The 144,179-nt window shown below is 44.4% G+C and overlaps 1 protein-coding gene across 5 annotated transcripts; it reads left to right on the forward strand.

Annotated features, from left to right (window-relative positions):
• Nucleotides 1–25,754: 25,754 nt before the first annotated feature.
• On the forward strand, nt 25,755–110,962 carry mab21l3 (mab-21-like 3). 5 transcript variants are annotated; one of them, XM_068040718.1, is made up of 8 exons: nt 25,755–25,836; nt 26,446–26,595; nt 31,766–31,906; nt 67,358–67,429; nt 69,262–69,553; nt 84,189–84,370; nt 106,844–107,038; nt 108,691–110,962. In XM_068040718.1, the coding sequence occupies exons 2-8, from the start codon at nt 26,548–26,550 to the stop codon at nt 108,922–108,924; spliced, it is 1,164 nt and encodes a 387-aa protein (XP_067896819.1). In that variant the 5' UTR covers nt 25,755–25,836; nt 26,446–26,547; the 3' UTR covers nt 108,925–110,962. The 5 variants fall into 5 exon arrangements, with proteins under 5 accessions (XP_067896819.1, XP_067896821.1, XP_067896820.1 ...); XM_068040720.1 differs by lacking the exon at nt 67,358–67,429 and having other exon boundaries at nt 108,691–110,959; XM_068040719.1 differs by lacking the exons at nt 25,755–25,836; nt 26,446–26,595 and adding an exon at nt 30,866–30,953 and having other exon boundaries at nt 108,691–110,961.
• Nucleotides 110,963–144,179: the final 33,217 nt, after the last annotated feature.

Below are 144,179 nucleotides of genomic sequence, written 5' to 3' on the forward strand. Positions count from 1 at the left end.
TGTCTGCTCCTGCATGCACCTTCTATGGGGGATCTGTGATAAAGGCCTGCTACCTGACCCGAACCCGGTGGGACCCAACGACATGTGTCAGGTTCAGGTCAGGTCTGGTCGGGTCGCACTTCCGGGTCCAGCATTTGGGCTCGGGTCAGGTCAGGCTGGATCGGACACTCTCTATCACCACCTCAGGTAAGTGACTTTAATGTTAATTTACTTTTTGGACTTTAAAGGTGATTTTGTTACAGTTATTTTAAGCTTGTGCAGGTAAGGAACAAAGTGAAAAACGGAAGGTAAGTTAACAGATGCTCGGGTCGGATCAGGTCAGGCGCGGAAAAAAAATGGAAGGACTCGGGCTGGGTCAGGCTCGGGCTCGGATGGGGTTCTGTCGGGCTCAGGTCGGGTCTCATTTGCAGACCTGAGCAGGCCTTTAAACTGTGATGCCCGTGAGTCGGGAAAGAAACAGCAAGGTTCTTTAACCAATCAGATGGAAGAATCCTTCCTGAGACATGCAAAATTTCAGCCAGGAAGTATAAATTAGATTTAAAGCATGTACAGAAAGTGAAATAAAAATGCAAAACTAAAGATGGAATTAAGAGAGATAAAAGATACAGACAGAAAAAGTAAGGTTTTTTAAAAAAATCTCTAATGCCAATGCAATTGTAAGGAATGAGATTCCACACTTTCAAATTTAGTTTTTCAGGGTCAGAGAGGTTATTTGGCAGTAATTATCACTTATCACGCCTTTAAAAATTCTTTTACTTCTGAATGCACCAGCCTTAAATTTTTCTGGCATGTTTAATGGCTAACTAGTAGGTAAGTAGCACAACTTCACGCCATCACTTTGATTTCAGTATCAAATCTATCAGGAAAGACTGTTAGAGCATATCCTGTGGAACAGCAAGATATCTCTGACAGCATCTTCTGGATTTCCCTGCTTAACTGCACACATCAAGTTGCTGTCCAATTTACTTTGTGATACTGGTGAACACTGTTAGCTTTTCTGTTACTATCCACGCAAAATCTAAGCCAATACTTAAGAGACCCTTTTAAAGAAAGAGTCACAGACCTGAGTCACTAATCCATCCAAATCTGATGTGATAGTGGCTGAAATGGCAGAAAATGATGCCGACCATTATCTCTTTGCCCTGACAATTTCCCTCCTCTCACCCCTGCTGGGATTACTCTTGGCTGCTGATTTCCAACCTGCCATATATAAATGCGTATGGGGCATAGGACGAGCTTCCTGCCCCATTTCCACCCTCCCCCCACCTGGTCCCTCAGTATTGCTTTGTGAAAGGAGTCAATAAGTCTATGATAGTGGCAGTTCTGGCCCCAAAATGCACAGGTAGAGGTAAGTGGCCTAATAGTAGGTTTGTCTCCCTCTGCATACAAACATACAGATTAGGAGAAGGAGTAGGCAGATTCCTCTTTGGGACTCTTCAGATGCTGTTGTGGCTCTCCTCCTACAAAATTTCCTGGCCTTGTAGGGATGGGCTCCTGTTAACTGGTGGGGCCATGCCTGCACCTATAATAACCCTTGACCCAGGAATATGGTTCAGGGTTGAGACACAGTTAGAGGGATGAGCAAAGATCTCCCCTCCCCATTGCAAGAAAAATCCAGCACAAAATGTCTATAATGGTGCTCATTTTTATTTAGCTTTTCATTGCATTGTTGTCAACTGTTCCCTGTGCAATGACCAAAGTGGAGGAGGAGTGAAAAGCGTTCTGTAGGGTTTTGATAAATATTGTTTATACATTTAAAAGCTAATGTAACCAAATTCAAATTAAATTCTATCCGTATCTTTGTAGCTTCTTCTGCCCACAACCCCAAATCTGGAACATCAAGTTTATTATTCTTTATTATCATAAAACTGATTCATTCAAGTATCAGCATCACCTCAATGATGTTATGTGGTGTTATTTGTATTCCTATAGATATGAACCTGTTCAGAGTGTGCCATGCTAAGCATGGCTAGCTTGTATGTGAGAATCTTTCAAATGGAAGATCATTTTAATCAGAGCAGTTAAGTCTTTGTTCGGTGCCTGAATGGGCATATGCGATAATACCTGAATTCATTAATTTTGTTATTAATGCTGAGATAAGAAAATGCAGTTTTGAAAACAGGAGTTTATAGTTTGAGGGCTGATGAATTCTGGACAAGACGGTTCATCTCAGAGAAAATCTGTGCAGGATTGAGTAAAAAAAGGTGCTTATTTGGCAGTCGTTGATCAAGAAATGTTGTGCTGTAAAACTGATCATTTATTTTCACCTTTTCAGCTACTTAAAATTGTATTCAATCCCTTGTGTGCATGGAGACTGAACTCCTACATCACAATCAAATTCCAGAGATCAGAGAAATGTGATAAACTAGATAACCAGAACTGAGGCAGTGGCCTTGTTATTAATGCAAAGGTGGGGGTTCCAAGCAGGGGTGGGGAATTGTATACAAAAGACACAGAAGTAAAGTTAGAGGTTCAGATGATCTGATTCCCACTTTGTTTAATCACTAAATTTTCACTTCTGAGTTTTGCATCGTCAAACTTTGCAGCAGGTATGATGCACACCCACATGATATGAGATCAACTCTGCTATTTAAGGAACCGATGCAGAAATTAAATTTGGAGGAGCCAAGAGATGTTCAGGATGGATTCGCAAAGAGAAAGTCCAGCACCAGAGATTTAATGATGTTTCCTTTGAATAACTGCTGGGTACAGTCAGGAGCAGGAGGGTCTTACTTTTCCCCAGCAATGGAATCAGGAAACCTGCTGCTGTCACCAAGAAGGCATGGTTGGAGGTAGCTGAATAGAAGAGCAACAGGAGCATTGTGCCCAGGTCTTGGATGCTGTGCAGGAAGCGGTTTGATGACCTAATCAGGTCAGGAATAGTGAGTACATTTGCTGATTCACCTACATTCTGGATAGTACAACCACCAGTACCACCACCCCCTCCCCCTTACTCTGTCCAGCCAAGCAAACTAAATCACATCACTCCTCACACCCACTTACACTTGAGCACCACCTATCCTTCACTTTTTATACAGTCCCTCACCTCCCCATCTACCAACCCAACCCAAATCCTTATGCAATGTGATACATATGTTTCATAGTCACCCTCATTGAATGCATCAGGTGGCTACGTGACCTTCAGTCACTCACAGGTCTGTTTTGTTGTTCCTCGTAGGAGAAGCGAGCACAAATGCGAGGGAAAAGGAGAGACTGGAGATGGGCCACCACAAATAGTCAAACTAAAAGGTGCAAAGGAGGCTGCTGTGGTGATAAGTGGCACATCTGCGTCCCCATCAATCAGAGATGGAGAGACTGGGAACTCGCAGATGCCTAGTGACAGAATTAGAAATATCTCTAACACATGCAGACTTTATTTCATCAATGACAGAACTATGAGAAGACTGAGTATGGTGCTTGTCAAGGTTGTCACGTCTAAATCATATCCCTTTCATTTGTCTTCCCGCGGCTTCACAGTGGAGCAAAAGCTGCTAGAGGTGCAGTTGAGTACCTTATTCCTTCTGAATGGGCACCATCACAGGACGTACAACCATGCACCAGGACAAATATTTGCACTTCAGTTCGCCCAATTAAAGAGTTAGTTGTGTTTCACCTGGTGATTCACATCTCACAAGTGAGGATGAACAAACACTGGTGACAGGGTCAGCTATGGAGAATCCGTGTCAGGGGGCAGAATTCTTTCCAAGCTCTGTTTAGCTGGACACGGATACTGAACCCCAGGGGCCATCACTGAGTAGGAGAATGCTAGAGGTGCATCAGCAACTTAGCCAGGTACAGGCAGACTCTCCACAATAGCGGAGAATTTGGAGGAGTAAATTGGTGGCATAGGGAATTGGGAGAATATCTGTCCTAGAGAGAGTGACTGCTTCCACGGAACTTCAAGCACAGCTCTCAAATGAGTCCATGTAGGTGATGACCATGGCCATGCAGGAGATGTCTGCTCCTTTAAACAGAATGACACATACTGTACCCATGGCCTTACAAGCTGCTGTCTAACAGATTGATGGGGGCAATGTGGTACTGGCTCAGGAGAAGGATGATGGCAATAAGGGACATGGAAGTGGGAACTCCACTCAATGTGCTGCCACTTGTCATTTGTTGTCCCCACCCTAGTCAGTAACTGACATGCTGCCTCATCTCCCTGCTGAGTCAGCCCATGCAGCGGCGCATGTTGAACATTCTTTGGCAATGCCCTCAGGGGTTCCAAAATGCAGAATGTGGCATGTAGAAGCAGTAGGAAGCATCAGTTCAATAAATTGAAATTCACCATGGGTGTGCACATGGGTATTTGACATAAAGTTATGTTGTTAAGTTTCATTTTTTATACTGCCAAATAAAATTAATTGATTAGAAGCACTTCCACATTTTGCCCATTGTTACATCCTGATTGCCGATTCACTCTTTCACTTGTTTCACGATGAATGTCAATACATCACAGGACCCATTGGGTCGGTATGCAGCGGGTGGATGCGTGTTTTGTGCAAAGTGAGGGGGATGTATTTGTTCCAGACAAAAAAACTAACTGAACCTTTGAGATATGAAGGTATCCCCGGCATCCTGCGCAGCAATGCTAGACTGGCAACGGGTGCCCCATCTTCATATTCCTCCTCCTCTGCTATAATCTTCCCATCTGAAGATGAATGATGAGCCCTTCATCTTCCTCCATCTGCAAACCTTTCTGCTGTGCAATGTTGTGCAGGATGCAGCACACCACTGGAGAGTCCAGGCACCTGAGCTGCATCTTCAACATTCCGTTGACTTGATCCTCGATGACACAATTGATGACCATGTGACTCTTATAGCACTCTTGCATCTCATAGGTGGCATGAGACAAGTTTGAAGGGGATATCCCTTGTCTCCAAGAGCCAGCCCTTAAATTTGCTTCCTAGAATGCAAAGGTCTGGGATGTTGGACTATTGCTGTATGAAAACATCAAAGTAGAAGCTGAAATACCAGTAGTCGGTAGATGGTTACCCATTTGTTCATTTTATCTATAACCATTTTATTGTGTTTATTTAATTTCCAATTTTAGTGCAGCAAATAAATAATTTGATGCATGGCAAGGCTGCTCACACCTGTCAAATGCACATCCTGTGCCATGTGGGGACTCCAGGACCCTGCCCATGTCCTGCACAACTACATGTGCAGAAAGTGCTACCAAATGCAAAAACTCGAGCACTGAATCTTGGAACTCGAGGAGCAGCTGGAGTCACTAAGGTGAATTCACGAGGATGAGAGATGGTTAGTTTAGTTATACAGCACTGAAACAGGCCCTTCGGCCCACCGAGTCTGTGCCGACCATCAACCACCCATTTTATACTAATCCGACACTAATTCCACATTACTACCACATCCCCTGTCCCTACATTTCCCTACCACCTACCTACACTAGGGGCAATTTATAAAGGCCAATTAACCTATCAACCAGCAAGTCTTTGGCATGTGGGAGGAAACCGGAGCACCCGGAGGAAACCCACGCATACACAGGGAGAACTTGCAAACTCCACACAGGCAGTCCCCAGAATTGAACCCGGGTCGCTGGAGCTGTGAGGCTGCAGTGCTAACCACTGCGCCACTGATACATGGATAGGACGTTTTAGGAGGCAGTCACCCTGCAGCTTAAGAGAGCGCAGGCAGAGAGGGACTCGGGGGCTGCCAGACAGACAAGAAGGACAAGGCAGGTAGGGCAGGAGACCCCAGAGGTCATCTGACTTTCTAACCAGTATTCAGTTCTGAGTACCGATGGGAGAGAGGGTTCCTCTGGAGAGTGCAGTGAGAGTCATGATCAGAGCACCATAGGTGGCTCAGCAGTGCAGGGAGGGAGGAGAAAAGACAGGTGAGCAATAACGGTCGGGGATCCTATGGTTAGGGGAATAGACAGGCATTTCTGTGGTTGCAGACGTGATTCCAGGATGGTATGTTGCCTCCCTGGTGCAAGGTTCATGGATATCGCCAAGCGGCTACAGTGCATTTTGAAGGACGAGGATGCACAGCCAGAGGTCATGGTCCATATTGGTACCAACAATATAGGTAGAAAAAGTGATGAGGTCCTGTAGGCTGAGTTTAGGGAGTTAGGAAAGAGATTAGCAAGCAAGACCTCAAAGGTAGTAATCTTCTGATTACTCCCAAGGCCACATTCTAGTGAGTATGGAAACAGGAGAATACACCAGATGAATGCATGGCTGGAGAGATGGTGCAGGAGGGAGGGTTTCAGATTTCTGGGGCATTGGGACCAGCTCTGGGGATTGTGGGACCTGTACAAGCTGGAGGGTCTACATCTGAACAGGACCGGACAAATATCCTTGCAGGAAGGTTTGCTAGTCCTGTTGGGGATGGTTTAAACTAGATTGGCAGGGGGATGGGAACGAGGGCAGTTTCAGATAGGACAAATTCAGGGCAAGGAGTATGAGGCAAAAAATTAACGAGTGACTCTGAAAGACAGAAGAAGAAAAAGCTAAAAAGTGTGCAGCACACGAATTTGGCAGTGTTAAAAGGTATTTATTTAAATGCAAGGAGTATAGCAAATAAAGCCGATGAACTGAGGGCACTGATAGACACATGGTGGCATGATATCATTGCTATAATGGAAACTTGGCTTAAAGAGGGGCAAAAATGGCAGCTCAACATCCCTGGATACAGAGTTTTCAGGCAGGATAGAGAGGGGGATAAAAAGGAGAGGGTGTAGCATTATTGGTTAAAGAATCAATTAGAGCTGTGAGGAGGGATGATATGCTAAATGAATCATCAAATGAGGCCATATGGTTGAGCTCAGAAATAAAAAAGGGACAGCTACACTACTAGGAGTATACTATAGACCCCCAAATAGTGAGAGGGAGATGGAAGAACAAATATGTAGGCAAATTTCTGAGTGTAAAAACAATAGGGCAATAATTGTTGGGGATTTCAACTATCCGAATATCAACTGGGTTACAAACAGTGTGAAAGGCACAGAGTGCACAAAATTCTTGAACTGCATTCAGGAGAACTTTTTTAGCCAGCAGGTAATAAGTCCAATGAGAGGGGGCACAATTCTCGATTTAGTCTTAGGAAATGAAGCAGGGCAAATGGATGAAGTAGCAGTGGATGTTCATTTTGGAGACAGTGACCATAATACAGTTAGCTTTAACATTATTATGGAAAAGGACAAGGATAGAACAGGATTAAAAGTTCTAAATTAGGGGAAGGCAAATTTTAAGAAGCTGAGAGGTGATGTGGCAAAAGTGGACTGGATACAGCTACTTGAAGGAAAAATCTATGGCAAGCCATTGGGAGGCATTCAAAAGCGAGATTCTATGGGCACAGTTTAGACATGTCCCCACAAAGAAAAAGGGTTGTACTGCTAAGTCTGGAGCCCCCTCATTACCTAGTAGCATACAGGGTAAGATAAAACAGAAAAAGAAAGCTTATGACAGTCTCAAAAAACTTAATACTTTAGAAAGCTTTGAGGAGTATAGAAAGTACTGGGGTGAAGTAAAAAAGGAAATTAGGAAAGCAAAGAGAGGACATGAAAAATTATTGGCAGGTAAAGTCAAAGAAAACCCAAAGATCTTTTATAAGTACATTAAGAGCAAGAGGGTAACTAAGGAAAGGGTAAGGCCTATCAGAGAAGTACAAGGTAATTTAGGTGTGAATGCAGAAGATGCGGGCAGATTCTTAATGAATACTTTGTCTCTGGCTTCACAAAGGAGAAGGATGATGCAGACATTGTAGTTATAGAGGAGTGTGAAATATTAGATATGATAAGCATAATGAGAGAGGAAGTACTAGAAGGTCTGACATCCTTGAAAGTTGATAATTCGCCAGGGCTGGATGGATTGTATTCCAGGCTGTTAAAGGAAGCCAGGGAGGAAATAATGGATGCTCTGAGGATTATCTTCAAATCCTCACTAGATACAGGCAAGGTACCAGAGGATTGGAGGTCTGCAAACGTTGTACCATTGTTTAAAAAGGGTGCGAGGGATAGGCCAAATAATTATAGGCCAGTCAGTCTGACCTCAGTGGTGGGCAAATTATGAGAATCTATTCTGAGAAATAGGATAAACTGTCACTTAGAAAGGCATCAATTAATCAGGGACAGGCAGCATGGATTTGTTAAGGGAAGGTCATGTCTTGCTAACTTCATTGAATTTTTTGAGGAAGTAACAAGGAGGATTGATGAGGGCAGTGTAGTAGATGTTGTCTACTTGGATTTTAGCAAGGCATTTGACAAGAACCACATGGCAGACTGGTCAGAAAAGTAAAAGCTCATGGGATACAGGGGAATGTGGAGAGTTAGATTCAAAATTGGCTCAGTGACAGGAAACAAAGGGTAATGGTCGACGGATGATTTTGCGAATGGAAGACAGTTTCCAATGGCGTTCCACAGGGCTCAGTGTTGGGTCCCTTGTTCTTTGTGGTACATATTAATGATTTGGACTTAAATGTGAGAGGCATGATAGGGAAATTTGCAGACGACACAAAAATTGGCCATGTAGTTGATAGCTGTAGACTCCAGAATGATATCATTAGTTTGGTTGAGTGGGCGGAAAAGTGGCAAATGGAATTCAATCCGGAGAAGTGTGAGGTAATGCATTTGGGGAGGGCAAACAAAGCAAGGGAATACACAATAAACAGGAGGTTATTGAGAGGGGTAGAAGAAGTGAGAGACCTTGGAGTGCATGCCCACAGGTCCCTGAAGGTGGCAGGACAAGTAGATAAAGTGCTGAAGAAGGCATGTGGAATGCCTTCCTTTATTAGCTGAGGTATAGAATACAAAAGCGGGGATGTAATGTTGGAACTGTACAAAATGCTAGTTAGGTAACAGCTAGACCACTGTGTACAGTTCTGGTCACCACATTACAGGAAGGACATAATTGCTCTGGAGAGAGTAGAGAGGAGATTTACAAGAATGTTGCCAGGGCTTAAAAATTGCAGCAATGAGGAAAGATTGGATAGGCTAGGGTTGTTTTCATTTGAACAGAGGAAACTGAGTGGTGATTTAATTGAGATGTATAAAGTTATGAGGGGCCTAGATAGAGTAGATAGGAAGCACCTGTTTCCCCTAGCAGAGAGGTCAATTACCAGGAGGCACAGATTTAAGGTGATTGGTAGAAGGATTGGAAGAGACATGAGGAAAACATTTTCACCCAGAGGGTGGTGGGTGTCTGGAATTCACTGCCTGGATCGGTGGTGGAGGCAGAAACCCTCAACTCATTTAAAAGGTACGTGGACCTGCATTTGAAGTGCTGTAATCTGCAAGGCTATGGACCAGGTGCTAGAAGGTGCGATTAGATTGGATGGCTAGATTTTCAGCCGGCGCAGACACAATGGACTGAATGGCCTCTTTCTGTGCTGTAACATTTCTCTGGTTCAAAACACTTCCAAGAAATCTGGTACACAGCTGCATCAACCTCATCTTGTGGTTTCACATTGATGGGATAAAATCACTTACAGCTGATTAAAACTCCTGGTTGATGTGGTGGTGCTTGGATTGCTACGTATGCAATCGATGGCATCTGCACCTATAGGAAGCCAGCCAGAGAGGCAAATGCAATTGCCTGCTTATTCTATTGTCATCACAGGGGAAATTCACATACACCCTGGCAAACAACCCATCCAAGACCTGCCATATACATTTATGAAAGACCTTTGGGTTGTCGCCAGTAGTGGAAGGAGCCAGAGGCAAAAAAATTGAGGGCGGTGGTGCCTTTGCCTGCGACTGGTAACACAAGGTCACTAGGTCCAGCAGGAAGCAGCTCATTTTGAAGCAGACAGCAGATATATTTAACCACCAGCCATGTCAATCTGAGCCTGCAGAAACACTGCTCTTCAGAGATGTCAAGGAAGCTGAGCCTCTATCTGTAGACCCTCACATTTTGGTAGTGCCTCCTGCGATCTCAGCCCCTCTGTTGCTCTCCTCTCCACTCTACTCTGTTCTCCTATCTGCTGTTCTCCAAAGTTTTTTCTTGTATGCCTGCTGATCAGCATCACCACTGTGGATGGCGATTGTGTTCCTTATCCGATGTCCTTGTATAAACATTCCTTGCATTCCCAAACCCCCCAATTCTGCTTGAAAGCCTCCAAACTTTCAAAAATCTCTATGCTGACAAGACCTCTCTACAAACTATTTGCCAGAGGGAACTGACAAAGCAGAACTGAGCCTTTATTTAGATTGGACAATTTGAACTTTAAACACCCTCATGTAGTGTTGTTCAATCTCACCTCCTTTTCACTGGTGAGTTTCCTGAGCTCCAGGAAACCCTTGCTGGAAGCTTTAAATTCAAATGGTTGTTCAATTTAATTCAAAATTGCCTCATTACCATGGATTGATTATGTTAATGGCTGTGGTGATTACCAACCGACCTGTCCTAATGATCTTGCCGTCTCTGGTGAGCAGGTTACAGAAGCCATTCTTCGGCCAATTAGATTCATTACACATGCTATCAAGAAAGAGCTGAGTGCACTGAAAACAACTATGGGCTCTGACAACATACGAAGTGTAGTACTGGAGACTTCTGCTCCAGAACGAGCCCCACTTCTAGCAAAGCTGTTCAGGTACAGCTACCATACTGGCATCTAAGCAACAAAGAGAAAAATTGCCCAAGCAAGCATGTCCTGTTCACAAAAAGCAGGACAAATCCAGTCTGGCCAATTATCATCAGTCTGCTTTTGATCATCAGCAAGGTGATGGAAGGTGTCATTGACAGTACCATCAAGCAGCACTTACTCAGGAATAAGCTGCTTACTGCCACTCAGTCTGCATTCAACAGGACCACTGAGCTCCAGATCACACTATAGCCTTGGTCCAAACATGAACAAAAAGAGCTGAATGCCAGATGTGAGGTGAGAGTAACAGGCCTGGACATCAAAGCAGTTTTTGACCAAGTGTGGCATCAAGGACCTCTAGTAAAACTGAAGTCAGTGGGAATCAGGGGGAGAACTCTCCATTGGCTGGAATCATGCCTAGTACAAAGGATGATGGTTGTGGTGTTAGAGGCCAATCATATTAGCCACAGAACATCGCTGCAGGAGTTCCTCAGGGTACTGTCCTAGGCCCAACCATCTTCAGCTGCTTCATCAATGACCTTCCCTCCATCATAAGGTCAGAAGTGGAGATGATTGCACAGTGTTCAATTCATTTGCAACTCCTCAGATAATGAAAGAGCAAGAGTTGGACAACATTCAGGTTTAGGCAGATAAGTGGCAAGTAGACAAGTGCCAGGCAACAAGCATCTCCAACAAAAAGTCTAACCACCTCCCCTGGACATTCAACGGCATTACTACCACTGAACACCCTATCAACATCCAGGGGGTCAATATTGACCAGAAATGTAACTGGACCAGCCACCTAAGTACTGTGGCTACAACAGTAGATCAGGTGCTGGATATTCTGCAGAGTGACTCACTTCTTGACTGCCCACCACCTACAAGGCACAAGTCAGGAGTGTGATGGAATACCCTCCACTTGCCTGGATGAGTGCAGTTGCAACAACACTCAAGAAGCTCGACATCATCCAGGACAAAGCAGCCCACTTGATTGGCAACCCATTCACAACATTCACTCCCTCCACCACCGGCACACAGTGACAGCAGTGTGTACCATCTACAACAAGTCGCCAGGGCTCCTTCGACAGCACGTTCCAAACCTGCAACCTCTACCAACTAGAAGGACAGGGCAGCAGGCTCAGGGGAACACCACCACCTGCAAGTTCCCCTCCAAGTCACACACCATCCTCACTTGGAACTGTTCCGAAGTCAAAAACCTGGAACTCCCTCCCTAAAAGCACTGTGGGTGTAACCGCACCACATGGACTGCAGTGATTCAAGAAGGCGGCTCACCCTGCTCCAGGGCAATTAGGAATGGGCAATGAATGTTGGCTTTGCCAGTGACACTCACATCCCACGAATGAATAAATAAAACACTCACTTTAAATATTGTTACATTTTTAGGCATTTACGCAGCTATTTCTCTCCTAATCCTAAAATGTAATTCTGACCTCAAAAGTAGATAAAAATGAGAATGTGTGTCAAGCCACGGTCACATTGAATTCTAGAAGCCAGATTGCACCCAAAGCCTAGTTTAAACTTGAGGCCTGAAACTGACCATATGCACGCTAATTTAAGAACTGTGTGCCAGTGCTGAAACTAATAAGACACACATCAGGTTTGAATTCACAGTCCTGTATGTATAACATAATAATATCCTAGAGACTAAGTAACCCATCATATTCAACAAATCTCACATTTTACCTGCCAGCCCACTCGTGCTGTTCCACTTGATCCACTCCCTTGGATCCAAAATTAACCCGGTTACACCACTTGCTTTTACTTCAACCATTATATTAAAGTTCTTAGATTGTAGGTTTGATATATTTTTAATATATCTTGAATACACATGTAATATTTAAGTTCAGAAATACCCCTGGGAAGAGAGCAAAAGTTTCAGAACCTTCAGTACCTTTTACTATCTAAGCAAGTGAAATAATGCATTCACTCCCCAGAATCTATTACACGTTACTGATGTTATAGGCAGCTGTCATTTAAAGATGTAAATTGGATTAGTAAGTGCCTCAATAATAGGAAACAGTGGGTGATTGCCAGCAGTAATAATTCTAATTGGACAGCTGTGACCAGCACATTTCCTCAGGGATCAGGCCTGAGGCTGCACTGTTGCTAAAATCTATTAATGATCTCAACAAAGGTTATAAGTAGATATAGTGTTTATGGAAGGTAAGAGATTGTATAGGAAAATCGAGGGGGTAGCAATTCATCTGGGCCCACACTGGTTGTGGACACAACAAGGGCACAAAATTGGTGAGGGTGCCTCATTATCATAAAATGCCAGCGCTATTGATTGGCAGCACATTAAATGGAGGCCAAGAAAATTGAGTGATTCTGATGCTATTTAAATTAAGGCGCCCTGCACCCCTTAAAGAAAAAAGAGAGATTTGCATTTACATAGAACCTTTCACGATCTCAGGACGTCCCAAAACTTTTGAAGTATAGTCATTGTTATAAAGTAGGAAACACAGCAGCCAATTTGCATACAGCAAGCTCCCACAAACAGCAGTGTGATAGTGTCCAAATAATTTGTTTTTTTTGTGGATAAATATTGCCCAGGCAAGTGCAATGTGGCTGCATGTGACTTGAAGAAATGGCAGGCAGAGGAGAAGCTGGAAGTGTTCTCCACCCCCAGCTCTGGTTTTTGGACGCTGCATTGGAGGTGTTGGTGAAGGAGATGGGTAGGAGTTGAGATGACCACTTCCAACCAAGTGGGAGGAAAATCTTGAGATAAAATGCTTGGCAGCAGTGGGCAGAGGAGACAGAATGGGTCAATGCCAGTAACATCACCCCACAGACCTGACTACAATGCCGCAAAAGTTTAAGTGACCCAACTATTACTCTTTGCTTAAGCCTGCACTACCTGTATCCTCAGTACACACAACCCTTACCTGTCCCAATTGCCAGCACTCTCCTTCAATCATTGCAGCACACCTTCTTCTGCTCCTAATGATACACTCTGAACTTGCTACTCTGCGCACTATTTCATCCCTCACTTCCTCACACCTCTGGCACCACTATTGTGCCTTCAGATGCAGAGGAGTAGGTCACGCAGATTGTGGGTATGTGTAGCGTCAAGGGCATGGTGACTGGCAAGAATGGAGGACATGTCTTGCAGAGTTCTTGGCCAGATTACCTTCTTTCCCGTCTCATATAAATCTCATTTTCACACATTATTCATGACAAAATGTAACTGCTTTCAGCAGATAGGCTGGAAGGTGCTGGCATGGGGAATCACCAGCACTAATACAGAGGAGCTTGGGCAAGGTGATAGGATGATCCAGAAGCCAGCTCGCTGAAGCGAGAGTTTGCATCCTAGCCCTGCGGAAGAGAGTACAGATGAAGACCTTGAGAGCACAATCCTACAGAAGCCAATTTATACACCTGGACCTTTTAAATGCACTGGCCTACCTGCCAGAGAGCTTGCGCACATTAGCACAGAGCATGGAGGAATCTACCTTAAACTTGTGTGCATTGTTGAACATGACATCGAGATCATACAGTCAACCATGGAGTGAGTGTTCAGCTCTATGAACACTGCAGTGGGGCCCACAGTGGAGCCCACAATGATGCAACAAGTATGACGATTTGAATAAGGACAAGCAGAGGGTGACAGGGACAGAGAGTTTAACAGTAGTAATGCATCAGTGAATAGGGTCAATTATGGGGAAATGTGATAAAAAGTTAAAATTATAGGCACTTTATCTGAATGTACAAAGCATTCTTAACAAGACAAGTGAACTAATGACACAAATAGAGATAAATGGGTTTAATATAATAGCCATTACAGAGGCATTGTTGCATGGTGACCAAGGTTGGGAAATAAATATTCCAGGGTATTTGATGTTTTGAAAAGACAGATGAGATGGAAAAGTAGAGATGGTGGGTAGCCTGATAATGAAGGATGACATTAGGATAACAGTGAGGAAGTATATTGGCTCAGAATACCAGGAATTAGAACCAGTATGGGTGGAGATAAGAAATAAGATGGGGCAGAAAATGCTGATGGGAGTAGTTTATAGGCTCCCTAATATTAGCTATACTATATTAATCAGCTGTATTAATCAAGAAATAATAGGAGCTTGTAACTGGGTGTTATGACCGAGGCAGGAGGAGTGCACTGTTAATTCAGTCCCACTTCTCCACAGGTCACAACATATCAATAAATTTTCCCACTTACCAAAACAGCCAATTAGATACTCTATTTGTCCACAGAATAAAGCACACCAACCAGGTTTCTTTAATAAACAAAAAAATTATTTGTTTATTATAAACCAAATCTTAACCAATAATGAAGTAAATATATAGATGAACTGAGATATTAAAGCCTTGTGTTATTATCCTAACCCTCACGCACATGCACATACATCCAAAAACCAGTTAACCAGGAAAAAAAGGGATTTTTGTTTACAGCTGTTACAAAGGAATAGAAGGAATAAAAATAAACTTTTACTGAAGAGAAGAGATGGAAGTCCTCTGTTCTGGTGTGGTGTCCCAAAGTCGAATAGTTGGCTGCCACCATGAATCTTTCCAGGCGAGGTTGATGAACAGTCTGTTTGGGTAGGCGTTCAAAGAAATTTCAACTGAAGAAGGCTTCACATAGGTCTCCCATCAGGTGTGCAGCAGCAGAGTCTCCAGTACTCACACATTTGATGCAAAGTTCATTTGAAGATGCAAGGTTTCTGCAAATATTCAGGAGTTCTTCAAAAATACAGGAGGCAAGAGTGCAACTTCATACAAGCTTTTGTCTTTCAAGAGGAGGGATTCTTTAAAGAAGGGTAACAGTTTTCTTCTGAACTCCTGGCAGTCCATATGCAGAATCAAACTGCCTGCTTTTAGTCCAAAAAACAACTTTTAACAGTTCAAAGTGAAACCAAACTTTTTTTCCAGGCAAATCTCATGCTAATCATAAATTCTCTCTTGTCACAACAAAATAGCTCTTAAGTCAAACCCCCTGTGGTGTTTACTTGAAATCACCTACTTTCCAGTAAAAAACTTGTTTACTGGTTAAACTTTTGTTGAACTTCCTTTCAAAAAATACCCAAAGGCCGGCCTCTTCAGTTAAAAAATAAAGATTCCAAGTTTTAACAGAAATATCTGGAAATTCCGTAACACAAAGTAATACAATAATTTTAGGGGATTTTAATCTTCATTCAGACTGGGACACATCAAATTGGCAAAAGTAGTTTGGAGAACGAGTTCATGGAATACATTTGAGACAGTTTCCTAGAACAAATTGTTGTGGAACCAACCAGGGAAGCAGCTATTTTAGATCTTGACTTGTGTAATGAGACCAGGTTATTAGTAATTTTTTTTATTCATTCACGGGATATGAGCTGAGCTGGCATGGCCAGAATTTGTTGCCCATCCCAATTGCCTTTGAGAAGGTGGTGGTGAGCTGCCTTCTTGAACCACTGCAGTCCAGATGGTGTAGGTACACCCACTGTGCTGTTAGGGAGGGAGTTGGTTTTTGACCGTGAAAGAACAGTGATATAGTTCCAAGTCAGGATGGTGTATGACTTGGAGGTGGTGGCGTTCCCATGCGTAGCTGCCCTGTCTTTCTAGGTGGTAGAGGTCGGGGGTTTGGAAGGTGCTGTCGAAGGAGCCTTGGCGAGGTGCTGCATTGCATCTTGTACATGGTACACACTGCAGCCACTGTGCACTGGTGGTGTGAATGTTTAAGGTGGTGGATGGGATGCTAATCAAATGGACTGCTTTGTCCTGGATGATGTCAAGCTTCTTGAGTGTTGTTGGAACTACACTCATCCAGGCAAGTGGAGAGTATTCTATCACACTCCTGAATTGTGCCTTGTAGATGGTGGACAGACTTTGGGGAGTCAGGAGGTGAGTTACTCGTCACAAAGTTCCCAGCCTCTGACCTGCTCTTGTAGCAAACACATAGTATGCAATCCTCTGGGGAAGAATTATCATAACACGATAGAATTTCACATTGCATTCGAGAGTGAAATATTTAAGTCTGCAACTGGTGTATTAAACTTAAATAAAGCCAATTACATAGGTAAAGGGGCGAATTGGCTAAGATAGATTGGAAAATTAGATTAAAAAGTATGACTGTAGATATTTCATAATTCTCAACAAATATACATTCCATTGAGAAATAAAAATATCCATGGGAAAACTAAAGAGGTTAAGGATGGAATAAATTTAAAAGAAGAGGTTTATAATGTTGCCAAGAAAAATAGTAAGCCTGAAGTTTGGGAGAGTTTTAGAAACTAGAAAAGGTTAAAAAAAAGTGATAAAGAGTGAGAAGGTGAATCTGAGAGTCAACTAGCAAGAAATATGAATAAATTGCAAGTGCTTCTACAAGTATGTAAAAAGGAAAAGAGCAGTGAAAGTAAATGTGGGTCCCCTAGAGGCTGAGACAGGAGAGGTAATAATGGGAAATAAGAAAATGGCAGAGATATTAAACAAATATTTTGTGTCTGTCTTCACAGTCAAAGACACAAAAACATCCCAGAAATAAGGGGGAACCAAGGGTCTAATGAGAGTGAGGAACTTAAGGTAATTAATATCAGCAAAGAAAACGCACTAGAGAAGTTAATGAGAATAAAAGCCGATAAATCCCCTAGACCAGATAGCCTACATCTTATGGTTCTAAAAGTGGTGGCTGCAGGGATAGTGAATGCATTGGTTTAGATCTTTCAAAATTCCCCAGACTCTGGAATAGTACCAGTGGATTAGAAGGTAGCAAATGTAATACCAGTATTGAAGAAAAAAGGGAGAGAAAACATAGGGAACTACAGGCCAGTTAGACTAACATCAGTAGTCAGAAAAATGCTGGAATTCATGATTAAGGAAGTGGTAATAAGGCACTTAGAAAAACATAATATGATTAGACAGCGCCAACATGTTTTATGAAAGGGAAATCATGTTTGACAGAGGCTTTTGAGGAGGTAACTAGTAGGGTAAATAAAGGGAAACCAGTGGATATAGTATATTTGGATTTTCAGAAAGCATTTGATAAGGTGGCACATGAGAGATCGTTGCATAAGATAAGGGCTCATTGGGTTGAGGTTAATATATTAGCATGGATAGAGGCTTGGTTAAAGGACAGAAACAGGGAGTAGGAATAAACAGGTTATTTTCAGGTTGGCAGGCTGTTACCAGTGGGGTGTCGCAAGGATTAATAGGGGGCCTCAGCTATTTATAATCTATATTGATGATTTAGATGAAGGGACCACGTGTAATGTTTCCAAGTTTACTGAGATACAAAACTAGGTGGGAAACTAAGCTGTGAGGAGGACACAAGGGAGGCAGCTTTGGAGGCGGGAGATTGGGGAAATTTTGAAATTTGCACATCAGATCTTCTACTCGACATGTTTCCACCTCCAAGTGATTTTGCTGGAGGTAGGGTGAGACTGGCATCAGCTACGTTCCCAGCAGGGGCAAGCTAATGATCAGCAATTAAGTACCCACTTGGGGGCAAATTGGTGATGCTGCTCAGAACGTTCCAATGGTGGACGGGCCACCCCACTGAGGTTGAAGCCCGGCAGGTGCCTATGGTGGCAGGCCAGGGGGTCAGTGAGGCATCCTTTAAATCCTCCCTCACCCCCTGAGCCGTGGGTGCCAGAGGGTCACTGCTGTGGAACCTGGAAAGTGGAAGGCTGCTAATCATCTACTGAGAGCACTTGAAACAACCATGTTGAATGACCTCAAGCAGCTCTGGCCATTGAGGGCTCAGCTGCAGACCACAGCATTGGTGGGCAGTCTGGGCCATCTGGCTGTGTGAAACCAACAAGATCAGAGACTGGCAGGGGAACTGGCGTGTTGCCATCCTAAGAAAGGACAATATGAATCTCTCCCATGAAGCCATTGCCACTGCCATAGGGCTATGCCTCAACAGTCCCTCTGCTCTGAGTGAGAATTAAGTGTAGGAGTGCTCTAGAAGCCCCTATCCATGCTCTTTTTCATGGTTTGAAAGCTGGAGAAGGTGCTGGGCCCCAGAGACATGAGGATAGCAGTTTGAGCTCCCAACAAATCTGTTAGAGCTGTCACAAGATGTTAGAACATAAGGTCATAAGAAATAGGAGCAGGAGTAGCTTGTGTGGCCCCTCCAGCCTGCTCTGATTTCAATAAGGCTGTGGTTGATCTTCGACTTCAACTCTCCTTTCCTGCCTGATTCCCATAACCCTTGATTCCCTTGGATTCCAAACAACTATCAATCTCAGCCCTGAATATACTCAATGGTTAAGCATTCACACCCCTCTAGGATAAAGAATTCCAAAGATTCATAACCCTTTGAGTGAAGAACTTTCTCCTCATCTCAGTCCTAAATATCTGACCCCTTATCCTGAGACTATGCCCCCTAGCTCAAGACTCTTCAGTCAGGGGAAACAACCTCTCAGCGTCTACCCTGGCAAGCCCTCTCAGAATCTTATGTTTCAATGAGATCGCCTCTCATTCTAAGCTCCAGAGAGTATAGGCACATTCTACTCAATCGCTCCTCATAGGACCAGCCTCTCCTTCTAAGACAAGTATATCCTTTCTTAGGTACAATTAAGGACAACATACCATTTGTCTCCTAATTGCTTGTTGTACCTGCATGTACACTTTCTGTGTTTTGTGTACAAGGACTCCCAAATCCCTCTGAACACCAAAATTTAATAGTTTCTCACCATTTAAAAAATATTCGGTTTTTCTATCCTTCCTACCAAAATGAATAACCTCACATTTCCTCACATTATATTCCATCTGTCACCTTCTTGCTCCCACACTTTACCTATCCATATCCCTTTGCAGACTCTTCCGGCAGAATCTTACTGCTTTAGTTGTTAAACAGGGGCTGAGACCGCTTCTGGGTCCCAACCCCAATGGTTTCTGAGGTCTGCCTACCCGCGTGATCTTCCCTGAGATGGCCAATTAAGAGGCTGCCTCCAGGAGTCCTGTCCAATTAAGGACGGCAGGCGGGGTGCACAGGTAGGTCAATGGGAGCATCCAAGGTTCTGGGCAACTGGTAGCCCCACCAGGAAGGTGAGTACTGCCATTGTAGATGGGGGAACCGCAAGGGTGTCTCAAAATGTAGGTGCCCTCTAAAGAATTTCAAACGCTTAAAAATAAACTGTGGTCACAGCTGCCGGGTCATCATTGTGGAGGGGAAACCTTCTGGCACCTGCAGCTCCAGGGGGCCCACCCTATGGATGCACTCAAATTGGTAAATGAGCACACAGGCCAGGCACTAAGAGATGCTGCACTAAGGGAAATAACTAAGGTGATTTTTAGATCAGCATTATGACAACAAAAATCAATTAAATCCAAAATGGACAATGTATAGGATGTGAAGTACAGAGTTTCATTTTTGAATTGCTCTTGGTGTTCATATTCTTAGTTATGCAAGACAAACACAAAAGATTGTAGAATTTGAGGGAATTGAAATGGCGAGTATTAGAACTGGGTCAGATGTCAGGAGGTTCTGTTGGCACTCTGAAGAGGGAAGGGATTGATCGAGGAAATGCCTCTTCAATAATATGTTGCCTTATGGCTCTGACAGCTGGCAGCACTGCTGATCTTTGGTCTTCCTCATCATCCTCTGCTCCCCCAACCACTTCTTCATCTTCCTCTTCCACTTATTCCTCCTGTGAAAGCTCCAAACTGCCTGATGACCATATGGACATGTTCTCCTGGTTTGGCAACATCCCAGCATAGTTCTGAATACCACTATATTCAATTTAGTAAATCAAAGCACCTGCAGCCAAAAGTCAGCTCTTACAATGGTTCTATACTCTCGAAAACTACCAAATTGGCCAAAAAATGGTTCCAAAAGTCCTTACCAGCCTACAACAACTATCCAGAGACTTTCTTCAATAGAGGTGATGATCACTTTAAATACCATTGCTTCAGCGTGCTTCCTGAATGTTTCCACCATGTTTTGATGGGCAAGTTTAAGAATCATTGGATCAGACACATCCAGGCACCAACTTCCCAAAAGTGTTCTAATTTAAATTCAGAGCACCTATTACATATTAAAAATACCTGGTATTCATTTCAGCTGGACACCAGGGTCACTATGGAGCAGCCAAACCAATAAGGTGCTGTCACATTTCGTATGCAGAATGTTCCACCACAGATTGGCAAGTTTAACATCCATTTTAATCCACAAACACAGAGAAAATACAATCACATTTCTACCACCAGGATGTTCTAAGGAGAAGGATATTGTTAGAATGAAAAGAATATTAACAGATAGGATCATACAGCACAGAAGGGAGCCATATGACCCATTGCGCCTCTGCTGGCTCTCGGAAAGAGCTAACCAATTAGTCCCATAGCCCTGCAAATATTTTCTTTTTAAGTTTATATCCACTTACCTTTTGAAAGTTACTACTTAATCCACTACCACCACCCTTTCATGCAATGGGCTTTAGATCATAACAACTCACTGCGTAAAAAATTCTCCCTATCTCTCCCCTAAATGTTATACAAATTACCTTAAATCTATGACCTCTGGTTACTGACCCTCCTGCTAGTGGAAACAGTTCCTCCCTATCTACACTATCACAATTCCTCATAATCTTGAACACTTCCATTAAATTTCCCTTTAATCTTCTTTGCTGTAAGGAGAACAATCCCAGTTTCCCTAGTCTCTCCACATAACCGAATTAAATAAGTGATTGGAGAATTAGCAATGCAGCACAATGTATATAGAGTGATTAAAATAACTAATAGTACTTTTCAATAGGTTGCTGCAGAAGAAATGTGTATAAGTTAACAAAATAGGGAAAATATCTTTCATTATAAGATGGCAATTTCCAAGGCAAATAGAATATTGAGGAGCATAAAATCACCTATATAATCAAGGAAACCATTCTGACAGTCTGTACAGAGTATAATATTCAGATTTTATCACTGTATTTTTGAAATATCAGAACATCAGAATAAATTTCAAAGAAGGTCAACCTAGATGCAATCAACTTTTAAATTAATGAACTTTGAAGAGAGGAAGGCTGTCTTTACGTTCATTGGAAAAGAGAGCGGAGGGATCATGAAGTGTACATGATCCAAGTTTAAATTTCAGAAATAGGATCAATGGGGAATTTATTTGAGTGCAACCAGAGGGCAACTGATGAACATGATTCTAAATAAGGGAAACTACAAGCCCAACATAATTCCTTTTTAGCACAGATGAGGTGTTCAGTTAAGAAATTGATTGCCACTTCGTGAAGTGAATAAAGACTTGAAAGACGCATTCAACAAAGAAATATCTGAACAGATATCTGAACAGAGCAGAGGGATGTGAGCCTAATGCTGAGATGATAAAGATGGTTTTTGTCAGGCATGAGCATGGGTTAAGTGACTGGGCAATCTAGATGAATTGAATAGTTTCCTACTTTATGACTAACAGCATTGTACTTTTTCTATAAATCAATGTGATGATAAGCTGTAGAATGTTGTTTAGATATCTTCTATTCCATGAATTGATGTATGAGAGATAAATCTTGCAAATGTTAGTGTTGTTCTTCCATACAGAGTGGTTTATATTGTACTAAATAACAAAACAATCACATCGATCAGTTTTTTTAAAATTCCAGAGAAGAAATTTTCTTCTTTGCAATTGAGTTCATTTATAATGTACATATACATAAAATGATAGGTACACAACTCAAGCAGTCTCTGCCCAGAGACTGCTTGAGTTGTGTACCTATCATAACCTCTGCATCACCAACTCATTCTTTCACACTAAACCCTGTCACCAGGTTTCATGGAGGCACCCAAGATCACGATGTTGGCACCAGCTAGACCTCATCGTCACAAGGCGAGCCTCCTTAAACAGTGTTCAAATCACACGCAGCTTCCAGAGTGCGGACTGCGACACCGACCACTCCCTGGTGTGCAGCAAGGTTAGACTCAGACCAAAGAAGTTGCATCATTCCAAGCAGAAGGGCCACCTGCGCATCAACACGAGCAGAATTTCTCACCCACAGCTGTTACAAAAATTTCTAAATTCACTTGTAACAGCCCTTCAAAACATCCCCACAGGGGATGCTGAGACCAAGTGGGCCCACATCAGAGATGCCATCTATGAGTCAGCTTTGACCACCTACGGCAAACATGCGAAGAGGAATGCAGACTGGTTTCAATCTCATACTGAAGAGCTGGAACCTGCCATAGCCGCTAAGCGCATTGCACAGTTGAACTACAAGAAAGCCCCCAGCGAGTTAACATCCGTAGCACTTAAAGCAGCCAGAAGCACTACACAAAGAACAGTCAGGCGCTGCGCAAATGACTACTGGCAACACCTATGCACTCCTATTCAGCTGGCCTCAGACACCGGAAACATCAGAGGAATGTATGATGGCATTAAGAGAGTTTTTGGGCCAACCATCAAGAAGATCGCCCCCCCCCCCCTCAAATCTAAATCAGGGGACATAATCACTGACCAACGCAAGCAAATGGACTGCTGGGTTGAGCACTACCTAGAACTGTACTCCAGGGAGAATGTTGTCACTGAGACTGCCCTCAATGCAGCCCAGCCTCTACCAGCCATGGATGAGCTGGACATACAGCCAACAAAATTGGAACTCAGTGATGCCATTGATTCTCTAGCCAGCGGAAAAGCCCCTGGGAAGGACAGCATTACCCCTGAAATAATCAAGTGTGCCAAGCCTGCTATACTCTCAGCACTGCATGAACTGCTTTGCCTGTGCTGGGACAAGGGAGCAGTACCTCAGGACATGCGCGATGCCAATATCATCACCCTCTATAAAAACAAAGGTGACCGTGGTGACTGCAACAACTACCGTGGAATCTCCCTGCTCAGCATAGTGGGGAAAGTCTTTGCTCGAGTCGCTTTAAACAGGCTCCAGAAGCTGGCCGAGCGCGTCTACCCTGAGGCACAGTGTGGCTTTCGAGCAGAGAGATCGACCGTTGACATGCTGTTCTCCCTTCGTCAGATACAGGAGAAATGCCGCGAACAACAGATGCCCCTCTACATTGCTTTCATTGATCTCACCAAACCCTTTGACCTCGTCAGCAGACGTGGTCTCTTCAGACTACTAGAAAAGATTGGATGTCCACCAAAGCTACTAAGTATCATCACCTCATTCCATGACAATATGAAAGGCACAATTCAACATAGCGACACCTCATCAGACCCCTTTCCTATCCTGAGTGGCGTGAAACAGGGCTGGGTTCTCGCACCCACACTTTTTGGGATTTTTTTCTCCCTGCTGCTCTCACATGCGTTCAAGTCTTCAGAAGAAGGAATTTTCCTCCACACAAGATCAGGGGGCAGGTTGTTCAACCTTGCCCATCTAAGAGCGAAGTCCAAAGTACGAAAAGTCCTCATCAGGGAACTCCTCTTTGCTGACGATGCTGCTTTAACATCTCACATTGAAGAGTGTCTGCAGAGTTTCATCGACAGGTTTGCGGCTGCCTGCAATGAATTTGGCCTAACCATCAGCCTCAAGAAAACGAACGTCATGGGGCAGGATGTCAGAAATGCTCCATCCATCAATATTGGCGACCACGCTCTGGAAGTGGTTCAAGAGTTCACCTACCTAGGCTCAACTATCACCAGTAACCTGTCTCTAGATGCAGAAATCAACAAGCGCATGGGAAAGGCTTCCACTGCTATGTCCAGACTGGACAAGAGAGTGTGGGAAAATGGCGCAGTGACACGGAACACAAAAGTCCGAGTGTATCAAGCCTGTGTCCTCAGTACCTTGCTCTATGGCAGCGAGGCCTGGACAACGTATGTCAGCCAAGAGCGACGTCTCAATTCATTCCATCTTCGCTGCCTCCGGGGAATACTTGGCATCAGGTGGTAGGACCGTATCTCCAACACAGAAGTCCTCGAGGCGGCCAACATCCCCAGCTTATACACACTACTGAGTCAGCGGCGCTTGAGATGGCTTGGCCATGTAAGCCGCATGGAAGATGGCAGGATCCCCAAAGACACATTGTACAGCGAGCTCGCCACTAATATCAGACCCACCGGCCGTCCATGTCTCCGCTTTAAAGACGTCTGCAAACGCGACATGAAGTCCTGTGACATTGATCACAAGTCGTGGGAGTCAGTTGCCAGCGTTCGCCAGAACTGGCGGGCAGCCATAAAGGCGGGGCTAAAGTGTGGCGAGTCGAAGAGACTTAGCAGTTGGCAGGAAAAAAGACAGAAGCGCAAGGGGAGATCAAACTGTGTTAACAGCCCCAACAAACAAATTTTTCTGCAGCACCTGTGGAAGAGCCTGTCACCCTAGAATTGGCCTTTATAGCCACTCCAGGCGCTGCTCCATACACCACTGACCACCTCCAGGCGCTTACCCATTGTCTCTCGAGATAAGGAGGCCAAAGAAGAAGAATACATAAAATAATTTTTGCTCCATTTTTGTACTTGTATATTAAAGTTTATATAGGTGGGAAATTGAAGGGTAAGAAAGGTTTTTCAGATAACTCCAAGGTGCCCGAAAGCTCCATTTGAAGGAAGTAAAATCTTAGAGTGTCCTGATTGTGTTTAATTGCAGGGAAGGGAGGGAGTTTCCTAATGCTGGGAATCTGGCAAAGGAGATAACACGCTTCATGTTATACTCCTTGATGCTTAATTTTATATGCTCCTTCCAGCAGGAGAGTTTTTAATATTATAGACCAGACAAAACAGGAGTTACTTCAAATAAGGAATTGTGGCACTGAGAATGGTATCCAACTTATATGAACACACTTTTTAAAATTATTATCCCACCTCATCCACCCCCCCCGGTGAAATTACAATCAAAGATTAAATTATAAATCACAATAATAGATAACAATAAATAAACTGGTATATTGTTAACATATAAATGCAACATTATTATCTGCAGTACTAGTAATAAATAAAAGCGCCATTCAATACAATCTTTTATCAGCTGTAGATCCCTTATTCAGCATCAATTCTCGTCCCCATGTTTATTGTTGGTTGTTTATTTTAAATTCAACTGCGGGACTTTAGGGCGCGCACCTCCTTGCTGTTTTGAATTTAAAGGACATTCTCAGAACGCGGGAATTTGCAGGATTAGTGGCTCATCGGGTTAATTCGTTAACTGCCCGTGTCTGTTCTAAATCCTTATCAAGTGATAGCCGAAACACTTTGCTGCATAGTTTTCCGCTCACTGCCTCTCGCTCGGCGACCCTTTGGAGTGTGCTCCTCGGGCGCTAGGACCTCGCGGAACTTAATGGACAAAGAACTGAAACTCAAAAAACGATTCCTATTCGATCGGCTGGAGTGTTTGCTGTTTGTGGATGTCTGAATATAGCGGCAGAGAATAGTTTCCGACTGCACGTTTTACGGTAAATCTGCATTTGACCGATTTGTAGAACGAATATGGGCAATTAAAGGCTGGAGGAGAGAAGTCCTGATAATAAACTAGAAAGAAGGGCAAATGATCACAATTAATACGCTTAGAGAGAGTGTTCAAGAGTGGAAACCGAGAGAATGGCATACTAAAAAATGAAAGAAATGGAGAACACCAAAATTCAAAACTGCAAGAGGGAAATAGTAATAAACTGGAGGGAGCATAAATGTAGAAACTAGGAAAGGGATATAAAGAAAAGGGCAGGAAGGGAGAAACAATGAGAACCACAAAATCAGTGAGAATCATAATAAAATAAAGCAGAGGGGGCGAAGAGAAGAGTGAGGGACCCAAATCAGACATTTGAGAGAAAGAACTGAGAGACTGGAAAAAAATCTGGAAGTATTTTTCTGTTGCAGGAATAAATGGAGGATATGTAGAAAAACTTCAAGAATGTGAATGAGAGGGGGAAAGAGAAGGAAGCAATTATATAAACAATAATTTCATAAAAACACTGCAATATTACAGAGAAAACAATAATTATATGGGAATGGGAGATTCCAAGAAAATAGGCCTAGGAAGTTATAGCCTGATTTTTTTTTTAAAGGAACAGTCAGCGAGTGAACAAGTTACATGGGAACACAAGAATAAAATCGGTGTATTTTGAATAGCAGGAGCAGAGGGAGAGAAGTGAAGAGATCTGACAGAAATGGTTGAATTTACAGAAGAGGATCTGGACTTTTACCTGCAGAATCAGGTTGGTGGAGATTTGTGTGAGATGGAATGCAATGAAGTAAACACCAGGGAGAGTGAAGACCATTCATGTTAAAGAGGAATATTTGTTAATAGCTGAATTAATTTTGGAGTTTTTATTCCCTATTGATTTATGACTGTGACATTTTCGCCCCCACATTTACTGAGTCTCCATCAATGTTCTGACATTTTTGCTGTATCTTTGGTGGTGTTTTCTTCAACTGTATCCTTCCTTACGTGTTTTCTCTACATTTTGTGGCAAATTTACAGCCCCGTAGCCAAATGGGTTTTATCTTGTAAAACAACAATTTTCATTTACATAGCACCAGTAACATAGTGTAAACATCCCAAGAGGCTTTACAGGAGTGTAGTAAGACAAAAATTGACTCCAAGTCAAAGAAGGAGACATTAGGACAGGTGACCAAAAGCTTGGTCAAAGAGACCGGTTTTAAGAAGCATCTTAAAGGAAGAGAGAAAGATGGAGAGGTTTAGGGAGGAAATTGCAGAGCCTAGAGGCTAACGGTATGGCCATAAAAAGTGTGGTGAAGGAAGTGGGGATGCACGGGTGGCCAAATTTGGAGGAATGCAGTGTTTGTAGAGGGTTGTAAGGCTAGAGAAGGGCAAGAGGAGTGAGGCCATGGAGGGATTTGAACATGAGCATGATTGATTTTAAAAATCAAAGTGTTGGTGGATTGGAAGCCAATGTAGGTCAATGAGCTCAGGTGATTGGTGAATGGGTTTTGGTGCAAGTTAGGATCTGGGCAGCAGAGTGTGTGATAAGCATTAAGTTTATGAAGAGTGAAAGATGGAATGCTGACCAGGAGAACACTGGAATAGTCCAGTCTGGAAGTAACAACAGTGCACATGAGGGTTTTAGCAACAGCTGGGCTGATGCAGCAGCAGAGACAGATGGTATTATGGAGGTGGAAGTAGATGGTCTTGTTGATGGAGAGGATACGAGATTAGAAGCTTAGTGCAGCATCAAATAGGATTGAGATTGCAAACAATCTGGTTCAGCCAGGGATAGCAGCAAGGGAGGGGAGTGGAATTAGTGGCTAGGGAACAAAGTTTGTGGTGGGGACTGAAGACGATGTCATCAGCCTTCCCAATATTTAATTGGTGGACTTTTGGCTCATCCAATACTGGACATTGGAGAAGAAGTCTGTTAACACAGATGCAGTGGAGAGGTCTAGAGAGGTGGTGGTGAGGTAGAACTGGGAGTCGCCAGCATACATGTGGAACCTGATGTCATTTTGTGGGATATTGCTGAGGGACAGCATATAGGTGAGAAATATGAGGGGGCCAAGGGTAGATCCTGGGCTACTCCAGAGATCATGCTGTGGGAGCAGGAAAAGATTCCCTATGATTAGGTAGGTAAGATTGGTGTTTCCACTTGTGGGGAAGAACATAACTTGTGGCCATCAGTGTAAGATAGTCACCAAGAAATCCAATAGGGAATTCAGAAGAAACTTCTTTACCCAAATAGTGGTGAGAATGTGGAATTCGCTACCACAGGGAGTGATTGAAGTGAACGGTATTGATGCATGTAAGGGGAGGCTAGACAAGCATATAAGGGTGAAGGGAATAGAGGGTTACGTTGATAGTTAGCTGGGAGGAGGCTTGAGTGAAGCATAAACACTGACATGGACTGACTGGACCAAATGGCCTTTTTTGTGCTGTATATTTTATGTAATCCTATGTAATTGGAAAAGGAGATGACAGTCCCACTGAGCTGGTCAGTGGACGAGAGGCATGGTGTGGTCAACTGAGTCAAAGGCTGCAGAAGGATGAGGAAGGATAGTGCAGCATGGTCACAGTCACACAGGGTGTCATTTGTGACTTTGATTAGGGCTATTTCAGTGATCTGCCCAAGGGCAGGTCCTCTGCTTATTTCTCCAGGGCTCATGGTCATGCACTTTCCTCTTCAGTTGCTTGTAAGAGCCTCGCATTTATTTTTTAACTTCCATAAGAAATGAGCAATATGATTAGGGGAAAGTACTCAAAGTAGTTTCCCGTTGCCTTCCTCGTGTATCCTTTAAAGCACACAAGTCATCTGCCTGCAAGATCCTCCACATGTAAGCAGACGTTGCCCCTCAAAGTTCCTGCTCTGCAGCCATCACCACTGAGCATGGGACCCTTACCTGGGCCAACTCCCAAAAGGGCAGGGACAACCACCCACTGAGGTCTCAAATAACCCTGCCACCTGACGGTGTACTTCTGTATTATGGCACGAGTGAAAACCTAATTGGAGTGGTTCAAACTTGAAGTTGTGGGAAAGATAGGCACTGATGGGCAGTGTGTGTGAAGGCCAACTGTCTAGATTCATTTACATCTCAAAGGGCGGCTAGACGTTATAGAACTGGACTTCAGTATAAGTCAATGTCTTCATTGAGGTAAGAGGGAAAACATTAATGGGGGAGGAGGAAACTGCACATGCAGTGGCATTTTCTCTAATTTAGTAATCATGGATACAAAGAAGATGGCTTTTTTTAGTTGTTAATTTTACAATTACAGGATTGTTGTGGATGATATGACAATCCCGTACACATTCTCATACGAACATTCGAAAATATGAATTAGGAGTAGGCCACTCGGCCCCTCAGGCCTGCTCTGCCATTCAACAAGATTCTTCAGCTGCCTTAGCGCATACTCTCGAACTGTCTCCATAATTCTTGCCAGCTTTCTCCGATTCTCTCCACCTTCAAAAGTTTCCTCAAATCTTACCTCTTTGGTTACTTTCCATAACTCTTCAGCAACAGTTTTCACCTTTGTGAAATACCTTGGTTTATTTTACTAAGTTAACTGTACTATAGATGTGGAAATGCCTTGGTGCAACACATATCCCATCGTGTGAGGGACGCAGGTTCAAATTTAGTCATGACTGACATTGATTGTCTCCAGAAAACTAAACAATGGATTGCTGATTTGTTGGCTGCCTCACTGATGGAACTACCTCTGCCTTTGTCACTCCCTTTTGGCTGACCACAAAATTCAGAGTAGCAATGGCATAAACTGTGAAGGATGTGGAATGGAAGCTGCGAAAGGGTGATAAGTGAAATTAAACTTTCTGAATTTTATCTTTTTACACACAGCTAAATGAATACAAATAAGGTTGCATATCTTGTTACAGGGGAACTCTGTTGCAGCTCATTAAACTAAAATTGCTAATAACCCTATTGTTGTTGCAATTCTTTGTTCCTGCCATCTCAATTAAAAAGCTTTATTTCTTGGAGCTTGTTTTAATAGTGGATGATTGTTCACAAATAAAAAAACAATTAAAACAACATCAAGTGCAGAATCCCTATAAGAATAGGGTAGATTTTTGTCTTCAGTGCTTGGGCAGTAATCCAGTGGATTAATAGAATAAAAATCAAGCAGGCAATCTGCTCAATTATTACCTAGACAGTGTAGAAAATCTACTCCGTCTCCAACAGCCTGCCTGGCATAAAGATTTGGATGAGCTAATGTTTTAGTCAGCTAAATGTTGACAAAACCAAGGAAGCCTTCATCACCTCATGGTCCAATTTCTGTAATGTTCTCCTAGACATCCGTTCTACCATAAACTTTCATAAACTTCAATTCATCCGATATGCTGAAGCATGTGTTCTTATCCATACTACATCCTACACACTTCTGTCATCCCACCCCCTACAAGCTCTCTTGGCTCCCAGTACTCAAGTGAATTGACTTCAAAATTCTTGTCTTTGTGTCACTGCAGCTTACTTTAGTGATCATCTCCTGTCCTGCACAAGCACCCTCCAGTCCTTTAACACCAGACTTCTTTTTGTCCTCTACTCCACCATTTGTGGCTGCTCACTCACTCACCCACTCACTCAGTCAATACAGTTCTGTCCAGCTCCCTCCACCTTGCCACCTCTCTCTCCCTGCTTTCAAAATCCTTCTCGCCAGCTGTGCCTTGGGTCCCATTTCTCCGCCCCCCCCTCAATCCTCTCTATTTTTCTCTTTCCCCTCATGCTTGGCATCCTCTGTTGTTGTACAACATTTTGAGGTATGTTCCTGCATGTGAACAGTACCTTCAAAATGCAACTTGCATGTTTATGAAGTGGCATTATATGAAACAATGACAATTTTTATATTGTGTAATTTATTGCCAATCAATCTATCACTGATTAGGCTGGCAGTTACTAATTCAGTGTTAATATGTGAACTAACTGTGACTTTGACATTGGTCCTTTAACTTGCATAGGGCCAGTAATGAAATTCGTGTTGAATGGAACTGTCAATAGTAACTTATTAATAGTACAAATGTTGCTCAGTTAAACCCCTCTGAGACAACAAATTGTCGTGCTAGCTTGCTCTGCCCAATACACAGCAATCATGCTGGTAAAAGCATATGAAATGGTAAGTATTTTTGTCTTTGATTTTAAAAATAGTACCAGAATGTTTTACAAATCATCACTTGAATAGAAAGCTGCTGTTTATTTTGTTTACTACTTGGCGTTCTTCCACATCAGGAAGTGAGGGCATTCTCTTATCCACACCCACAACTGGAAATATCAGTCTTCCAACGAGTTTTTCTCCTCATTTTTGCCTTTGATGCTGTTCTGCCGAACAGGAGGTACACTGTCATAGTAATACTGTGAATTTTTTGCCTTTCTGATTGTGGTAGAACAGGCTCCTTTGTGGTCAGTGCAGATACAGAGTACAAGATTGCCAACAATTAGCTCAAAGATGCTACCCAGATCGTGGTATATAGCATGGAAAATTTTACACTGATGAGTTAAGGTTGGAGATAAGGCTTATTGTTGGGTCAGGATAGAGTAAGTTAAATATGCATCTGCCCCATGCTATATCGAATCTGGGATTGCTTAATTGGATGTGAGAAGTGGAAAAAATGTTTCTAATAATTCCTCTAGTACCCCTCAGCTTGAGTAAGTTTTGTGGTTCCCTTCATAATTGCATTTGTCTTGTGGTGCCATAATAAACACCTGAGCAAGCAGCCTATTATCACCCAGCACAAAGTTTTAAAAAAAACTGGGTGATTTGTTTGAACATGGGAATTGGAAGATGTAACAACATTGAGATAAGATAATTGACTCATGGGATCATATTCAACTGATGTCCAGAAGATGTGCATGACTATTTTTTAGTTCTGTTATGTGGTATGTTGCTCAGAACAGAGCTCGAGTTATCTTAACAAATTTCTTTGTTAGGTGGATCTGCGTCGTCGGCAAGTTTCAAAGACTGAAGAAGAAGTTTATGCCATCGTTCAAGAACTGACTTCTGCGATCAGCACAGAGGATAGCCGATTTCAGCCCATTTCTCATTCTGGAATTAACAATGAAAACATTAAGGTAATATCTGGACCAGAGCCTCTGCTGACCTGTAAAATTCAATTTAACAGAAGCAGCTTGTACCGAACTTGGTTTATAAAACTTTTGTGGAGGGTCACATCAGAAGCAAGTTGAACCTCAAGGAAGCTTAATCTGTGAACAATCATTACATGCAATTATTAGAGTCAACTTGCAAAATTCATTGTTTGAAATGTCTGTTTATATATTACTTTAATTGATAATTATGATATTAACAAGTTAATGCAGGATTATTGTTCATCATAGTGATGTCGAAGTGAAGCATGGTCGTAAAATGACCAATCAGCTAATTGCTCAGATGCTTCATCCCGATGGCAGCACTCCACTGTGTCATGGAGAGGTGACTATTATAGTTTGTTAGAAATAATTTTTAGCATAAAGAAGGGATACAGTGGAAACACTAGCACATTGTACCCTATGTAACTCTGATAGAACATGTCACGCAACAACTTGACTGCCAGTTTGAATCTCAGACCGGCCTATAACCTGAACAGGACTGCCACCATTTGAGAGGAGGCTTTAGTAGTTCTTATACTGGTAGCTCAGTGGCTTGACACAGGAAACCACTCCATCATGGAGCAAGTGAAAAACAGGCTTGGTCTTCTGCAAGAGCAGCTTTTCTTTACTGATCATGGAGAGACATTACAATGGCTGTGGAAAAAGTTATGGAATTTGTCTGCCCTGAAGAAAGTTGGTTGTTAAAAGGTAATTTATGGAAAATGAGGAGAATTCATTGAGAACAGGAATAGATTGATTTAAATGGACAATGGAATTGTCAGAGAAATGTAGATGTTGTGTCTGTATATTGTATGCTCCATTCAGCACTAAAATGGATTAGCACAGGTCATGGCGGGAGGTTTGCTAGAGCTCTTCGGGAGGGTTTAAACTAATTTGGCAGGGGGATGGGAACCGGAGCTACGGATCAGTGGATGGGGTAGCTGTTGAACAGGCAGATACAGAGTGCAGAGAGTCTGTGAGGAAGGTTAGACAGTTGACAGGGCAAAGTTGCAGCCAGTATGATGGGTTGAAGTGTGTCTATTTTAATGCAAGAAGTGTCAGGAATGAGGGTGATGAACTTAGAGCATGGATCAGTACTTGGAGCTATGATGTTGTGGCCATTACGGAAACTTGGATATCACAGGGGCAGGAATGGATATTGGATGTTCCGGGGTTTAGATGTTTCAAAAGGAATAGGGAGGGAGGTAAAAGAGGTGGGGGAAAGTGGCATTGCTAATCAGGGATAGTATCACAGCTGCAGAAAGGGAGGTCGTCGAGGAGGGTTTGTCCACTGAGTCATTATGGGTGGAAGTCAGAAACAGGAAAGGAGCAGTCACTTTATTGGGAGTTTTCTACAGAACCCCCAATAGCAACAGAGACACGGAGAAACAGATTGGGAGGCAGATTTTGGAAAGGTGCAGAAGTAACAGGGTTGTTATCATGGGTGACTTCAACTTCCCTAATACTGATTGGAACCTCCTTAGTGCAAATAGTTTGGATGGAGCAGATTTTGTCAGGTGTGTCCAGAAAGGTTTCCTGACTCAGTATGTAGATAGGCCGACGAGAGGGGAGGCTATGTTGGATTTGGTGCTTGGCAACGAACCAGGCCAGGTGGCAGATCTCTCGGTGGGAGAGCATTTCGGTGATAGTGATCACAACTCCCTGACCTTTACTATAGTCATGGAGAGGGACAGGAGCAGACGGGATGGGAAAATATTTAATTGGGGGAGGGGGAATTACAATGCTATTAGGCAGGAACTGGGGAGCATAAATTGGGAACAGATGTTCTCAGGGAAATGCACGACAGAAATGTGGAGGTTGTTTAGGGAGCACTTGCTGCGACTGCTGGATAGTTTTGTCCCAATGAGGCAAGGAAGGGATGGTAGGGTGAAGGAACCTTGGATGACAAGAGATGTGAAACAGCTAGTCAAGAGGAAGTAGGAAGCTTACTTAAGGTCGAGGAAGCAAGGATCAGACAGGGCTCTAGAGGGTTACAAGGGAGCCAGGAAGGAACTGAAGAATGCACTTAGGAGAGCTAGAAGGGGACATGAAAAAGTCTTGGCGGGTAGGATTAAGGAAAATCCCAAGGCGTTCTGCACTTATGTGAGGAACAAGAGGATGGCCAGAGTGAGGGTAGGGCCGATCAGGGATAGTGGAGGGAACTCGTGCCTGGAGTCGGAGGAGGTAGGGGAGGTCCTTAATGAATACTTTGCTTCAGTATTCCCTAGTGAGAGGGACCTTGTCGTTTGTGAGGACAGCGTGAAACAGGCTGATATGCTCGAACAGGTTGATGTTAAGAAGGAGGATGTGCTGGAAATTTTGAAAGACTTGATGATAGATAAGTCCCCGGGACCAGACGGGATATACCCAAGGTTATTACGGGAAGCGAGGGAAGAGATTGCCGCGCCTTTGGCGATGATCTTTGCGTCCTCACTGTCCACTGGAGTAGTACCAGATGATTGGAGGGTGGCAAATGTTATTCCCTTGTTCAAGAAAGGGAATAGGGATAACCCTGGGAAGGGCGGCACAGTGGCGCAGTGGTTAGCACCGCAGCCTCACAGCTCCAGGGACCCGGGTTCGATTCCGGGTACTGCCTGTGTGGAGTTTGCAAGTTCTCCCTGTGTCTGCGTGGGTTTTCTCCGGGTGCTCCGGTTTCCTCCCACAAGCCAAAAGACTTGCAGGTTGATAGGTAAATTGGCCATTATAAATTGTCACTAGTATAGGTAGGTGGTAGGGAAATATAGGGACAGGTGGGGATGTTTGGTAGGAATATGGGATTAGTGTAGGATTAGTATAAATGGGTGGTTGATGTTCGGCACAGACTCGGTGGGCCGAAGGGCCTGTTTCAGTGCTGTATCTCTAATCTAATCTAATCTTATAGACCAGTCAGTCTTATGTCGGTGGTGGGCAAATTATTGGAGAGGATTCTGAGAGACAGGACTTATGATTATTTGGAAAAGCATAGTTTGATTAGAGATAGTCAGCATGGCTTTGTGAGGGGCAGGTCATGCCTCACAAGCCTAATTGAATTCTTTGAGGATGTGACAAAACACATGATGAAGGAAGAGCAGTGGATGTGGTGTATATGGATTTTAGCAAGGCGTTTGATAAGGTTCCCCATGGTAGGCTCATTCAGAAAGTAAGGAGGCATGGGATACAGGGAAATTTGGCTGTCTGGATACAGAATTGGCTGGCCCATAGAAGACAGAGGGTGTTAGTAGATGGAAAGTATTCAGCCTGGAGCTCGGTGACCAGTGGTGTTCCGCAGGGATCTGTTCTGGGACCTCTGCTCTTTGTGATTTTTATAAATGACTTGGATGAGGAAGTGGAAGGCTGGGTTAGTAAGTTTGCTGATGACACAAAGGTTGCTGGAGATGTGGATAGTGTGGAGGGCTGTTGTAGGTTGCAACGGGACATTGACAGGATGCAGAGCTGGGGTGAGAAGTGGCAGATGGAGTTCAACCTGGAAAAGTGTGAAGTGATTCATTTTGGAAGGTCGAATTTGAATGCAGAATACAGGCTTAAAGACAGGATTCTTGGCAGTGTGGAGGAACAGAGGGATCTTGGGGTCCACGTCCATAGATCCCTCAAAGTTGCCACCCAAGTTGATCGGGTTGTTAAGAAGACGTATGAGGTGTTGGCTTTCATTAACAGGGGGATTGAGTTTAAGAGCCGCGAGGTTATGCTGCAGCTCTATAAAGCCCTGGTTGGACCACACTTGGAATATTGTGTTCAGTTCTGGTCGCCTCATTAAAGGAAGGATGTGGAAGCTTTAGAGAGGGTGCAGAGGAGATTTACCAGGATGCTGCCTGGACTGGAGGGCATGTCTTATGAAGAAAGGTTGAGGGAGCTAGGGCTTGTCTCATTGGAGCGAAGAAGGATGAGAGGTGACTTGATAGAGGTGTACAAGATGATGGGAGGCATAGATAGAGTGGCTAGCCAGAGACTTTTTCCCAGGGCGGAAAAATCATTCCATTAAAAAATCACTTTCGCAGCCAGGCCACCACGGGGGGGTGGGGGGTGCTGGGGTTGGGTATCCCTTCTACAGGGCAGCCCATGGCTGCTGCTGCACCCTGGCAGGCAGGGAAGGCCTCTAAGGCTGCCTGGAGTGCTGGCCCCAAGTCTGCCACCGGGAGGCCACACGCAGGCTGCTAAACTGGCTCCCATCGACTCCGGGAATCCAGAGGCCAATTGGAAAATCCCAGTTGACCACCATTAACAGGCCTTCATAGGCTGTTAATTGGTTTAATCGACTACCTGCTGCATGCAGACCCCCACCCCATCCCGCCTCCAGGAAAATGGCCTGGGGCTGGTTGGAACTGGGGAGCTGGCACACAGGCCAGTGGCGCTGTTTTTAGCACCCTCTCACATCCATTCCTGGCCCTGGTGGGGGTCTAAAAATCAAGCCCCAGGACTCTGTTGGTTTGCTGTTGAAATTCTTCATCTTGTCAAATTCGACTAAAATCTGCAATAATGGTCCCCTTACATCACATATGGAGTAAAAAGTTCAGTGGTCTTAACTGTTTGTTTTAGATGAGCTTGATGCCTTTGGCATGGCATTAGCAACTGCAACATTTACTTGTGCTTTATAGCTTGTACCAGTCAGGATTTAAGATTGTGCTGGACAAAAAGGCTCAATGAACACCAACCAGTTCTACATCATCCATTAGTGCTGCTGCCCAATCTATAGGGTATACTGGCCCTTTCTTTAGTGAAATATCATTCCACCCCTTCCAATGTTACTTACTGGGCATTCTTGAAACAAGTATGCGGCAGTTTCCTAAGTGTTGAGAAGCACTTCTTCTCACTAAGTTATTTAATCACAGGAATGATTTTCTAGGTGGAGGTATGGAGGCAAAAATTCTGGGATCATTCAACAGGCAATTCAATGTTGTGATGGACAATGGATTTCTGAAGAAAGATGAGCCAAATGGGCCTTGAGAAATGATTTCTCTCGGGTGTATTTATTTTTTGTATCCATCAATAATGTATATAAATCAGCAAAATATCTTTACCAAGCATTGCTGTTTGGATTTAGCAGCTGAGGATGACAATTTCTTTCACAAGTTTGTCCTGGCAGCTGGGGTATCTATTCTCCTTCCAGGACCTTGACCCTGTGTAGTCACAGAGTAAATCTATGTTTATTGGGAGCAGCCATGTTGAAACGTTATTTACACCTCCCAAAAGAGCGGGCAGCAGAGAGGCAGTATAGCAGTATACAAATGCTTAGCTATCACAATACAATCAGTCAGTTCAATACTGTACATGACACTCCAAAACAAAACTGGTACATTAAAATGTAAAATGGTACTTGTACATAATTTCCCAGAATGCAATAACAATACTCTGAAATTTAACAGGTTGGGTTGCATGCTTGTTACTGTAATCACAAATAAAACATATATAACAATACTTCTAGAGTAATGTACATGTTAAAATTGGTTTTCCTTAACACCAGTATTTCTTTAACAAAAATATCATCTGACAAAAAGTAATGAAAAGAACAACTTGTTTCTTCTTCCTTCCTATATTCTTTCAATTAACCTATCTGGCTTCTCTCTCTGTCTGGATATCTTCTTCCATTTTCATTAGCTTGATTGTGCTCTCCTAACAGGCTAGATTTTAAGCAGCCCTCGACGTAGAGATCTGTGGCGGGGTGGCCTGAAGATGACTCGGGATGAGGCCCGCCACAGACCTTGATGCCAACAGAGCCCAGCCTGATCCTCCCGGCGTCACCAAGGCACTGTGGCGACCACCCCCCTGCTGCTTGGTGACAGGACCATCATCACCATATTCAAATTAATAAAATGAATGTGTTTATATATACTTACCTCAGATCTTGAGGACCCGCCACAATCATCAGCGTGGCAGCCGGCACACCTGCGCCTTCGGATCCCCGTCTGGAGAAACGAAGCACGACACTGGGGTGGGGGGGTCAAATAAACACCATGGGGTGGAGGGGATGTTGGGAAGGGTTGTATTTTAAACTTTGTGCAGTTTGGGGGAAAGGTCAGATGTTAAAGGTAAGTGTTTTGGGGGGAAAGGCAAATAGTTAATGTAAATGTTAAGGGGGTGGGGTTGGTGGTGGGAAAGGGGCTTTGGAACTTTATTAATGTAATTCTGGGGTTATATCTCTTTAAAAATTTAAATATCCCGGCAGGGCTGACTGCCCTTTAAAAACGGCATCAGCGCTTGCGCACAGGCAGCTGACCCCATTGCTGGGGATGGACAGCCCAGCCCCTCCACATGATTGTTGGGGTGGGGGGGGGGGGGAGTGGTTGGTGGTGTGTGGGCTACCCTGGGCCACCATTCTTTGAGCTCATAGAATCCAGCCCAATGTCTCAGACTATGGAGACTCCGAACTTTGACTTTTGACTACCAACTCCACTAAGTAGTTGGAACTGTGAAATTAATTGAATAGTCTTAATCAAAGACCCTGCCTTGCTCTGCTCTAACCGTGGATTCTGTGATACAGGCAAACTTTCAACTTCTTTGTGACTTGCACTTTCATTCTGACTTTCACTGGGACTGTAGGAATTTCGACTGTAGGAGGTTTCTCATGCTCCCCCTTTGTCAGTTTTCTCTAACAAGCAAATGATCTACATGACACAGACAGAGTCTGTCTCCAATCTTCAGTAGATATGTGAATATATCTAATCTTTTTACAACAACTCCAAACTCCTACACCTTGGTGGCTTTTTCACCAATGACGTTCTGACCTGTACTGAACTCTCTAAGTTACATGCCTCGAGTATCATGACTCATCTTTACTCTCTCTTGCTTTTCCCTTACTTTGCTGTTGACGTCAGACTTAAGCAAACTAAACCTTGTCCTAGGCGCTGGTTTAAACACTAACTCATAAAGTGAGTAACCTATTGTAGACTGTGGGGTTCTTCTGTAATAGAAAAAAAATTGTCCAGCTGTGTTGAACAGAAACATGGAAATTACTGCCGAGCTTGTCGCCGAGTAAATACTTCTGCAAAGATCTCTTTACAATTTGTACACTTCTTTCTGCAGCATCATTCTATGCCGGGTAATAGGGTGGTGTCAGATTGTGTTTGACTCCATTCTGACTCCGAAATATTTCAAACTCTTCTTACATAAACTGTGGACTATTATCTGAATCCAACACTTCTGTCAACACACAAATTGCAAACCAACTTCACAAAACCGCAATAGTTTTGGAACTTGTGGTGTTTGGCATATCCACTTGCTATAGATATCAACCAAAACAAAATACTCTTTACTTTCCATTTTAAAGAAATCGACATGTACTCATTCCCCCGGTTTTCTTGTGTTTGACTATGGAATGAAAGGAACCTTGGTTGGATCATTTCTCATTCTGAGAGACACTTCACAACTTTTCACCAACTCTTCAATATCTCTATCTACTTTTTTAGATACTAGAAATAGCTTCTTGATACTGCTTTCATATGGACTATCCCTGTGTGCTCTTGATGAAATCCCTCTAATCTCTCCCTAAACGTTGGCAGAATAATGACTCCTGAACCCCATACAAGCCAGCCTTGATCTACACTCAGTTCATTTCATTTCTATGTGTGAAATACTCCTGCAAATTTTCATCATCACACTCTTTAGACCAGCCAATCATAACATAATTAAGTACTTTACTGAGCACCACATCCTTGCGAGTTTCTTCAGAAATTTCTCTGGCAGGCACTAGCATGTTATTTGTGTGTGTAAAGCAATTTATAGGTAACTCTGGCTAAAATTGAATCAGTCTTCTGTTCCTCAATGTCATGCATACTCTTACTGATCCCTACTGTAAAAACTCGGCCCAATTTAAACATATATTTTCTTAAGCCAATTTCTTCCCATCAGGGAGATGTTGTTCCCTCCTACTACTACCAATGGCAAGTAATAGGGTGGAATATGATGATGCATCCTAAAATTAACATCACCAAATACTGGAATACTATTATTGGAATAACTAGTCAGTTTCACACATGTTTTACATAAGGGAATGTGACTTAACTTTTTGTACTTTCCTGCTGAGATAACAGACACTACTGCAGCTGTATCAACTTCAAAAGTAAGTTGTGAATCTCTGACTGACTTTCATTTTTACTGTTGGCACTGGAATTCTATCTTCAGCCCTTTTTCTCTCAACTTCCATGTGCTGTTTTTCTTGCTCTCTGAGTACAACTCTTGATCTTCCTGCTCGATAACATCAACTTCTTTTGCATATCTATCAAGTGTGCATTTGAGGACTTCCAGGACACTGAACCAGCTTTAGGTCCACCAGAAACCCAACCTGGTGCATTGCTGAGACCAAGAGCATTAATGTTGCTTCTACTCTTGCATGCCGTCTAGATATGACCAAATTTCCCACAAGCTTTGACTGGAATTAGGAGGATTTAAATGGTTGGTGGCTACCATGGCAATGATGACATCTAAATTTCTGACTGAGTCTGTGAACCTGGCTGCTGTGGCCTGGTTCCCACTGAAATCTGGTGGCCCTCCCCTGCCTGCTCAGGAAAAGAACTTCCTTGCGATCTGCACTATCTCTTCCTGCGATTTCCATGGCTGTGGCCTCATCGCAGCCCTCCTTCAACATCAGCTTATTACCTTTTAATCAAAAGCTTGGCCAGGATTTTACTGTTCTTTAGACCTCCAATGAATGTGTCTCTAAGGTTCATTTCTAAGTTCATGCCACAACTGCAGTAATGAGAGAGTTTCTTTAATTCAAGAATATAATCTGTAATAGACTCACTTGGCAACTGCGTCCTTCCACGAAAATCAACTCCGAATGCAATTTCATCCTCAGTTGTGCCATTATGAATCCAGAATCTTATTAATTTCTGAATAGTCCAAAGTACTAGGGTCTTATGGGCAACATTGGTTGAACACCACCTCAGAAGCATCTGGCCCTATCATGGTGAGGAAAACATTCAGTTTATCTCATCTCCTATTTTATCTTGCGGCCAAATGTGTAACCTTCATTCATAATTACACCAGACCTCTTTTGTTAGGGTTGAATTTCCCCATTGTTATAAAATATGTCTACAATGCCTTTTTGTAAAATTACATACCATGCTGGCTGACAGAGTTGTACTTGAACACAAATTGCAGACACACTTAGAGCAATCTTTCAAATTGCCCAAACCTCCTCAAAATTGACTTGGGAGTTCCAAAATGTGTGTCATAATGTTCTTCAGACTGTAATCTTTCGAATGAATTTTTAAAAAAATTCCAATTCCACCTCATCGCCATGTTTCTGTTCTGTATTCACAGAGTAAATCTACATGAAGTCTTTACTGAGAGCAGCCATGTTGAAACTTTATTTTCCCCTCGCAACAGAGGGGGCAGCAGAGAGGCGGTATAGTAGGATACAAATGCTTAGCTATCACAATACAATCAACCAGTTCAATACAGTATGCTACAACCCTGTTCCTTATCCTACGGTATTACTTGTCCAGTCTCAAGTTGTATGTAGACAATGTATGTCTTGTAGGGTTTTTTTGAGCATCCTGCTCACTGTCCACTCCACCCACATGCTCCTTTGGGCCTTTGTGGGGAGAGGAGGTGGGAGGGGGCAGCAAATAATTCCCATTCTTTTTCAAATGAGCCTTGTGCAAAAGAAACTGTGTCTGAGATGGAGTAGACCCTTTTATATTACTCAAAGGGGTTGTTCAAGTTAGGAGACCTTGAGCATTGTGAAGTCATGATGTCACAATGTCTTAAAAGGTGGTTGTCCCATAAAAACATAAGAAATAGGAGCAGGAGTAGGCCATTCAGCCCCTCAAGACTGCTCCGCCATTCAATAAGATCATGGTTGAGCTGATCTTGGCCTCAACTCTCCTTTCCTGTGTGCCCCCATAACCCTTGGTTCCTTTGTAGATCAAAAATCTGTCTAACTCCACCTTGAATATATTCAATGACCCAGCCTCCACTGCTCTTTGGGGAAGAAAATTCCAAAGATTCATGACCCTCCTCCATTCTGTCTTAAATGGGAGACCCCTTATTCTGAAACTGTGCCCCCTAGTTCTAGATTCCCCTCGAGGTGAAACATCCTCTCAGCATCTACCCTGTCAAGCCCCCTCAGAATCTTATATGTTTCAATAAGATCACTTTTCATTCTTCTAAACTCCAATGAGTATAGGCCCAACTTGCTCAACCTTTCCTCATAAGCCAACCCCTTCATTTAAGGAATCAACCTAGTGAACTATCTCTGAACTACCTCCAACTCACGTATATCCCTCCTTGAATAAAGAGACCAAACTGTAAACCGTCCTCTAGGTGTGGTTTCACAAATGTCCTTTTCAGACTTCCCAACTTTTATACTCCATTCCCCTTGCACTAAATGCCAACATTCTGTTTTCCTTCCTAATTACTTGCTGTACCTGCATGCTAACGTTTTGTGATTCACATATAAGGACACCCAGATCCCTCTGTACCATAGCATTCTGTAGTCACTCTCCGTTTAAAAAATAATTTGATTTTTTTTATATTCTTCCTACCAAAGTGGATAACCTCATATTTTCCCACATTATACTCCATCGGTCAATTTTTTGACCGCTCACTTTAACCTAACTCTTTGCAGACTCTGTGTCCTCCTTAAAACTTGCTTTCCCCGTATCTTTGTATCATCAGCAAAATTGGCTGCAATGCACCCTGTCCCTTCATCAAAGTAATTTTAATATAGATTGTAAATAGTTGAGGCCCCAGCACTGATTGCTGTGGCACTCCACTAGTTACAATTTACCAACCTGAAAATGACCCATTTATCCCCACTCTGTTTCCTGTTAGTTAGCCAATCCTCTATCCATGCTAATATATTATACACAACACCGTGAGCTCTTATCTTGTGTTGTAACTTTTTATGTGGCACCTTATCGAATGCCTTTTGGAAATCCAAATACACCACAAGCTGGGATTTTATGATGGCAACAAGGGTCTCGCCAGCCGGAGAAATCGATGCCGAGATCTCTGCATCGCCTCTTCTGTGCAAGGCCCACTAAATCTAGTGCCAATCCAGCACTTAAGTGGACAGCAGTGGGCCTTCCAGGGGATCAAGGACCCTGGTGCCAGAAGTCCCGCCCTCTGGAAGCTGCTGGCCAATCAGAGGCTGACTGCTCTTCCACTGGCAATGCCACCATGGAGCAGTGGCTGTTGCCAGTGGAGCAACTACTGGAAGCCCAGGAGCATCGCTGGACCCAGTCAAAGGTAGGGCAGGCCGAGGGGGATTTTACGGGGTGGGGGTCATGTGTGAGGGGGTGTAGTGGGGTCATTAGCAATGACATGGGGCTGGCTCTCAGCGGGCCCCCTGCCCTTCCTGATGTGCTGGGTCACTCATTCAGGCACTAGCTACCCTTTAATGAAGGACCCCCCCCCCCCTCCACTCCCCAAAGAGCTCGCAAGCAACCTGCGCATTTTTTTTTGTGCTGTGCTTCCCGTGTGGTGACAGGGCTGCCTGCTGCATGTCTAATTCACAGGCCTTCCTGCCCTGGACTTAATTTTGCCAGAGGCGGGAATGTGGCAGGGTCATCCCTGTAACATCCCACCCAATTTTATGCTCTTCCTTTCGCGGGGGAGAGGATAAAATTCCCTTCGACATCTACTGGTTCCCTTTTATCCACCCTGCTTGTTACATCCTCAAAGAACTCTAATAAATTTGTCAAACAGGATTTCCCTTTCATAAAATCATGTTGACTCTGCTTGATTGTATTATGATTTTCCAAATGTCCTGCTACTACTTCCTTAGTAGACTCTAGCATTTTCACAATGACAGATGTTGGGCTAATTGGCCAAAAGCTTCCTGCTTTCTGTCTCCCTCCTTTCTTGATTAGGGCAGTACATTTGTGGTTTTCCAATCTGCTGGGACCTTTCTAGAATCTAGGGAATTTTGGAAGATTACAACCAATGCATCCACTATCTCTGCAGCAACTTCTTTTAAGACCCGAGGATGCAGGTCATCAGGTCCTGGGGACTTGTCAGCCTTCAGTCCCATTAGTTTTCTAGTGCTTTTTCTCTGGGGATAGTGTTTGATTTAAGTTCCTCCCTTCCTTTTGCCCCTTGATTTTCTATTATTGGGAAGCTTTTAGTGTCTTCTACTGTAAAGACAAGTACAAAATGTTTGTTCAAATATTAGTGCTAATTTACTGTCATTCTGATTTCTCCCTCTATCTTTTTTTCATCATCCTTTGTTGGTTTCTAAAATTTTTCCAATCTTCTGGCCCACTGCTAATCTTTACAGAATTGGAGTAACTCCTGACAAAGCAGAGTATGTGCAGAGCGATCACCGACATCATCAGTGTGTCCTAACATTTGCAGCTTGCCAGTATGAATCCGCGCATGTGCAGGTTGACATCACCATGTAATGACGTCAGAAGTAACGATGTCCCAATGTTGCCTCCACTCCCCCCACCCCCTCACAACAGTATTTGCTCCCTCCCGCAATCGTCGCTTTTATTCCCTGCTAACTGCTCCATACCACCGCTTCTCTGGGCTGGGAGACAGGGGTGGAAGAGAACAGCGGGATAAAGTGGTGATCGTGGGAGGGAGCAGAGAAGAGAAGCGGCAAGCGGGATGGCAATCCCGGGAGGGAGTGGAGTACTGTTGTGCGGGGTGGGGATGGAGGTGGCGAGAGAGGCCATTGAGGGATTGATGGGGTTTGGGTTTAACTCATTTAACTTCAGCAGCTGCCAGAGACATTGAAACATAGAAAATAGGAGCAGGAGTAGGCCATTCGGCCCTTCAACCTGCTCCGCCATTCATTATGATCATGGCTAATCATCCAACTCCGTAACCTGTTCACCCTTTTCCCCCCCATATCCTTTGATCCCTTTCGCCCCAAGACCTATATCTAACTCCTTCTTGAAAACATACAATGTTTTGGCCTCAACTGATTTCTGTGGTAGTGAATTCCACAGGCTCACCACTCTGTGGGTGAAGAAATTTCTCCTAATCTCAGTCTTGAAAGTTTTACCCCGTATCCTTAGACTATGACCCCTGGTTCTGGACTCCCCCACCATCGGGAACATCCTTCCTACATCTACCCTGTCAAATCCTGTTAGAATTTTATAGGTTTCTGAGATTTCCCCCCCACTCTTCTGAACTCCAGCAAATATAATCCTAACCGACTCAATCTCTCCTCATACGTCAGTCCCGCCATCCCAGGAATCAGTCTGGTAAACCTTCGCTGCACTCCCTCTATAGCAAGAACATCCTTCCTCAGATAAGGAGACCAAAACTGCACATAATATTCCAGGTGTGGCCTCACCAAGGTCCTCCATAGTTGCAGCAAGACATCTCCGCTCCTGTAGTCGAATCCTCTCACTATGAAGGCCAATATACCATTTGCCCTTTTTACCGCCTGTTGCACCTGCATGCTTACCTTCAGCTAACACCTAGGTCTCGTTGCATATTCCCCTCTCTCAGTTTATAGCCATTCAGATAATCTGCCTTCCTGTTTTTGCTATCAAAGTGGATAAGCTCACATTTATCCACATTATACTGCATCTGCCATGCATTTGCCCACTCACTCAACTTGTCCAAATCATCCTGAAGCCTCTCTGCATCCTCTTCACAACTTACCCCCCCTCCCCCCCCCCCCCCCCCACCCAGTTTTGTGTCATCTGCAAATTTGGAGATATTACATTTAGTTCCCTCATCTAAATCATTAATATATATTGTGAATAGCTGGGGTCCTAGCACTGATTCCTGCGGTACCCCACTAGTCACTGCCTGCCATTTGGAAAAAGACCCATTTATTCCTACTCTTTGTTACCTGTCTACCAACCAATTTTCTATCCATCGCAATACACTACCCCCAATCCCATGTACTTTAATTTTACGCGCTAACCTCTTATGTGGGACTTTGTCGAAAGCCTTCTGAAAGACCAAATAAACCACATCCACAGGCTCCACCTCATCAACTCTACCAGTTACATCCTTGACGAATTCTAGTCGATTTGTCAAGCATGATTTTCCTTTCGTAAATCCATGCTGACTCTGTCCAATTCTACCACTGTCCTCTAAGTGCTCTGCTATAAAATCTTTGATAATGGACTCTAGAATTTTCCCCACTGCTGATGTCAGGCTGACTGGTCTATAATTCCCTGTTTTTCTCTCTACCTCCCTTTTTAAATAGTGGGGTTACACTAGCTATCCTCCAATCTGTAGGAACTGTTCCAGAGTCTATGGAATCTTGGAAGATGACCACCAATGCATCCACTATTTCTAGGGTCACTTCCTTAAGTACTCTGGGATGTAGATTATCAGGCCCTAGGGATTTATCAGCCTTCAATCCCATCAATTTCCCCAACACCATTTCTCTACTAATACTGATTTCCTTCAGTTCCTCCTTCTTGCGAAACCCTGTGTTCCCCAACATTTCTGGTATGTTATTTGTGTCCTCCTTTGTGAAGACAGAACCAAAGTATGTTGGGAATTTTTGTTGGGAATTTAGAATAGAGGGAATGGAAGTTAAGGCAGTTGTATGTTCCTCCTGCAGAATGTGGGAGGTAAGGGTCGCCAAGAGTGTCCCTGCTGACTGCATCTGCGGGAAGTGCACCCAACTCCAGCTCCTCGAGAACCGCGTTAGGGAACTGGAGCTGGATGAACTTCGGATCATTCGGGAGGCGGAGGGGGTTATTGAGAGGAGTTATGGGGAGGTAGTCACACCTCAGGTAAAAGAAGTAGGTAGATGGGTTACCATCAGGGGAAGGAGAGGGAACCAGCAGGCAGTGCAGGGATCCCCTGTGGCCGTTTCCCTCAACAACAGGTATACCGTTTTGGATACTGTTGCGGGGGACGACTTACCAGGGGTAAGCAATGGGGTACAGGTATCTGGCACAGAGTCTGTCCCTGTTGCTCAGAAGGGAAGGGGGAAGAGGAGCAGAGCATTAGTCATTGGGGACTCCATAGTTAGGGGAACAGATAGGAGGTTCTGTGGGAACGAGAGAGACTCACGGTTGGTATGTTGCCTCCCAGGTGCCAGGGTTCGTGATGTCTCGGATCGTGTTTTTGGGATCCTTAAGGGGGAGGGGGAGCAGCCCCAAGTCGTGGTCCACATAGGCACCAACGACATAGGTAGGAAGAGAGATGGGGATTTAAGACAGAAATTCAGGGAGCTAGGGTGGAAGCTTAGAGCGAGAACAAACAGAGTTGTTATCTCTGGGTTGTTGCCCGTGCCATGTGATAGCGAAGCGAGGAATAGGGAGAGAGAGGAGTTGAACACGTGGCTGCAGGGATGGTGCAGGAGGGAGGGTTTTGGTTTCCTGGATAATTGGGGCTCTTTCTGGGGTAGGTGGGACCTCTACAAACAGGATGGTCTTCACCTGAACCAGAGGGGTACCAGTATCCTGGGGGGGAGATTTGCTAGTGCTCTTCGGGGGGGTTTAAACTAATTCAGCAGGGGAATGGGGAACCTAAATTGTAGTTCCAGTGTACAGGATGTTGAGAGTAGTGTGGTCAGGGATAAGGTTACAAGGACGCAAGAGGGCACTGGCAAGCAAGAACCTGGTTTAAAGTGTGTCTACTTCAACGTCAGGAGCATCCGGAATAAGGTGGGTGAGCTTGCAGCATGGGTTGGTACCTGGGATCTCGATGTAGTGGCCATTTCGGAGACATGGGTAGAGCAGGGGCAGGAATGGATGTTGCAGGTTCCGGGATTTAGATGTTTCAGTAAGAACAGAGAAGATGGTAAAAGAGGGGGGGGGTGTGGCATTGTTAATCAAGGAGAGTATTACAGCGACAGAAAGGACGTTTGAGGACTCGTCTACTGAGGTAGTATGGGCCGAGGTTAGAAACAGGAGAGGTGAGGTCACCCTGTTGGGAGTCTTTTATAGACCTCCAAATAGTTCCAGAGATGTAGAGGAAAGGATAGTGAAGATGATTCTCGACAGGGGCGAGAGTAACAGGGTAGTTGTTATGGGGGACTTTAACTTTCCAAATATCGACTGGAAATACTATAGTTCGAGTACTTTAGATGGGTCAGTTTTTGTCCAGTGTGTGCAGGAGGGTTTTCTGACACAGTATGTAGACAGGCCAACCAGGGGCGATGCCACATTGGATTTGGTACTGGGTAATGAACCCGGCCAGGTGTTAGATTTAGATGTAGGTGAGCACTTTGGTGATAGTGATCACAATTCGGTTAGGTTTACCTTAGCGATGGGCAGGGACAGGTATATACCGCAGGGCAAGAATTATAACTGGGGGAAAGGAAATTATGATGCGATTAGGCAAGATTTAGGATGCGTAGGATGGGGAAGGAAACTGCAGGGGATGGGAACAATCGAAATGTGGAGCCTATTCAAGGAGCAGCTACTGCGTGTCCTTGATAAGTGTGTACCTGTGAGGCAGGGAGGAAGTTGTCGAGCGAGGGAGCCGTGGTTTACTAAAGAAGTTGAAGCGCTTGTCAAGAGGAAGAAGAAGGCTTATGTTAGGATGAGACGTGAAGGCTCAGTTAGGGCGCTTGAGAGTTACAAGCTAGCCAGGAAGGATCTAAAGGGAGAGCTAAGAAGAGCAAGGAGAGGACACGAGAAGTCATTGGTGGATAGGATCAGGGAAAACCCTAAGGCTTTCTATAGGTATATCAGGAATATAGTGCTGAGAGTATAGCAGGCTTGGCACTCTTGATTATTTCAGGGGTAATGCTGTCCTTCCCAGGGGCTTTTCCGCTGGCTAGGGAGTCAATGGCATCACTGAGTTCCGATTTGGTTGGCTGTATGTCCAGCTCATCCATGACTGGTAGAGGCTGGGCTGCATTGAGGGCAGTCTCAGTGACAGCATTCTCCCTGGAGTACAGTTCTAGGTAGTGCTCAACCCAGCGGTCCATCTGTTTGCGTTGGTCAGTGATTATGTAATAATCAAGAGTGCCAAGCCTGCTATACTCTCAGCACTACATGAACTGCTATGCCTGTGCTGGGACGAGGGAGCAGTACCCCAGGACATGCGCGATGCCAACATCATCACCCTCTATAAAAACAAAGGTGACCGCGGTGACTGCAACAACTACCGTGGAATCTCCCTGCTCAGCATAGTGGGGAAAGTCTTTGCTCGAGTCGCTCTGAACAGGCTCCAGAAGCTGGCCGAGCGCGTCTACCCTGAGGCACAGTGTGGCTTTCGTGCAGAGAGATCGACTATTGACATGCTGTTCTCCCTTCGTCAGATACAGGAGAAATGCCGTGAACAACAGATGCCCCTCTACATTGCTTTCATTGATCTCACCAAAGCCTTTGACCTCGTCAGCAGACGTGGTCTCTTCAGACTACTAGAAAAGATCGGATGTCCACCAAAGCTACTAAGTATCATCACCTCATTCCATGACAATATGAAAGGCACAATTCAACATGGTGGCTCCTCATCAGAGCCCTTTCCTATCCTGAGTGGTGTGAAACAGGGCTGTGTTCTCGCACCCACACTTTTTGGGATTTTCTTCTCCCTGCTGCTTTCACATGCGTTCAAATCCTCTGAAGAAGGAATTTTCCTCCACACAAGATCAGGGGGCAGGTTGTTCAACCTTGCCCGTCTAAGAGCGAAGTCCAAAGTACGGAAAGTCCTCATCAGAGAACTCCTCTTTGCTGACGATGCTGCTTTAACATCTCACACTGAAGAATGCCTGCAGAGTCTCATCGACAGGTTTGCGTCTGCCTGCAATGAATTTGGCCTAACCATCAGCCTCAAGAAAACGAACATCATGGGGCAGGATGTCAGAAATGCTCCATCCATCAATATTGGCGACCACGCTCTGGAAGTGGTTCAAGAGTTCACCTACCTAGGCTCAACTATCACCAGTAACCTGTCTCTAGATGCAGAAATCAACAAGCGCATGGGTAAGGCTTCCACTGCTATGTTCAGACTGGCCAAGAGAGTGTGGGAAAATGGCGCACTGACACGGAACACAAAAGTCCGAGTGTATCAGGCCTGTGTCCTCAGTACCTTGCTCTACGGCAGCGAGGCCTGGACAACGTATGCCAGCCAAGAGCGACGTCTCAATTCATTCCATCTTCGCTGCCTTCGGAGAATACTTGGCATCAGGTGGCAGGACTATATCTCCAACACAGATGTCCTTGAAGCGGCCAACATCCCCAGCTTATACACACTACTGAGTCAGCGGCGCTTGAGATGGCTTGGCCATGTGAGCCGCATGGAAGATGGCAGGATCCCCAAAGACACATTGTACAGCGAGCTCGCCACTGGTATCAGACCCACCGGCCGTCCATGTCTCCGTTATAAAGACGTCTGCAAACGCGACATGAAATCGTGTGACATTGATCACAAGTCGTGGGAGTCAGTTGCCAGCATTCGCCAGAGCTGGCGGGCAGCCATAAAGACAGGGCTAAATTGTGGCGAGTCGAAGAGACTTAGTAGTTGGCAGGAAAAAAGACAGAGGCGCAAGGGGAGAGCCAACTGTGCAACAGCCCCAACAAACAAATTTCTCTGCAGCACCTGTGGAAGAGCCTGTCACTCCAGAATTGGCCTTTATAGCCACTCCAGGCGCTGCTTCACAAACCACTGACCACCTCCAGGCGCGTATCCATTGTCTCTCGAGATCAGGAGGCCCAAAAGAATCAGGAATAAAAGAATGACTGGAGTTAGATTAGGGCCAATCAAGGATAGTAGTGGGAAGTTGTGTGTGGAATCAGAGGAGATAGGGGAAGTGTTAAATGAATATTTTGCGTCAGTATTTACAGTAGAGAAAGAAAATGTTGTCGAGGAGAATACTGAGATTCAGGCTACTAGGCTAGATGGGATTGAGGTTCACAAGGAGGAGGTGTTAGCAATTTTGGAAAGTGTGAAAATAGATAAGTCCCCTGGGCCAGATGGGATTTACCCTAAGATTCTCTGGGAAGCCAGGGAGGAGATTGCAGAGCCTTTGTCCTTGATCTTTATGTCGTCATTGTCGACAGGAATAGTGCCGGAAGACTGGAGGATAGCAAATGTTGTCCCCTTGTTCAAGAAGGGGAGTAGAGACAGCCCTGGTAATTATAGACCTGTGAGCCTTACTTCGGTTGTGGGTAAAATGTTGGAAAAGGTTATAAGAGACAGGATTTATAATCATCTTGAAAAGAATAAGTTCATTAGCGATAGTCAGCACGGTTTTGTGACGGGTAGGTCGTGCCTCACAAACCTTATTGAGTTTTTCGAGAAGGTGACCAAACAGGTGGATGAGGGTAAAGCAGTGGATGTGGTGTATATGGATTTCAGTAAGGCGTTTGATAAGGTTCCCCATGGTAGGCTATTGCAGAAAATACGGAAGTATGGGGTTGAAGGTGATTTAGAGCTTTGGATCAGAAATTGGCTAGCTGAAAGAAGACAGAGGGTGGTGGTTGATGGCAAATGTTCATCCTGGAGTTTAGTTACTAGTGGTGTACCGCAAGGATCTGTTTTGGGGCCACTGCTGTTTGTCATTTTTATAAATGGCCTGGAAGAGGGTGTAGAAGGGTGGGTTAGTAAATTTGCGGATGACACTAAGGTCGGTGGAGTTGTGGATAGTGCCGAAGGATGTTGTAGGGTACAGAGGGGCATAGATAGGCTGCAGAGCTGGGCTGAGAGATGGCAAATGGAGTTTAATGTGGAAAAGTGCAAGGTGATTCACTTTGGAAGGAGTAACAGGAATGCAGAGTACTGGGCTAATGGGAAGATTCTTGGTAGTGTAGATGAACAGAGAGATCTTGGTGTCCAGGTGCATAAATCCCTGAAGGTTGCTACCCAGGTTAATAGGGCTGTTAAGAAGGCATATGGTGTGTTAGCTTTTATTAGTAGGGGGATCGAGTTTCGGAGCCACGAGGTCATGCTGCAGCTGTAGAAAACTCTGGTGAGACCGCACCTGGAGTATTGCGTGCAGTTCTGGTCACCGCATTATAGGAAGGATGTGGAAGCTATGGATAGGGTGCAGAGGAGATTTACTAGGATGTTGCCTGGTATGGAGGGAAGGTCTTACGAGGAAAGGCTGAGGGACTTGAGGTTGTTTTCGTTGGAGAGAAGGAGGAGGAGAGGTGACTTAATAGAGACATATAAGATAATCAGAGGGTTAGATAGGGTGGATAGTGAGCGTCTTTTTCCTCGGATGGTGATGGCAAACACGAGGGGACATAGCTTTAAGTTGAGGGGTGATAGATATAGGACAGATGTCAGAGGTAGTTTCTTTACTCAGAGAGTAGTAGGGGCGTGGAACGCCCTGCCTGCAACAGTAGTAGACTCGCCAACTTTAAGGGCATTTAAGTGGTCATTGGATAGACATATGGATGAAAATGGAATAGTGTAGGTCAGATGGTTTCACAGGTCGGCGCAACATCGAGGGCCGAAGGGCCTGTACTGCGCTGTAATGTTCTAATTCTAATTCTATGTATTTAGTTGGTCAGCCATTTCTTTGTTCCCCATAATAAATACCCTTGTTTCTGACTATAAGGGACCTACATTTGTTTTCACCAATCTTTTTCTCTTCACATACCTATAGAAACTTTTACAGTCAGTTTTTATGTTCCCCGCATGCTTACTCTCGTACTCTATTTTCCCCTTCTTAATCAATCCCTTGGTCCTCCTTTGCAGAATTGTAAACTGCTCCCAATCCTCGGGTCTGTTGTTTGAGCCGGTGCAGTCAATGACGTTTCAGTCGATGAGGCCTCATTTGTGCGTGTGCCAGTAGAGCACCACCTAGTGGTCACATTTTCAACAAACTCAACCTTGCAGAATTGTATGCCTTTTTTTTCAATTTGATACATCCTTAACCTCCTTAGTCATCTACGGATGGTGCATCCTTCGCAGAGTCTTTCTTAGTGACATATATCTTTGTTGAGACTTATGAAATATTTCCTTATCTACCGTCTTACCTTTTAACTTACTTTCTCAGTTCACTTTAGCCAACTCTGTCTTCATACCTTTGTAATTGCTTTTATTTAAATTTAAGACGATAGTTTCAGACCCAGGTTTCTCACCTTCAAACTGAATGTGAAATTCATCATTTAATGATCACTCTTCCTGAGAGGATCCCTGACTATCAGAGCATTAATTAATCCTGTCTTATTACACATTACCGAGTCTAAAATAGCCTGTTCCCTGGTTGGTTCCAGAACATATTGTTCGAAGAAACTATCCTGAAGACACTCTGTAAACTCATCCTCAAGGTGACCTTTGCCAACTTGATTTGTCCAATCTATATGAAGATTAAAATCACCCACTATTATTGCAGTACCTTTCTTGCAAGCCCCCATTATTTCTTGATTTATACTCTGTCCTAAAGTGTCCCTTGTGTGACTCCACCCTCTCAAGTAAAAGCATGGCCCAGCAGTTTGGGGAGGATAAGAAGAAAGAAGGGTGCATTGATTTCAGTCAGAATTTGCTGACATTGTTGCTAATGAAAATGAACTTTCTGTGCCACTTCAGCTTTCAGTGGTGTTATTAGCTACAGTCCTGTAGAAAGGAGTCCTGGGGAACTTTTGCGAACAGGCTGATCAAGTATGTAATGAAAGTTAATAGTCTGTCTGCATTCCTGAATTTCGAAGTGAAAATTGGATTTGTCCTATCAAATTCAATTTTTTTTTTTGTATGCCAAGGGATTCCTTTGCTATGAGAATGAATAAGGCTTTAAAAAAAAAGTACTTTCATAAAAACAACAATAAAGGCATGCCTTCCCATTAGCAATATTTAAAAGGATGGAAATAAAAGAAAATGAAAAGTAAACCTACATAAATGCTGCAATTATCTGATGTGGTTCCTGAATGTTGATGCTAACATACGGAATATTGCTCTTTTACTGATTAATAACTGCCAAATTTTGAGAATATTTCTGTCTTGCTCTGAATTAATCTAATTTCCTTAATTTTGTTCCCGAAAAGCTGGTAGGTATATGACTGAATAAGTAGAAAGTCTAAATGAAATATGTTTTGACGTAGCATCTGTAAGTTATCAATAACTCTTCAAATGGCTGTAATACTACTCTTTGAATGTTTTTGGCCTGATGATGTGAGTGGTGCAGAATACTAAAGACACGATTAAGCACAATAAAATAGCTTTCCCTCCATTCTGAACTGGTTAAGCTCTCTGTAATTTAAATTCATTGTATAATCATGGGGGTTGGGATGGAACTGAGAGACTTTAATCTTGGCAGACTGCCTACAGAGTCCAGGAATTTGTTCACCTCTTTCAACAAGGTTTTTGGTCACACCTTCAAATTTCTTCTTTAGCTTTCTGTTATGCCTCTATGAAGTGTTTTAGAATGTCTTTGCTATGCTAAAGGCATTGTATAAATGTAGATTGTTGTTAATTGACCCTGTCCCCACGATTTGATTTGGGGTCTGCAAAACGTAGCCAGCTCCATTCCCCTAGGAGTCTGATGGAACAAAAAAGTACATAGACACCAATGCCAAACTACCTTTTTCCATCCCTTAATGTTGACTTTCTCTTCCACCAGATTCGTGGACCACTTTAGTGCAATGAACTTTCAAGCAGCATATGGAAAATGATAAGACAGGAAAATTGCTGCTCCACCCTGCCTGTCCCAGACAATTGAGATGCCTAGTACATCACAATATGGAGACTCCCCACAACTGCCCCCCACCACCGTCACCATAGCCAAGTGAGCACTTGGGAGAGGCGAAAGACCAAATTAAAATACCGGCGAATTTGGTGGGGGTGTTAGATCTGGAAAATTCCTCTCCCATCCCGTGGGTAATTGAAACTAGTCTAGGAGACCACCCAGGTCCTAATCAACATTACAAAGTAACCACCTCTTATCTCTGACCCGAGTCATATCACTGAGTTAGAGTGATGGCACCCAGGACAATGCAGAGTATAGGGAATGAGGGAACCTCATCTAGCAAGCCCAGAAATGGGTCTTAAATGAGGCAAAGTGAATGGCACCTTTTTTTCTTGCAATTATCAGATATCCAGTTAAGAAAAGTTAGTAATCATTTCTACTGCAGACGTTGAATGCATTGAGCTGGAAGGAGCCCAGAATGCTTTGGCTGATCATTGGCTAGAATTGTATTGCATCTACCATCTCTCAAAATAAATATTTAGCTGGAATGACTGCAGGTGGTAGAAGTAAAAGTTCATCAGGAAGGAAGGACGGCGAGAGAAACAAAAACATTGAAAACAATGAAACCAAGAAAGATGGCAGACATGGATTTGGAGAAAGAGGGAGAGAAATGTTCAAAACAGAGGAAAAAAATGAAACGACAGAAAATGGAAAAGAAACAAATTCAGAAGTGGAAATGAAAAGTGGGAGATAAATAAAAGAAACTAAGACAAAATTTAAAATATCATTGGCAAAGGAAAGTGACATTTAAATGGAGTTGAATTATGGAGCTTAATTTTAATCAAGTCCATAATATACAAAACTACAAATATTGTAAGCTGAAATTAGTTTAAAGAAAATTTCACTCTCTTTTGTATCTTGGCATTAGTTATACAACATGTTCCATTGAAAGGGTTTTGAATTGGCACAGAACCTGCCAAGGTTAAACCTTCAGCAATGTAATATTTCTGTTTGGTTTCCCTTTTTCCTCCCCCTGTGGTGAATTGTACCTCTGACACCTCCACACATTCCAGCTAAATATTTATTTTTAGTGTGTTAGAAGCAGTAAGCTTCTAGCTAATAAAACCCAAGTCTTTTGACCTAAACTTAGCTCCTTTCATTTGAGTGCATTTGGCACTCATAGTAGCACTGACTTCTAATGCTTTTTTTCTTGCCACAATTTGGGCCTGAAATAAAGTAAACTTGTCTTCAACAGGTTTTATGATGGAATTGATTTATGTATAATCGGGCCTAATTTTTACAAATATTCCTGACGTCTCAAAAATCGCAGTGCATCACTTTCCTGCTCCCTGTATGGCTGCCACTATAATTGTTTAGGTTTTTGTATGAGTGGCCCAGGTGCCCCCTGTTTCAGGAGGGAGCCTACTTATAAAATGCTACTTTGATGTACCAATGGGGACTGCTGCAGGTTGGTCACCAAACAGCCTAAAAAAGTCTTTTTTAAAAAAAGAAACCTCCTGACACCACAAAAGATCGCTTGGCTCATTTACAATCCATCCGAATCCACATTCTCCCACAATGGTTTCCTCCCTCGCCCTTAAGATTCAACTTTTGGCTTGGCTTCATGGAGGAACTGCAGGAGGAATTCCCATCTCCATGAGCTGTCTTTGAGTGCTGGTATGCTGCTTACAGCCACCTGGTGGTAACCAAATAAAACTGTTCTCAAATGGCTTGGGCTTGGCGCTAAGGACATTTGGCGGGTGCAGGAGCAGTCCTCCCGGCACCCACCTAACATCCTTCCAAGTAAAAATCAACCCTGATGTGTTTTGTTTAATTTTTCTCTTTCAATTTCCTTCTCTCCTCTCCTCTCCTCTCCTCAGGCTTTAGACCTGTGCTGAGCTTCACAAATGTCAGTCATCATCCAAAACCACATCTGTTTTATATGCAAGCTGAGACAGCAATTTCTGGTAGGCTGTTCATCTGATGTATGGCCTCGCACTTTCCAATGGAGGTCACTGAATAGCAATTGATTGATTAGCTAATTGTTCTTTTTCTAGCTCAGGAGCTCTGAAGCAATTATATTGTCTCTATTTCTATCCTAGCTGTGATCAGTTAATTTGTATCAGCAATGGTTTAGTGGTGGCCCTTGTGGGTCAGAGGATCGTGGGATGAAGTTCCACATGTACTGTTAGAAGAGTCTTCTGCCCAAATTGACTGCCACAATTCCCTCCAACAGAATCGTGGAATGTAATCCAAAAAGCACTATGGAAAATCTTGGAATCTCATGTAATAAAAGCAGAATTTGCCTTATTCAACCACTGTGCTTCAGTGGCTTTGCCATTATTTGTTTCCTTGTCTATAGTCTCAGCAATTCACAATGGAAGGGAAAAGCAGGCAGGTTGAGAGGGTATCCCTGTTGAGGTTGTATTTCACCCTTTAGGACTCTTACCAATAGTCAGGGACAGTGATTTGCAGTCTTCATAGAAAAGTAGATAGAAGTAGATATAAAAAGAAGATAAGAAGAATATGATCACTAAAAGACCGGCAACAGTTCTGAAAATTTCTTAATCCAAAAAAAGACAGAATTTGATTTATTCAGTTCCTAAATCAATGATCCTAGTTATAAATAGGCAGAATCATGTGTGGCATGTTATGCCCAAAACACCATGGACAATCTTGGAATCTCAGAATTTGCCTTATGCAGTCACTGTAAATCAATGGCTGTGCCGATGGTTTAACATAGGACGAATTATATTCTTTGGTCAAAATTATTATTTGTTCCCTTGTCTATAGTTTCTACATTCTTATATTCAAAAATAGACTGCTTAAGCTAAAGATTGACATGTAAGGAATCTGCACAGTACCACTTACTACATAGATTTACTCGAGAATTTGTGGTAAAGTTTTTTTTTTATTCATTCATGGGATGTGGGCGTCGCTGGCCAGGCCAGCATTTATTGTCCATCCCTAATTGCCCTTGAGAAGGTGGTGGTGAGCTGCCTTCTTGAACTGCTGCAGTCCATGTGGGGTAGGTATACCCACAGTGCTGTTAGGAAGGGAGTTCCAGGATTTTGATCCAGCAACAGTGAAGGAACGGCAATTTAGTTCCAAGTCAGGATGGTGTGTGACTTGGAGGGGAACTTGCAGGTGATGTTGTTCCCATGCATCTGCTGCTCTTGTCCTTCTAGTTGGTAGAGGTCGCGGGTTTGTAAGGTGCTGTCTAAGGAGCCTTGATGATTGCTGCAGTGCATCTTGTAGATGATACACACTGCTACCACTGTGCGTCGGTGGTGGAGGGAGTGAATGTTTGTAGATGGGGGTGCTAATCAAGGAGGTTGCTTTGTCCTGAATGGTGTCAAGCTTCTTGAGTGTTGTTGGAGCTGCACCCTTCCAGGCAAGTGGAGAATATTCCATCACACTCCTGACTTGTGCCTTGTTGATGGTGGACAGGCTTTGGGGAGTCAGGAGGTGAGTTACTCGCCGCAGGATTCCTAGCCTCTGACCTGCTCTTGTAGCCACGGTATTTATATGGCTACTCCAGTTCAGCTTCTGGTCAATGGTAGCCCGTAGGATGTTGATAGTGGGGGATTCAGTGATGGCCATTGAATGTCAAGGGGCGATGGTTCGATTCTCTCTTGTTGGAGATGGTCATTGCCTGGCACTTGTGTGACGCGAATGTTACTTGCCACTTATCAGCCCAAGTCTGGATATTGTTCAGGTCTTGCTACATTTCTACACGGACTGCTTCAGTATCTGAGGAGTCACGAATTGTGCTGAACATTGTGCAATCATCAGCGAACATCCCCACTTCTGACCTTATGATTGAAGGAAGGTCATTGATGAAGCAGCTGAAGATGGTTGGGCCTACGACAGTGCCCTGAGGAACTCCTGCAGTGATGTCCTGGAGCTCAGATGATTGACCTCCAACAACTACAACCATCTTCCTTTGCGCTAGGTATGACTCCAGCCAGCGGAGAGATTTCTCCTGGAGTCCCATTGACCTTAGTTTTGCTAGGGCTCCTTGATGCCATACTCGGTCAAATGCTACCTTGATGTCAAGAGCAGTCCCTCTCACCTCACCTCTTGAGTTCAGCTGTTTTGTCCATGTTTGAACCAAGGCTGTAATGAGGTCAGGAGCTGAGTGGCCCTGGCGGAACCCAAACTGAGCGTCACTGAGCAGGTTATTGCTAAGCACGTGTCGCTTGATGGCACTGTTAATGACACCTTCTATCACTTTACTGATGATTGAGAGTAGGCTGATGGGGCGGTAATTGGCTGGGTTGGACTTGTCCTGCTTTTTGTGTACAGGACATACCTGGGCAATTTTCCACATTGCAGGGTAGATGCCAGTCTTGTAGCTGTACTGGAACAGCTTGGCTAGGGGCGTGGCAAGTTCTGGAGCACAGGTCTTCAGTACTATTGCTGGAATATTGTAAGGGCCCATAGCCTTTGCAGTATCCAGTGCCTTCAGTCGTTTCTTGATATCATGCGGAGTGAATCGAATTGGCTGAAGTCTGGCATCTGTGATGCTGGGGACTTCAGGAGGAGGCCGAGATGGATCATCAACTCGGCACTTCTGGCTGAAGATTGTTGCAAATGCTTCAGCCTTATCTTTCGCACTGATGTGCTGGGCTCCCCCATCATTGAGGATAGGGATGTTTGTGGAGTCACCTCCTCCAGTTAGTTATTTAATTGTCCACCACCATTCACGGCTGGATGTGGCAGGACTGCAGAGCTTAGATCTGATCCGTTGGTTATGGGATCGCTTAGCTCTGTCTATCGCATGCTGCTTACGCAGTTTGGCATGCAGATTGTCCTGTGTTGTAACTTCACCAGGTTGATGCCACATTTTGAGGTATGCCTGGTGCTGCTCCTGGCATGCCCTCCTGCACTTTTCATTGAACCAGGGTCAATCTCCTGGCTTGATGGTAATGGTAGAGTGGGGGATATGCCGGGCCATGAGGTTACAGATTGTGGTTGAGTACAATTCTGCTGCTGCTGATGGCCCACAGTGCCTCATGGATGCCTAGTTTTGCATTGCTAGATCTGTTCGAAATCTATCCCATTTAGCACAGTGATAGTGCCACACAACACGATGGACGGTATCCTCAATGTGAAGGCGGGACTTCGTCTCCACAACGACTGTGCGGTGGTCACCTACCAATACTGTCATGGACAGATGCATCTGCGGCAGGCAGATTGGTGAGGACGAGGTCAAGTATGTTCTCCCCTCTTGTTGGTTCCCTCACCACCTGCCGCATACCCAATCTAGCAGATATGTCCTTTAGGGCTCGGTCAGTGGTGGTGCTACCGAGCCACTCTTGGTGATGGACATTGAAGTCCCCCACCCAGAGTACATTCTGCACCCTTGCCAAACTCTGCTTTCTCCAAGTGGTGTTCAACATGGAGGAGTACTGACTCATCAGCTGAGGGAGGGCAGTAGGTGGTAATCAGCAGGAGGTTTCCTTGTCCATGTTCAATCTGATGCCATGAGACTTCATGGGGTCCAGAGTCGATGTTGAGGACTCCTAGGGCAACTCCCTCCCTACTGTATACCACTGTCGCCACCTCTGCGGGGGTCTGTCCTGCCGGTGGGACAGGACATACCCGGAGATGGTGATGGCAGTGTCTGGGACATTGTCTGTCAGGTATGATTCCGTGAGTATGACTATGTCAGGCTGTTACTTGACTAGTCTGTGGGACAGCTCTCCCAACTTTGGCACAAGCCCACAGATGTTAGTAAGGAGGACTTTGCAAGGTCGACAGGGCTGGGTTTGCCGTTGTCGTTTCTGGTGCCTAGGTCGATGCCGGGTGGTCCGTCCAGTTTCATTCCTTTTTATTAACTTCGTAGCGGTTAGATACAACTGAGTGGCTTGCTAGGCCATTTCAGAGGGCATGTAAGAGTCAACCACATTGCTGTGGGCCTGGAGTCACATGTAGGCCAGACCAGGTAAGGACAGCAGATTTCCTTCCCTAAAGGGCATTAGTGAACCAGATGGGTTTTTACAACAATCGACAATGGTTTCTTGGCCATCATTAGACTAGCGTTTTAATTCCAGATTTTTTTATTAACTGAATTCAAATTCCACCTTCTGCTGCTGCGGTGGGATTTGAAGCCATATCCCCAGAGCAATACCCTGGGTCTCTGGGTTACTAGTCCAGTGACAATACCACTATGCCATCACCTTACCCATTTAACTCCTTCTCTGACGTTTTCCAAATGACAAGGCATCCTACTTTTGTGCAATTTCTGAAATGTCATAATAGCATTGGTTGTAATGAAGTCCCACTAACGAATATTAAATGACTTTTGAAGCCTTGTCTATGGCACTTGGGTAATTGACTAGCACTTACTTCATTCCCACTGCATTGGCTGGCCCAACTGGAAACCTTCCCGCTTCCGGGGAGCAATTTCTCATGGATCAGCCAGAGTCGTGTTTCAAGTGGGAATGCACAACTTAGTGGGCTTCTTTCGTTTTTGGAGTGCTGAAAGAATAATCTTTGACAAATGACTGGCAGGCACGTCGCCAGTTTCTTTGAAGCTTCCCTCGCGGTACTTGTGGAAGAAGAGGGAACTCCAGTTGTCAGCAGAGGCAGGAGAGTTATCCACCAGGCATGGTGAGAGGTTTTGGAGGTTGTCAACTTCAATATCTGGATACAATGTGGAAAGTGCTTCAATTACCTCAAGAGTAGTAAGGGTAAGTACTGCTCTTCATTTCCCTTTCCTACACATGGCAATTGTCTTTCATCCCCTCCCCCAGCACTCTTAACAACTCTCTTCCCTACATCACTTCCTTCACCACCCAGCACAAGGTTGCACAACACCACCTCTCATTTGCATTGCAAACACTCATATTCTCCTCTTCTTTGCTCTCTACACACCAGCAACATGCTGCTCATTTTCTAACCATTGCACAATCAACAATTTCTCACATCCCACTCTGCACACTTGCTTCCAATTCAACACCTCCCCATCCTGATTACACCTTACTACTTCTCCTCCTTCAGCATATGCACTACCCGCACAAGCTTTACAAATCTGTAATCTCCTTTTAATAACCACTTGCTAACGCTTGCTATTCTTTCCTACAGGATAAATGAGATGCTGTAATTGTGAGAGGAGCAAGATTGGGGAAGGACCAGCTAACCTGATGATGCTGAGAGAGTTGGAGCAGCAAGCCATGGAAATTTGTGGACCCTCCTGAACTGTGTGCATTAGCAATTCAAGGCTTGGACCTTCACTCACTGAACTAGGTCTCTGACCTTGTACTCTTTCTTCAATAAGCACTGAAGAAACATACATTCACTCTGGTGCTTCAAGTTACATTGTGATGCATGTCTTCTGCAACTGTGTAGCCTCCCTTCCAGTGCCATCCTAACTCATCCCTTTTCTCTTTCCCCTAGTCTCTCCTTAACAGCCACAGCCACCAGAAGGAGCCATCTCAAAAGAGGAGAATCCTTCTGAGGAGGCAGTGTTACAAGCTCCATCACTCCCAAATACCAGCAGTTGTGTTAGAGTGAGGCAGAGGGATCGGCATGTGGTGATGCATCTAGCACTAGTAAGCAGGTGCAAGTACTTGTGCCAGCCTAGGAAACCGCTTTATTTGCCTGACATTGTGCTACCCCTCCTTTTGATTCTCCCTCACCTTTATTTTGGCCACTTCGTGAGGGGTATGGGTAGTTCCCATTGTTCAACTCCCACTGGACTGCAGCAAGTGTTTTTGTGATTAGGGTATTAACCCTTTGTGTTTTATTTATCAAATAAACAGAGAGTGATAGGTTTTCTTGTAGGTTTAAAACAGAAGATTAAGTATGAGAGGGATGAGAGGATTATCTTATGCGGAAAGGTTGGACAGGTTGGGTCTGTATTCATTGCAGTTTAGAAGGATGAGAGGTGATATTGAAACATATAAGATCCTGAGGGGACTTTTCAGGTGGATATTGAAAGGATCTTTCTCCCTTGTGGGGGAGACTAAAACTGGGGGAACAGTTTAAAAATAAGGGGTCTCCCATTTAAGACAGCAAGGTGTGGAGGGATTAACCATGCCTCCAGCAGCCATCCTCTGACATTCCTGCATAGGTAGAATAGTTGGGGGGGTGGGGGTATGGTTAAGTGCCTCAGGGCGAAAAACATCATGGTAGCTGACAGTAAAGCTGGCACTGACTTGCACGATCCTTTGGTGTTGAGCACACACCAGTTGCTCATCGATAGAAATTGGCGCCCATTGGGAAAGTAATGTACTGACTGGTTAAGAGGGCATTGGTAAACGGCTTAATGCAGTTATTTACCGCAGTCAGGGAAAGGTGGGGTGATGTCTCCTGTAGCAGCCTGAAAGGAGCCGGGGGCAAAAAGTTTAGGGGCTATGGTGACTTTGCCAACCAGGGGCAAAGCATGGGCCCCCCAAACCATATGACCATATGAATCAGGAGCAGAGGTAGGCCATTTGGCCCATCGAGCCTGCTCCGCCATTCAATAAGATCATGGCTGATCTGTTTCTGTCTCAAATTCCACACTCCCATCTACCCCCAATAATCTTTGAGTCCTTTGCCTAACAAGAATCTATCTACCTCCGCCTTAAAAAAATTCAATGACCCACACCTCCACCACCTTCTGAGGCAGAGAATTCCAAAGTCGCACAACCCTCTGAGAGAAATAATGTATCCATGTCTCTGTCCTAAAAGGGTGACCCCTAATTTTAAAAAAGTGTCCCCTAGTTCTGGACTCGCCCACAAGAGGAAACATCCTTTCCACATCCACTTTGTCAAGACCTTTCAGGATCCAGTAGGCAGCAGGACACTCCAGTCATGGCTGTTTTACTTAACAGGTTGAGTTCTGGTCCCACCCAGTTAAAATATTGTCAGAGTCCCAATAACATCAAGAGATTCCAATTTAAATATGTTCAGGCACTTGCCGACTTAATTTCAGATTGAAATGATGAGTTTACAGCAAGAATGGTGTGGGAAGTGTTTCACTAATTTTAACGCTCACCACTCCCCCGGTTCACACTGGGCAGGTAGGGATAAAATTGGGGCAATAGTCTCTGCTTCAGCCACTATCTCTAGTAGTACATTCCACAGCCTCCCTACCCTTTTTTTTTTGATAAAAGTTTCTCCTGCTCTCTGTTGTTAATCTCTTACATTTGATCATATATCTACATCTCCTCATTTTAGACTTCCCAACTGCTGGGAACAGTCTGTTCCTATCTGTCCTGACTTGTCCCTTCATAATTTTAAACATCCTCCATCAGATTGCCCCATAATTGCAACAGCTCTAACAAAATCTACCCCAAGTAGAAGGCAGTACTGTGTAAAGACACCTTTAAAGAGGAGGGTGTGCTTCACCAGGCAGGTGATTACAATAACTTGTATTTATGTAGCGTCTTTAACGTAATGAAATATCCCAATGCTGTTCACAGGAGCATTAAAAGACAAAATTTGACATTGAGCCACATAAGGAGATATTGGGACAGGGGTTTGGTCAAATAGGTGGGTTTTAAGGGGCGTCTTAAAGGAGGAAAGAGAAATGGAGTGCAACGTTCCCTCTAAGCTGTGCAGGTGTGGTGACCATGCAGCTCCTGAGAATGTGCTACTTGGGACAAACAGGCGGCACACAGGTAGTGCTCCCTAAAAGATGCACACATGCGTGGCCGCACAGAAATTTTAAAGAGACTGCACACTGCAACAAGCATGCTGTGCACAGCAAATGGAAATTCGAGGGAACATTGGTGGCGAGGCAGAGAAGTTTTTGGAGAGAGCTTGGTGTGTAGGCAGCTAATGCATAAAGGCCAGATTTGGAGGAACATGGAGTTCTTGGAGAGTTGTGGGGATAGAGGAGGTTGTGGAGATGGGGAGGGACGAGGTCATGAAGGAATTTGAATTTGAAGGATGTGAATTTTAAATTTGAGGTGTTGCTGGACCAGGAGCCAGTGTGAGTCAGGCGAGCACAGGGGTGATGAGCCAATGGGACTTGGTGTAAATAGGATATGCGCAGCAGTGTTTTAGATGAGTTCAAGTTTATAGTGGGTGGACGATGGGAGGCCAGCCATGGGAGCATTGGAATAGTTGAGCCACTTTATCAGTGAGTGTAAACTGAGCCAAAGGATTGTTGCCAACCTCCACCTGTTCTGGAGGGAATGACTCATGTCTTTTTCACACTGAAAATGCAAATAAGATCTAAGAAGGTTAGACTGAGACACTGTGGGCAGGATTATGCGACAGGGGTTCCGGTGACAGGCCAGAAGGCGGGGTGGGGGGTGCACCCCGACTCATCCCTCTATTGGATCCCTGGCCAAATTCAATGACAGGCAGGCAATTAACTGCTTGGTGTCAGGGATCTTGTCCCTTTTAAGGGACAAAATCCTGCCCTGAGAGCTGCCGGTCGATCGGAGGGCTGGCAGTTCAGCAGTAACCACAGCACCACTGTGAGCGGTGGTCACTGACTGTACTGCAGAAGGCCCAGAGGAGCACCGATGGACCAGCCCACCTGACCCAGTTGAGTGAGGTTGGGGTTGCCCGGGTCTGACAGGCAGGCCCTCATGAGGGGATTGGAGGGGGTTGGTTGGTGAGGGCTGAGGGGCAGTCAGTGCTGCATGTCGGGGGGGGTGGGAGTCCCTCTGTGGGCCATGGATTGCCCTCAGACGAGGGCCACCCCCTGAGATTGCCAGGAGGCCTGGGTGCTGTCTCCACGAGGCAGTGGCCCCCTCTGATGCCGGCTAGATGCCAACAGAAGTAGGAGGCAGCCCTGAGTGGCCCTTATTAGGCCACTTAAGTGGCTAAATTTGACTCCCAGCATACTTCCTGTTCAACACCGTGCCCGCTGTGGACAAAATGGCAAGGGGACAGGACAATGTCGGGCACCCCATGCCATTTTGTGTGCTTTCCCCCCCCACCTCCCCCCCCCCCCCCCCCCCAAACCCAACCCGCAGGCCAGTTTACCACTGTTATAGAACTAGAACTGCATTTTTTTCCCATCAGTGTTAAACTAGTAAACCTGTTTCTTGGTGCACAAATCTTAAATAATTCAGGCTCCTGACACCCTCTACAGGGAGCCTGCCTGTGGGAGGAAGGAAATGAGGTGCTGCTACACCATGAAACTGGCTGGAGCAACTGAAAGTACCAAGGCAGACTTTTGTTTTTGTCTGCACCAATTTGACTCACTGCAGTTTCTAAAGCTGGTGCTTATATAACCACCAAGGTCCCAAATTTCAAGAATCTTGAAGTTCAATTTTCAGCAGTCCTGCAAAAGAAGATCCAGCCTTTTAGTCCCAAATGGAGGGGATGCACAAAAGGTCATGATTCAGGCTCCATGGAAGGAGGTGAATGAATGTCTGCATCGCTACTGAACACTGGAAGAAGTTCAATGCCCTGTCCAGGTTAGCAAAGAGAACTGGAAATGGTCATACCTTGCAGCTATGTACTGTGATAAGCAACGCTGCTAATTACAGCCATCTGCAGTCAACCGGTACTAAAAAACACCTTAACAATCTTCTCTTCTCTTGCTAGTATTTCTATACTCACAGTCAACATGTAGAGCAGTGGAAGAATCGTATGATATATATCTCATTCCTACACTTATTCTTACCATTCACAATACCTTATGAAGCTTGGATTGCGTTTCATATGATGACACACAGTCACACTTTATGCTTTCTTGAAGGAAAATTGGTCCACCTTCAAATCTTATAAAGGGGACATCTGTCTATTCAAGACGGAACAAAAGTTTAAGCCGAGTCTACATGACGCCTGTCCGAGTTTCCGTCAAAGCGACAAGCCATCATCCAGTTTATCAGAACCTCCTGCCACTGTAAGAGAAGCAGAGGGACAAGATTAAAAGAGAGCACAAAGCAGCAGCCACCAAAGGGAAGATACAGTGGTTTTGAACAGTACCATGGTTATGAGTGAAATATTTTTGTCACTGACATATTTTGAAATGATTTGGAGCATTCTAGAGAAATGCCTGTACAAGGGAATAGTCCAATGATCTCCAACTCTAGAGGAATGCTTTATGTCAACGAGCAACTCAGTTGAGTTTATTGACAAAGGGTTTCTGAGCCTTATAGTTGCTGTCCAAAATGACAGCCAGGTTGTTTTCAGCCCTGTTATTCCACCTTCTTGTCCTTAATTAATAAAAAAGAGGAAAATCCTACTTTGCTGTAGGTCTGAAGTGGTTGCTGGCAGCCCCCTTTTTCTGATCTGAAGTCACTGAGCCATTGGAACAATACTGAAAGCAATTGTGATGAAAATTACTACTGTCATAATTAAATGACCAAGACAAAAGAGAAATAACTTTCGATCTTATTTTCCATTTCTGTGTGATGTTTTCTAAAATGAGTCATACGTGTCCATCCATTGTGAAATCTTGAAGGGCCCACAGTGTTAATAGGAGCACTGTGTACAACAGAGTGTTCTTACCTGTCCTTGTGTGTCCTATCTGTGGGAATGTTTTCATGACAACTAGGATCTTCAGCTATGGTTTACCTTAAGGCCTGAACTGTCTTGTTTGTCTGGGTTTTTTCTGGGGGGGTGGTTTCCATTGTGTCTTGGAAGCAATAATGTGGTCATTCAAATCTTTTTCTTCTTGGGTAATTGATTTCTATTATTGGAAATTTAAAGATTTGCATACAGTTGCCTCCCCATAATTCAAATAGTTTTTTTGTGCAAAACATTTAAATTATCCAGTTTTTTGAATTAAACATCATAAATAACAATTATATAATTACTGAGTTATAATTTGAATTAAGGGTAGACTATATAAAGATTGTAGAACTGGTTGAGTAAGTGCATGTGTGTTTAAATACTTTACAAATCCCTTAAGTCTGCATGTGATGGTACCTGTACTAAAATAAGTGTTTGATATTCCAATTTTATCTCATATCTTTTAAAGTTCTCCATTTTCTCAGCATACAGTTCAATTTTTCCTACTCTCAGGTTCTAGTTAATACAGGTTGATATTATTTTTCTTTATAAAGAACGTGTTTCATTTGTTTTGCTAGGACCAGCTGGCTGTAGTGGCTAAATGGTCATCTATTCTGACAGGGAAACGAGCCCAACATGCTTCTATCCAGGTATACATCATAGTGATTAGCTCCCACAGCTCTTCCTTGCATCCCAATATTTTCCATTCTCCCTTCTCCCACTTCCTCTACTCCACTCTTCCTAGTGCATCATAATACCCTCCTGTATCTAGTTATACATCTCTCCTTTGTTTATCCAGCTCCATTTTACAAAGATCTTTTCCTACGCCACCCCAACTATCCACCCAACTGTGTTTTTAAAAAAAATTCTACCTCACCATTTTGTACAATAAATTTGCTATTTGTGTGAAAATAAAATATTTTCAATTTTTCACCCATCCTTTCTTATGTCTTAGTAAAAATGATCTGGCATTGTTCCCTAAAATGGTTCTTTAAATGTTTTTGGGTGATCTGTTGACAAAAATGTGTTGTAAAGATCATAGTGAAAAAAGAAACTGAACATTTGTTCACAGCTTCCACTGATTAATAGTTTGCATGTGGATTGATGTTTGGTCTGCAGAGTATGAATATACAAATGAATGTGCATTTTTTGTTACTCAGTATATCAATCTAAACAACCAGAAACCAAATCTTCCTGCAGCCTTTCAATTCTTCTCATTTATAACCATTGACATTAATGCTGTTAGTGCATGGATTAGAATATTAATATGACTTTTTGTGAGAATAATTCACTGAATATAATGGAACCCACTTCTAAAATATAGCAAATATTTAGTGGCAACAGTAAAAGAAAAAATGGGATGAGAACAACCTGTAAACAGGTAATCAACAAAACCAAACTTTTGCATTTTCAAAACTGTGCTGCAGCGAAACCAACTTGGCCTACCTCACTGTGCATTCACCCTGCTAAAATGATCTCACACAGGGCTCCCTTTATATCTCTGTAATTATAAATACATTACAAAGTAATAAAGAAGGGAAAAATAGATTGATGCAAGAGTAATCCAAATAATTTATTGCACTTTTTCCCAGATCAAGTTCTCCATTTAAAATCAGTTCTGATTTACCAGAGGTGAATTTGATCAGCTAGGTTTTTATCATCATAAAGGTAAACACCTATTGCTGTGAGCTTTGTTCTCTGTTGACTTCAATAAAGCTCATAGTTATTTTTACTATATATGCATTTAATGATAGTTGAAGGATGCTGCACCAGTATTGACCTGTTCTCAAAAACAAATCAGCTGAATCAGATTGTAATCACAACCAGTGGCTACTTGGGAAGATACCTAGGGATGGCTGGTGCCCTGAGACTGTATCCCAGTGAAGAGTCAGTGTTTTGTGAAGTGGGGAAAATTGATAAGGGAAAGTATGTAAAAAGGTAATATGTTTATATGTGGAGAGAGAATCTTTTTTTTAAAGATAGCTAATTTTAAATGGTCTCCAATGTATAACCCTTTTTATTTGCCTCTTGTTTAAAAATAAATCATCTTGCTATACCCTGTGCACACATTTGATTTACCTTTTTCTTCCAGTTTACACACTACTATACTCTGATTCAATTATAATCTTACTCTCTCAAACAAGCTAGCTATTGATCATTAATGACATTGGTGTCATCATATCAGTGATACATGGGGTAACCCAAGTGTTTTGCCTGGAGCTGCTTCTGTCAGCTGGGTTGTCTGATGATTTTGTTGTGCTCATTCACAAACAGATCAGACATATGCTTGCAAAAATAGTCATGCTGATAATCATTTTAACTGGAATATTTCAAATATACTTTGCAATATTAACATTTATAATGTAAGTAATCATAACTAATTACATAAACAGATTCCTTCATTGTGTATTCAAACCGCAGTACTGACTGAAATGCCTGAAAGAGAATGCTAGTTTCCAAGTGGTGTTCTGCTTTCTCCCAGGTTCAGTCACCAACACAGTTTTTCATTATGGTCCCGGTCCGAGGTCTGGCAGCCTATACAGAACGGAAGATACGCCAGTGGCGCTATTATACCTTGAGTGGTACCAAGCTCATCTCACCTGTTCGAGAACCCGAGAAGCTTCATCAGTGGTTGGAAGTGGATCAGTTCCTTAAGAGTACTCAAGAATGGCACCAGTCAGATGTGACTATTGAAGGTGACATTGTTCCTTCTAAAGTAGTTGCTATCTTTAAAGCACTGCTTGAGAAACCAATCCAGGCCTCTAATTTCCACGGTAAGTGGAGGATCAAAATGATCAGTTTAATTCTAAACATTGAATAAGGCCCGGATTTTGTGGTCAGCAGCGAAGCAAAGTTGCTCACCACTGACCTTGAAAAAGTTGCCCACAAAGATCTAATGATCTCTGGAGCAGGGTTTTCCCCTCTCATGACGGTAGTTTAAATTTGCTGCCAAATCAAAGGGATGACTTGGCATGCAGCAAACAGTGAAGGATTGAGAGAGAAGCTTAATAAAAATGAACAAACTTTAAAAGAAATTATATTTTTTAAAATACATAATATTTTGGTCATTGTGGAAAAATCTGACATTTCACAAATATAAAATTAGCTTTTCGGGGCCAGTGAGTGTGTTTAAAGTAATTATGAAGTTAGTTCTTTTTTCTTTTGGGCCTCCTTATCTCGAGAGACAATGGATACGCGCCTGGAGGTGGTCAGTGGTTTGTGAAGCAGCGCCTGGAGTGGCTATAAAGGCCAATTCTGGACTGACAGGCTCTTCCACAGGTGCTGCAGAGAAATTTGTTTGTCAGGGTTGTTGCACAGTTGGCTCTCCCCTTGCGCCTCTGTCTTTTTTCCTGCCAACTACTAAGTCTCTTCGACTCGCCACAATTTAGCCCTGTCTTTATGGCTGCCCGCCAGCTCTGGCGAATGCTGGCAACTGACTCCCACGACTTGTGATCAATGTCACACGATTTCATGTCGCGTTTGCAGACGTCTTTATAACGGAGACATGGACGGCCGGTGGGTCTGATACCAGTGGCGAGCTTGCTGTACAATGTGTCTTTGGGGATCCTGCCATCTTCCATGCGGCTCACATGGCCAAGCCATCTCAAGCGCCGCTGACTCAGTAGTGTGTATAAGGCTGGGGGTGTTGGCCGCTTCAAGGGTACAATGAAGTTAGTACACTGTTAAAATCCCAGTTACATCTCATTCAACAAGGCAGAAGTTTTTCAAGGGCCTTTACATCAAAACTCACATTGTTGGCATGGAAGTTTTTGTCAAATCATGATTACAATGGTGATTGCAATCTGTGGAAACCTTTACAGTACACTCCATGGAGAAGCATAGACTCTCTGACTGCAATTTCTGGATTTCTGCGGCATTCTGTTCATGTGCGGACTCCTGGAGTTGTCAGTTTTGCCGTCATTACCACAGCAAAATCCGGGCCATCAATGTATGTGACGGGTATTTTTAAGATGACTTTTATCCAATGAATAATTGAACCTGTTGAGCTGAAATAAAAGAGTTACTTGCTGGTTGCAATGGGTGGGGTAGAGGGTGGTAGGGTTAATAAAGATTGATTGTTTTGCTTATACTGTACAACTGTTTGTCAAAATTACAATAGCGATTCCTCAATCAACATCGCAAAAACAGATTATCCAGTCATTATCACATTGCTGGTGTGGGAGCTTGTTCTATGCAAATTGTGTTTCCAAGACTACAACCCTGACACTTCCGAAGTACTTCATTGGCTGTAAAGTGCTTTGAGACATCCGGAGGTCATGAAAGGAGCTATAGAAATGCAAGTCTTTCTTTTTTTTCTATTTTCATCATAACATTCCAGCAAACAACAACATTATGGTGGGCATATTTGTGTCTGATCACTTCCAATGATCACTTTGGACTGGCTTCCAAGTATTTGTTACCGTTGAGAAGCTTCCTCTAAATTTTACACACAATGGATTTATGGGACAGAGTTTGGAGTGAGGCCAGCAGGAACAGGAATGGAGGCGTGGGGGTGCTGGAGAATAGCGACAGTTGCGCTCGCCTGGAAATCCAATGTCGTGACATCAGTTTGGGATTTTGTCAACGGTGGGAAAGCTGCAAGGTGAGCGCCACCCCCACGTGACAGGCTTGCAATTTAAATTGCTGAACAGCTCGTTGTAATACATTTGCACGGAACTGATTGCAATTCAATGGTGGGAGGGGATCACGTGCCTTCTATTCCCTGGCCATTGAAAGGTGGCGGAAATGAGGCAAGGCCTCAGTGCTGCTGCAGGAAGGTAGCCATGGGGAGCAGTGGAAGGGGGCAGCGGAGGCTATTGTCAGCCTGCAGTGCTGGGCCCTCTGCACGGCTGGGCTTGGTCTTCGGTGACAATGCCTGGTGGTGATAGTATTGGGTGGCAGGGTCAGGTGGGCTATATTTCACGTGACTGGTCCAGTGGCCATAATATTGGATACTGGATTCTCTGCAAGGATGGGCACTGACGGTCATTAGCACATATTACGAGGGGAGTGGCAAAGGAGAATTTTCACGCAGTGAGTGGTTAAGGTCTGGAATGCGCTGCCTCAGAAAGTGGTGGATGCAGGTTCAATTGAAGCATTCAAAAAGGCAATTAGATAGTTATATGACAAGGAAGAATGTGCAGGGTTATGGGAAGAAGACAGGAGAATGAAACTGAGGGAATTGCTCTTTCAGAGCCAGTGCTTGGGAAGAATTACCTCCTTCTGCGCTGTAACAATTCTGTGAAAGTGCCAAGGCAAGTTCATCTCCCCAAGAACAGTGCTCTGGAGGGTACTGAACAGCTGGCATAGCTCTCATACGCCCTGTCTTTGTGGACCCCTGTGGTGCAATGCAGCGGCTACGGTGGAGGGAGGGCCAGGTAGCAGCTGCGCCTGTCTGTGAAGCTCTAGTAGGTGAGTGATGACAGACAGCCACGCCAAGAAGGGTTCACCTGTGCCAGAGAATGCGTCAAACCCACTTCAGTTACCTTCAAATCTCTGAGTAGCATTGTCAGCAAAGACTGCAGCCCTCCAGGGAGGTCGTCACTGACTTCTGCACCCAGCTGAGTTGTGACCTGTGGGCTTCTTTGGATGCGCTATGCCAGTGCCCCGAAAATCACTGTGTCAATCAACTTTTATGCATCTGGCTATTTCCAGGAATCCACTGGGGACATGTGTGGGGTCTCCCAGGCAGAAGCCCACTGCTGCATCAAGAAGATGACTAATGCCCTGTTCAAGAGAGCTGGCAACTATGTGCAGTACCAGACTGACCCTGACAGTCAGGTGGAGAGAGCCATCGGATTTGGGGCTATCACTGGATTCTCCCAGGTGCAAGGTGTGATAGATTGCATGCATGTGGCCATGAAGGCTCCTATGGAGCAGCCAGCAGCCTACATCAGCAGGAAGGCTTCCATTCAATCAATGTTCAACTGGTCTACAACCACGAGAAGCATCTCCCGCAGGTGCATGCCCGCTTCCTGGGAAGTAGCCTCGACACCTACATACTGTAGCAATCCTAAGTGCCACAGCTTTTCATGCTCCCTGCTCACTTTCAGGAATTGATTCTCGGTGACGAGGGCTACCTATTGAAGACATGGTTAATCACACCTGTGAGGAACCCTCACAATGAATAGAGGAGAGGTACCACAGTTGCTACGTCCCCACCAAAGCGGCCATCGAGCAGGCCATCGGGCTGCTGAAAATGAGATTCCAGTGTTTACATCGATCCAGTGGAGCCCTGCAGTATGCCCAGTGAGGTCTCACATATCCTGGTGGTCTGCTGTGCTCTGCACAATCTAGCAATGCAGAGGGGGGAGGCCTTGCATGAAGAGGACATGATTGGTTGAGGACTGGCGATCAATGAGGAGGGCGCAGAGGAGGCTAATGAGCAGGCAGCACTGGGTATTGAATCCCTTGCACCGGAGACCAGGGCCGTTGAGAGATGGGCAAGGGAGGCAAGAGACAATCTTGTACATACCCACTTCCTGCCACCCTGGGGAGACGGGAGGTGAGTTGCTCGCCCAAGAATTCCCAGTCTCTAACCAGCTAATGTAGCTACAGTACTTATATGGCTGGTCCAGTTAAGTTTCTGTTAAATAGTGACCCCAGATGTTGATGGTGAGGGATTCAGCAATGATAATGGTGTTGGAGATGGTCATTGCCTCACACTTGTGTGGTGTGAATGTTACTTGCCACTTATCAGCCCAAGTCTGAATGTTATCCATGTCTTGCTGAATGCTGGCACGGACTGCTTCATTATCTGAGGAGTCTCGATGGTACTGAATACTGTGCAATCATTAGCAAACGTCCCCATTTCTGACCTTGAAATGGAGGGAAGGTCATTGATGAAGTAGCTGAAGATGGTTGGGCCTAGGACACTGCCATGAGGAACTCCTGCATTGATGTCCTGAGACTGAGATGATTGGCTTCCAAAAAGTATAACCATCTTCTTTTGTGCTAGGTATGACTCCAACTAGTGGAAAGTTTCCCCCTGATTCCCTTGACTTCAATTTTACTAGGACTCCTTGATGCCGTACTCGGTCAAATGCTGCCTGTATGTCAAAGGCTGTCACTCTCTCCTCACATCTAGAATTCAGAACTTTTGTCCATGTTTGAACCAAAGCTGTAATGAGGCCTGAAACCGAGAGGCCCTGACATAACCCAAACTGAGCATTGATAAGCAGCTTATTGCTGAGTCAGTGCTGCTTGATAGCACTGTCGACAACATCTTCAATCACTTTGCTGATGATGGTAATTAGTTAGGTTGGATTTGTCCTGCTTTTTGTGGACAGAGCATACTTGGGCAATTTTCCACATTGTTGGGTAGATGCCAGTGTTGTAGCTGTACTGGAACAGCTTGTTAGAGACGTGGCCAATTCTGGAGCACAAGTCTTCAGCACTACAGCTGTGATGTTGTCGGGGCCCATTGCCTTTTCTGTATCCAGTGCACTTGGCCATTTCTTGATATCATATGGACTGAATCGAATTTGCTGAAGACTAGCTTCTGTGATGGTGGGGCCGTCACTAGGAGGCCGAGATTGATCATTCACTTGGTTATAAACTCCTCAGCCTTATCTTTTGCACCCATGTTCTGGTCTCACAGAACAATGATGGTGTGGATATTCATGGAGCCTCCTCCTCCAGTTAGGTGTTTAATTGTCCACCACTATTCACGACTGGATGTGGGAGGACTGCAGAGCTTTGATCTGATACACTGGTTGTGGGCTCTGTCTATGGTATGTTGATTCTGCAGTTCAGCATGCATGTAGTCCTGTGTTGTACCTTCACCAGGATGCCACTTCAATTTTTGTTATGCCTGGCATTGCTCCTGGCATGCCCTCCTGCACTTCTTATTGAGCCAAAGTTGGCCCCCGGCTTGATAGTAATGGTAGAGTGAGGGATTTGCTGCGCCATAGATTGTGGTTGAATACAATTCTGCTGCTGATGGTCCACAGTGCCTCATTGATGCCCAGGTTTGAACTGCAATATCTATTCTGAATTTATTCCATTTAGCACAGTGGTAGTGCTGCACAAAACAATGGAGAGTGTCCTCAGTGTGAAGACGAGCCCTCGTCTCAAGGATTATGTAGTGGCCACACCTACCAATACTATCATGAGTAGATGTATCTTTAACAGGTATATTGGTGAGGACGAGGTCAGATAGGTTTTTCCCTCGGTTCTCTCGCCACCTGCTGTAGGCCCAGTCTGGCAGATATGTCATTCAGGACTTGGCTAACTCAATAGTCGTGGTGATACTAAGCCACTCTTGGTGATAGATGTTGAAATCCCCCACCCTGAGTGCATTTTGTGCCCTTACTAAGCTCAGTGCTTCTTCCAGGTAGTGTTCAACATGGAGAAGTACTGATTCAGCAGGGACAGCAGTAAGTAGTATTCGACAGGTTTCCTGGCCCATGATGCCATGAGACCTCATGTGGTCTGGAGTCAATGTTGAGGACTTCCAGGGCCACTCCCTCTGACTGTATGCCAATGTGCTGGCACATCTGGTGGTTCTGACCTGCAGGTGGGACAGGACATACTTAAGGATGGTGTTGGAGAAGTTTGGGATGTTGGCTGGAAGGTATGATTCTGTGAGTATCACTCTGTCAGGCTGTTGCTTTTGAACAGTCTTAGCGATGCCTGGTGAGAGAATAGTATTAATTGTAATAAAATATTTTGAAAGCCTGGGGGACAGCTCTCCCACACTGCACTGGTAAATGTCTCCATGTTTGTCTGGCTAGGACTAGTCTACTCATCAGGATATTGACTTGCATGATTATTTGGAGTTGAGTAGGAAGTCTTCTAGCCCCAATCTATTTACTCAGCTCCCACAACAGATCCAATCTGAGTGCTCAAGTGTGACTTGTGTCACAATCTCGATCATCAGGTGGATCATATTGAAGCCACCTCAACCTTAAAGATGCTGCTTTTTATTCTTTCATGGGATGTGAGCGTCGCTGGCAGGCCAGCGTTTCTTGTCCAACCCTAATTGCCCTTGAACAGTGTGGCTTGCTAGGCCATTTCAGATGGCAGTTAAGAGCCAGCCACATCGCTGTGGGTGTGGAGTCACATGTAGGCCAGACCAGGTAAGGACAACAGATTTTCTTCCCTAAAGGACATTAGGGAACAGATGGGTTAATCTGGTTTCAATTCCAAAAGTTCAGTGTAAAAGCAACATATCTGGAAGCAATACAAGAACCTGTGGTCATGTTTTCCTCACAATGCAAAATTTTCTGAAATGAGTATTTCTTAACAACATTGGAAAGCAGAGAAAAGCAACAAGAAGAACAGCTTTTGTTATATCATTACTCTGAAACTTGCTCAGTGTTATGACCAGGTGAGAAAGGTGTCAAGGGATTCCTCTCTGCTTTCACCTGGTCTTACTGTAACAGGATTAAATTTTAAACACACCATGTTTTTAGCTCCCCCTTGGTGAATCCTTGTTCACCACTTTTCAATTATAAGGCAAATAAATCAGCACAAATAGATTTTCTTAGGTTTAAAGAAGAAAAGTTGATATTTATTAAACTTGATAATGACCAGATATCTGTTTTTGTGATGTTGATAGAAGGAATAGATATTGGTCAGGACAACAGGGATAATGCCCCTACTCTTCTTCAAAATAGCGCTCTGGGTTCTTTAAACATCTACCTGAGAGGGCAGGCAGGGCTTCAATTTAACATCTCATCTGAAAGACAGCACCTCCAATATTGCAGCATTCCCTCAGTACTGCACTGGACTGTCAGCTTTGATTTTTGTGTTTGGGTGCTAGGGTGGGACTTGAAACCATAACTTGAGAGTGCGACCAACTGAGCCACAGCTGACAAGCAGATGGAAAGTAAATGTAATGTAGTGCAGTAGTGACTTCACCTTTAAGAAACTGTACCTTAAAGAGATCAGGCCACTAGGGGAACTGATGACATAGAATCCAAATAATTATAGTAAGTTTAAGGTACGGAATGAGGCCACTTGGCCTATCGTAACTGTGCCGGCCGAAAAACGATCCACATCGTTCGACATATATAAGGAGGAGACACCATCTTGAGACATTTACTTAGCACATGGCTTTACGTGCCAGTGAGGAAAAGACCTGTACTTGAAATCATGCAGTGTAACTAAGTAAGACAATAAATAGTGTTTGTGTTGACTCCGAATATAAAACCTGCATCTGTCTTTAAAGAAGACTTAAGAATACAGCACAACACTACAGAAAAGATCTTCAGTAACAAAAACTTTCTAATTTTCTTTTAAAATAATTTATGGACTCTGCTTCAACCACATCTGTGTCAAAAATGTTCAGATTCAACCCACCTTTTGTGCAAAGACATTTTTTTTCTCACTTCCCCTTTAATTCTTTTGGTATTTATCTTAAATTTGAGCCCTTTTGTTACTGTCTCACCATGTCATGGTTATGGACATGTTGACTGTTATAAGTGTCAACTGCTCCTGCTGTTGCCCAAACACTAAATTAGCAGGAAACACTTTTGCAAGGGCACATCCTTCCACTGTTCAGAGCTCACAGGAAACTGAGAACCTTGGACAGCTATGAGGCCTCTGATTCCTTTCTCCATTATTGCCTGTATTCTATTAGTCAGTTAAGTCAGCCTCAATTCTATTTGGATTTGAAACCCCAAAGCAAGAAGGTCAAACCAAAGGATAACATTGAAGTTATTGCTTTTTCATGGGCATCTGCTTTTGTTCACACAATCAATGCTACATTAACGCTCAGGCTGGATGTACCAGAGCCTAGTTGCTCCAATGAAAAGTCATGGGGCTGAATTTTCATCATGGATGCAGAAAACAAGAGCCTGGCTTGTTTTCAGGTCAGAAACCTGCCTCTGAGGTTGGTTGGTGGGGCGGTGGGGGAGCAGACAGAAACTGATTAAAGTTAAGGTTTTCTTGTCGGTAAGCCCTTACTATGAATATGGTGTCCCAGGCCAGAGACCATGATCCAGTTTTCTCTGATGCAGCACTGGAGGCCTTAATGCAGGAGGTGGACAGGAGGAGAGAAGACCTCTATCCACATGGAGCCAGGAGGCCCTCCAGCCAGACACTGCGAAGGCAATGGGAGCTGTCAATGCCAATGCAAGCAGTGTAGACCCAAGGACCTAGATGCAGTGCAGGAAGAAGTTTAATGACCTCACAGGAGTAGTCAAGGTCAGTGAATGCATCTTCAAATGCCTATCCTTATAAATGTACCACTAGCCTCATACACTGGTCCATTCCCATTCACTCACCCAACAAAAATCTCTATCATACTTCACATTCATAGCTTCACCTCACCCTCTACACTTGGCACTGCTGCAAGCCTCACACCCACAACTCACAGCTTGCACACACTGCCAGATATTCAACCCTGACAGGCACATCACCCAAACACATTGCACCACATTCACTGATACAATTTCCTTTCTCTTGCAGGATAAGATGACGCATAGCCATCGGCCGCAGCACATAACCAGTGGTGAACAGGCATGTCCTCAACCTGATGGAGAAGACGGTGGTCACCATATTGGAATGATCATGACTTGGGCCATGGCATTTGGTGGTGCTAAAACCATTGAATATGACAGTAGGCTCACACCTACCCCTCCTGCTCAGATCTCACTTCCTCCTCATCCCACAGTCTCTTCAGATTTGCAAACTGCAGATGGTGTAAACATGCATTTCTTGCTTTCTTCCCTTCCCTCACTGCCACTCTACCCTTGTGCCTGACTGCTTTCAGACACCCTGGCCAGCAGTTATATGGGATTGTGAAGTCCAAGAGGAACAAGAGACAGATGAAAATGAAACACCATTACTCAATCTCACCAGCTCAAATATTGACATTGTACATTCTGTAGAGGGAAGTATAGAGATGGGATCTGCACATTTTGGGTGGAATTTAACCGCCCCACCCCCTCCACCCCTCTCGCCACAACACTGGGAGCAGGCTGAGAGGTGGAGGCGTGCCGTATAATCAGGTGGGAAAGAGCTGGGGTGGCTATAATGCCACGTGGGAAGGCTGCCAGGTATACCCTGGCGACCGCCCTCCAGGCTCTTGGGGTGGTTCTCCTGACGAGGCAACCTGTGGCCCACAGAGAGCTCCCTCAGTGGCACGGTCTTCCCCTACTGAAAGACACCTCTGCCCTCCACAACAACTGCCCCCTCCTCATCCCTCGCCAGTTCCTGCCTGACTGGCCTCGGATAACCTGCCCCACTCACCTGTCTTCTGGGGCCTCTTTCATGGCCACAGCTCTGGGGCTAGCAGCAGTCCCAGTAGTGGCCACCACTCCCAGTGGCGCTGCTGGGACTGAAGAGCTGTCGGCTCTCTGATTGGCCGGGAGCTATCAGAGACGGGCTCTTCGCCTTTGAAGTCATGGGAACCCCAACAGCGGGCAGTTAGCTGCCTGATTGACATGAAATCCCGTCGGGGCTTCCGAAAATGACCATGGTGGGTTTGCCACCGGCTTTCCAGCTGGTGGACAGGGCAACCGCCATAGCCATTAAATCCAGCACACAATGAGTTACTGGGCATGAGTGGCATGCAGCCAGGGCAGGGTGCAAGGGGCACGCACATTCCAGGTCCCCAGAGAGTGGGGTCACACACGCATTCTGCTGCAGAGGGCTGAGATGAGGACTTCAATGGGGCAGGGTACAGAAAAAAGCTGATGGGAATACACACTGAAATGCTTGGTGCATTGACAGACCTGCCAGAATGCCTGCTGTCACTATCAAGGAGCATGAGGAGTCCAGGACCAACTTGCTACAGGGCTTTGCATAGAGCTTAGAGCCTATCCTTTGTAGCGTGAAAGTGGTGCACACTCTGTGAAAACACTTGAGTCAACCATGATGCAGCATGTGTTGAACGATGTCTCAGCTTCCAGTGCAGCGCAAGCAGAAGTCTCCCAACATCTTAGTGCTGCAGTGAAAGCCCAGACTGAGCTCGTGCAATCTCAGTTTGTTGCATGTAAACCCAGCTGGTTGCAATGAAGGCTCAGACTGCTGCCAGCTTGGCTGTGGATACCAGTGCTCAAAGGGGCTTGCAGGGTCTCGCAGCAGTCCAGCAATCTGTCCTTCAACAGCTTACCAGGATTGCTGAGGTGCCACTCCAGGGGAGTGGCAGTGGCTCCATGGAGCACAATACTGCTGTCCTCTCTCAGGATGGCAGCATTTGTCCTTGCACCCCTACTACTCTGCCAGTGCCCCTGCTGTTGGCTGTCTGCCTCCCAGCCAGCCCAGACTGTTGCTACCCATGCCAAAGTGGTGCAGTCCAAAGCTGGGCCTTCTAGAGATAGAGCTCCCAGAGGGACACTGATGCAAAATCTGAAAAAGAAACAAAAATTGCTGGAAATACTCAGCAGGTCTGGCTGCATCTGGCAGCAGCTCAAGCAGGTTCAGCAAGGCCATCTGCAGTCTCCCCCACTGAAAGTCAGCAGCCTTCCACCAGCCATGCTGCAGCCACTGGGGTAGCACTTCGTAGGAGCACTAGGCCAGGCAAAGGCACCCATGAGACAGGCACTAAAGTGACTTTTGTGTGGAATATTTGATGGCTTATTTGATAAAGTTTGTTTGGAGAGATTGTTTTATGGTGGCTTTTAGCCACTGTGATGGTCAGCAGCAGTGGAGAGGTAAGGTGTGGGATTGTTGGTGAATGGGGGGTTTGGCCAATTAAATATTTTAATGTGACTGGCAGTCTCTGTCTGAACCTGCTTTGCAAGTTTAACCGAGACCTCAGCAAACCTGGCAGCTGAAGGGAGGCGAGGACTGCATCAAGGAGAAGTTAAGTGCTTCCCCTTGCTTCAGCTTCCCTCATACACTGAACTCCTCAACCAAGGGAGATGGGAACTGTAGCACTACAATTGGACCCCCTGAGGTTGCTTCCCCCCACCCTCTTCTAGGATCGTGGGTCGGGGATTCGACTTCCCCCCCCCCCCCCCCCCATTACCAGCAGCAGGTGACTTAACTGTGGCTGTGGCCTACTGGAAGCCAAGCCTGTGAATCAATCAGATTTCCAGGCGAGGAACCTGTCGAAGCAAAACTGTACACTCTGTGGAGTAAAAACTGTTGGTGGAAGGAGGTGATGCTGGTGATTTTGATAGGGAGGGGACAATACCTGAGGGGAAACATATGCAATGACTAGGATGGGGGCCAGGAAAGGAGGTTGCTTGGTCAGTAGTCTAGTGGGAATGAAATCAAGGGAGTTGGAGGTAGGCCCAATTTCCTTTTGCCCGGGGCGGCATTGACGTTGCCGTTAGTAGTTAAAGTGAAGTCATGTGAGTGCCACACATCATACATAAGATTGCGAATACCTGGTAGAATGGCGGTGAATTAGATACAAATTCATGCAAAACAGTATGTAACTGATTTAAATTACCATCCCATCACATCTCGGTACAGGTGCTGCCACTGAACCTGGCTGCCTCCAAGAAAATCAGAAACCGGCATTACGGCATCGGGTTCCATGTCGGGTGTCATTGCCCCAATTCTCCACCCCCCCCTCCCCCGCCCCCACCCCACCAAAGAACCCGCCTTCTAACAGAGCATAAAATCTAGCCCACTAATCAAGAACATTCTCCTGAACACACTTCAGAAACTATCCCCCACTGCGCTTTATACTGTTACTATTCCAGCCTATATTATGACATGATGATAAAGAAGACCATGAGCTCTTTAGACACAACTGGCTGGGAAACAGGATTTAAGGAGTTAGTTTGTAAAAGAAGCTGGAGGTTATCTTTTCTCTCCAGGGTAATCCTGGCATACTGGGTGGTTTTGGCAGAAGAGGCCCAATATAATTTGATGTCATCCAGGCAGATCTGGTGATGGTATGTGTAAGTTTGTACTCCTTGGACTTAAGAAAGTAAAGACAGTGCCCATACCAGGGCACACAACCAAGATGAGATGGTAAAGTTTTATTGGGCACAAGAGTATCAAAGCTGAAGGTGGCAGAGTGGTTGAGCAAATCAACGGCTGCAGAAGTATTGTAGTGACCAGAGGGCGAGTTGGGAGTTTGAAAGTGCAGTTGTAAGTGACGATGGGGATGAGTGTTTTTCAGGGTTGGACGCAGAAAGATGTGGGATGGGAAGAGGGTAGGAGACATGGTGAGGGTTACAAGGAAGTGACCAGTGATTGAGACCATAGGGGTAGAGGAGGAAGGAGTTAGCCGGGTTTCCAATCCTGATTGGTATCCAGTGATTGTTTGCTAGAATACCTGTGCAGATGTTAGGTCAGAACAGAAGGTCGGAGATTCCACCACCAGTTGTCAATCTCTCTGTAGTGTTATGGGTTGTCATTTCCTTCCCAAAAAATGCAAAATTTGAGACTGACCTCAGGTTGCCATGAGATGCAGTCAAACCCAGTGTACTGACTGGAATGGTGTGATGGCAGGTGGATGTATAAATACATTATATATGACCTAAGGCTTTAAACAAAGTGATTATATGCAAGGCTGTAAATAAACTTCCAGGTAAAGGTTGTGGTGTGCTGTGTGGTATCTGGGCAAGAAATTAAAGCATTTTAACACAGGGTGAGAAGTAGTCTCTTTAAATCAGTTAAATAGTTATTGTAATTTGCTATCAGTATTCAAATAGCAATTTTGAAAGTGTGAAAATAGATGGAGAATACATAGTAAGTCAGCGTGGAGACAGTTTACTCCATAGATGAAGAAAACCTAATAGTCTGTGAGGGATAAAATGATGCTTGTATACTCATGAGTCAAATGAACTCAGGATCCGATTATGCTTCAATACGCATGCCACAATTTTACTGCAAGCAAAATATGATACAGAATGATTTTAGTGAAAGACACGGAAGATAGTTGAGTGTCTCATGAAGAAGCTGGTATGTTAGAATGCATTGTTCATCAATGAATAACCAATCATTTGCAGATAGTATGGTTTGTGTACAGGACGCTGAGCTATTCAAAATGTACACATGCCTTCCCGTCCATCTCTGCATGAAATTCTGCAAATACACTATACTATTTTTAAATGGCACAATATTTTACAAAGGTAGGCATCTGACTTGTATGTTTTATAGGAAGCCTTCCTATTGATCTTTATATTTTCCTATGTTATTATTTCACAACCTTCTGTGTTCCATGACTAATTTGCAGGGGGAACCCATACGAAATATAAAGGGGCAGTAGTATGAAACAGGTTAACAGGTGTAACTCTATAAAAGTGATGTTATTCCATGGATTGCATGCTAACCCTGCTGTGAGATAAAATAATTAATGCAATAGAAATCTCAATTAAGCTATTTGCTCAAGGCCTACAACCAGCTACAATTATATCATTTTAAACAATGGGCGGGATTTTATTGGTAGCTATTTAGTCCAGTTTTGGCCCCGGCTCAATCCAATTTATGCATTGTTTCTGAATGAAAATTGCTAGTTGAAACAGTTGGTGGTTTAATGCTGGCGACCAAAAGGACCTGCTTCACTGCATTTAATTGTTTTGAGCAATTGCTTTAACTAGGTGAATATAATGATGAGTTTTGGAAAGAATAATTCCAAAGCAGCAAGGGAAATAAGTGGAGTTTCAACTGTCTCGAGTTCCAAGCCATTTTGTTTGAGTAATAGCCTAGTTAAATTGCCAAGAGCACACCACAGAGTCTCCAGAAGGAATATGCCAGTGAAAATGCTGCCAATTACACACTGACAGATGGAAATTCATTTCGGGTGTGTATCTATGCATGTGGGGCCAGATTGTTTGGCATCTTGCAGATATCTATTAGTCACCTGTGGTGAGAACTTTCATAGCACATAAATGTTGCACTTGATTAGTTTCTTGTCAACATCAAAGCTATATGCTCTGTTTCACCATTGGAACTGAACAAGTAGGGATGAGTGGCAAACCTTAACTGACCTGAATGACATTGCAAAAAAAGACACATTTGATGAAATGTGAACCATTTTGGATTCAGATGAACTGTCCCTTATTTTGAATTTCAACAGGATGCATAATGGGGCAAAATGTTCCCTCTGCATATACAAAACTATATTGGCACATCAAAGGCTATGAGGCTTCAACATGCTTTTTGTCTTGTATGTTTCTTTGAAAGGTAATCTTTCCATTTTGAAATTTCCTTGAAAGGTGATATGTGGTTGAGTTCTTGATGGTTTTGTCACATAATTGAACGGGGTCTCCTTACATTATTATTACTTAGATTTGATTGCACTCTAACTATATCCAAGTGCTTAACCTTGCCTTTACACTTATGTGCAAAGATAAAGATAATTGAGGGATTTTTGAGTTTTAATTTCCAAACTGTTGTATAAAGGATTTCTCTCCTGCCCTTTTCTTTTGGCTGCACTTTCTTTCATTCTCTCTCCGCCACTTCCTTTGTTTTCTTTTCTCTTTCTCACACTATGACAACGCCTCCAAACATCAACCTACCTATTGAGTAAGAAAAATTCTGTTCCGCCCACAGGAAAAATCAATGTTTTGGAAAGCGTTGGCCCTACCATAAGGCTTGCTGTGGAAACAACGGAACAGCATGTTGAGGTGGAGATGGTACCAGCCATTGAAATTGCCAACCACTGGCCAAAAAAAGCACGTTGGCCACGGTTTCTGAAACGTTGGCCATCGAAAGAAAAGGCTCGAACTGTCAAGGTATTAAATAGAGAAAAAGCATTTAACAATATAATAACTTGACGAGACATCTATTTGTATTATAGATATATGAATACAGGGTACACATCAAGAAACTGAAGGGATTTTAAAATATATTTTTTAAGTTTAGTGCATGTTACTTCTGAGGGAGACATACAAAACTATGTGCTGCCAAGATGGAATAACCTTTGGGGTATTTCAGGGTTCCGGCTACACATGACTATAAGCATGATGCATCATTTTTAATGAGTATGATCACGAATTTGATAAAAAGACTAGTGAGAGAAAGAACAGGAGTACAGGCAAGGGAATAGCAAGTGATGGGTAATTATGGATTGAATTGAAGATAGAAGACTTTTCTCTGGACTGAGTAGTGATGGACTCAAAGATAGAGGGGTCGACATTTGTCTTGGGCAGTGGCGCAGAATGGGTGGTATCAGATCAGCCACCCATTATGTGCAGCGGCTGATATTTAATCCCATTGACTGCAATAGAACTGAATATCAGGAGCTGTGTATAACGAAAGTCGATAAGATACCACCCATTCTGCGCCACTGCCCAAGATGAATTTCCACCCCAGAAGATTTTAGTTTGGACCTAGTATTGGAAGTTGTATTTTGCAATGGTGTGTGGTCAATTTCATATTTTTAAATAGTTATCACTGTGTAAGTCAGTTGTACTTTTATGTTAGTACTATTAGATTGTGTCCTCAGTACCTTGCTCTACGGCAGCGAGGCCTGGACAACGTATGCCAGCCAAGAGCGATGTCTCAATTCATTCCATCTTCGCTGCCTTCGGAGAATACTTGGCATCAGGTGGCAGGACTATATCTCCAACACAGAAGTCCTTGAAGCGGCCAACACCCCCAGCTTATACACACTACTGAGTCAGCGGCGCTTGAGATGGCTTGGCCATGTGAGCCGCATGGAAGATGGCAGGATCCCCAAAGACACATTGTACAGCGAGCTCGCCACTGGTATCAGACCCACCGGCCGTCCATGTCTCCGCTATAAAGACGTCTGCAAACGCGACATGAAATCGTGTGACATTGATCACAAGTCGTGGGAGTCAGTTGCCAGCATTCGCCAGAGCTGGCGGGCAGCCATAAAGACAGGGCTAAATTGTGGCGAGTCGAAGAGACTTAGTAGTTGGCAGGAAAAAAGACAGAGGCGGAAGGGGAGAGCCAACTGTGCAACAGCCCCGACAAACAAATTTCTCTGCAGCACCTGTGGAAGAGCCTGTCACTCCAGAATTGGCCTTTATAGCCACTCCAGGCGCTGCTTCACAAACCACTGACCACCTCCAGGCGCGTATCCATTGTCTCTCGAGATAAGGAGGCCCGAAAGAAAGAAAGAAAAAGAATTAGATTGTTAGTCAGTATTTCTGATGGACTGACTATTTTATATTAATATTTATTTTGAAGAGGAGGGATTTTGTTTCTGAGCCATATCTTTTGTGAAAGTGGCAGTGTAATATCATTAGGTTTAAATTCCAATGATTATACCGATATAAAGTTATACTGATTTGGATGCTACAATTGGTCTCGGCATCCATGGGTTACGGAGAAAAACACTGGCCAGTATTCGTGCTATCCAGTCACCCTGACAACGGAAGTGTGCATGTATGGACATAGGTATCATGCTCGGCCCTCAGCTGCCAAGAATAAGGCACATTAATTTTGTCATGAACATTAATTTTAAACTGTTACTGGAGTTAAGAAAGGACTTGTTAAACAGATCAACCGTGGCTGGGAAAGACATTTGCACATTAACAGACAGTGTTTGGAGGGACAAAACAGCCATTCCCTGACACATTCAACTCACAATGGACTTTTGATCACCAGACGTTGAAGGTGGGGGAGCTCACATTCCAGGTTGACTGTTATGATGGCCGAATATACAAATGGACATGGGCAAACCAGCTAGTCACATGACTAATGTGCTGGGAAACCTGAGTTTTATGAATTTGAATGAACAGTTTGGGCAGAGTGTCTGTTTGTTCCTGGACTGAGAAGATCTCTCTCCTGTCTGCTCCCATCTCTTTTTCACAAGCCTCAATCCACTGAAGATACATGAACCCCAAGAGAGAAAAGTCTCCTACAGCCAACATGGTTTAAAAAGAATACTAGGCCCTAACAAAAAGCAAGATCTACCTACAATCAAGGATTCTACAGTGAGCTAGAAGAACCGTAACGACAACTCTTCAGATATTGCCTCAAACTTTTCCACTTTATTTTTCTTCTTTTTTCTGAGTCTATTTGCATGTGTGTATTACGTATGCTTGCTATCGTGGGGTGCGTCATGTATCCATAGGCGTAAACTGAATTAGAGTGCAAGTTTAATAAATTTCAACTTTTCTTCTTTAAACCTAAGAAAGCCTGTTTGTGCTGGCTTCTTTGCCTTATAATTGGAAAGTGGTGAACAAGGATTCACCAAGGGGGAGCTAAAAACACGGTATGTTTAAAATTAAACCCTGTTACGGTAAGACCAGGTGAAGGCTGAAAGGGAACCCTAGACCTCTTTCTCACCTGGTCGTAACACAGGGAAAAGACAGGATCAAATCTGGCTTTGGTGTATCTCTTCTTTCCGCTCCCTGTGGCCAAATATCCTTATGAAACTCATTGTCTAAGCTTACATATACACAATGGGCATTTGGTTGAGATACTGGAGGGTAGCAGTACCTCTGAAAGGAGTCTGCACTTTGAGGGGGAAAAAGTACTGGGACAAAGAAAACAATCCATGTTCCTTTGAGAGATTTTCTGTTTAACAACTTTTCTTTTAGAATTCATAGGGTAGGATTCATGGACTTCATCCAGCATCAACTTTTTAAAGCATCTGAGGTATTGTAGTAATCAAAAGGGAATTTATAACTATCATAGTTGGTTGAGAATTCTCCTTTTCAAAACAATGCAATCACCTCTACTAAGAATTATAGGAATGTTTCATCTGCTTCTAAACTTGTCCAGACAGATGGGATGTCCCTTTGTATTGTTGCCTGTCAGTTCATAACAAGCTTTCAGCCCTGTGTGTAGATTGAGGTGAAGGTGGAATGACTTGAAGTTATGGAGTGGAAGACAAAGATTGTGGTGGACTATACCTATCAGTTGCCTGGTGGTTTTTGTGTAGAGAATGTTAGTGTTTCTAAAAAGAATTCTGGTTTACAAGTTTTGGTTTATGATTGTAACTTTTCACCTGAAAAAATAATAACTTGAACTTCTGATCACTTAAATATGTAAATTGAAGCACCCCACAAAAATGACAGCACAACATTCAGTCAGTTGCCACTTTCCAAAATGATCATATATTAATGGCCTGGACTTAGGTGCACAGGGCATAATTTCACAGTTTATAGATGTCATGAAACTCGGAAATATAATAAGCGGTGAGTAGGATGGTAACAGATTTCAGGAGGACATAGAGAGATTGGTGAAATGGGCAGACATGTTTGATGAAATTTATTTTCTTTTTATTCTTTCACGGGATGTGGGCATTGCTGGCTAGGCCAGCATTTGTTGTTCATCCCTAATTACCCTTGAGAAGGTGGTGATGAGCTGCCTTCTTGAATCACTGCAGTCCGTGTGGTGTAGGTATACCCACAGTGCTGTTAGGAAGGGAGTTCCAGGATTTTGATCCCGTGGCAGTGAAGAAATGGCGATGTAGTTCCAAGTCAGGAAAGTGTGTGGCTTGGAGAGGAACTTACAGGTGCTGGTGTTCCCATGCATCTGCCCTCCTTCATCTAGGTGACAGAGGTCATGGGTTTGGAAAGTGTTGTCGAAGCAGCCTTGGTTGAGTTGCTGCAGTGCATCTTGTCGATGGTACACACTGCTGCCACTGTGCATCGGTGGTGGAGGGAGTGAATGTTGGTGGTGGATGGGCTGCCAATCAAGTGTGCTACTTTGTCCTGGATGGTGTCAAGCTTCTTGAGTGTTGGAGCCACACTCATCCTGGCAAGTGGAAAGTATTCCATTACACTCCTGACTTGTGCCTTGTAGATGGTGGACAGGCTTCGGGGAGACAGAATGTGAGTTACTTGCCGCAGAATTCCCAACCTCTGACCTGCACTTGTAGCCACGGTATTTATATGGCTGGTCGCTTTCTGGTCAATGGTAACCCCCAGGATGTTGTTAGTGGGGGATTCAGCGATGGTAATACCATTGAATGTCAAGGGAAGATATGTATACTCTCTCTTGTTGGAGATGGTCATTTCCTGGCACTTGTGTGGCGCGTATGTTACTTGCCACTTATCAGCCCAAGCCTGAATGTTGTCCAGATCTTGCTGCATATTGGCACGGACTGCTTCAGTATCTGAGGAGTTGCGAATGGTACTGAACATTGTGCCATCATCAGCGAACACCCCCACTTCTGACTTTATGATGAAATTTAACACAGAGAAATGTGAAGCGAACAATTTTGGTAGAAAGAATGATGGGAGGTAATATCAAATAAATGGTACGATTTTACAATTTTAAAGGAGATGCAAGAACAGAAAGACCTGGAAGTATATGTACACAAATCTTTGAAGGTGGCAGGACAAATTGAGAAGGCTGTTAAAAAAGCTTATGGGATCGTTGCTTTTTTTCAGTTATAGAAAGTAAACAAGATGTTGATAATTGGATCACCATGCAATTCTGGTGTTTCAAGAATCACTAAAAATAACCACAATTTTCACCAATACAAAAGCAAAATATAATGGATGCTGGAAATCCAAAATAAAAACAGAAAATGCTGAAAATCCTCAGCTGGTCTGGCAGGATCTGTGGAGAGAGAATCAGAGTTAATATATCAGGTCGATGACCTTTCGCCAGAACTGCTGTGATGAAAGGTGATCATTCAGAAACATTAATTCTCTTTCTCTCTCCACAGATGCTGCCAGACCTACTGAGGATTTCCAGCATTTTCTGTCACAATTTTTACTAATTAGTCAATGTGTTCAAGACCATCTTTGAAAACTTATAGGAAATAATGTTGCAGTGATAAGTACTCAGTGCATGAAATGCTGCCTATGTTGCTATCCAGTTTAACTTTTCCTATTGGAAATTGATGCCACTTCCTCGATATTTTGTTAGAAGTGGCGTGCCGAACTCTGCAACATTCACAACTTGGTTTACTTCATTATGTATCGGGGCGGAGGATGAGGGCTTTACTCAAGTCCACAGGAAACTAAACTGAGATTTTTTTAAAATTTGTTTTGAACGTGAAAGGGGTTCCAGATTCATTCCTAATATGACCTGAAATCGATGATAAAGAAGATGTGAGAGAGAGGAACTGAAAGAAATCAGTATTAGTAGAGAAATGGTTTTGGGGAAATTGATAGGATTGAAGGCCAATAAATCCCCAGGGCCTTATGGTATGCCTCCCAGCGTACTTAAGGAAGTGGCCCGAGAAATAGTGGATGCATTGTTGGTCATCTTCCAAGATTCTATAGAATCTGGAACAGTTCCTACAGATTGGAGGATAGCTAATGTAACCTCACTATTTAAAAAGGGAGGTGGAGAGAAAGCAGGGAATTATAGACCAGTCAGCCTGACATGGGTAGTGGGGAAAATTCTAGAGTCCATTATCAAAGATTTTATAGCAGAGCACTTGGAGAACTGTGGTAGAATCGGACAGAGTCAGCATGGATTTACGAAAGGGGAGTCATGCTTGACAAATCTACTAGAATTCTTTGAGGATGTAACTAGTAGAGTTGATGAGGCGGAGCCAGTGGATGTAGTTTATTTGGACTTCCAGAAGGCTTTCGACAGAGTCCCACATAAGAGATTAGCGTATAAAATGAAAGCGCATGGGATTGGGGGTAGTGTATTGCGATGGATAGAAAATTGGTTGGCGGACAGAGTAGGGATAAATGGGTCTTTTTCTGAATGGCAGGCGGTGAGTAGTGGGGTACCGCAGGGATCGGTGCTAGGACCCCAGCTATTCACATATACATTAATGATTCAGATGAGTTTGCAGATGACACAAAACTGGGTAGGAAGGTGAGTTGTGAGGAGGATGTGGAGAGGCTTCAGGGTGATTTGGACAAGTTGAGTGAGTGGGCTAATGAATGGCAGATGCAGTATAATGTGGATAAATGTGAGGTTATCCACTTTGGTAGCAAAAACAGGAAGGCAGATTATTATCTGAATGGCTATAAACTGAGAGAGGGGAATATGCAGTGAGACCTGGGTGTTCTCGTACACCAGTCGCTGAAGGTAAGCATGCAGGTGCAACAGGTGGTAAAAAAGGCAAATGGTATGTTGGCCTTCATAGCGAGAGGATTCATGTACAGAAGCAGGGATGTCTTGCTACAGTTATACAGGGCCTTGATGTGGCCACACCTGGAATATTGTGCGCAGTTTTGGTCTCCTTATCTGAAAAAGGATGTTCTTGCTATAGAGGGAGTGCAGCGAAGGTTTACCAGACTGATTTCTGGGATGGCGGGACTGACATATGAGGAGAGATTGAGTTGGTTAGGATTATATTCGCTGGAGTTCAGAAGAGTGAGGGGGGATCTCATAGAAACCTATAAAATTCTAACAGGACTTGACAGGAAGGATGTTCCCGATGGTGGGGGAGTCCAGAACCAAGGGCCATAGTCTAAGGATATGGAGTAAACCTTTCAGGACTGAGATGAGGAGAAATTACTTCACCCAGAGAGTGGTGAGCCTGTTGAATTCGCTACCACAGAAAGCAGTTGAGGCCAAAACATTGTATGTTTTCAAGAAGGAGTTAGATATAGCTCTTGGGTCTAAAGGGATCAAAGGGTATGGGGCGAAAGCCGGAACAGATTACTGAGTTGGATGATCGGCCATGATCATAATGAATGGTGGAACAGGCTCGAAGGGCCAAATGGCCTACTCCAGCTCCTATTTTCTATGTTTCTATGTGTTATTGTCAGTTAAAGTTTGTGATCGAAAATGTGGCTATTGTAATTGCTATCATCAAGTAGCTGAAATTTGAATATAATTCCCCTGCGAAGTGCTTGGGATATTTTATTACGGTAATGGCGCTATATAAACACAAGTCGTTGATGGTGAACATACTTGAATTCCATAAAGAGGTGCAACTGCTGGACTGATTGCCTTTTGAATAGACAATGTAGCACAACTTTTAAAGCATTCGCACAGCAAAGTGACAAGCAACAATACAAAGGGACATCCCATCTGACTGGACTAGTTTAGAAGCAGATGAAACAATCCTATCATTCTCAGTACAGGTGATTGTATAGTTTTGAAAAGGAGAATTCTCATCCAGCTATGATAGTTATAAATTCCCTTTTGATTACTACAATACCTCAGATGCTTTAAAAAGTTGAAAAACAAAAATGTTGAGATTCACTGCATTGGCATGGCAAACAGCAAGTGTGTCCCCAGTAGCCCAGTGCTATGCTGCATGTCTTATTTTACTTGTTTTTGTGCACATTTAGGGGATTTTTTTTCTCCCTCCAGTTGAAAATCCTGGATGTTAAAACCAGGGCAAAAGTGCCACTGCATGTAGAGAGGATGTATGTAGTGACTGTTGCACAAGAGGCCGGAGTCGGAAGAACTAAGAGGAGGATGGAATCGGTGACAAGGGTATGGGATTTGTAGTGGGAGTAAAAGAAGATGGCTTCAATCTTCACAGAGCTCAGCTGGAGGATATTGTCACTTGTCCAGGATTAGATATCGGACAAAGCAGTGACAACATTGAAGCAGTGAAGGTCATGAAAGAGGTGCTGAAGAAGGAGAGTTGAGTGTCATCATTGTTAATGTGGAAGCTGACTCCATTGGCTGAGAATGTTGTTGGTAAGTGGCAATATGTAGATGAGGAAAAGGTGAGACCAAACATAGATCGTGGAAGTCTCTGGAGGTAATCATGCAGAGGTGCATAGAGAAGGCACTGCTGGAGATGATCTGGCTATGAATAGATAGGCAAGTTGGAACTAAATGAGGCAGGCTCATTGAACTGGACGGTTAGAGGAGGATGGTACAGTTCACTATGTCAGATGCTGCAGAAAGATTGAGGAGAATGAAGAAAGAAAGAAAAGCCTGTATTTATATAGCATCTTTCACAATATCAGGATGTCTCAAAGCACTTTGCAACCAATTAAGCAATTTTGAAGTGTAGTCACTGTTGTGCTATAAGAAACACAGCAGCTAAAAGCCACAGGGAGAAAGTATACCTGTTGTCTTTCACTTGTGATACATCAATTCATCCTGTAAGCATTCCTGTGAGATGAACGAATTGTGTCTCGTACTGCACGCATCTGGCCATCCCTGTAGTGATGGATGAAATCTCAGGGTCTTGAGATAGATTATCTCTTAGTGGGAGAGAAATAATAATATGTAAAAGACCTTCAATATTATGCCTAATTAGTGTAACCAAACAAGATATTCTTTCTGACATTTCATTATGGATCTTAGCTCCTGAGAGGGAAAATGACAGATTGTGTGAGTATGATCTTGCTTCATCCTGTTCACTCATCATCTAATATGTGCTAACATGTTATTTTCCAATGATGATTTTTTGACTTTAGTGTTTGGTGGAAAACCTGATTCTTGGAGCTAGTTCCCAGCCAATCAAAGATCATTTATATTTGTTCTTATTGGAGAAAAAGTAGTTAGAATTGATAGAATACATTGGGTGGGGAATACCTATGATTAAAATAACAATGGGAGGGAGAGAATAGAGAACGAGAAGATAACATGAGTAGAAGCAAAGTACCAAAATGTAATTATAAATGTTTTTGTTTTTTTATCTTAGTTATTACAGTAATAAATTCACTCCTAACATCTGAGTACCTTTACTAGTGTTTATTGACCACCAATTGTCAAACAGTCTGGCTCAGCAGGCAGACTAAGAGTTAAAATCAGGATTTTATTGTAACAGTTCAGAACTGCAGTAATTGCAGCTTCGAAATAGCTAGTAGCCTTCTCTGTTACTCTGCTAGGCCTAACATCCAAAGATGTGGTTGGCTCAGTGGCAGGAAACAAAGGGTAATTGTTGACGGGTGTTTTTGCGACTGGAAGGCTTCCAGTGGGGTTCCGCTGGGGTCAGTACTAGATCCCCTGCTTTTTAGAGTCATAGAGAGATACAACACCAAAGCAGGCCCTTCGGCCCACCGAGTCCACGCTGACTATCAGCCACCCATTTATACCAATCTACATTAATCCCATTTTTCCTCTCACATCCCCACAATTCTCCTACCACTTACCTACCTACACTAGGGGCAATTTTTACAATGGACAATTTACCTATCAACCCAAAAGTCTTTGGCATCTGGAAGGAAACCAGAGCACCCAGACGAAACCCACACGGTCACAGGTAGAACTTGCAAACTCCACACAGGCAGTACCCAGAACCGAACCCGCATTGCTGGAATTCTGAGGCTGCGGTACTAACCACTGCGCCACTGTGCTGCACTATATATGTGGTATATATTAACGATTTGGACGTAAACGTAGGGGGAATGATCAAAAAGTTTGCAGGCAATACAAAAATTGGCCGCGTGGTTGATAGCGAGGAGGATAACTGTAGACTGCAGGAAGATATCAATGGACTGGTCAGGTGGGCAGAAATGTGGCAAATGGAATTTTAGCCAGAGAAGTATGAGATGATGCATTTGTGGAGGTCAAATAAGGCAAAGGAAACACAATAAATGGGAGGATACTGAGAGGTGTAGAGGAAGTGAGGGACCTTGGAGTGTATGTTCACAGATCCCTGAAGGTAGTAGGACAGGCCGATAAGGTGGTTAAGAAGGCATATGAAATTCTTTCCTTTATTAGCCAAGGCATAGAATAGAAGAGCAGGCAGGTTATACTGGAACTATATAAAACATTAGTTAGGCCATAACTTGAGTACCGTGTACAGTTCTGGTTACCTCATTACAGAAAGGTTGTAATTGCACTAGACAGGAGGTTTACAAGGATGTTGCCAGGACTGAAAAAATGCCACTATGAGGAAAGATTGGATAGGCTGGGGTGGTTCTCCTTGGAACAGAGGAGGTTGAGGTGAGATTTGATTGAGATGTACAAATTTGTGAGGGGCCTGAATAGAATGTATGGGAAGGGCCTATTTACCTTAGCAGAGAGGTCAGTGACTAGGGGTCATAAATTTAAAGTGATTGGTAGAAGGGTTAGAGGAGAGAAGAGGAAAAGTTTTTTCACCCAAAGGATGGTGGGGCTCTGGAAATCACTACCTGAAAGGATGGTAGAGGCAGAAAAGCTCATCTCATTTAAAAGGTGTCTGGATGTGCACCTGAAGTGACGTAACTTACAGGGCTACGGACCAAATGCTGGAAAGTGGGATGAGGCTGGGTGACTCTTGTTTTTTGGCTGACGCAGACACGATGGGCCAAGTGGCCTCTTTCTGTGCTATAAACTTGCTATGATTCTATGTACGTAGCTCTTTTTATAAACTTTCCTGTAGTTAGACATAATTGTAATCAACTTAGTATCACATGCACCCATAAAAAATTTGACCCACTTGACTCGCTTAAAGGAATTCATTCGAGAAGAATGACAATATTTATATCTGTGATCCTTACTGAAATATCTACCAGTCATTTAGTTTCCCTCATTACTTATTTTGTTCAACTTATCAGGCTGACTGTGGCTGTTACTCTAGACTAATATTCAGAGCCACTACAAATCTCTAAAATAACCAACTCCAATATGTTTCTGATTTCTGTGATGACTCAAGATAAAATAGTGATATACCATCTTTCCAGTCAGCAGTCTTTTCACAGTTTATATGGCTTCCATGAAATATCTGTCTTTCCAGTTCAATAGTCCAGCCATTCTTTATTAGATTTATGAAATTCTTTAACTAGGATAAAGTCGTATGTCACATATCAAGATTTCAGATGATGTCACCAGGGTGAGACCTCAATGTAACATATTATATATTAAAATAGTGACAGGTCTTAAGATTCTAAAGGTATTGCGCCAATGCATAACTCTGTAAATGGAACAATAGGCAACCTAATCATTGCAGTCGGTCGCACTTAAACTGATGTGACAGCCCTTAACTGAACATGGAGGAACCCTGAGCATTAGCCTTTCGGGTAAAAGTCACCCTACTGGAAATCCATTAACTCTCCAGGTAAACAGGAGGGATCACTCAATGACCAGAAGAATCAATAACTCCTACAACCCCACCGCCTCCCCCATCAACACGCTGAACCACAATTTACCATCCATCCAGTGAGCAAGGTTGCCCCCACCTTCTTTCCATTTCCTATCTGCAGAGCAAGTATTGAGGCCCTTTGCCCCTTCTGATAGATAAGCTGGTCTTCCCTCACTCCTTCCAAACAGGATTTCAGCTCCCTCACTACTGATGAGCAAATCTTTAATTCCTTTGCTTCCCCACCACCTTCACTGAGCAAGGTTGCAGCCCCTTCTTTCTCCCTCGCCCTTCCCTGTGGAGCATACATCAGGAACCCACTGCACAAAATGAGGAAGAAACAGGAACAAAGCAAGCTGAAGAATTCTTGGAGAATATTGGCTGGAATACAGTGAGTCCAAATTGCTGTCTAGTATCAAGGAAACCCTAAAGCACAGCAGTCAAGCGAAATGACTAAAAAATTCAAATGGGAAATGGTAAGAAAAGTTTCCTGCCTCCATCTGATAAGCAAATATCTATGCCTCCCCCCTCAGACCTAACCCTTAATCACTGGGCAGGGCTTATACACCCCTCGTTGAGAAGTAAGTTATTGATTCACCTCTCCCCTACCAACCCTCTCTCCCTGCTGGCTGCATTTCTCATTCAAACCTATACCAACTTGCTGACGATGCCTTCCTCCCATACAACCGCACCCTGCCTTCTCCCCAGCATACCCACTGGCTGCCGTTCCCCCTCACAGGCTAACTCTATCCTGCGTAATTTCGCATTTAGCAGGAATGCTCCCCTACCTCCTTGACTGCATTTCTCATCTACAGTCTACCACCCACCACCCACCAGGCCCCCGCAACCCCACTCCACACCATTTAATGGCTGCAGTTCCCTGAAGGCAGGTTGTTCCCTTGCTCAAACCCTCTACCTCCACTGATTTGAATTCCCCTTCCTCAACAATTCCTTCTTTTCCCTTTCTGTCCTCTTTCCTTTCCTCTCCACCCTCCCTTTATCCTTTCTTCTTCCCTCTCTTCTTCCACCCTCCATTTCCCTCTCCTCGCCTCTACGCCTCTCACTTCCTATTGTTTTTTTTCCTCTCCTCCCCTTCTACCTTCCTTTTCTTCTCTCCCTTCCTTACCTCTCCTTCTTCTGCTGTCTTCTCTCTTCCCCCTCACCCTTCATATTTACCTCTTCCTCTTTCTCCTGTCATGCCCATCTCACATTGGCTCCATTATGTTCCACTGTCTAACCATGCTTTGACCTGAAAAATTCAAATTGATCTTTACTAACTGTGCCATGGGAAATCAGCCAGTACATATTCAAACTGCTGTTGAGCTAAACTTAGCTCACAAGGAATTGAACTCACAGGACAGCTGGGATGGCAGATATTGATTAAATTGTGGAAGGGTGTCTGATCTGATATTCTATAAACAATGAAAGATAATGTGACCAGTGGGATCATTGACATGCATTGCTGCTGTGTCAACTCCATTAATTCAATTCAGTGGGGATCATTGCTGAGTCAGCTTTTAAAAATCAAAGCGCTGTGAGGAGGGTGGAATAATAGTCAGACAGCAAAGGGCTGTGAGAAGGATGGAACATGAGAGGGGAATTAGGAAATTAGCTTTCACAATAATGATAATTTGCATTTAGCACCTTTAAAATAGTAAAATGTCCCAAGGTGCCTCCCAGGTGTGTAATCAGACAAGATATGGCACAAAGATGATCCACTGAAGGCGAATAGCATAGTTTGTTCATTACTTTTATGTTTTTACATAAACGCAAGTTACATTGATGTAAAAAAGTGAATCCATTCATAATTACTGTTCTGTATGTTCATTCAATGGGAAGCAAAGAAGTTTAATACATTGTACTTTTTAAAACACTGAACCTGCAAAATTCCGTTCCATGGTGCTGCTGCTTTCGGTCCTTTGGGAACTGACAGACAACAAGAATGGCGGGTGTCCACTTCCGATGACTTCTGGCACACCCTGTCAGTATCGCTATGCTCGGACTGGCAATAGTGGAGACCTGTGCTTGCACCAGAAACATGCTGAGTGGGCAGGTCATGACGTCAGTCAGTGTTTAATGCTGATTTGACACCCAACCTAACCTGCCATTTTGGACCTCGCTGGCTGTATTAATGCTCTGTCTTAAACATGCATAACTGATCATGTGTTCAAGGGACCCCCTACTAGTGCCATTTAAAGGGATCACCATTCAACTTTCAGGTGAGGTGCTTTTGACTTTCTTTTGCTGCTCTACTGTGTTGTTGGAGGAGTTGACAAAAGTTCTTTCAGTCAGAAGGGAGTGGTGCTGGACCTTTGCAAAGAGTGGTGTGGATTTGGAAAGGCTCTGTTATGTCTCCTGGTTGTTTTCTGGTTCCCATATATTAGAAATAATCACACTTTATACTTGGAAAGGCTAGAGTCTTTGTTTTTCCAATCAGCTTCCATGCTGTCTGGTATAGGACTGTCACAGGCTGGTGTCCTGTTATACGTCGCATGACTCTCCAGTGCAGCCGTCAATGTTGCCCCGGAATACTTACACATAACAATTAGTTCCTAGATAATTAGTTCCTAGCACTTTACAGATGGTACAACAATATATAACATCCCTCTGTCTTTAAAAGCATAAATGTCCCTGTATCAATATAACTGTCCTAGTCATTAACTTTTTCTAAACCAAAGAAGATTATCAACCGACTTTAGGAAATAATCTGAACCCCTTTTTAGTGTCCCTTACAGCGTGTATTCTTTTCTAAAAATATTATTCATGGTATCCCTTAGGTGGTAAGATGTTGCGCCTCCATCTTGTAGATTTGGCATTCGTTGCTCTCAGTGGTGAGTTGGCACACTGCACAGGCGATGTTTTGCTTGTTGCTCCTGGTGTTGTAGGAGTCATGTTTGCTGTTTCTAATGTTGTGTCACTTGCTGGTGATGTTAATGTTGTCTCGCTGGATAGTGATGTTTCCAGTGTTGTTGATAGTCTTTTCTGTTGTTCCAGCTCAGGTGTAGGTTGAATATGGATTCTGTTCCTTCTCATTTGGTTACCGGTTTCAGTCTCAATGATATATGACTTTGGAGTCTCAGCTTCACTAACAACTTTTGCTGGGCTCCAAGTTTTCATGATTGGATCCTGTACATGTACAGACATGTACAAACTCAAAAAGATGGCTCTCTTTCTATGTTGGCAGATCCGGTCTCAGCTGATGTTAAGAGCTTTGGATGCAAATGCTATTGGTTTTCCCTCTTGTAGCAAGGCTGCTCCCAGTCCTTTTGTGGAAGCAATTCTCAGTTTGTTGAAACTCCCGTCGTGCAACTCTGACCCCGGTACTCTACATCTTCTTTCATCAGCTCCCAATGGTTTGCTGTGTGTTCCGACGTGCGGTATGAAGGAGCCAAGGAAAGTTCGCAACTCTGTCTTATCTCTTGGGGCTTCCATCCCAGAGATGGCTGAGATTCTTTCAGGACTCGGCTTGACTCCATCAGCTGTGTACATCATGCCGAAGAACTGGCATTCTGCCGCTTTCACCATGTATTTGTCTGCGTTTAGCTTGATCCCAGCTTTCCTGGTTCTCTCCATGGCTTCATGTAGATGGTGGTCATGATCTTTTCCATCTACACCATATATCTGTATATCATCTGTTTTGTCGACTGCTCCTTTGCATCCCCTGTATGTCTCGTCGACTTTCTGTTGGAACACATCCTGGCTCACTTTAAGGCCAGAAGGTAGATGCAGGATTTAGTACCGTCCAAAGGGTGTGTTGAATGTTGTCAACAATGAAGATTCTGCATCCAGCTTCACATTCCAGTAGCCATTTCGGGAATCAAGCCTGCTGAAATGTTTGCCCCTGCCAGTGCTGGTGTGATCTCTTCTAGTGTTGGAGTAGGGTAGTGATCCCTCTTTATTGCTTGATTAAGATTTTTGGGATCTCGGCAAATTCTTAGTCGTCCATTTGGCTTCTCTCTCACCAAGATAGAATTTACCCAACCTATAGGCTTTGTAACTCTGGTGATCACCTTATTTTCTTCCATTTCTTGAAGCTCTCTTTAATGCTTTCCCTTTAGTTCTATTGGTACTTTACATGGGGGATGACACACTAGTTTCATCGCTGGGTCAATAGTGATGTGATATTCAAAATCTTCAAAGCATCCAACCGTCATCAAAATACCTTGGGTGCATTGATCTTCTTTGCTTCTGATCAGAGGGCGCTTTTCAATGGGTATACTGTCTTCAACCTTCAGTGTCACCTCCTTCACTTCATGGCTTACTGAGATAATCTGCAGCTCTTCGCAACTGCTCAACCCCAGGATAGCAGGACCATCTATTTCAGTGACTTAGAACATGCAGTTAACATCTTTTCCTTTGTGTGTCTCTCTGATTTGGGTTGTTCCTAACTGTCGAATCTCAGTTTCCCCCGTATGCTGTTAGCATGACGTTGTTTGGTTTCAGAGCACCTTTCCTTGGGTAACCATTTTCTGCCAAATTTTCAGGAACTATCTTCTGGTATAGTCTGAGCGAGATGATGTTACTCTGAGCTCCAGTATCAATCTTCACCTTCAGATTTATCGTTGTGGGCTTGTTTCTCACCCTCTTCCTGATCTGAATGGTTGTGTGAATTTCTTTTCTCTGGGAACTGTCACATCCAGACATTTCATGCAGTTGTATGGTTCCTATGTCTATCATGTTCTCAAACCCATCGTCATCTTCTAGGGAATGGATGTTTTGGTTTCTTTCCCTACTCATTCGCCTGTTACTCTGGCTCTGGTGACTCGTCTACCATGTTCTTTCCTTCTTCTGCACATCTTTTCCCAGTGATTGGTCTTTCCTCAAGCTCTGCAGATTGATCCAGATGCGGGACATTTCCTTCTGTCTATAAATTCATGTTGTCGTCCACAGCTCCTGCACATCTTCCTCTCTGTTTGGTGTACATTCTTTCATCGTTACATTGCATCAATCCTGCTGCCTTTCTCTTGGCTTAACTGAAGGCTAGCTGTTTTGGTAGTGTGTTTCTTCATCTGTCTGCTCATGGCTTCATGTGCTCTGGCAGTATCTACAGCCAGCGATATTGTGAACTTGTCCTTTACAATTAGAGCTTTCTGTACTACAGGATGTGCAGAACCCCAAATTAGCTGATCGATCAGCCTTTCATCTGTGTCTTTAAATTTACATTTTCTGGTTACATTTTTCAATCTGGTTACAAAATACATATGTTCATATGTAAGTATGTAACTTGCATTTACGCTCATGAGTATTTTCATTCCAATGATATTTACAGTTATTGAATTCTAGATTTTCCTCTACTTTCATCTTGTGTATCATAACTTGGTCAATACTAAAGATTGGATCCAGAATTCCCTCTCTGACTATGGCTGGAATTTTACCCTCGGTGGACAGCTCCCGTGCACCAACTGAAAAGTCGTTGGCAATCCCACTTCCGCCTGGCCTGGGGATCCAGACCACATTTTGCAGTTCCCAGGCCCTTAATTGATCTGAGGCGGGACTTCCACCTCATTGAGGCAGGAAGTCCCACTGAATGGAGCTACCAGCCAATCAGTGATCCGGCAGCTCAGCAGCACCACCGGGAGCAGCGGCCACTGCTGGGACTGCACCTAGCTGAAGGCCGAAGATATCACGGAGCCCCAGAGAACCATTAGGTTCAGACGGGCCCTGGCAAGGCAAGGGTGGCCGATTGGAGGACGGGAGGCATGTCGGGCATTGGGTGTGGTTGGTGCATCAGGAGCAGGCCGTCAGAAAACTGCCTACTTTTAACAGGCGGCTTTTCTTGGGCCTGGGCCGCCCGCCAGCCAAGGGTAAAATCCCCATGCCGGCGGGAGGAAGCCTTGATTGGCCTGGGGCGGGTAGGCCGCTTTTCGCTGCCGCTGCCGTGCGTAAAATGAAGGTGGAAGCCAGTCGGGAAGGGCCCCCGAAGCCTCCTGCTACACACCCCCCACCCCCCCAAAGCCTCCATCCCACTATTTGGGAGGCATAAAATTCCGGCCTATGTTTTCAGTTTGATAAGTTGAGTAAGCAAGCAATCTTGCAGCATAGCTAGAAATTTTCATTCCTCAGCTTTTCTTCTGCAGATAATATCTAAATATTTGAAGTTTGTGATGATTAACCTTTTGCTATTTACAGGGCTCCCTGATCAATTTTAAAAACATTTCCCAGTATATGTTTGTAATGAGTTCTTTATGTTGTCTGATGCAACATAAATGAGATGCATGGAGTCCAGTTGGTTGAAGATCTCAAACAGGTTTATTACAGCTAAACTATTATGTACAGTACAGAGCAAGCTATTTACAGAATCTTCCTCTAGCTGTCAAGAGTTTCAGTGTGACTCTGGCTTTGAGTCACATAACTGCATCCTGGTCATAGCTCATTAGCATACTAAGATCTTAAAGGGACATCACTCTTAAAGGCAATCATACAACAAAGTTCTATTCATATGCATAACAGAAACCAATAATTATCAGCACTATCTTCATTCAACATCCTTTATACATCACAGGACTGGATTTTATTCCAGTGACAGGGGTCCTGACAACAGGCTGGAAAGCAGGGGAGACCCCATCTCCCCTGCCCCCAGCGATTTAACATCCGCAGCACTTAAAGCAGCCAGAAGTACTGCACAAAGAACAGCTAGGCGTTGCGCAAACGACTACTGGCAACACCTATGCAGTCATATTCAGCTGGCCTCAGACACCGGAAACATCAGAGGAATGTATGATGGCATGAAGAGAGCTCTTGGGCCAACCATCAAGAAGATCACCCCCCTCAAATCTAAATCGGGGGACATAATCACTGACCAACGCAAACAGATGGACCGCTGGGTTGAGCACTACCTAGAACTGTACTCCAGGGAGAATGCTGTCACTGAGACTGCCCTCAATGCAGCCCAGCCTCTACCAGTCATGGATGAGCTGGACATACAGCCAACCAAATCGGAACTCAGTGATGCCATTGATTCCCTAGCCAGCGGAAAAGCCCCTGGGAAGGACAGCATTACCCCTGAAATAATCAAGAGTGCCAAGCCTGCTATACTCTCAGCACTACATGAACTGCTATGCCTGTGCTGGGACGAGGGAGCAGTACCCCAGGACATGCGCGATGCCAACATCATCACCCTCTATAAAAACAAAGGTGACCGCGGTGACTGCAACAACTACCGTGGAATCTCCCTGCTCAGCATAGTGGGGAAAGTCTTTGCTCGAGTCGCTCTGAACAGGCTCCAGAAGCTGGCCGAGCGCGTCTACCCTGAGGCACAGTGTGGCTTCCGTGCAGAGAGATCGACTATTGACATGCTGTTCTCCCTTCGTCAGATACAGGAGAAATGCCGTGAACAACAGATGCCCCTCTACATTGCTTTCATTGATCTCACCAAAGCCTTTGACCTCGTCAGCAGACGTGGTCTCTTCAGACTACTAGAAAAGATCGGATGTCCACCAAAGCTACTAAGTATCATCACCTCATTCCATGACAATATGAAAGGCACAATTCAACATGGTGGCTCCTCATCAGAGCCCTTTCCTATCCTGAGTGGTGTGAAACAGGGCTGTGTTCTCGCACCCACACTTTTTGGAATTTTCTTCTCACTGCTGCTTTCACATGCGTTCAAATCCTCTGAAGAAGGAATTTTCCTCCACACAAGATCAGGGGGCAGGTTGTTCAACCTTGCCCGTCTAAGAGCGAAGTCCAAAGTACGGAAAGTCCTCATCAGAGAACTCCTCTTTGCTGACGATGCTGCTTTAACATCTCACACTGAAGAATGCCTGCAGAGTCTCATCGACAGGTTTGCGTCTGCCTGCAATGAATTTGGCCTAACCATCAGCCTCAAGAAAACGAACATCATGGGGCAGGATGTCAGAAATGCTCCATCCATCAATATTGGCGACCATGCTCTGGAAGTGGTTCAAGAGTTCACCTACCTAGGCTCAACTATCACCAGTAACCTGTCTCTAGATGCAGAAATCAACAAGCGCATGGGTAAGGCTTCCACTGCTATGTTCAGACTGGCCAAGAGAGTGTGGGAAAATGGCGCACTGACACGGAACACAAAAGTCCGAGTGTATCAGGCCTGTGTCCTCAGTACCTTGCTCTACGGCAGCGAGGCCTGGACAACGTATGCCAGCCAAGAGCGACGTCTCAATTCATTCCATCTTCGCTGCCTTCGGAGAATACTTGGCATCAGGTGGCAGGACTATATTTCCAACACAGAAGTCCTTGAAGCGGCCAACATCCCCAGCTTATACACACTACTGAGTCAGCGGCGCTTGAGATGGCTTGGCCATGTGAGCCGCATGGAAGATGGCAGGATCCCCAAAGACACATTGTACAGCGAGCTCGCCACTGGTATCAGACCCACCGGCCGTCCATGTCTCCGTTATAAAGACGTCTGCAAACGCGACATGAAATCGTGTGACATTGATCACAAGTCGTGGGAGTCAGTTGCCAGCATTCGCCAGAGCTGGCGGGCAGCCATAAAGACAGGGCTAAATTGTGGCGAGTCGAAGAGACTTAGTAGTTGGCAGGAAAAAAGACAGAGGCGCAAGGGGAGAGCCAACTGTGCAACAGCCCCAACAAACAAATTTCTCTGCAGCACCTGTGGAAGAGCCTGTCACTCCAGAATTGGCCTTTATAGCCACTCCAGGCGCTGCTTCACAAACCACTGACCACCTCCAGGCGCGTATCCATTGTCTCTCGAGATAAGGAGGCCCAAAAGAGAAAGAGATTTACAGGGCTCCCTGATCAATTTTAAAAACATTTCCCAGTATATGTTTGTAATGAGTTCTTTATGTTGTCTGATGCAACATAAATGAGATGCATGGAGTCCAGTTGGTTGAAGATCTCAAACAGGTTTATTACAGCTAAACTATTATGTACAGTACAGAGCAAGCTATTTACAGAATCTTCCTCTAGCTGTCAAGAGTTTCAGTGTGACTCTGGCTTTGAGTCACATAACTGCATCCTGGTCATAGCTCATTAGCATACTAAGATCTTAAAGGGACATCACTCTTAAAGGCAATCATACAACAAAGTTCTATTCATATGCATAACAGAAACCAATAATTATCAGCACTATCTTCATTCAACATCCTTTATACATCACAGGACTGGATTTTATTCCAGTGACAGGGGTCCTGACAACAGGCTGGAAAGCAGGGGAGACCCCATCTCAGCCTTACATCGGAGTCCCAGTGCAGCCAATTAACTGCCCACCGTCTGGGACACCATCCCCTTAAGGGAGCATCTCCTGCCTCCAGAACTGCCGGCCAGTTGGAGGGCTGGCAGCTGTGCAGTACAGGCTGGAGGCCCTGCAGTATTGAGCATATCAGAGCCGCTGGGACAGGTAGGTGGGACGAGGTCGCTGGGGCCATTCAGGTAGACCCCGGCGACTGGGTAGGGGGGTGATTGGTGAAGGAGGATCCTCCTGGTGGGGGGGGGGGCTCCTCCAGTGGCTCTGGTTTGCCCCCAAACAAGGAACCCCCCCGACCCTGGTAGGAAGTCACCAGGTTTTAGCTGGTGGTGTCTCCACAAGGCGGCAATCCCTTCCGCCTTCAATAAAATTGAAGTGGAGGCGGGAAGAGGCCCTTAAGTGGCCATTAATTGTCTAGTTAAGGGCCTCAATTGGCTTGGGGCGGGAAGGCCATCCTTGGACTTCCCCACTCCAAACAAAATATCAGGTAGTCTGGGAAATGTTGGGAATGGCACCCTCTACCATTTTGTTCCCCCCCCCGCCCCGTGCCCATCTCCAAGGGCATAATAAAATCCTGCCAGATTTAAGAGTTCAGCCAGATCTTCAATCATGTACCAGGGAAATATCATGTGAGAGACATCCCTATTAGATGGTTGCTACATTGATGTGTGCCATGGTCAGGTGACACATGTTCACATCCTACCTCTGTTCCTGTGCAGATATTTCAGAGTGGCATTTCTTCTCCAGCTGGGAATATGTTTGCTGTAGGTTCTATTGTTTGCATTGACCCAAGATGTTGCATTTACTTTGGTCTCTCTCTTGACACCGTCTACGCTTATGTAGCATAATAGCTAATGTTCTTGAACGTTGATATGTGGAGGATGCCTTTTATTGAAGAATGAAGAGAATCTTACAGGTTAAGCAATCATGCTTTTCCTTGTGAATCCTTTACTTCGATCCACACAGTTTGTGCTGCACCAAGAAAGTAATTGAATAATTTATTTCTATGAATGCAACAGGGTAGAGTTTCTGCTCGATTATGTTGACTTTATCGGTGTAACCCGTGCAAAAGATCGCGGAACTTTAAGCACAAATTCCGCTCAGCACAAATAAAGTTTCCATGATCTTTTGCACTAGTTTGAAAAACATCACACTAGAAGCTGGCCTCACCCAGAAAACCGCCTGTGCCCTGAAATGCTTAATCACCATTGGGAGTTTCTGCTAATTACACTCGTTTGCAGGACTTCGAGAAGGTTTTAAAATTCAAGCTGGTTCATCTGGGTGCAAGGTCACTAATAGAAACATTTTTAAAGCTTTTGAATGTAATTTTTTAATTTACTAAGAAACTGACCACTCTACTCCAATATAATGAGGAAATGCTTCTGTGTATTTTTTAAAAGTCACTTTCAGTCATTTAAAATCAGGTACTCATAGGTGGTAGATTTACACTCTTTAAAAATACTTTTTTTTGGTGATAAACTCATTTTCAATTGCATCAATGAAACTGCAACAAGTTTTAAAAATATAAAGCAATATTTTTACAGCACCATTTTTTCAAAAAGAACTACACTTTAAAATGCAGCCCGAATATGCTGATTAATGGCAGATTTTACATTCGATGATATGCAAAAGAGTTTGAGCAGAAACTCAGAGAAGAAAAATGCCCATGCTGGCAATAGCACCGACAGCGGGAACTCTTAACCATATTGCCATTCCTCCATTGGTTACTACTGTCTCTTCTGTAGGTCTATTCACTGGAATTTTAATCTCAAGTACTTTCTGATGGACTTGCCATAGTGTAGCACTGCAGTCAGAAATTGGGAGAGCTAGACTATTTTGGCTGAAATCCCAGCTAGGCTCAATGTTATGGAGGTGGTTTATGAAGAGGGGCAAGGGGCTACTAAAGCTATTGGTTTCCCAGCCTATGATCAGAAATATCAGATCCAGTTATTTTCCTCTTCTCTCTTTTTGAAGTACATATGCCCCCTTTCATCCCTATAGAGATAAGGGGCTGAATTTTCAAACAGCCACAGAGGTGGGACCAGAGGCGGATGGGCCCGCAATTCCCGCTAGTGGCCAGCATACCGGTTTGCCGGCATGTTCCCACCTTCGGGTCATTTTGAACATGCTGGTTTGGGTGGGAGAAACATATTTGTGGCCTGTTATTTTCTTTGACTTAATACCCACTGCTTTCTATCCTGGCAGTCCTTTGGATTTAATTTATTGGCAAGATCGAATTATCATTGGCAGCTCTCATTCACACGTGCGGAGCGGGAGCTATTAGAGGATATGGATGAAGATGGAGGTTGCCGCCTAAAGTGTTTACAGGTCATAAGAAAGCTGAAAGAAGACCACTGGTGCCCTGGAAATAAACCAGTCATCACATCCTATCACCTACAGGTAAGAAATGTTCTATGGTTTGCAAAGCAGATTTCAACTGATTTATTATAGTCCTATTATAAAATGATAGCACTGTCACAATCTTTGATCTCACACAAGTGGATTTACAGAGAAATGGGGGATAGTAATTTAGCTTAAACACAATCTATGGTTGCTAGGCCTACCATTGAAAGGATGCATAAATTGGAATCACTGACAAAAGTACATTGTAAGACCACCACAGTTATGAAGTGGTCTAGATGTTTCTCCCTTTCATTACTACCATATGATTCCAGGATCTAAATTTCTCCTTGAGATCTTTAATCACGTCTGTCTACAGTCAGGATCAATCATTAAGGATCTCTAGTAGCCTTTGGTCCTAGGTCGACATCTTTTCTTTTTGCCAGCATTCCATTATTAACTCTAATGCTTTTATCCCAATCTGCCTTTTAATTTTTCTGAAGTTTCCTTCATCTCATTGGGGAAAAAATGACTGTGATGACTGAGATACATATGTAAATTTTATAGCATGTGCACCAAATCCTGTTCAACCATCACCCCTGTGCTCGCTGACCTACATTGGCTCCCGATTAAGCAACGCCTCGATTTAAAATCCTCATATCTCTGTAATCCCCTACAACTCTCTTAGATATCTGCACTCCCTCAATTCTGCCTTCTTGAGCATGCCCAATTTTAATCAGTTCACCACTGATGGCCATGTCAGGGCACTAAGCTCTGTAATTCCTTCCCTAAACCTCTCCACCTCTCTATCTCTCTTTTCTCCTTTAAGATGCTCCTTAAAACCTACCTGTCTAACCAAGCTTTTGGTCATCTTTCCTAATACCTGCTTATGTGTTTTGGTGTCTAATTTTGAAGCACCTTGGGACATGTTAGTATGTTAAGGTGCTGTATAATTAAAAGTATTTGTTAGTTGGGATAAAATATATGCTGGTGTAAGCTACAATATGTTTGTTTCTGAGGTGAATGATGTGTCGTTACCTTTAGTTTCTCCATCACGGTTTTGAAAACTAATAATTGATTCAGTAAATTGACTACAATTTTGGCTGGCATAGTCAGGCTTTTAAGCAAGATAGTCAGCAATGAACACTATGACGGGAATTTTAACATGGGTGAATGGGTGGGATTGGGTTCCGAACCTCCTTCAGGATCAGCCTCTCCCTGGGGTTGCACTTTAAGCTCCCCCATGGGATTGGAAGTTCTGCTCCTCCTGGGCTTGGGTATCAGAGCTACCTGGTCCCATAGCTTCCGTCGGAGTGCTCCTTGCCTGACCGGAAGGCAAACCTGTGAATCAGGCAGACCACTGGGCAAGATACCTATCAGGGCCAAAAGTCACAAGTTGTGAAGTTAAAATTCCACAGTATGCGGGAAAATCCTGACTTCCAGGCTTCCTGTCTGCAATCCGACTTTGCAGATCCCAGCACACCAGCAAGTAAAAATTCCCCCAAGGTTGTTGTAAATAGCTATGCAGTAGTATACTATTGCTCAACTAGGCATATGGGTGCAGGAGAGGGTTGAAGATGACATTTGATTGTTGGTAGGTTGCATGCAGAAGCAGCAACCCACATTTAAAGTGATGAAATCTCACTCATCAGCTCTAGGCAGCAATAGAAATTCATTAATAAAGTGGTAAATACTGACTTTCTCCTTTCCAGACACTGTTGTTTTGGACCTGTGAGAAATATCCACGCTCTAAAGATTGGAAAAATTTCCAGAAATGCTTTCTGCGTTTGGTAAAGAAGCTTCAGAAATGTGTGCTACAGAGATACCTTCGACATTATTTTGTGAAGAGCTTTAACTTGCTTAAATATGCTAACACAAATGAACTGGATATAACATCTCAGAAAATTAACGATTTCTTAATGAACCCTGGTGTGCACTTCCACTAAATTTTACTGACTTTTTAAATGAACTACGGGTTCCAATGCGCCAAATCTTACTGACTTTTCAAGACTCCCCATCTTTTACCTGAGTTAAAATAGAGCTGTGAGTTAATATTAATTCTGTGAGAAGAACCTAAGAGTTGGAAATTACTAATGGCATTATTATCGTATGTATATTTGTACCAGATTTTTCTCTGATATTTTAATGGAGGCACTAACCTCCATTAAAATTTGAGAGAGGTGAACTTAATAGGATCATGTTATGAATTCATACAGTAACACTGCTGATAGTATTTCTATCCTATAATGTGCTTAAAGATGTAAACATCTTTACTTAAGATGTTTCTGTGCTGCAGACTTTTATTCCTTGAAGAATAATCAAACTTTACAAATTAAGTTCTTATTTACTCCTACTGTGCAATGCTCTTTTTTTAAGTGTTACCTTTAGCCACTATTTGGTGTTTAATGATTTGTTCTGTTATAAGGGACTGCCAAATGTCACTTAGTTTATGCAAAACACATTTATACTTCAGTGAAATCTCACTAAATTAAAGACCGATGTTCTGTGCCTCTGATTAAGTCATAGAGTTCATTCTGAATGCTATTTTTTACCTTTACTAAAACATACTTATTCCCAGTCAAACTTCTTGTTCATTCTTATGAAACCAGCCTCTTGCTGACAAAAAACCTACTTATGTACGTACAAATACAAATGCTAAATAATTCGTATCTAATTTACAAAGACAAAAAAATCAAACAAATTCCAATTCTGCCACTGCAGCTGTTAGAGGTCATTGAGTCATAACAGCAAAGGAGGCCATTCGGGCCATCCAGTCAATGCTGGAAGTATTTCTTGCTGAAGTGCCCAATAATTCATAAATATATAATCTTTGTGGGTACATGCATTACATGATGTGGTTCCAGGAGTCAATTCCTAGGCAGTAGTTGTATCACCTCTTGCCACTGTGTTTTTTGCTTTAAGTAACTGGTTAGACCCACCCTCTGAACTGGCATTGTGTGTGGATTCCACCTAGTGGCATATGGTGTAAGTATGAAAGGTATGTGCTGCCTACTATTCCCACTCTTGATATCATTAGAAAGAATTTCATAGTGGCCCTGGAATTCTTTGCTAAATAATCGCAGGATATATTCTCCCACACTGACCCCGCCGGAATTTGTAATATGAATGAGAAGGTATCTAATTTTCATGGGGTAGGTGGGCGTATCTCTGGTGCCTGTCTGCCCCACTTGGCTGGATTAGCTGATGCCTGCCTACGAAGGTCTTAGAAGGTCCCTTACAAGATTTGATTCCCAGTACAGGTACAATGGGCCAAATAGCCTCCTTCTGTGCCATACATTTTCTAAGTTTCTATGTTCCTGCAGGATACTCCAAGAAATAAAGGAAACTGCTTTCCTTCAACCGCAGCATTTGTTGTGCTGATGGTTTTCCCACAATGGAAAATTGATCCAGCAACAATGAAGGAACAACAATATATATCCAAGGCAGGATGGTGAATGACTGAGAGGAGAACTCGGGGATGATTGTGTTCCTATAACATTGCATCGCTTGGTGATAAAGATCGCTGGAAAAAAGATCTTATTGAAGTGACCTTGGTGAGTTAGTACATCCCGTAGATTGTACGTGCAACCACAGTGTGCTGGTGATAGATGGGGTGGGTATTGAGTCCAGTAGCAAGGACATCAAGCAAGCAACTGCACTGTCCTAGATGGTGTCAAGGTTCTTGAGTGTTATTGTGGCTACACCCATCCAGATAAATGTTTGGGTATCTCTTCATAACATTTATGGATTATGTGGTAATTCAGTATAATATACTTGGCCTTAATATAAACAGAGACTTTATCATTTGTGTCTACCATAATCTATCCACCCATACAATTAAAGAACAAGTCGCCACCCCCCCCCACCCCCACCCCCACCTTTCCCTCCCACCCACAGCTCAACATTAGGGAGAATTTGAAAGAGTTTCTGACAGCTGAGCAGAGCCGATAGTGTCACAATTCAGCAGATCTTATGGACCCATTTTCACCTGCTTCATTAATCACCTTTCCTCCATCATAAGGTCAGAAGTGGGAATGTTTGCTGGTGATTGGACAATGTCAGTTCCATTCATAGAAACATAGAAAATAGGAGCAGGAGTAGGCCATTCGGCCCTTCAAGCCTGCTTCACCATTCATTATGATCATGGCTGATCATCCAACTCAGTAGCCTGTTCCGGCTTTCGCCCCATACCCTTTGATCCCTTTAGACCCAAGAGCTATATCTAACTCCTTTTTGAAAACATATGATGTTCAGGCCTCAACTGCTTTCTGTGGTAGCAAATTCCACAGGCTCACCACTCTCTGGGTGAAGAAATTTCTCCTCATCTCAGTCCTGAAAGGTTAACCCCGTATCCTTAGACTATGGCCCTGGTTCTGGACTCCCCCACCATCGGGAACATCCTTCCTGCATCGACCCTGTCAAGTCCTGTTAGAATTTTATAGGTTTCTATGAGATATCCCCTCACTCTTCTGAACTCCAGCGAATATAACCCTAACCAACTCAATCTCTCCTCATAAGTCAGTCCCGCCATCCCAGGAATCAGTCTGGTAAACCTTCGCTGCACTCCCTCTATAGCAAGAACATCCTTCCTCAGATAAGGAGACCAAAACAGCACACAATATTCCAGGTGTGGCCTCATCAAGGCCCTGTATAATTGCAGCAAGACATCCCTGCTTCTGTACTCGAATCCTCTCGCTATGAAGGCCAACATACCATTTGCCTTTTTTACCGCCTGTTGGACCTGCATGCTTACCTTCAGCGACTGGTGTACGAGAACACCCAGGTCTTGCTGCATATTCCCCTCTCTCAGTTTATAGCCATTCAGATAATAATCTGCCTTCCTGTTTTTGCTACCAAAGTGGATAACCTCACATTTATCCACATTATACTGCATCTGCCATGCATTAGCCCACTCACTCAACTTGTCCAAATCAGCCTGAAGCCTCTCTGCATCCTCCTCACAACTCACCCTCCAACCCAGTTTTGTGTCATCTGCAAATTTGGAGATATTACATTTAGTTCCCTCATCTAAATCATTAATATATATTGTGAATAGCTGGGATCCTAGCACCGATCCCTGCGGTACCCCACTAGTCACTGCCTGCCATTCAGAAAAAGACCCATTTATCTCTACTCTTTGTTTCCTGTCTGCCAACCAATTTTATATCCATCACAATACACTACCCCCAATCCCATGCGCTTTAATTTTACATGCTAATGTCTTATGTGGGACTTTGTCGAAAGCCTTCTGAAAGTCCAAATAAACCATATCCACTGGCTCCCTCTCATCAACTCTACTAGTTACATCCTCGAAGAATTCCAGTAGATTTGTCAAATATGATTTCCCTTTCGTAAATCCATGCTGACTCTGCCCGATTCTACCACTGTCCTCCAAGTGCTCTGCTATAAAATCTTTGATAATGGACTCCAGACTTTTCCCCACTACTGACGTCAGGCTGACTGGTCTATAATTCCTTGCTTTCTCTCTACCTCCCTTTTTAAATAGTGGGGTTACATTAGCTATCCTCCAATCTGTAGAAACTGTTCCAGAGTCTATAGAATCTTGGAAGATGACCAACAATGCATCCACTATTTCTAGGGCCACTTCCTCAAGTACTCTGGGATGCATACCATCAGGCCCTGGGGATTTATCAGCCTTCAATTCCATTAATTTCCCCAACACCATTTCTCTACTAATACTGATTTCTTTCAGTTCCTCCCTCTCACTAAACCTTGTGTTCCCCAACATTTCTGGTATGATATTTGTGTCCTCCTTTGAGAAGACAGAACCAAAGTATGCATTTAGTTGGTCAGCCATTTCTTTATTCCCCATTATAAATTCCCTTGTTTCTGATTGTAAGGGATCTACATTTGTCTTCAATCTTTTTCTCTTCACATACCTATCGCAACTTTTACAGTCAGTTCTTATGTTCCCCGCAAGCTTGCTGTCGTACTCTATTTTCCCCTTCTTAATCAATCCCTTGGTCCTCCTTTGCTGAATTCTAAACTGCTCCCAATCCTCAGGTCTGTTATTTTTCCTGGCAAATTTACATGCTCTTCCTTGGATCTAATGTTATCTCTAATTTCCCTTGTAAGCCATGGTTTGGCTACCTTTCCCGTTTTACTTTTGCGCCAGACAGGAATAAACAATTGTTGCAGTTCATCCATGCGCTCTTTAAATGTTTTTGCCTGTCCACCGTCATCCCTTTAAGTAACGTTTCCCTATCCGTCATGGCCAACTCGCGCCTCATACCTTCGTAGTTTCCTTTACTAAGATTCAGGACCCTTGTCTCAGAATCAACTACGTCACTCTCCATCTTGATGAATAATTCTATCATATTATGGCTGCTCGTTCCCAAGGGGTCTCGCACCACTGGATTGTCAATTATTCCACTCTCATTACACAATACCCAGTCTAGGATGGCCTGTTCTCTAGTTGGTTCCTCAATGTATTGATCCAGAAAACTAATCTGTATACACTCCAAGAATTCCTGCTCTGTGGTATTGTGACTAATTTGATTTGCCCAATCTCTCTGCAGATTAAAGTTACCCATAATTACAGATGTTCCTTTATCGCATGCATCTCTAATTTCCTGTTTAATGCCATTCCCAACATCACCACTACAGTTTGGGAGTCTATATACAACCCCCAATAACGTTTTTTGCCCCTTAGTGTTTCTCAGCTCTCCCCATACAGACTCCACATCGTCAGAGCCAATATCTTTCCTCACTATCGCATTAATTTCCTCTTTATCCAGCAATGCAACTCCACCGCCTTTTGCTTTTTGTCTGTCCTTCCTAAATACTGAATACCCCTGGATGTTCATTTCCCATCCCTGGTCACCTTGCAGCCATGTCTCCGTAATCCCGACTATATCATACCCATTTACATCTATTTGCGCGATTAATTCATCCACTTTATTGCGAATGCTCCACGCGTTAAGGCACAAAGCCTTAAGGCTTGTATTTTTAACATTACTTGTCTTCTTCCCACTATTTTTCACTGTGGCCCTGTTTGATTCTGACTCTTGATTTCTCGGCCTATCACTTTTTTATTCCCCTTACTGTCTTTTGTTCTTGTCCTTGATCCCCCCCCTCCTCTGACTCCTTTCAAAGGTTCCCATCCCCCTGCTATTTTAGTTTAAACCGTCCCCAACCACTCTAGCAAATACTCCCCTTAGGACATCAGTCCCGGTCCTGCCCAGGTGTAACCTGTCCAGTTTGTACTGGTTCCACCTCCCCCAGAACTGGTCCCAATGCCCAAGGAATCTAAAACCCTCCCCCTCACATCATCTCTTCAGCCACGTTTTCATCCAATATATCCTGCTATTTGTACTCTGACTAGCACGTGGCACTGGTAGTAATCCTGAGATCACTACCTTTGAGGTCCTACTTTTCAACTTACTTCCTAGCTCCCTATATTCTGCTTTTAGGACCTCATCCTTTTTTTTACCTGTGTCGTTTGTACCAATGTGTACCACGACCACTGGCTGTTCACCCTCCCCCTTCAGAATGTCCTGTATTTTCTCTGAGACATCCTTGACCAGGGAGGCAACACACCATCCTGGTGTCTCGTTTGCGGCCACAGAAATGCCTTTCTATTCCCCTTACAATTGAATCCCCCAAAAACTATTGCATTCCCACACTTTTTACTCCTCCCCTGTGCAGCAAAGCCAACCGTGGTGCAACAAATTGGGCTGTTGCTGCTTTCCCCTGAGAGGCCATTCCCCCCAACAGTATCCAAAGCAGTATATCTGTTTTGCAGGGGAATGGCCACAGGAGATTCCTGAACTGCCTGCCTAGTCCTCTTGCTCTGCTTGGTGATCACCCGTAACTCCTCTGATAATGAAGCAGTCTGTGCTTGCATGCAGCAAGACCTGGACAACATTCAGGCTTGGACTGATAAGTAGCAAGTAAAATTTGTGTCGCACAAGTGCCAGGCAATGAGCAGCTCAAACAAGAGAGTCTAACCACATCTCCTTGACATTCAAGGGCATTATCATTGCTGAATCTCCACAATCAACATCCTGGAGTTCACCAATGACCAACAACTTAACTGGAGCAGCCACATAAATACTGTGACTACAAGAACAGGTCAGAGGCAGGGTATTCTGCAGTGAGCAACACATTTCCTGACTCCCCACAGCGTTTCTGCCATATAAATGGCACAAGTCAGGAGTGTGATGGAATACTCCCCATTTGCCTGGAATAGTGCAGCTCCAACAACACCAGAAAATCGACACCATCCAGTACAAAGCAGCCCGCTTGATTGGCACCCCATCCACTACATTAAACGTTCACTCCCTGCACCACCAGCACACTATGTCTGCAGTGTGTACCATCTCCAAGATGCACTGCAGCAACTTGCTAAGGCTTCTTCAACAGCAACTTCCAAACCCACAACCTACACCGACTGCCCAGCAGAACCAGGACAGCAGGCATGTGGGAATATCATCACGTCCAAGTGACACACCATCCTGACATATATCATTGCTCCTTCATTGTCGCTGGGTTAAAATCCTGGAACTCTCTCCCTAACAGCACTGTGGATGTACTTACACCACATAGACTGCAGCTGTACAAGAAGGTGCCTCACTACCACCTTCTCAAGGGCAATTAGAGATGGGCAATAAATGCTGGCGTTGCCAGCGATGCCCACATCCCACAAATGAATAAAAAAGTAAAGCATTCATCCTACATTCTGCTTAAGCTGTTTTTTAAACCCTGTGATATTTACAATAACAAATCTTCTTGTTGCGGGTGTGCTCACCAACAAGTCATATAAAAATTAAAAGCCTTCAATTCCGAGTGAATGATTTGATTATGGCTCAGTTGGTAGCACTCGTACCTCTGAGTCAGTGGGTTGTGGATTTAAGTCCCATGCTGGACACTGGAGCACAAAAATCAAAGCTGACAATGCAGTGGAATATTGAGGGAGTGCTGCAGTGTTGGAAGTATTATCTTTTGCGTGAGATACTAAACCAAGGCCCTGTCTGCTCTCTCCGATGGATGCAAAAGATCCCACGCCACTATTTTGCAGAGCAGCAGGGGATTTATCCCCACTGTCCTGAACAATATTTATCCTTCAATCAACAGATTATCTGGTCATTATCACATTGCTATTTGTGCTGTGCATTAATTGGCTGCTGCATTTCTTACATTGTAACAGTGACCACAGTTCAAAAGTATTTCATTCACTGTAAAGTGCTTTGTGATATCCTGAGTTTGTGAAAGGTGCTACATAAATGCAAGTCTTTTTTTGATTCTGGGTCATGTTCATCAAACAGTCTTGGTACCATTAATTGTTGAAATAAATGGTCTTAGATGTAACAGTGCAAACAGCATCTTTAGAAAAATTCCACTAAAAGCTCATTGTGTTTGGGCACCATAGTCAGATCTTATGTTTTGTCAATATTATTACCACAGAGTGGAAGTTTTTCCAAACACATTGGATAGTTTCCAACAGCAGAAACTGGTTTCCTAAATTTGAAAGACCATCATGTAGACAAGAAATAATAAAGCTTCAGGCTCCAGTACAGTCCCAGGAAATGTCTATAAATGTGGTAGCAGTGCATAGAGTATACAACTTCACCCACTCTTTCAGACCTTCAGTTATGTCTATTGTAATAGAATAATAACATTAATAACACTCAGTAGCTCACAGTAGGCTGCCTGGCAATGTGTGCATACAAACATAGAAGTTACAACATGGAAACAGGCCATTCAACCCAACCAGTCTGTGTTGGCACTTGCCATCCACATGACCAGATAGTCCTAATTACATTTACTCAACTTCTGACCATATCACTTCATCCTCTTTTCCTTAATCTACCTATCTAATCTAATCTCGAATGTTGACATATGGGGTGATTTTATCTCTGCCTGCTTGCCGGAAACTGTCCAAATGTGCAGTTAAAATTGGCAACCTTCCCTAATTCCCCAGGAGTCTCCCTAAATGGGTGGATGACCTCCGGGCTGCTGGTGCTGGTGCTGGTGACCCCGGAGAAAATTACTTCAGGTTCATGCTCCCCCCACATGTTATGTAGCAATTAGAGAGTTTCAAGTGTGCCCTCAAGAAAGAGTAAAAAAGCTTTCATTCAATTGAAGCAAATAACTTATATGTCCCCACATACATTCTTATCTGTTGCAGTTGCCAAATACTACTGTGGGAGAAGTTAGTGAACATTGTAAAAAGAAGTTGGAAAAATGTGATGATAGATAAAACAACTGTTAGTGGCTATTCTGTTTCATGCGTTATCTAGTGTCTGCACTTCCTAAAGCTATGCTCAGCTGCAGCAAAAATAATTCCTGCAAGAGTGCAGAGTACCTTTGTACTTCACCATACTCACAAATCCAAAGATGTGACTGAGGTACTCCCATGAAAATAAGCCTAACCTAGTCCAGAGGACTGCTATGAATTTACATTAAATTGGATCTCTGTTGGTCAGTATCAATGCCCATCTCAAATCAGGTTTATCAAAATAATTAAACTTGTTTCTATATTTTGTAATACTAATGAAAACATTACTCAACCTGTGATTGGTTTGGAAGAGGTTCACAGCAGGGTACATTTTAATGGTGTATTTTCTCACTTTCTGTCAGTAGTGGAGACAAGCTATCAGATTCAATGTAAATCAAATGATTATAGTTGGAGGTGCATAATAATTTCCAATAACAGATTACATTATTTCAGTTATTTTATTCCCTGAAAAAGGCACATATAATACAAAATAAAATATATAAAGGAAGATGAAACTATAATAAACTGGTAATATACATCAGCCTAAGCATTTTTTTCCATGAACCTTGTGAAAGGTGGCAGCTAGCTCTAAGGAGAGGAGCACTTTCCATTTAGGGCACCCAGTGCCAGTATAAACCACTCTTAGGTCAGGTCTATCACAGTTATACCAACTTATAATGACCAGCACCCAAATGAGGAAAGAAATATGATGGACATTTAAAGATAGGCCGTTCATTTCCATTGTACAATGTTAAACAAATGAATGTCAAGTGACCAAACCTCCAGGAATAAGTCCAACCAGATTTGGAACCCTCAGCTGAGAGCCTTACTCACTGACATACCATTCCATTCTGTTCCTGCTATGTTCTATTTTAAGGTGCTCTTCTGAGCAGGCAGCGGGCTCCATCTTTAAGTGTGCAGTTCAGAGGTCTGATAACACATTCTCACCAGGTAAAGATGGTGGGATGAGGATCTGGAGTCAGAGAGGCCCCAAACAGGTAAGTTTTTTTAAAAAAAACTTTCCTTGTGAGGCCAGGAGGGGCAGGATTTAAATGAGGCCATTAAAATTGGCCGGGCCTCCCAGGGTTACAGCCCACGTACCCAGCAGTTTCCCACCCAGGAATTAAAATTCACCCCTTTTGAGATGTCAGAGATATGATAAAGAGATACGTAAATGCAAGTTTTTATTTTGCAATTCTTCCAGTAAATGAAAAATATTCCTTTTGGTTTACTGTTCAGAAGAAATTCTGAAATTAATTAGCTCTAGAAACTGCATATCGAGAGAGATTTTTGAGTCATTTATTTGGAGCCAATAATTTTCCTCAAAATGTTTAATGCTACATAACTGCTATACTCCATCTTTCCAGTAGATGGCAGTTTGTGCCAGGATAAACACATTCAAAGTCATAGGCTGGAGTACAGTATACACTGTAGACCCTTTCAACAACAACAACATAAAGACACTCCCAGAATAGAGCATGTATCATCCAATCTACACATATATCAACAGTCAAAGAGACAAACAGAAATTTCTGCCAATACTGTTAATCTCCAGTTATTTTTACTGTGCTGTTGAGGTTAAGCATTCCAGGGATGGCAGTGTCAGTGTTTTGTAGGCTGGAGAGCATATATTTTTAGATGCAAGCAGTCACACAGAGGAATCCTAATCATTGCTTTTGAGAACCATCACAGAGCACAGCCTCTATCCCTCTTAAATTTGGGGGCTTTTGAACATCTAGTGAGAAATAGTTATTAACTGGGCACTTGGGAGAAGGGTTTGAAATATTTCTTGGATACTAATTTGGCTTCATTTGCGTTTCAGCAGAACACAACGGAATAGGTTGGAGGTGCTAGACAGGCTAAAACGTCTTAAATCTAATAAATTCTCAGGGGTGTGTGGTAATTATCCCAGAATACTAAATGGGAGGATGGAGGACAGTCACTGCGCACTGGGAACTGGGGGGAAGGCACACCAATAGAATGATGAGAGGCTAATATGATGCCCATTTTCAAAAGGGCTTAAAAATAGACACAGGCAAAGCAAACCTATTAATCATGTAAAATAATAGAATTTATTATCAGGAGTAAACTTGAGGATGTCTCTACAATAGTAACCTGGTAAACAATAGTAATGTGGATTCAGAAAGGGAAGACCCTGTCTGACCTGCTTCCTTCACTTCTTTGAGAAACCAATAACTCATTTGGATTGTGAAAAGTCCTATCACAAAAAGACTTTTGACAACTGTCCACATGAGAGTTTCAAAGCTATGGGAATCCCAGATAAATCTTGGTGAAGGCATAAGGAATTGTCTGAGAGTTAGAAAGCAACAAGTACTTATCAGAGTATTTATGATTCAATGGGGGGTGTACCAAATGTGGTGCCCATGCTCAGTGATGGACCCACAACTGTTTCTAATTTACAGCAATGACTCGGATTCATAAACCCCAATACAAAGTTGGCCATATTTTGATATGATACAAAACTAAGAGGGGCATTGCAACTAGTGAAAACAGCTCAAAAATTACAAAATGAGTTGGACAAAATATGCATGTGGGCACAGCAATGTGGAGGAGTGTAAAGTACTGCAGGAAAAATCAACGACAGACCTACTCAGGGAATGGTGTTGAAATAGTTAAAGGTGAAGATCAAAAATACCCGGGAGTCTCAGTAGACTCGACATTCAACATGCCCAAACAATGCAGGCCAGCAATCAACAAAGCCTATAGAAGCTGCTATAGAAGCAGTTCGACTTTCACTTTCATTAATTTTGTTTCAAGAACTGAGCTGAAGATAAAAACCTACAGCTACAGCTTCAGTGCACTTTTAAATCATGTAGCAATAGACAGCATGACAGCACAGCATGATCATGCCATGGAGTAGAAGCCTGAGGATTCTCTGTGCAGTTACACTGTGATGGTTACAGTTATGAAATGGGGAAGTAAGGGAGAGATCACCCTGCAAGAGCCCATGACAGGCCATGCCACTTCTAAAATATTTCCGATGTGCCTGTCCAGAAGGCTATTGCATCTCAGAGAAGTTAACTGTGAATAATAATTAGGTACGAAACATGCATGATTTATTCTTAGCAGAGTAGAACCACAATTACAATGTATTCATACCCAGTGAAAGGACTTCACATGACTGTGTACTTTCCCTGTATTATTAAAACCACAAACAATCAACTTTTTAAAGCTACATGAGGAGAGGCGAAAAGCTGCGAAAGGGTATACAGTCATATTCTGAAAAAAGACTGAGCAAGAACAAGAAACCCTGTGCTCAGCCCATTACTGAATTTTCCCATCATAGGCACCTCCTGATCCAGGACTGCAAAATATGCTGATCTTATGGATTTGCAGTCAATTTGTTTGCTGGTATTCCTGTCAGTTTGTGTTTCCTTCAGGACAGAGGAGGCTTGCAATGGTAGTCTCCGTGAAAAAGAAAATTGTAAATTTATGAACATCTCTGAGCACTAGATAGGAGTCTACCTTTTTTCACATTACCTACATGAAGTATTTTATATTGACATGCCAACCATTTTTCTTCTCCAATTGGAAGTCATTTGTAACAAGTTTACAGAAATAAATACCATGGATGTAGATTTGAAAGTTTTATTTTATACAATTGGTATTTACCTAGAAAAATGTATTGCTTTCCACCCGAAGGATGAAAAGGTGGTTCATAGTAATCAGGTATCCATTCCCCTCCTAGAATTGTTAGATATTTAGAGCCCGATGCTATGTCTTTGTAGCAATGCAAAATCTTTATTTGTTCTGCTTTGAAGTGAAAAGATATTTCTTCAGTGGGTTCCCCAAAATGTTTTTGGTAACATTGTGCAGCTTCAAGCAGGCCAAGCTGCCATTGGAAGCACCGATGTGTTCTGTTTCATTAGTTCTAAAGTATTATTCTAAAACTTAAATGAGCTCATGTGGTGACTGGGTCCATTGGTTTCATACTGTCTACTGTCCGTCAAGTACTCAGGTAAATAAAATATTTACAGTAAAAGAAAAGCTTATTTCTATAAAAAGATTCCTGACTCTATAACATGTGAAAACAGGATTTGACCCGTGAACAAAAAAAGCAGCAAAAAACAAGGGAGCATAAACTATAACTTAACACTGCTTGCTGCCTATTTCCTTGCTGGTGTCTTGGGTGGCTTCATTTTGAATATACAGGAAATTACATTGTTAACACTGAAAAACCGAAATATTGATGTTATAGATGGCCAATTTGTATTCATTTTAATGTGGCATTAAATACATTCCTTTAGGCTCATGCACAAACTTTGTGGGTTGACGCAGGACAATTCAGTAGGTGGAATGAGGTAAATTAAGTCAGTGTTTTAAATACATACAATAATTTCTTGAACCAGTATTAGTGAAGCATCATATTTTGGGCTGTGGGAAATTGCCATTGGGGCTGCAAATCTGAGCGGTCCGGACAGTAGAAGATGGTTCCTGTCGAGTCCCCATCGTGTTTTGCCTCTGTCAAAAGTTGCAATCTAAGTGGGGGAAAACACATAATAAGTCTGACTACAAATGGGTTGCTGTATTATACCAACATGCAGATGAGGGACTCCATCACATGACACATTTCCCATTCTTTGTTCACTAGCAACACAGAATGCAATTGCTGCAACCTGTGGAGTGGCCAGTCCTGTTAGCTGGCGTTCTGAAATTGATGTCAATGTAGCAGCCAAGATTGTGTTTAAATGTCATTACTTGTTTGCAGTACATGACCCAGCATTGTTAATTGTTATCCACATTATCAAAGCAAATCTTTTATTCATCAACATCACGCGGCTTGAAATTGAAATTGTCTTCACCCATGAGCTGCCTGGAGATGCCCAGCAGGTCTCATGTAGGTCAATGTCATTCAAGCCCGAAGCCCATTTTTGGGTATGCCTTGGGCCCATCTGTTCAGTTTGTGATAGCTGGCTGTGTTCAGGACAGCCCAATTTTCCAAAGTGGTTTAAGGCCCCCTATTTGCATGTGCAAATGGCTTAAAGCCTGTTTCAGGCATGGAACCTGGACGCCTCTTTTTCTGCCTTTACAAATATGGCAAATTTCCAGTAGGTAATGAATGAACGCGCCTACTGACATATCGGGTTTCTCAATGCACTTTTTGTGCCTGAAAAATGGGTGTGGTGCTATTGAATTTCTATGCCCGAGGATCCACTATATTTCTACTGAAACATAGTTGTGAGAGCAGTTAGTTCAGTTCAGAGATAGAGCACTGAAACAGGCTCTTCGGCCCACCGAGTCTGTGCCGACCATCACCACCCATTTATACTAATCCTAGACTAATCCCATATTCCTACCACATCCCCACCTGTTCCTATATTTCCCTACCACCTACCTATACACGGGGCAATTTATCATGGCCAATTTACCTACCAACCTGCAAGTCTTTTGGCTTGTGGGAGGAAACCGGAGCACCCGGAGAAAACCCACGCAGACACAGGGAGAACTTGCAAACTCCACACAGGCAGTACCCAGAATTGAACCTGGGTTATTGGAGCTGTGAGGCTGCGGTGCAAACCACAGCGCCACTGTGCCACTGCGTGCTGTGTTGTGCCTACATGAAATATTACCTCAACACTATAATACTTTAAATTGTTAATAAATATATAAGCAGTCTGAGCCTGATCGATGTTTTCTTGTTCTCAGGATGTGGACAACTTTGGAAAACTGATATTTATTGCCCATCCCTAGTTGTCCAAGTAGCAATTGTTTGTACAACTGTGTGGTTGCGAGGTTACTTCAGTGGGCATTCAGAGTGGGTAGGCGTGGCAGGTCGTTTTCCATGGAGGTCATTAGTGAACCAGTTAAGATTATATCACAATCCAGCAGCTTTCGTGAACATTTATTTTAGCACTAGCTCCAAAATTACTAGAATTATTGAATTTAATTTCAGAATTTGGCATGGTGGATGTAAAGAACAAGAACAAAGAACAAAGAACAGTACAGCACAGGAACAGGCCATTCGGCCCTCCAAGCCTGTGCCGATCTTGATGCCTGCCTAAACTAAAACCTTCTGCACTTCTGTGGTCCGTATCCCTCTATTCCCATCCTATTCATGTATTTGTCAAGATGCCTCTTAAACGTCTCTATGGTACCTGCTTCCACCACCTCCCCCGGCAACAAGTTCAAGGCACTCACCACCCTCTGTGTAAAGAACTTGCCTCGCACATCCCCTCTAAACTTTGCCCCTCTCACCTTAAACCTATGTCCCCTAGTAACTGACTCTTCCACCCTGGGAAAAAGCTTCTGACTATCCACTCTGTCCATGCCACTTATAACTTTGTAAACCTCTATCATGTCGCCCCTCCACCTCCGTCGTTGCAGTGAAAACATAGTTTATCCAACCTCTCCTCATAGCTAATGCCCTCCAGACCAGGCAACATCCTGGTAAATCTCTTCTGTACCTTCTCCAAAGCCTCCACGTCCTTCTGGTAGTGTGGCGACCAGAATTGCACGCAATATTCTAAGTGTGGCCTAACTAAAGATCTGTACAGCTGCAGCATGACTTGCCTATTTTTATACTCTATGCCCTAACCAATAAAGTTAATAACCTCGAGATTACCAATCCAGTACCATAACCACCACACTACTCTGCGCATTGCTGAAGCTGTAGTATAAATCTACATGCAATTTATAATTGTTGACTTTGCTCACTGTGCAAAAATCTTCCTGGTCCTTTGGGGATGGCTTGAAAGTGGGATTGGGAGGAAAGTCAGAAATAGCATCGAGTCAGTGGGCCAATGTGTTCCTGTTCTAACTCGCCCCACATTGGAGCAGCATTGATCAGCGGGCCACAGCTGCCACCACAGGCCATTCTGTGGAGGGCACCTGGCAGCTGGGGCCAGCGTTTATTACTAAAAAATTCTAACGTCTTCAGAGGGGGCCTCAAGATACAAGCACCCTCGCAGTCCCTCTCCTGCAGCAGCAGTGCCCACCTCTGCCTATGGGTCTGCTGTCCTTCCAAGGTGCAGGCCCTCTGAATTGGGCCTGCAGCTTCAGGAACCCACAAGCCATCCTTAATTGGACAACAGACTCAGAGGCAGTCTCTGAATTGGATCCCACTGGGCATGTCTCCCAGGCGGGCGTCCTGATAGCCAATATGGGTTTGGGACCTGGAAATGGCCCTGCTCTTCAATTATTTTTAAAGGGCACAAGATTCCGTCTATAACGTTTGCAACAGAAAATCATACAAAATCATACAAGCTTCTAGATTGAGTCAAGATCTACTCAGAAGAACTTGTATGAAACCATTGAAAGGGAAAATGGTGCTCTAAAGATGTGAATCACAATACTAGGTATTACCATGTATCCCAATCGGTACGAAGATGATGCCCTCCCCTGAAACAATGGTTCTTTATCCTCGCTCTGTTTTGGCACACCTCCATGGCATTTTACAGTTCAGATTTAGTTTTGGATCAAAATCATTTTATGGTATTATGGTTTAGTTTCACTGGGGCTAATCAACTGCACAACCAGGCACTAACTCCCATCCTCATTTACAGTGTAGGCTGTCTACATTCATTCAGATGATCATCCTGCCCATAGAAATAAACCAGCATCTCCTGTTTTCTGGTTGGACAGTTAAGTGCATTATTCAAACTTACTACTGAAGCCATTGGTGTGATTATCCCATTGAGGAGACACATGCTGTCAGCAAAACATTCACTGAAAGATACCTAGGTTGGCAACAAACCATCGCCTGAAGCTTCTTTCTTCAAAAGTTAGAAACCTTTTTAGCCATTATTTGATAGGGTCCCAACACACTGAATTCAAAACCCCAGCCACCTAAAAGGTAATATTTGTAAAATCAAAAATTCTGTTGATGGCGGAACAGATTCAAGTTATGTTTTTACTCACAAGTCTTCTTCCCTCCACTGATTTCATTGATTCCTTGCTGGGGTACAGCTGCACAAATGTATCCCTTCTCCAGTATCTGGAGCCTTGATAGTGAGTGTCAACAGGTTAACCAAGCAAAGGAGACTATCATAGCTGAGACCAATGCTGCCTTTACTGGATGCCAACACACATTTAATCCCCAGTCAGTGCTCAGTTTATTCTGCCAGCACAATTGGACTAAGCGCCTCTAGGCTTGGGAGTGGGAAATCAGCCAGGATCTTCACTTCTGATTGCTATCCAAAGATTCTTGTTGGAATGGTCACATGTGTAGACATGGGTTGAGAATATTGAGCTTAAATGTGATGCTCTCCGCAATTGAATAGTGTGCCAACATTCACTAATTAGGATTAGTATGAAGAATGGCCATGAAAAATGTTGCTTTCCATTCCAGATAGCAAATTTGAGAGGAACTGACAATACGCAGTAGTTCAAGAAATTGACTCGCCACCACCTTCTCAAGGGTAACTAGGGTTGACTAATAATTGCTGGTCTTGCCATGAATGCCCACATCCCTGAATGAATAAATAAATACAAAAACATGGCAGTCAATACAATGTAATGCTGGCCATCCTCTAAAGCTATGTGGAAGTACAACATCTTCATGCTGCAGGAAGTGCCTTTCTGAGCTTGGATTAAGGGCACATTGTGAAAGCAATGTAGCTTTGCCCTTCATCTAACCTTTGCTATAAGTGACCCAGGAATGCATGTCATCAGCTCCAACATGGAAAGTTTTCCATTTCCTGGCATTCATATAACGTGTGCAAAACTCACTGAAACATGAGAGCAGAAAATCAATACTGTGCAAGAGGGTTCTGTGTAAGAGCAGCCTCTGTTATTATCATGCTTGAGCAACATTGTTTTGTTTCACATCTGGGTTTGGTCAGTTTTGTAATGGTACAGTGAAGTGTACGATAAAGAGCACTGTTTGACATTGGCAAACTGCTTGTTAAACCTGCTGCAGACTAAAACATAGAAATCCTGTATTTCCTTTTATTTAAAGAAACTTTGTCTTTATGAAAAGAAGTCTGGCAAACTTTTGTCAAGGGGGGGAGAAAGTCGTGCGTCATTTTGGTCACAATTGTTGTTGAAAACAACTAATGTAATGATGTAAAAACAGAAAATGCTGAGCAGCTCTGGCAGTATTTGTGGAGAGAGAAACAGAGTTAATATTTCTCTCTCCGTAGATGCTGCCTGACCTGCTGAGAATTTCCAGCATTTTCAGTTTTTGTTTCAGATTTCCAGCATCCGCAGTATTTTGCTTTTGTAATGATGTACTCTGTTGTGAATTGTGCCATTGCATTTTATCGTTAGTAATTTTTCACAAAGAAGGTGTCCATTTAATTAGAATTTTGTTTTGTCTCTTTTGTAAACTTGGAGTTTTAAAATAGTGTAAGATGTTGCTTAGCCCCTCTGATGGCAGCACAGTTAAACGTGTTGCTCAGTGCACTGCTGAGTCATACAGATCAGCAAAGTCCCAGCTTTGATCCTTTGTCTCTACTGAGTTATGTGTAGTAACACTAATAGGTCGATTATACAGATGCTGCTACAGGAAGAATGTAGAATTGTGGACCGCACACCTGTAATTTCTCCGAGCGGGACCCGGCAGCAGCACCGGAAGTAGTGCCTTCGCCACATGTCATGTGTGTGTCCGACTGACCACAATCATGGAGCGGCCAGCCAATTAACATAACCAAGGAACGGGGACCATCCTATTGCAGTATGGGGGTGGGCTAGGAGGTGCAGATCATGGCGTCAGATGACCAGAATGCAGGAGCTGGTGCCATCTCTAAAGCACTGCCAGCACAGCTTGTACCTCTGCCTTTCACTGAGGCAGTAAACCTAGTGTGCTGGTGGACCCCTCTGCTGCTGCTGTATCTCCAGAAAGCCCCTCCCCTCCACCACTGCTGCTGTAACTCCAGAAACCCCCTCCCCTCCACCACTGCTGCTGTAACTCCAGAAACCCCCTCCCCTCCACCACTGCTGCTGCTGTAACTCCCGGACCCCCCCTCCACCACTGCTGCTGCTGTAACTCCCAAATCCCCCTCCCTCCACCACCACTGCTGCTGTAACTGCTGAATCCCCTTCCCCTCCACCACCACTGCTGCTGTAAGTCCTGAATCCCCTTCCCCTCCACCACTGCTGCTGCTGTAACTCCTGAATCCTCTTCCCCTCCACCACTGCTGCTGCTGTAACTCCTGAATCCCCTTCCCCTCCACCACTGCTGCTGCTGTAACTCCCAAATCCCCCTCCCTCCACCACCACTGCTGCTGTAATCCTGAATCCCCTTCCCCTCCACCACTGCTGCTGCTGTAACTCCTGAATCCCCTTCCCCTCCACCACTGCTGCTGCTGTAACTCCTGAATCCCCTTCCCCTCTACCACTGCTGCTACTGTAACTCCCGAATCCCCTTCCCCTCCACCACTGCTGCTGTAACTCCTGAATCCCTTTCCCCTCCACCACTGCTGCTGTAACTTCCGAATCCCCCTCCCTCCACCACTGCTGCTGCTGTAACTCCTGAATCCCCCTCCCTCCACCACTGCTGCTGTAACTCCCGAATCCCCTGCCCCTCCACCACTGCTGCTGCTGTAACTCCCGGACCCCCCCCCCCCTCCACCACTGCTGCTGCTGTAACTCCCGGACCCCCCCCTCCACCACCACTGCTGCTGTAACTCCCGAATCCCCTTCCCCTCCACCACTGCTGCTGTAACTCCCAAATCCCCTTCCCCTTCACCACTGCTGCTGTAACTTCTGAATCCCCTTTCCCTCCACCACTGCTGCTGTAACTCCCGAATCCCCTTCCCCTCCACCACCACTGCTGCTGTAACTCCCGAATCCCCCTCCCTCCACCACTGCTGCTGCTGTAACTCCCGGATCCCCCCTCCACTATTGCTGCTGCTGTAACTCCCAGATCCCCCTCCCTCCACCACCACTGCTGCTGCTGTTTCTAACTCCTGGACACCCACCTCCCCGCCCCACACCCCGCACCAGGACTGCAGACTGTCTGAATGAAGCGGGAGCAAACTGTGACTACGTCTGCGGCAAGACACCTGGTGACCTCACGGTTTAGCGACGCATCCTTGGAGATTCTGCTCCAGGCTGCAAGGGAAAAGTGGGAGGCCCTCTTTCCAAGGAATGGCAAGAAGAGGTGTTCCCGCTTGACCAAACAAGTCTGGATGGAGATTGCAAATGAGGTCAGCAGCCGTGGTCCAGTGCCACAGAGGTTCAATTACCTCCTTCGCTCCGCCAAGGTGAGTCATCCAGACCTCCAAATCCAGCTCCTCTTTGGGGCTTGCCTGAGGAGAGCGTGCGACATGGGGAGTGAGGCACACAAAGGCACTGGCAAGGGGAGTGAGGCTTCACCACACCCTGGCAGATGCATGGCTGCACCCCACTTTCACAGCTCATCCTCATTATGCCCCCTGAGAGCAGACATGGGGAAGAGCTATTTAGGAGACCACATCAGGGGACAAGGAGCTGTCACTAACAAATTGTCCCATTGCTCTTTGTGCAAAGTCTAACTGTGTCCCTCTTTCTGCTTTGCAAGAGGAACGGGCCCATTACACCAGGGAGACATTGAGGACTGGAGGACTTCCTTTGATGCTGGCAGAGGAGGAGGCTCTGGAGATAGCAGCGGCCCAGGGCGGCCGAGCAATCATGGACAGTGAGACTAGTGTGTCTATACAAAAGAGTGAGGAGATATTGTGTTGATGGCTCCTCCACCACACTTCTACAGATCCACATCGCGCATGGTTGGCATCATTGAGACCTGAACCACCTAACACAGAAATGTTTGTGTTCTCTCATGCAGGTCCTGGAATGTTGGAGGCAAGCGCAGCCGGTAGGACAGGGAGCCTGCCATCCACCTCTGAGGAGGAGGAGGAACAGTCAGAGGATGCACTGTCACATCATTCCCCTGCACCCTCCACCAATGCAGATGCACTCAGGTCGGTGGGTATGCGCTCGGGCTTAGATTCAGGGTCACAAACTGGTGAGAGGACGACACACATGCCCGCGCAGCTGATGGAGGTTGTGACAGGTGAGGCCACTGACAGTTGGAGGACTCTGGATGGCCAGGCCCATGCTGAGCCCCAGGCTGATAATAAGCTTCTGGTGTCGACAGCACAGGGCATGTTGGAGTTACAGAAAGAGGTAAAGGAACATCTGGCGGAAATGCCAGAGGCCATGCACAGCCATGTACGGATGATGGAGGAGTCCATCCATGCCATGAGTGCTGCCATGTCCCAGGCATGTGAGTGCACGGCTTCATCCATCGAGAGGTTGGCAACGCTCATGGAGAGCAGATCCCACAAATGCACACAAGTTGCATACCATCGCCTTGGACGTGAGCTCATCCAAGTCCTTTCCAGGTCCTTGTCCTTCTCTGGTCAACAGGGAGGTTCAGGTGAGCCTTGAAAGGGAGGAGGAGAGGATGCCCTCCACATCTGGGGGCTCCCTTCAGGGTGCTCCGAGTGTGGAGAGCTGCTCCTCAGCCTCTGCCAGTGACTCTCAGCTCCAGTAGCCACAATGACTGAGGAGGCTCCTACTCATGCACAAGAACTCCTCAGCCACCGGGGCCCTCCAGGCTCAGGCACCCAGAGGGCGGTTGCCGAGTCATCCCAGACCAAGGGGCAGCTCAATCAGCAACCTGCCTCCAGCCCTGCTGCCAGTGCATAGTAGCACACAAAAACGTAAAAAGAACATATAGATGCATTTGGGGGGCTTTACGGGTGTATTACTTGTGGCCTTTATGGGTTTCTGCAATTGGTGTATTAAATAGATTTCAGATTCATTGCTGTAAACAGCTCATGCTTTCATAGATTAATTGTGAAATGCATCCTTCACCCTTGTTCCCTCAATGGGTTGCCAGTGTAGGCACAGGCTGTGTTTGGTCAGTCTCTCAGATGTGTCAGAGAGCATGGTGAACCTGGGCACTAGGCACTGGGGTGTGATAGGAAGGAAGTGACAGGCAGAATACATTGAGGTGAGTCTTCACTGAGTTCACTTTGAGAGACCGTCATGGTGGCAGGAACTGGGTATGCATGAGATTGTCCTGTGCCTCCTTTGTGCGTCTCCCAATGGCCTTGGCCTCCGGTGCAGGGGATTCAAGATCCAGTGCTGCCTGCTCATTAGCCTCCTCCACATCCTCCTCGTCGGTTGAGGACTGGCGATCAATCATGTCTTCTTCATGCAAGGCCTGCCCCCTCTGCAGTGCTAGTTTGTACAGAGCACAGTAGACCACCACGATACAAAAAACCATCGCTGGGGTATACTTCAGGGCTCCACCGGATCGATGCAGACACTGAAATCTCATCTTCAGCAGCCCAATGGCTTGTTCGATGGTCGCTTGGGTGAACCTGTGACAGGTGTTGTACCTCTCCTCCACTGCGAGGGTTCCTCACAGAAGTCAGCAGCCATATCTTCAATGGGTAGCTCTTGTCCCAAAGAATCCATCCCTGAAGGCAAGCGGAGGGCCTGAAAAATTGTGGCACCTGAGAATGTTGAAGTATGTAGGAATCGTGGCTGCTTACCAGGAAACGAGCACACACCTTCAGGATGTACTTCCTGTTGTCGCAGACCAGTCAGACATTGATGGAATCTGAAGCCCTTTCTGTTGATGAAGGTGGCTGGTTGGTCCATGGGAGCCTTGATGGCCACATGCATGCAGTTGATAACATCTTGCACAGGGGGGAATCCGGTGATGGTCCCAAAGCTGATGGCCAGCTCCTTCTGACTGTCAGGGTTAGTGTGGTACAGCACATAGTCGCTGGCCCTCTTGAACAAGGCATTGGTCACCTCCATGATGCAGCGGTGGACTGCTGCCAAACAGACCCTACACATGTCCCCAATGAATCCTGGGAAAGAGCCAGATGCATAAAACTTAGGTGCCATGGTGATCTTCAGGGTCACAAGCATTGGGTGTCCACTGAAGCCCATTGGTTGCAGCTCGTCCTGCAGCATAAGTCAGTGACAGCCCTCCTAGAGAGTCATACTCTTTGCTGACACTGCCACTCGGACATTTGCAGGTAGTTGAAGCGAGTCCGGTACACTCTCTGGCATGGGTAGTCCTTCTTGGCATGGCCGGCTGCTGCCGCTCTCCTGTTGGAGCTTCACGGGCGTGCCCAGCCAGATCCTGGCCCTCTGTCCATTTCAACCGCTGCTGCATGGCACAGGGGTCCACAAAGACTGGGTATATGAGACCTATGCCAGCCTCTCTCTGTTTCTCCTGAGAGGTGCAGAGACGAACTTGCCTTGGGACCTTCCCATTGCTACTCCCTTCTGAATACATACTCATGCTCACCCTTACAGAAAGCCCAGTAGCCGATAGTGCACCCACCCAACTCTTGCACCTGAAAGTGCACCCACCCGTGCAGAGTGCCCAGCACCTTGAACCGATAATGGCCTCCGTTCCTCCCTTTCCCTTATCCAATGCTCCCCATGGTTGCCTTCCCATGGCATCACTGAGGCCTCGCCTTGGTGCCACCACCTTTAAACGGTCAGGGATCTGAAGGCACATGATCCCTGTGCGTCATTGACTAAAATTGTGTTCACTTCAATGCAAATGCATGCTAACTAACTGTTCACCAATTTATATTGCAGTGCTGCCGTGTCAGGGCAGCAATGCTGCCTTGGAGCTTTCCTGCCACTGACTAAATCCAGAACCACATCACGATGTAGGGTTTCCAGACGAGCGCGCCTGCCCCGATTTTTCAGCCCCCCTCACGCCTCCATTCCCGCTCCATCTGACCAAATAAAATCCAGCCCTCCGTATGCACTCTCAGACTGTGAAGCACTTCACTGAGAATGTATATTCATAAGACCACTTCTCAGAACTGTCTACATGGGGAAGCAAAATTCAGCCCAAGTTCCCACTTCTTTTCAGCATCTGCTAACCTCTGCTGAAATGCATGCATGTGTAATAGCAGGCGAGAACAACATTGGGTTTGATTGTGTTGTGTTGCCAACAGTCCAGTTGCCTGGGATCCCACATAAAAACTGGCCACTGTGGTAAGGTACCAGAGGGCTGTTGATGCTCATCTAACCATATCCCAGCTTGCAGCACTGTCTTCACAAGAGTTGAAAAAGGTGGAGAGTTTCTCAAAAAATAAGTGTTTTAAATTTAACCCGGATATCAAACAGTCTCACTTGTGGTTAAGCAGTGACGAATAATGCTAATCAGTGACCACATGTACGTATTTAGATGAGTCATGATGAGTTTGCATTGCTCATATCATATTCCCCTTCCCTGTAATTAACTGTAGCTCATTGGAACATAAACCTGCAGTGATGATGTTTTAAACAGATTTAGAATATTCCTGTGTGCATAACATTACAACATCATCCACTATAGGTTTACCGCAGAAACCTGTGCATAACTAAAAATACTGCAAAAGTCAAAAACAATAGCATAAAAACAATTATTGTGTCAGCTAGCTTATTACTGCTACCAATGGGATATATTTTGGTCCACTAACATGACAGACAGAGCATAAAAAAGTTAAGAATAGAAATCTAGATGGTACACTTTAAAGTGTCAAACGTATAAAGAAGAGAAAAGCAGTTACTTTGTGCCATATTGTTCAGACCTAGAGCTAGAAATGTACATGAACCTGGCAATCTGCAAAGCCTTCTTCACCAAACAATAATTAAATACTGATTGATCTCAACATATATTTAGATCACATCCCCATAGGAAACATTTGGGCATCGTGGGTTTTCTCCGGGTGCTCCGGTTTCTTCCCACAAGCCAAAAGACTTGCAGGTTGATAGGTAAATTGGCCATTATAAATTGTCATTAGTGTAGGTAGGTGGTAGGGAAATATAGGGACAGGTGGGGATGTTTGGTAGGAATATGGGATTAGTGTAGGATTAGTATAAATGGGTGGTTGATGTTCGGCACAGACTCGGTGGGCCGAAGGGCCTGTTTCAGTGCTGTATCTCTAATCTAATCTAATCTAAAATGGATTGACCAACCTAGGAGCTAAACTGCACAACTATTTTCTCAAGTCCAGGCTCTATATTGACCTTGAAATTTCAACTGCCTCCTTCAACTGGGAGGATTCCACACTATGTGTACTGTCCATTAAATGCTGAATGGGAAGTGGGTGAGAACGTCGCCAGTTCCCCCATATCAAAGGGGGCACATCAAGGCTACCCAGAGAATTCAGCCCATTAGGCCTTTGTAAGGCCTCCAAAGAAGTATCACCAGCAGAGAGCTGGTATGCATTCATTAAGGCCAGATGAAAGGCCTCTAAAATTTCTCATACAAAGGTAATGAGCCTTGCAGAGCATGGATTACCCTTTTTTTTAAATGCAGCATGAATTCCTTAGAAGCTGAAGAAATACTTTCCAACAATTCGTTTAAGTCTAGGAAGGGTTTTGGGATATCCCTATTGGAACAGTTTTAGACTACCCCACACTTTATCAATGTATCAGGACAAGCACATCTGATGCACCTTTACAGGCCTGGGCTACCACCCTGCTCATTCTAATGACCACACTCCAGGGATTTCGGACAATGTGGAGGTCCTTCAATGTGGGTGCACTTAAGACCTGCCCCTTCGCATATCTGCTGAATGGACAGGGGTGCAAATTGTCCCAACTGGAGCTGGACTCACTGGTGGAGGGGCTGAGGAGCCCATGTCCACACTCGAATCACCCTGAGGGGAGACCCCAGATGTGGAGCGCAGCCTCTCCTCCTCCCTTTCAAGGCTCGTTGGAACCTCCCCACTCTCCGGAGAAGGACTAGGAGCGGGAACACTCTCCAGGGTCCTGGTCCTTCTCTCACCCTGCCACTGCTGAATTGAAGTCCTGGCCAAGGCAAGTGTTTGCAGGTCATTGCGCATCTGTGAAAGTGGCTCTCCATGAAGTTCAGCATCATCACTTTGTGGACCCGCCGCCACTCATGGCAGCGGGATAATAAAATCCAGCCCTTTCTTTCTCTCTTCACAGATGCTGCCAGACCTGCTGAGAATTTCCAGCATTTTCTGCTTTTATTTCAGACTTCCAGCATTTGTAGTATTTTGCCTTTGTACAAATCAAAAGGTGTTGAGGAATAGCCTCAAAATGGTATTACAAATCTTAGTGTGGAACTCTTTAAATAGAATACTACCAGAAACCTGAAACAGCCCGAGGAGCAGCAGGACCGGAGATTTCAAAAAAAAACGCGCCAAAACCCGTGAGAGAGAGAGAGAGGAGCCAGAACAGCCCGAGGAGCAGCAGGACTGGCGGTTACAAAAAATGCGCCAAAACCCTTGAGGGAGAGAGTGAGGGGAGCCAGAACAGCCCGAGGAGCAGGAGGACCGGAGGTTTCAAAAAATGCACCAGAAACGGGAAGGTAAGTTGAGCTATAAAGTACTTACCTCGTGATTCGGCGGACGCGGACACGGACACGGGGACTGCTGGATAAGTGAACTTATATATTCGGGCAGTGGCTAAACCCGAAACACTACACGTGTAGTGTCTCCCACCCATCCTCCTCCTCTAACCAAAAAAAAAGGACTCTTGTGTGGATGGTTTGGTAAGGTAAGGTTTTCCTTTATTTTTTTTTTAATTCTCTGTTGTCAATTTAGAGCAGAGGGGATGGAACCTAGGGCAGTTGCATGCTCCTCTTGCAGGATGTGGGAGGTAAGGGTCACCACTTGTGTCCCTGCAGACTTCACCTGCGAGAAGTGCACCCAACTCCAGCTCCTCACAGACTGCGTTGGGGAGCTGGAGCTGGAGCTGGATGAACTTCGGATCATTCAGGAGGCTGAGGGGGTGATAGAGAGCAGTTATAGGGAAGTAGTGACACCTAAGTTACAGGATAAAGGTAGCTGGGTGACTGTCAGGGGAGGGAAAGGGAACATGCGCACAGTGCAGGGATCCCCGGTAGCCGTTCCCCTCAATAATAAGTATACCATTTTGGATACTGTTGTGAGGGACGACCTACCAGGGGAAAGCCACAGCGGCCAGATCTCTGGCACTGAGCCTGGCTCTGTGGCTCAGAAGGGAAGGGGGGAGAATAGGAGAGCGATAGTGATAGGAGATTCAATGGTTAGAGGAACAGACAGGAGATTCTGTGGTCGCTAACGAGACTCCCGGATGGTATGTTGCCTGCTGGGTGCCAGGGTCAGGGATGTCTCGGATCGAGTCTACAGGATTCTTAAGGGGGAGGGGGAGCAGCCAGAAGTCGTGGTACACATCGGTACCAATGACATAGCTAGGAAAAGGGATGAGGACCTGAAAAGCGAATATAGGGAGTTAGGTTGGAAGCTAAAAGGCAGGACGAGCAGAGTAGTAATCTCAGCAACTGGATGCACTTAGGAGCATGCAGGTGGCGGAAAGCGTCATAGACAGGAGTTTTAGAGAAGTGGTTACACCCAAAGTGCAGGCAGATAGATTGGTGACCGCGAGAAGGGGCAGGCAGTCAGTGCAGGAATCCCCTGTGGCTATCCCCCTCTCTAACAAGTATACCGTTTTGGATACTGTTGGGGGGGGATGGCATATCAGGGGAAAACAGCAGCAGCCAGAGCAGTGGCACCACGGTTGGCACTGTTGTTCAGCAGGGAGGGACAAAGCACAGAAGAGCAATAGTTATAGGGGACTCTAAAGTCAGGGGCACAGATAGGTGCTTCTGTGGACGTGAAAGAGACTCCAGGATGGTATAAAAACAAGAAATGCTGGAACCACTCAGCAGGTCTGGCAGCATCTGTGAAAAGAGAAGCAGAGTTAACGTTTCGGGTCAGTGACCCTCCATCCAGGATGGTATGTTGCCTCCCTGGTGCCAGGGTGAAGGATGTCTCTGAACGGACAGAGGGCATTCTGAAGGGGGAGGGTGAACAGCCAGAGGTTGTGGTACACATCGGTACCAATGACATAGGCAGGAAGAGTGATGAGATCCTGCAGGGGGAGTTTAGGGCGTTAGGTAGTAAGTTAAAAAACAGGACCTCCAGGGTTGTAATCTCTGGATTACTCCCTGTGCTACGTGCCAGTAAGGCTAGAAATAGGAAGATAGTGCCGCTAAACACGTGGCTGAGCAGCTGGTGTAGAAGGGAGGGTTTCAGATATCTGGACCATTCGGCTTTCTTCAGGGACAGATGGGACCTGTACAAGAAGGACAAGTTGCATCTAAACTGGAAGGGCACTAATTTCCTGGCTGCAAGGTTTGCTAGCGTCACTCGGGAGTGTTTAAACTAGTGTGGCAGGCGGGTGGGAACCAGAGCAGCTGGACAGCTAGTGAAGTAAATGAGGAGGACATAGAAAATAAGGCCAGTAGGACTAAGAGGAAGAGCAGGCAGGGAGATGTTGCTGAGCACAGCGGGACTGGTGGTCTGAAGTGCATTTGTTTCAATGCGAGAAGTATAACAGGTAAGGCAGATGAACTTAGAGCTTGGATTAGTACTATGAAATATGATGTTGTTGCTATTACAGAGACTTGGTTGAGGGAAGGGCAGGATTGGCAGCTAAATGTTCCAGGCTTTAGAAGCTTCAGGCAGGATAGAGGGGGATGTAAAATGGGTGGGGGAGTTGCATTACTGGTTAAGGAGAATATCACAGCTGTACTGCGGGAGGACACCTCAGAGGGGTCATGCAGCGAGGCAATATGGATGGAGCTCAGGAATAGGAAGGATGCAGTCACGATGTTGGGGGTTTACTACAGGCCTCCCAACAGCCAGCGGGAGGTAGAGGAGCAGATATATAGACAGATTTTGGAAAGATGTAAAGGTAACAGGGTTGTCGTGGTGGGTGATTTTAACTTCCCCAATATTGACTGGGACTCAGTGCTAGGGGCTTGGATGGGGCAGAATTTGTGAGGAGCATCCAGGGGGGCTTCTTGAAACAGTATGTAAATAGTCCAACTAGGGATGGGGCCATTCTGGACCTGCTATTGGGGAATGAGCCCGGCCAGGTGGTCGAAGTTTCAGTGGTGGAGCATTTCGGGAGCAGTGACCATAATTCCATAAGTTTTAAGGTACTTGTGGATAAGGATAAGAGTAGTCCTCGGGTGAAGGTGCTAAATTGGGGGAAGGCTAATTATAACAATATTAGGCAGGAACTGAAGAATTTAGATTGGGGCCGGCTGTTTGAGGGTAAATCAACATCTGACATGTGGGAGTCTTTCAAACGTCAGCTGATTAGAATCCAGGACCAGCATGTTCCTGTGAGGAAGAAAGACAAGTTTGGCAAGTTTCGGGAAGCTTGGATAACACGGGATATTGTGAGCCTAGTCAAAAAGAAAAATGAAGCATTTGTAAGGGCTGGAAGGCTAGGAACAGATGAAGCACTTGAGGAATATAAAGACAGTAGGAAGGAACTTAAGCAAGGAGTTAGGAGGGCTAAAAGGGGTCATGAAAAGTCATTGGCAAACAGGATTAAGGAAAATCCCAAGGCTTTTTATACTTATATAAACAGCAAGAGGGTAACCAGGGAAAGGGTTGGCCCACTCAAGGACAGAGATGGGAATCTATGCATGGAGCCAGAGGAAATGGGCAAGGTGCTAAATGAGTACTTTGCATCAGTATTCACCAAGGACAAGGACTTGGTGGAGATGACCCTAGGGAAGGGAGTGCAGATGGTCTCAGTCATCTCATTATCAAAAAGGAGGAGGTGTTGGGTGTCGTGCAAAGCATTAAGGTAGATAAGTCCCCAGGGCCTGATGGGATCTACCCTAGAATACTGAGAGAGGCAAGGGAAGAAATTGCTGGGGCCTTGACAAAAATCTTTGCATCCTCATTGGCTGCAGGTGAGGTCCCAGAGGACTGGAGAATAGCCAATGTTGTTCCTTTGTTTAAGAAGGGTGGCAAGGATAATCCAGGAAATTATAGGCCGGAGAGCCTTACCTCAGTGGTAGGGAAACTATTAGAGAGGATTCTTCGGGACAGGATTTACTCCCATTTGGAAACAAACAAACTTATTAGCGAGAGACAGTATGGTTTTGTGAAGGGGAGGTCGTGTCTTACTAATTTGATTGAGTTTTTTGAGGAAGTGACGAAGATGATTGATGAGGGAAGGGTGGTGGATGTTGTCTATATGGACTTTAGTAAAGCCTTTGACAAGGTCCCACATGGCAGACTGGTGCAAAAGGTGAAGTCACACGGGATCAGAGGTGAGCTGGCAAGATGGATACAGAACTGGCTCAGTCACAGAAGACAGAGGGTAATAGTGGATGGGTGTTTTTCTGAATGGAGGGATGTGACTAGTGGTGTTCCGCAGTGATCAGTGCTGGGACCTTTGCTGTTTGTAGTATATATAAATGATTTGGAGGAAAATGTAGCTGGTCTGATTAGTAAGTTTGCGGACGACACAATGGTTGGTGGAGTTGCGGATAATGATGAGGATTGTCAGAGGATACAGCAGGATATAGATCGGTTGGAGACTTTGGGCAGAACCCTTAGGAGTATTGACAGGCAGAGAGATCTGGGCGTACAGGTCCACAGGTCACTGAAAGTGGCAACGCAGGTGGATTAGGTAGTCAAGAAGGCATTCGGCATGCTTGCCTTCATCGGTTGGGGCATAGAGTATAAAAATTGGCAAGTTATGTTGCAGCTGTACAGAACCTTAGTTAGGCCACACTTAGAATATTGCGTGCAATTCTGGTCGCCACACTACCAGAAGGACGTGGCGGCTTTGGAGAGGGTACAGAGGAGGTTTACCAGGATGTTGCCTGGTCTGGAGGGCATTAGCTATGAGGAGAGATTGGAAAAACTCGGATTGTTTTCACTGGAATAACGGAGGTGGAGGGGGCGACATGCTAGAGGTTTACAAAGTTATGAGCGGCATGGACAGAGTGGATAGTCAGAAGCTTTTTCCCAGGGTGGAAGAGTCAGTTACTAGGGGACATAGGTTTAAGGTGCGAGGAGCAAAGATTAGAGGGGATGTGCCAGGCAAGTTTTTTTACACAGAGGGTGGTGAGTGCCTGAAACTTGCTGCCAGGGGAGGTGGTGGAAGCAGATACTATAGCGACGTTTAAGAGACATCTTGACAAATATATGAATAGGAAGGGAATAGAGGGATATGGGCCCCGGAAGTGCAGAAGGTGTTTGTTTCAGTAGGCACCAAGATCGACGCAGGCTTGGAGGGCCGAATGGCCTGTTCCTGTGCTGTACTGTTCTTTGTTCTTTGTTGTTCAGGATTGATACCGGTGCCACGTGCTAGTGAGGCTAAAAACAGAGAGCGAGTGCAGCTCAACATGTGGCTACAGAGCTGGTGTAGGAGGTAGGGCTTCAGATATGTAGATATTTGGGATACCTTCTGGGGAAGGTGGAACCTGTACAAGAAGGACAGGTTGCATCTGAACTGGAGGGGCACCAATATCCTGGGCGGGAGGTTTGCTAGAGCTCTTCGGGAGGGTATAAACCAGCTTGGCAGGGGGATGGGAACCGGAGCTACGGATCAGTGGATGGGGTAGCTGTTGAACAAGCAGATACAGAGTGCAGAGAGTCTGTGAGGAAGGTTAGACAGTTGACAGGGCAAAGTTGCAGCCAGTATGATGGGTTGAAGTGTGTCTATTTTAACGCAAGAAGTGTCAGGAATAAGGAACTTAGAGCATGGATCAGTACTTGGAGCTCCAATGTTGTGGCCATTACGGAGACTTGGATATCATGGGGCAGGAATGGATGTTGGATGTTCTGGGGTTTAGATGTTTCAAAAGGAATAGGGAGGGAGGTAATAGAGGTGGGGGAGAGTCATTGATAATCATGGATAGTATCACAGCTGCAGAAAGGGAGGTCGTCGAGGAGGGTTTGTCTACTGAGTCATTATGGGTGGAAGTCAGAAACAGGAAAGGAGCAGTCACTTTATTGGGAGTTTTCTATAGACCCCCCCAATAGCAACAGAGACACGGAGGAACAGATTGGGAGGCAGATTTTGGAAAGGTGCAGAAGTAACAGGGTTGCTGTCCTGGGTGACTTCAACTTCCCTAATATTGATTGGAACCTCATTAGTGCAAATAGTTTGGATGGAGCAGATTTTGTCAGGTGTGTCCAGGAAGGTTTCCTGACTCAATGTAGATAGGCCGACTGGAGGGGAGGCTATGTTGGATTTGGTTCTTGGCAACGAACCAGGCCAGGTAGCAGATCTCTCGATGGGAGAGCATTTCGGTGATAGTGATCACAACTCCCTGACCTTTACTATAGTCATGGAGAGGGATAGGAGCAGACGGGATGGGAAAATATTTAATTGGGGGAGGGTGAATTACAATGCTATTAGGCGGGAACTGGGGAGCTTAAATTAGGAGCGGATGTTCTCCGGGAAATGCACGACAGAAATGTGGAGGTTGTTTAGGGAGCACTTGCTGCGACTGCTGGATAGGTTTGTCCCGATGAGGCAAGGAAGGGATGGTAGGGTGAAGGAACCTTGGATGACAAGAGATGTGGAACAGCTAGTCAAGAGGAAGAAGGAAGCTTACTTAAGGTCGAGGAAGCAAGGATCAGGCAGGGCTCTAGAGGGTTACAAGGTAGCCAGGAAGGAACTGAAGAATGGACTTAGGAGAGCTAGAAGGGGACATGAAAAAGTCTTGGCGGGTAGGATTAAGGAAAATCCCAAGGCGTTCTACACTTATGAGGAACAAGAGGATGGCCACAGTGAGGGTAGGGCCGATCAGGGATAGTGGAGGGAACTTGTGCCTGGAGTCGGAGGAGGTAGGGGAGGTCCTTAATGAGTACTTTGCTTCAGTATTCACTAGTGAGAGGGACCTGGACGTTTGTGAGGACAGTGTGAAACAGGCTGATATGCTCGAACAGGTTGATGTTAAGAAGGAGGATGTGCTGGAAATTTTGAAAGACATGAGGATAGATAAGTCCCTGGGGCCAGACGGGATATACTCAAGGTCTTGGGGTCCACGTCCATAGATCCCTCAAAGTTGCCACCCAAGTTGATAGGGTTGTTAAGAAGGTGTATGAGGTGTTGGCTTTCATTAACAGGGGGATTGAGTTTAAGAGCCGCGAGGTCATGCTGCAGCTCTATAAGGCCCTGGTTAGACCACACTTGGAATATTGTGTTCAGGTCTGGTCGCCTCATTATAGGAATGATGTGGAAGCTTTAGGGAGGGTGCAGAGGAGATTTACCAGGATGCTGCCTGGACTGGAGGGCATGTCTTATGAAGAAAGGTTGAGGGAGCTAGGGCTTTTCTCATTGGAGCGAAGAAGGATGAGAGGTGACTTGATAGAGGGGTACAAGATGATGAGAGGCATAGAGTGGATAGCCAGAGATTTTTACCCAGGGCGGAAAGGGCTATCACCAGGGGGCATAATTTTAAGGTGATTGGAGGAAGGTTTAGGGGAGATGTCAGAGGTAGGTTCTTTACACAGAGAGTGGTGGGTGCGTGGAATGCACTGCCAGCGGTGGTAGTAGAAGCAGATACATTAGGGACATTTAAGCGACTCTTGGATAGGTACATGGATGATAGTAGAATGAAGGGTATGTAGGTAGTTTGACCTTAGAGTAGGATAAAGGGTCGGCACAACATCGTGGGCCGAAGGGCCTGTACTGTGCTGTACTGTTCTATGTTCTATGTTCTATGTTCTTTACTGGAGCAAACACCAAGGAATTGAAAGACTATTTAAATGATGTTGTCAGACATCATTTTAATATGGAAACTGGTGGGATTTTCTTGCACCAATACCAAACCCAACCAGAAAATTCAATGGCACTAAATGGACAGAAATCTGATATAACAAACCCTTGCTCATCTTCCAATTGGTTATACCCTTTGTGCAGCTATGATTCAAGCAGAGGAGAAAATCAAACCTTTATTTAAAATGACTAGCTGTGAGTTTTTAAAAAACTGACATAAGTATGTATTTTCAGTAGATGTCACTGTTCATCATGAGAGAAATATTATACAGACCTGTCAGCAACAACCCAGGGCAGAACAAGATGCATGCAATCCCAGCCCAGTTAAACTTGCAAAATCCTCTTTACTAACATTTAAGGACTGGTGTTGAATCTGGGAGAGCTGTCCCAAATACTCATCAAGGGACAGCCTTACATAGTTGTGCTCACAGAGTCATGTCTATCAGCCAACATCCCAGATTCATCCATCGTCATCCCTGAATATGTCATCAAAAACCCAGACTCACCAGAGGTGAGGGCAAAATGAGAGACAGTTGGGGGCGGGGGATGTCAAAATGGAGCACTGTTCCAGATTTTGGAAAGACAAGTGAGGCAGAAGGACCAGGCACATTCTTTCCCACCTCATTGATATGGCTACTCCTTGCCTGTGACTGTCATATGCACAGGCAGTCCATCCCTGGAAATCCCAAGACATTGTATTGGTGGCCAAGACCAGTGTTATGGTGCTCCACCCCCTTTTCCTCACCTATATTGCTGGTAACTAACCATTTCCCACAGGAAAATTGTCCCTAATGTACACTTATTTCAGTTCGCAGATGAAGCTTCGCACCAATCCCTGCTGCCCTTTCAGTTCCACTTCTGCCTTTCTCATCAAGGCCATGACCAGCTCATGCCAACCCTGACTCCTACCTGCTCTGGGCACAGAATGATTCTTCATGCTGTGGGTAGGAATTCTCGTGATGTGGCGGTGGGGGGGTTGCTGGTGTGGGTTGCAGGTGGGGGTGGGGGAATTGAAGCCCATCATTGACTGGAGGGGAGAGAAGAGGATCAGGTTGAGTTGAAGGGAGACCGGAGAATGTCAGCATGAACTGGTTGGGGTGCAAGGAAGAGAATGCCAAATTAAAGTGAACGGGGTTGGGGGGGGAAGGGAGAGGAGTGCTAACATGGTGGCAATAAAAGAGTGCCAGTTTGAATTACAGTGGTAAATGATCTCTGAAAGGAGGATAAGAAGAGTGCCTGTGTGTATTGGGAAGGAAGGTGATTGTCAGCATGAATTGGGTAAGTGGGGTGAAAAGTGCTTATCTGAAGGGGATTGATGAATAAGAAGTAGGTAGCACAAAGTCCAGCTCGACAGAGTACTGCTTCGATAGAGTACTTAACTCGTGGAATTCAGTGAGTGAGGAAAGTGGGCGCAGTGAGGGAAGAGGTGCTGTTCTGGTCTTTTACAAAACAAGGAGCAGTATGGTGAAGGAGACAGCAAGAGCTGCGAGCTGAAGTCTAGAGGCATTGATTCGGTGAGCAGGGAAGTGTTTATCTATGTTACAAAGAGATTCACCAGCAGCAGTGGTGGTGGTGAACCGGGTGGAGACTGAGTGCAGCGACCGAGGAGTTAAAATGGGGAAGAGAGAGCCTCCAGCGAAATCTCTGACAACAAAAGCAACATCTGCAAAACAGCTACAGTGATGCCCCAACCAGGGAATGAGCCGATTGGTGAGTAGCCGGTAAGTGTTTCCGTATAATAGTCTAGAAAGTAAAGGCATGGCAGGGCAACTCAGCCCTGTGGAATGCACATCCTGCGCCATGTGGGAAAACCTGGACGCTTCGTGTGGCCTGGTCGACCCATATGCAGGAAGTGTTGCCAGCTAAAGCAGCTTAGGCTCCGGGTTTCAGAGCTTTAGCAATGGCTGGAGTCACGAGGGGGCATCCATGAGGCTGAGAGCTTCATGGACAGTTCTTTTCTGGAGATGGTCACACTGCAGCTTGGAAATGTGCAGACAGAGAGCAAATGGGTGACCACCAGAAGGACAAGGGGACCAGGCAGGGCAGGAATCCCATGAGTGCATCTCACTCAGTTCTGAATACTGGTGAGAGTGATGGTTCCTCTGGGGAGTGCAGGCAGAGCCAAGGCCACGGCACCATGGGTGGCTCAGCTGCACAGGTGGGGACAGGGAGGGAGGACCAAGAGTGGAAGAACAATAGTGGTAGTGGATTCGATAGTGAGATGAACAGACAGGTGCTTCTGCGGCCACAGATGTGACTCCAGGATGGTATGTTGCCTCCCTGGTGCCAGGGTTGAGAATGTCACTGAGCGACTATAGGACATTCTGAGGGGTGGAGAGTGAATAGCCGGTGGTCATCGTCCATACTGGCACCACTGACATAGGAAGAAAGAGGGATGAGGTCCTGAAGGCAGAGTTTAGGGAGCTAGGAGATAGATTGTAAAGCAGGACCTCAAAGGTAGTAATCTCCAGATTACTCCCAGCGCCACATGCT

This window comes from Heterodontus francisci, chromosome 10 (assembly GCF_036365525.1).
Source record: "Heterodontus francisci isolate sHetFra1 chromosome 10, sHetFra1.hap1, whole genome shotgun sequence".
In the NCBI taxonomy this organism is placed as follows: Eukaryota; Metazoa; Chordata; class Chondrichthyes; order Heterodontiformes; family Heterodontidae; genus Heterodontus; species Heterodontus francisci.

Excerpts from the sequence above, each read along its gene's own strand:
- mab21l3 (XM_068040718.1), top strand. The coding sequence starts at position 26,548 with ATGGTTGAATTTACAGAAGAGGATCTGGACTTTTACCTGCAGAATCAG. Across the intron at positions 67,430-69,261 it reads CCCAACATGCTTCTATCCAG|GTTCAGTCACCAACACAGTT; the intron begins GTATACATCATA and ends GCTTTCTCCCAG. Across the intron at positions 107,039-108,690 it reads TCACATCCTATCACCTACAG|ACACTGTTGTTTTGGACCTG; the intron begins GTAAGAAATGTT and ends TCTCCTTTCCAG.